This window comes from Mesoplodon densirostris, chromosome 18 (genome assembly GCF_025265405.1).
Source record: "Mesoplodon densirostris isolate mMesDen1 chromosome 18, mMesDen1 primary haplotype, whole genome shotgun sequence".
NCBI classification, from domain to species: domain Eukaryota; kingdom Metazoa; phylum Chordata; class Mammalia; order Artiodactyla; family Ziphiidae; genus Mesoplodon; species Mesoplodon densirostris.
The window spans coordinates 36,878,619-37,022,797 of NC_082678.1; the positions used below are offsets into that span (position 1 = coordinate 36,878,619).

The 144,179-nt window shown below is 43.8% G+C and overlaps 2 protein-coding genes across 7 annotated transcripts; one reads left to right on the plus strand and one right to left on the minus strand.

The window, feature by feature from the left end:
- The first annotated feature begins 781 nt into the window (after nt 1–781).
- Nucleotides 782–1,159, plus strand: LOC132479223 (heat shock factor-binding protein 1-like). Its single transcript, XM_060082785.1, has 2 exons — nt 782–813; nt 904–1,159. The coding sequence occupies exons 1-2, from the start codon at nt 782–784 to the stop codon at nt 1,157–1,159; spliced, it is 288 nt and encodes a 95-aa protein (XP_059938768.1).
- Nucleotides 1,160–11,881: 10,722 nt separating this feature from the next.
- Nucleotides 11,882–67,766, minus strand: AKAP10 (A-kinase anchoring protein 10). 6 transcript variants are annotated; one of them, XM_060081597.1, is made up of 15 exons: nt 67,696–67,766; nt 59,894–59,941; nt 54,647–54,766; nt 51,366–51,905; nt 42,489–42,587; nt 37,656–37,740; nt 36,725–36,848; nt 35,489–35,625; nt 33,104–33,248; nt 30,500–30,673; nt 25,050–25,159; nt 22,140–22,222; nt 17,392–17,444; nt 16,674–16,769; nt 11,882–13,519 (listed from the first exon to the last, which is right to left on the minus strand). In XM_060081597.1, exons 1-15 carry the CDS (start codon nt 67,715–67,717, stop codon nt 13,514–13,516), a joined length of 1,842 nt encoding a protein of 613 aa, XP_059937580.1. In that variant the 5' UTR covers nt 67,718–67,766; the 3' UTR covers nt 11,882–13,513. The 6 variants fall into 6 exon arrangements, with proteins under 6 accessions (XP_059937580.1, XP_059937578.1, XP_059937577.1 ...); XM_060081595.1 differs by having other exon boundaries at nt 54,647–54,829; XM_060081594.1 differs by lacking the exon at nt 67,696–67,766 and adding an exon at nt 67,046–67,282.
- Between the last annotated feature and the right edge of the window lie 76,413 nt (nt 67,767–144,179).

A 144,179-nucleotide genomic window follows, 5' to 3' on the forward strand; every position in this document is an offset into this window, starting at 1 on the left:
TAATCCTTTATGTATTGGTGCTTTTATTTCTTGGAATAGATTCCCAGGAGTGGGATTGCTTGGTCTAAGTATATGGATTTTTAAATGTGATGAATTTTTCCAGATTGCTTTCCTAAAGTGCTGCCACAGCTCCATTTCTACCTCTTTAATTTTCCCAGTCTGTGGGCAATAAAATGATGTTTTATTCTTCTTTAGTATGTTTTCCCCTGGAAACTAAGGAGTATGCACATTTTTTTCATATATCTGTAGGCCATTTGGATTTGCTCTTTTGTGATTTGTCTCTTTTAATGGAACGTATCAGAGTTCTTTATGGAATTATATAATACACACACTTTGGTCATTTGCCTTGAGACTAGTGTTTTTCCAAATCCATAATTTACCCTTTGCTTTTTTACAGTATCCCTCATTTCACGTTTTTAATTTGCAAACATGTATTTCTTCCCCCCCCGCCCCCATCTTCTGGGTTTCCTGTGCTAGTTGGGAAGTTCTTTTTTTTTTTTTTTTTTTTTGCATTTAATTTTTTAAATCCATCTGAAATTTAGCTTTTCCTAAGGTATAAAAATAAAACTCTACTTTTAAAAATTGCTCTTTCATTTTCCCAGGATAATGGATTAAGCGAAGCACCTCTGTTCTGCGATGTCTCTGGCATTCCTTTTATTCCCGTCTGCTGCGTTGGGCCCAGGGACTTCTGTGATGGAAGCAGGCGTAGTAGACGTTTTACTGGAGGACTGGCCCTGAGAGTTGGAGTTCAAAGTCAGCACAGTGGCTCACGGCAGAGATCATGCAAGATGTAGAGAAAAAATGTGACTCCAGGTCCGTGAGGCAGTAAAGTCGAGCATCTCTTAAGAAGGCCTGTGCCAGTCTGTGGGGACAAACGGAAGTGGAGGTGACGGTCTGAGACAGCACCACCAAGCCAGGAACCAGGGAGGTGGCCGAGACTGACCCCAGGACTGTGCAGGACCTCACCTCCGTGGTGCAGACACTCCTGCAACAGACGCAAGGTAGATGGCAGACCGCGTCCAACCAGACCATTGGAAGAATTGAGGACATGAGCAGTCACATGGATGACCCGGAGAAAAACATCGCAGACCTCATGGTAGAAGCTGGGGTGGAAGAGCTGGATGGTGAAGACAAGACCCCTGCCGCACAGAAGAGTTGAGTGTTGCTCATTTACACTGAAATCTGGAGCACCCTTTCTACAAGCCAAGAGAAGCCGGATGGCTTTTTGCAGCTAACTACTACGCGTGGACATGTTTTATATTCTAAAGTGTGCATTCTTCTTAGCACATGTTATATAGTTAGTTTATAGAGTGATTTCCCTCCCCTGCCCCCCCATGTTTCCTGAACACGGTAACTTCACATCTTGGACCTTGGTCAGATGTGCTGTTAAACACAAAAACTTTGGCAGTTCCTGAAAAAGAAAGAAAGAGAAAGAGAGAGAGAAGAAGGAAGGAAGGAAGGGAGGGAGGGAGGAAGGAAGGGAGAGAGAGAGAGAGAGGTGGGGGGAGAGAGAGAGAGAGAGGTGGGGGAGAGAGAGAGAAAGAAAGAAAGGAAGAAAGAAAGAAGGAAAGAAGGAAGGAAGGAAAGAAAGAGAAAGAAAGAAAGAAAGGAAGGAAGGAAGGAAGAAAGAAAGAAAGAGGGAAGGAAGGGAGGGAGGGAGGAAGGGAGAGAGAAAGAGAGAGAGGTGTGTGGGGGGAGAGAGAGAGGTGGGGGGAGAGAGAGAGAGAGAGAGAGAGAGAAAGAAGGAAAGAAGGAAAGAAAGAAAGAGAAGAAAAGCAAGGAAAGGAGGGAGGGAGGGAGGGATGGAAAGAGAGAGAGAAAGAAAGAAAGAAAGAGAAAGGAAGGAGGAAAGAAGGAAGGAAGGAAGGAAGAAAAGAAAGCCTATGCCAACCAAAGAGGGGCTTGGAACCTAAGAAGAGTAAAAAAGCGGAGTCAAGGAGACAGAGGGTTAGGATTTTCAGTTGCCTCGATGGGTGAGGGCCTCCAACGCTGTTACCCAAGGTCAGAGAGTAACCCTGGCTTTGGTCCAGCTCACTCAGTACCGCTGGGTCTTTGGCTCTCTGGTGGCTTTGCAGGATCTCCTGATACAAGCATTCTCATCCACTGTACACGTCACTTCTTCATTCACCCAACAAGTGTTTGTGAGAAGACGACATGGAAAAAGTGCCTACCCTTGAGGAGCTTATTCTCTAGTGGGGGAAATAGACCATAAACAGGATAAATAAAATAGCTAGGAGGTTAGCTAGTGACAGGGACCAAGGAGAGAACTAAATCTTGGAGGGAGGGAGGAAGTATGGGGGGAGGGGCCCAACTAAGAAAAGGTGACCCGGAATGACTTCACTGAGGTGACATTGGACCCAAGACCTGAAGGAAGTGAGGCTGTGATCCATGCAGAGTGGAGGAATTCCAGGTACAAAAGCCCTGAGGGAGGGGTGTGCCTGTTGCCCAGCATGGCTGTGGCTGAGTAGACCGGGGACAGTGATTGGAGATGATGTCACAGGGAAAACTGGCCAGAGGCTGTAGGGTCCCACAGGTCCCTGGGTCAGATGAGAAGCCTTTGTAAGGTTTTTAAGGAAAGAACAACATCATTGCAGCAAAACTGAGCAGAAAGTTGTTCCCACCCCTAGAAGAAACGATGATTGTATGATGCAACCGCGGTGTTAGCCAACTAGCCAACGCTACGGTGGCAATCATGCTGCAATATAAATGCATCAAATCACCGTGTCATGCCCCTTGAACTTACACAATGCTAAACATCAACTCTCAGTTAAAGAATTGGGCAGAAGGCAGAGATTCCCCACATACCCCTGCCCCTACACACGCACAGCTTCCCCTACCATCAACACCCCACCACAGGGTACATCTGTTACCACTGATGAAGCTGTGTGGACACGTCATCACCACCCAGAGCCCAGAGTTTACATGAGGCTCACCCCACCCCTGGTCTTGTATATTCTGTGGGGTTGGAAAAACATCAGAGTTGAGAAAAGTTTCCCTCTCTTCCTACTTTGCTGAGCGTTTTTTTTTTTTTAATTGAAGTCTAGTTGATGTACAATATTATATAAGTTACAGGTGCATGATATGGTGATTGACAATTTTTAAAGGTTATCCTCCATTTATAGTTATTATAAAATATTGGCTATATTCCGTGTGCTGTACGGTATGTCCTCGTAGCTTATTTTGCTGAGAGTTTTTATCGTGAAGGCATGTTGGATTGTGTCAAATGCTCTTTTTGGCTTACTTTTTAAAAAAATTAATTAATTAAATTTTGGCTGCATTGCGTCTTCGTTGCTGTGCGCGGTCTTTCTCTAGTTGCGGCGAGCAGGGGCTGTTCTTCATTGTGGTGCGCGGGCTTCTCATTGCAGTGGCCTCTCTTGCTGCGGAGCACAGGCTCTAGGCGTACGGGCTTCAGTAGTTGTGGCACGCGGGCTCAGGAGCTGTGGGACACTGGCTTAGTTGCTCCGCGGCATGTGGGATCTTCCCAGACCAGGGCTTGAACCCATGTCCCCTGCATTGGCAGGCGGATTCTTAACCACTGCGCCACCAGGGAAGTCCTTGGTTTACTTTTTGACAGTTGAACTTTTCCTCAGAAATCAGTAAGAGGGCTTCTGACCTGTATTTGTGTGTTACAGCCTGTGGGAGCTTGATTAACGTGAACTGTCCCTGAATCTGACACCCTGGCCCCCCAGGCTCATGAGATCAGGTGTGGTGAGTCCCCTGGGGGATGACAGCGGGCCGCTTGCTCCCCCACCCACTTCCTGCCGACACCCCCCATGCTGGGCTGACCTCGCCTGTGTCTCAGGCTTTCCATCTGGTTCCACTGACCACTGCTTTTCTGCTCCCAGACCCCGTGCACAGTCTTGGTCCTTGTTGCCTGTGGCTCTGCTTCTTGCTTCCTTTGAGGGAGGCCCCCAGCCTCCTCGAGCTTCCTTCCTGAGAGGCTGGCCCGCCAGCTGTGCCGCTGACCTCAGAGGGGGGCTCCCAGAGGCAGAGGAGGTGGCCTGGTGCCCTGCGCTCAGGACAGAACGCTCACTTCCTCCTGTGCTGGGCAAAGCCTCGGATCAGCAGTTCTCCCCACACCTGGTGATTGCTGCACGACTATAAACAAAGCCTCTCGCCTCTAAGGAGGAGCCCGCACACAAGCCCAGGGCCTGCACACAAAGCCGCTGATTTGCACCCTGAGGGCAGCCTTAGTTGGGAGATGATTAGGGCGGGTCTGTCTTTGTAATTAAACCAAAGAAAACTAGCTCTCCAGCCTCTTCATCGTACATCATCCAGACCTTCCGATTGCACTACCAAATATTTCCCGTGCCAGCGAACCCTCTCTGCCACCACCTGTTTCTGAAGAATCATTATCTCCGTTTCTACAGAAGGCACAGAGGCCCAGAGAGGTGAGGGAAAGGCCGAAGACCCCACAGCAAGGATAGAGCACCATGTGGAATCAAACCTACTTTCATGCAAACAAGTACAGTGCAAATAAGGTCTGGCCTCCTGGGTGTGGCTTCTTCCACCGGCCTGAGGTTGGACCAGCGGGGCAGTTCTCAAGTTTTCTCATCTCGGAACCCTTCATACCCTATGGGTGGGTCTCACACATTGAACCAATCTTTCACCTACTTGTTGTTTTGTGCATCATGCATCGGTCATTTGGAAAATATTGGTTCATTGGGTTACGCTGCTTTTCCAAATACGACACATTTCATCATACAATATTTTTAAAAACCACACGTATATTAGATCTCATCAGAAACATCTTTCAGGAAGGGAAGCTATCAAGGCCACCGTGGTGAATATCAGTTTTCCACAATTCTAGTTTTTGCTTGAAAACTCAAATTTCATCCCGGACAATAATATAATAAATACCGGCAGTGTTTTCTTCTCAAAGTGATAGGCTCGCTTCCTTCATTTTCACGAAAATGTCTTCGCAAAACCCAAGCCTGAATAACCAGCTTGTCGAGTGTGCCCTCATGAGGGTCCACGGCGGGTGGCCAGAGCTTCTCCGGGAGACAACCATCACCCCTTGCTGTGCAGAAGGGCTTCCTGTGTCCTTCCCATGTTGTCCCATGTAACATTAAAAACAGGCACTTGAGGGTCGAGAGTTAATAAAATTAATAACTGTTACTGCTTCATCAAGACACTCTTATGGGAAACTGGCTCTCTTTTTTTTAAATGGCAAGTGCCTGGTGGGGAAGAGTACAGTGACCACTGGCACAGTGGGTCCAGATTCCTGCTAAGGGGTCACCATCACTTTTGCATCATCAGTGCAAATATTCACATAGTGAAAAAGACAATTCACGTCTTAAGTGTTATCACGAAAATAGTTTTGACCTTGCAGACCTTCTGAAAGGGTCTCAGGACACTTGGGCAACCTGTGAGCTGCTGGACCTGGGTTGAGATATCTACCTCAACATCAGCCTCTTGCCGCCAGCAGGTAGGGACCTCTTCAGCCCCTAAGGCATGGGAGGCCTTGGTTGCGATTCTGGGCAGATGAGCCCAGGAAGACCATGAGCTGAGCCTGGCTCATTTAAAGCGAACTTTCTCTTTTCTTCCCCAGCATCTCCTGGGCCACGCTCCCTGGTTGGGACCCTTCCCTGGGAAAAGGTCGCACACATCGGGTGGGGCAGACAGGGCCAGGACTCAGCCACGATAAGGCCGAGTTGGATGCTGTGAGGATGTGCCTGGGGGACTCAGGGGGACCGGACATCAGGGAGGGTCTGGGAGGAGGGGGAGGAGTGAGTCTTCGAAGGGGAAGGGCTTCCTGAGGCAGAGTGTAGGGGAGAAGTCTGCAGAACCCCACGGGGGAAGAGTGTGGGGAGGCGGAGTTAAGGGTCTAGGGTTCCAAGGTCTTGGAGGCTGGGTCAGGCAGGGCGTTCAGTGCTAAATAAGGAATTTGGATTTTATTCAGCAGACCACAGGGAGGTAATGAATGATATGATTCTATATTTAAGGCAAGCCCCAATCTTCCTAAAGAAAAAATTGAAAAAAAAAAAAAAAGTAAGGTATCGGGCTTCCCTGGTGGTGCAGTGGTTGAGAGTCCGCCTGTCGATGCAGGGGACAAGGGTTCGTGCCCCGGCCCGTGAAGATCCCACATGCCGCGGAGCAGCTGGGCCCGTGAGCCATGGCCACTGGGCCTGCGCGTCCGGAGCCTGTGCTCCGCAACGGGAGAGGCCACAACAGTGAGAGGTCCGCAATACCGCAAAAAAAAAAAAAAAAAGTAAGGTATCAATCTGAATTTAAAGTTTTTGGAATGTTGACAAAATAGTCAGATGTCTAGTTATAATATCTAATTTATTTAGTTACACATGCATATTTAAAATAACATTATATACAAGAATACATCAGTACAAAATATTGCTTTTTTCCCCATCTCACATTTCAAGTAACAATGTTATTCACACTATATGTGCATCTGGGATACCAAAGTCTTCATCATGATAGAGCTACAGTTTCTCGAAGTGCTTCTCCTTGTGTCTGAGTTGTTTGCGATGCAGCATGAGACACGTGTCCCACACTGGTACTGGGAAGACCGACCCAAGTCCCACATCAGCACGGTCCTCCCCAGCCCCCGCCTGTCATCCTTATAACAAAACTACTCACTTATTGCTTTTGAACTTGCTCTTTGACGCTGGTTTACAAAGCCCAACTCTAGTAACAGTGAGGGGAAAACCCCTGGGATCACTACCAAGCTTCTTCTCACCCCTCTTTCAACCCATTCCAATAGGAGGCATCTGTAACCCTGCAAAGCTTGCATGGCTCGAGGTTGCTGGGGGCTGAAATGTGAGGGGAAACCAGAGGCAGAGCAGTTGCAGGAGATGACAGTCTGGCCATGGGTGTGACTGGAGAGCCCCAGGCGGGGTCGCCATCATGGACAGTGCAGTTTGCTGGGGCAGGAGTGAGAAAGGGATGCAAGCTCCGAAGAAAGAGCCAGAGTGGGCCGGGCAGGACCTCCCGGGGACAGACCCACCCCCGTGTCCCCCACCTCTTGTGTGATGAAAAGCTTTAGCCTCCTAGGGCTTCCCCGAGGTCCAAAGAGCAGATTTAATCAGAGAAGTGAGAAAATGCAAAAACAAAGGGAAACAGTCAAACAAAACAAAATAATAATAGCTTAGCCATAGAACAAAGCCAAAAGACCTTTAGTTCCTCAAGGGCTATAGATAACATCCTGAGCCATATCCTTGAGCTGTTTTGCAGATACTGAAACCCCTACCAGGTGGAAGAAGTTAACTGCATGCTGACCACCAGCACGTAGACCCCAGACAGGTTGGAACCAGAAGGCTGACGACTGAGATTCTTGAACCACCACACTGTTACCTCACCTCCAGCCAATCAGAGAATTGTGCACAAGCCTATCACACACCCCTTAACCCTTTCCCCCACCCTGTCTTTAAAACCCTTCCCTGAAAGCCCTGGGTCTTTAGAGCAAGAGCTGCCAGTTCTCCTTGCTTGGGGTTCTACAAGAAATGCTGCACTTTCCGTCATCCTGTGTCAGTGGCTTGACCATGCTGAGCGCGGGCGAGTGGACCCGATCTGGGTTAAGAAGAGGACAGCCTCCCCAGGCAGTAACGGAGGACGTGGAGTGAGGACATGGCAGGGCTGGTCCAGCAGTGGGCAGTTATGGGCGATGCTGATGTGGAGTCCTGGTCCATTTGGGGGAGGGGAGGGGAGGGCGCAGCCTGTGCGTGTTGGGACTGTGAAGAAATGGTACTTTGAGGGAACAGACAGTGGGCATGTTCTGGGGCAAGACTGCGATCAGGAGTCCATGAACCTCGGGTCCACCTAGGCTGCCCCCAGCAGGTCACTCACCCCAGCAATGCGTCAGGGTTTGTTTCCTAGGCAGCAAGGAGGGTGGGCAGTGTCTGCTCTGGGGACAGGCCCACAGCTGGCCCCCAGGGAGCGTGTGCTGAAGGGAGAAGACAGAGGAAGGGGAACAAGGCACCCGAGCCCTGCAGGAGGGACCTGAAAAGAGGCACCAAGGGAGAGGTGGCAGGAGAGGCCTGGTCAGGGCCTCGGGGGCAGGTGGCATCGAGGACCTGGGAGACAAGCTGGAAGGAAGTGGGCCAGGCAGGATTTGTGCAAAAGCTTCCACCGGGACTCCGGTGTGACCCACCAGCCCAGACTCAGCCCTGAAGGGATGACACGTGCACTGTCCCTAGCAAATGCACTGGGGGCCCGAGGCTGGTCTGGGCCTCTTCCAAGCCTCACCCCCAGGGGAGACACCTGCCTGGACGGCCTCAGACCTGCCCAGGCAGAGACAGCGGGTTGGCGTCTGGGTCCCCTCGGCTTTGACAAATATCTGAATATGGATAAAGGATTTATGTGCTTGAGTGAATGAGTAATAGGTCTCAAATTACACTTCTGTGTAATGTGGGCACGCCCAATAAAAGGGAATGAAAACATGCATTTCCCTATTTACAGGAAAGGTTGTAAGGCCGTGATTCTCAAAAGTGCGGTCTCATGAGCAGTAGCAGCTGGGAATTTGCTAAAATGCAAATTCTCAGGCTCCATCTCAGGCCTACCAACTCAGAAACTGTGGGCAGGGGGGAGGGGTGGAGGCCCAGCAATCCATTTTCACATGTTCTCCAGGGGATCCTGATGCACACGAAGTGTTTAGAACCACTGCTTTAAGCTAATGGAATGTTTTTAATGGCTGCCTGGACTTGATCCCCCTGGAGAATTCCTTTGCCTCCAGAGCCTCAGTCTCATTTACAACGAGGGAAAGTACACACTTACAAGATTATCACACGGGTTCCATGAGACGGTGCCCGGCACACGGCAAGTACCCAAGTGCTGGTTATTCTCGTTAAAGGAGAACTCGGAAGGGGCTGATCACCTCTTGGCATCAGCTCAGTAGTGAGCTGGGTTTTCCAAGCTTGGGGTTTTTATATCACCTGCGTGTCATAGCTCTACATTGGTCCCCTTGTTTCTAGCTTCTAAGGCTCCACGTTTCCCAGAGCTCTGCAGAGAGCCCCACGGGACTGTGGCTGCTCCTAGGCCCACCCGAATTAGAGAGCAGCCTGAAGGGCCCGGGGTCAAGGTGCCCACCCCTCGCTGTCAGCCAGGTGACAGCGAGGAAATGGAGCCTCACAGCCACCGGCCCTCTGGGGGCACGTGGAAGGGCGTGGACAAGAGGTCATGAAACCTGGTGACCTCTGCCAGGAAGGGCTTTGGAAGGGTGTTAAATCACTGGCTCAAAGGGCTGTCTTGAGTGAAAAATACCAGCACCCACTTCAGATGAACCTCCAACCTCTACCTCCTCGGTAGAATGGAAGCTCCAGGGGGCCCAGAGGTTTTTTTTTACCCCTTCTTGTGTCCTTGCACCATCAACACTTTGTAGGTGAACACCTGCTAACCCGGCAGCTCTCTCATTAGAAAGAACAAAGGGCCCTTTGCCAAGATGGGGAGCTCTGCTTGGTCTGGAGGCCCAGCTCGAGCCGTTCCATGAGGTGCCTGCGGGTGGGGTTCTTACCGGGATGGAGGTGGAGGCCGGCTTGGGATCATTTTGGGCTAAGCCTGGCGGCTATTCAATATCGGGGAGTCGGGCGTCCGAGGAAACGCCACCGTCACAACCCTCACTTGCTCCTTGGCAAATGCCTGGTGCCTTTGGCTGAATGCAAGCCACTCTTTTCGGGGACCTGCCCGCCCACTGCCGACAGGGTCCAGTCACCCCTGCCTGGGCTCACAAGTGCTCCCTCGGGGGGGGCTGAGGAGCAGCCTCGTGGGTGCCCCATCGTGCCCGGGCAGTGCGCCGGCCAGAGGAGGCAGCGTGGAGGGAGCAGACGGGCTTTCCTCTGTGGTCACGAACGCACTCCAGGCTTTTGCTGGCCCTTTCCACCCCCCTCCCCGAGTCCGCGCAGGACCCCACTTCCTACTCTTGAGCCCAAGCAGAGGCCTCCGCGGCGTCCCAGGGCTCATCTGCAGAGGGCCCCGCACAGCAGCTGTCCTGGTGGGTCTCTGAAGCTGTAACCTTGAACGTCCGGCTGGAACTTACTCCTGCTCCCGGCCCCAGCCAACGGCCAGACACCTTGCCTAGTACGTAGAAATGGTCAGCGCTTACAAAGTTTGTGATAATCATTGCCCTCCCTCATTTGAAGTTTTTATCACTCATTAACAGAAATGCCCTTCTATTTCTGGGTTTTATTGTAGGTGCTGAAAGGGGGAATGGTGTTTATCCTTCAGAAGGAAGTTGGGAAGCGTGCAAGGGCCCTGGTCCAGAAGGTGACCATCCGACAAAAGGCCAAAGACCTGCCCTTTTCCCAGGCCTGAGTAACTCCCCCCTGGAAAAATGAGGGAGTGTCTTTTTACTGAAGAAAAATTCTCCAGAATTCACCAGTATTTTGCAAACATGCTGAGCACATGTGATCATTAGTGATTACAGCAATCTGGTAGTATTGTAGTCAAAGTCCTTTTGGTTGTGCAAAGGAAAAACTCCCCTCAGACTGACTTTTAAAAAGCCAAAGTGCATCCTAAGGATACCCGAGGAATTGATGGAGTCCAGGACAAGGATGCAGGACTAGAGCCAGAAACCTTCACCACCTCCAGGCTACAACGCAGCTGCTCTCACCCACTTGCTCTCGTGTCTGTTATTTCTGCTTGTACAGATCTCTGCTCGTTCACGTGGCACCGGCTCAGGGGTCCTGACTTGCAAGTGCCCCATATGTGCTATCACCCCAGACAGGGACGGGGATGTCTCCTGCCCTTTGCAAAGTTCTTTGGATAAAGAATGTTCTTGGGCCTGTTTGGATCGGGAGAAGATCAACCCTGGTCCGATCAACTGGTGTGCAGGGGAGGGGAGGTCCGAGGTCCTTGTGTACAAACAGGCTCCACAGCACGGTAATGAGAGAGGCGCCCGCCGCTTCAGCAGTGCTTAGCTATCAGTACTTAAAACAACAAAGACGTCTGTACTTTTCTATTCAGAGCGACCTTCACCTCCAAATTCTTACTGAACTAGCCAAAGCTTCAGAAACGTAAATTACTTACATTTTACAAACGTCTACTGAATGCTGAAACCCAAGCAGAAAAGGTTACAAAAAGTTGCTCCCTGTTTTATTGCTCTTCACTGGGCTAGGCTGATACTTGTTTTTTTAAATTTTCATCACATCTTACATGAGTGATGAAGACACGCCCAGTTACAAAAGGTACCCCTTTTCACTATTTTTTTTTAACAATATGCATTGATGTCAACATCATGATAAAGCCGGATGTCCAGTTGATTCACTGAACCTATAAAAACCCTGCCAGGGAATCCTATTTTGTGGGCATGCCACACAGAGCCTGGCACTCGAGGTCAGATGATTCCAATCCTAATCTGAAAATAAGTGCAAGGAGCTCCGTGAGAACATATGTCTTGTCTGGCTACCAGTTTCAGGCCACACTTTGCTTCTGTGTCCTACAGTGGGCGGGGCAGAAAAAGTAACCCAGTCTCAAACTTGCTATTCTTTTCCTTTTAAGAACCTTAGAACTACCGACATCTCTAGCTCCAAAGCACACAATGCACACAAAGACATGACTGGACAGTATCTTAACTGAAAGCACTAGTTTAAATAGCCTAGAGTCTTATGGAAAATGTTATTCCAAACCATGCAGAGGCAGCAAGAGTCACCCAAAACCACAGTTTATTCTATGACCTTTATATTGCTTTTCTGTTATTTAAAGGTTGAAGCAAAGTGAAGTGGATGGAAATATTCTGTTAAAAGAACAAAGTGAGTCAATCACAGCATATGCATCTAATAACACCTCAGGTCTATGCCATATGCTCCAAACACAAGGCTGAGTCCAGGAGTGGCTCATGTTCTGGGTTCTTGTAAAGCAAATGGAAATATTGGGAAGAATCAACACATCTCAACAGAGGAGCCATAAATGCCCTGAAAGCAGAAAGTTGACACAATTTTAAATATAATTCATATATATATTTTAAAATCAAACACAATTAAATAGAATATGGTTTAAGTACATGAATACTTCACTTCAGAAGAATAACAGAGGTGGTACATAGTACCAAAAACTCATACACAGCCTTTCTGCTTCTTCTGTTGATGAAACAGTGCGTGTCTATACAACCAAATATTGCAGTGGAATAAATTCTCTGTTCATTCAAGACTTTCTCAAGGACAGAGGTGATAATTATATATTCATATGTGTATATGTGTATTTTTTGCCAAGTCTGAGCAAAAGCAGTAACACCTAAGAGAACGTTCTGTCCCTCCAACAGTCCGTGTGGTGAGGCGGCGCGGGCGCCGCCTGCATGGAGTGTGCTGGCCGACCAGGCGGCCCCGCCCATGGCAGCGAGGACCAGACCCTGAAGCTGACCAAGTGGAAGTGCAGGGAGGGGCCTCTCGTTACCCCACAGACAGAAGAAAAAGGCCACAACCTGCACACTTCCCAGCGCAGAGCAAAGAAGAGGAGAGAGTCAGAGCTGAGTGCCTCTCTGTCCCCACACCTGCCCGCCCGCCGCCTTTAAAAACTCTACAGTCTGGGAATAAACGTTTTGTTCAAGGAGCCACAGGGGAAAACTGGAGTGATGGCTGTTGCACATCCCTTTTCACAATTACTCTGAGGGGAGGTGACGTCACCGGAGCCCAGAATCTCGGAGGAGCAAGTCCTACCACTTGCAGCACAGAGGCTCGCCCTTCCGGCAGCGGGGGAGCTGGTTTTAAGAGTACTGCATCGGGCCTCCCTGGTGGCGCAGTGGTTGAGAGTCCGCCTGCCGATGCAGGGGACGCGGGTTCGTGCCCCGATCCCGGAGGATCCCACATGCCGCGGAGCGGCTGGGCCCGCGAGCCATGGCCGCGGAGCCTGTGTGTCCGGAGCCTGTGCTCCGCAACGGGAGAGGCCACAGCAGTGAGAGGCCCGCGTACAGCAAAAAAAAAAAAAAAAAAAAAAAAAAGAGTACTGCGTCTCAGGAGCAATTAAAACGTGAAAACCATACACTGTCACCAAAGGGGAGGACAATGTCACCAAGACTTGACCCACGGCCCGTTAGCTTCCTTCCAAATTAACGCCTCTGTGCAGACCCCGCTCCCCGCAAGAAAAGCCACCTGCTGGCACCACACCGCCTGGCTCCTGAGGGGCCGACTCCCCTGCCTGTTCAGGAGACCAAGCGAAGCCCGTCTGGTACCCGCTGTCTGATGCTGTTGGGGTGGGTCACCGCCAAGGGAGGTGCATCAAATACCGGCTCTACGCCTCTGTGTCTCCCATGGCGTGTGGCCCCTGCCTATCCCAGTGGACCAACACTCTTCCACACGTGGGTTATTGCCATTGGAAAACTAGTCACTCTCTAGTAATGTAAACAACACCACTCTGTCTCTACAACTTTCACTGTGTGATCATCACGTGCAGGTATGTCTACACGACACTCTGCCGACGGTGGAAGTCTAGGATTGTCTGCCAGTCTTTCTTGGGAACAACAGTGAGAAGAAATACAGTGCTCTGTTTTCACTGGCTGTGGGGAAGAATCCAACCAAAGGAAAAAAGTTCTCCTATTTTCCAAAAGCAGATTTCCTTTATCTCAGGTCTTGAGTCATAGCTGATGAAAGAAAGGAAAAGAAAAAGGTAAGGTACATTTCTACAACCAGTGACACATTACCATCGCAGATTAAGGAAGAAGGGCACCAACACTTACACTTAGTGAGCGTCTGCTACATACCAGCGCCCATGACAGCCAGGACCTGACTACAGTCACAGGAGGTAAAATGCCCTAATTGGCTTCATTTACAGCTGAGTGAATGGAAGCCTAAGGAGGCCAAGCAACCCACCTGAAGGTTATATAACGAGGACTGGCACCCAGACTTGCTTTTATCTTTCCGTTTTGGCAACAGATATTAGAACGAAATATCTACTTTTTGACACATAATTCTGCTTCTAGGAATTAACTCTAAAGCATACTCATAAGAGAGGGCAAAGACTTACATACAATTCATCAAAAGTATTGTTTGTAACAGGGAACGATCCCAAACGACCTAAGTGACCATCCACAGGGGATTCATTAGATGAAGACAGGACCATAATATGGAATGCACCAAAGCCTTTAGAAAGAAAACAGAGAGCTTTGATCTTCTGGCCTCCTAAGACCAAGCTTCTGAGGCTGAGTCCTCTTTTTCACTGCACTGGGGAGGAAACAAACATCACAGAAGCCATGGTCCCTGCTGTTTGTGTGATGGGACATAAACACATGAAACAATTCAGTAACGCTGTGAGGTCATTTACATTAAATGCCCAAGTGCTTTCTATAGACAAATGTAGAGTAGGTGATTCAAAGCAGAGAGGTATCCACAGGGGTTAAAGAGGGGTTGGGTACTCCTTTGTGGGTGCAGGACTTCTCACATTCACACATTCATGGAATGAGAATTACAGGGAATCTTATGAGATTTTCTTGTCCAACTTCTCTGATCTACTGATAAGGAAATGAAGGGACCGGAGAAAATTAACTTGCAAAAGGTCACACATACTAAAAATGGACTGAACAAGGTCTGCCGGCCTACTGCTTTTTCCATACCAATACACTGCTGATTCCTAAAGGACAGGCAGGACAATCATCTTGGCCAGCCAAAGAGAAGGTCTAGCAAGGTTAAAAGCAAAATATATCTGTGTATCTTAGAAATGAAAAGCATATGGTAATAAAATCTGAACACACAACTCCAAGGAAAAGCCTTAAGTTTGAACATCTGCTTTCCAAAATGGTTTCTAAAGAACATTTTCATATTGTCAAACATTTGATCATCAACATGACGATGGGGAATCACAAAAATAACTACCTTGCACTTCTTCATACACCTTTATCATGTTATTTGCTATTCTGGGTTTGACTGAGCCAGTGAATATAGGCAAAAATTATCACCCTTATATAGAAAAGAGGATGGAATCCACAAAAGTAAACAGAGCTTTGGTATGAATCAGCTCAGTGAAAAGTTCAAAATTAAACCAAGCTCTGGTAATAACAGAGTAAAAAGCTGGCTACAAAGTTAGCAAGGAAAGGTGATGCTGGACCCAAACCTAAGTTCACGCCTCCATCTGAATACAGGTGACTAACACAGGTAACTAACACAGTGTTGCTAACTCCTGATAAAGTAGACAACAGAAGAGTTCAACACCTTCACAAAGAGTCTGAGCAGAGGTTCTCCTGTCACATGAAGTCTTTGTGAGTCAACTCAAGTTACAGAAAGCAAAGCTGGTGGAGGAACTGGGAGTCTTTGCCTGAAGAGATAACTGGGGGTGCTAAGTGGCTGCCTCCAATCTGCTGGGTTATTTGTGTGGCTCTTGTGGGCACAGCTGGTGAAGCCATAGAAAGACAGAGGATTTGGTTGGGGGCAAGTCAGAATTTCCTAACGATCACTGTTGCTGACCTCCAGGTGAAGGTGGCAGATCGATCACAACCATTCAACTCACTCCTTCCTAAAGCAGTACGTAAAAAAATAACCCAAACAAAAACACCAAAGTCACATGAAAGGGAAAAGTGAGAGAAGAGGCAACAACAAAATGGAAGAGTGTAAATGACTTAGTAGATCCAAAAAAAAAAGTAATTGATATTCACCTTTATCTTTATTACTTCCTTCTTTCTGCTTTCTTTGGGTTTCATTTACTCATTTTCTAGTTTCTTAAGATAGAAGACTGTGACTTTTCCTCTTGTCTAATATAAATATTTAATGCTATAAATTTACCTATAAGAAATGATTTAGCAGTATCCCACAAATATAGTTGTCCCTTAGTAATGGTGGGGGATTGGTTCCAGGACCCCTGCAGATACCGAAATGCGAGAATGCTCAAGTGCCTTATATAAAATGGCACAGTATTTGCATATAACCTACACACCTCATCCTGTGTATCTGAAATCACCTCTAGCTTACTTATAATACCTAATTCAATGCAAATGCTATGTAAATAGTTGCCAGGCCACGGCAAATTCAAGTTCTGCTTTTTGGAACTTTATGGAAAAATTTTTTTTTTCTAATATATTTTTGATTCGTGGCTGGTTGAATCCATGGATGTGAAACCTTCAGATGTGGAGCCCACGAATAGGGAGGGCAGATTCTACTATGTTGTGTTTTCAGTCCAAAATATTTTCTAATATTCCTTTTGATTTCTTCTTTGACTAATGGGTTACTGAGAAGTATGTTGTTTAATTTCAAAATATTTGGGGATTTTCCACATATCTTTCTTTCTCTTTTATTTTTTTTTGGCTGTGCCACACAGCTTGTGAGATCCTAGCTCCCCAACCAGGGACTGAACCCAGGCCCTCAGCAGTGAGAGCCCAGAATCCTAAGCACAGGACACCAGGGAATTCCCTCCACATATCTTTCTGTTACTGATTTCTTGTTTAATTCCTTTATGGTCAGAGAAGAAACTGTATGCTTTCAATCCTTTAAAATTCATTGAAAGCTTACAGTTTGTCCTCCCTACACTTTGGAAACTGCTTCTGGGAAGTGAACTAGGGATCATCTCAATGTTACCTTCCTTTCAAGGATTAAAGTCCTCTACTGCCTGTTGTCTAATATCTGGAAAGAGCTGTTTCATTGAGTTTGTCAGTTTTCTAGTTGTTTATAATGAGAGGGCAATTCCTATAGCAGTTAACCCTTCAACGGCAGAAGCAGAAGCTCCCTTATGCCCTTTTAAATCTGTGTGTCTCTGGGATCTAGTTCTCTTCAGTTTTACACACGCTAGATCAGAACCCAAGTCATCCTTACCTTTGTGGACTTCTCTAGCGGCTGATCGCACTGTGCCTGCTGCATAACGTCACTGACTATCATTTTAGCGATCTTCCAAGCTAGCTCTTCCTGGGCCTATAAAAGTAATTAAACTGTTGATAATGGTTATTCACCAGAAGAATCAGCAAACATTATTAATGTCCTAAACACACCTGTATATGCATATCATTTCTAGGTATTTGGGAAGAAGCACATTCCCACGTATGAAAGGACCTGGGCCACCCTCTGGTTGTGATATATTAACATGCTCTTCACTGTCTATCTGACATCATGACTATTTTCATGTTACGCGGTCAGAACAAAACATCTTTCTTTTTCCACTCTCATCTTTCAATGTACTTAACTATTCAAAAAAGCAAGCCTCTACTTCTGAAAGTATAACTGACAGTGAGGAAGGAAACATTTGGGCTTTTGTTTCTATACTGATTACTGGTGCCTGCTGATTAATGGAAACTTAACTGCTTGGATATTTTTCACTGGCCAGAGTCTCTGGACTGAGGATACCTCCACTGCCTCTACCAGGCAACTGTGAGATGCTAGGAAGGGCCCACCCCTTCTTGTTACCTCCTAGATAAGGAAGCAGTGATGTACCATGCTGCTTAAGCAAGGGAACTAAGGAAAGAGAAAACTGGAAACCTTGCTGAGAGTAAGTGTCCCTTATAAACAGTAATCTGTTTACACTAAAAGCAGAATTTACCTCATCAGTATTTCCTTGCACCCATTTCTTCATAGCTTGAGAGAACATGGATCCTAGTAAACAAAGCCAAAGTTGAATGTAGACCTCATGCATAATTTTACATTAAAAAAGTGCTCTTGTTTAAACATCTATTCCCCAGCTTTTAAAAGATTCTTTTTTTAAAGATTTATCTTTTAAAAAAGATACTATTTTTGGGGTACAACCTCACCCCAAAATTAAGGAATATTACCATTAATAAAAACTGATTATATTGGCTCCTATCATAACAGAGTATTTAACTTGCAAATATTATGGTTTGAAAAACTTTGAAAAGCTGTTTTAGAGCTCTGGATTTTTCTTCTATTCTCCTCACTTGATGAAAGAAACTATCATCTAGTGTTAAATTTGCAGTAAACATTCAAAGATAAAATAAAACCATGACCAGGATCTGGTCTTGAGATAAGAATCTAGCAATACATCAGGAGATGTCATGTATATAAATCTTTCAGATCAGCTCCTATACAAAAGGGCTTCCAGTGCAGATTATGCTGCTACGTGCTGGATCTCTGGTCTGTGTAAATTTGCTGGGTAAGATCATAGTTTTAAACACCTATGCTCCGTCCAGGCCATAATACACCTCAACTTCCTAGGGGACACACAAGCCTATCTACACCTGTACTCTAGATGCTGAGGAGTCACCAAGGACGTAGGCTAGCCTCTATTTCCAGGTATAAAATACACAGCTTATCCTTTCATTAATACATATAGGCTCACATCCTAACTTTGCCTTAAACCAAGTGGTTGGTAGATTATTCCTTAGGCAAGATCCTGATTAGTTCAATGACTGGGATACGCTATAGTAAACTGTAGCATTCATGAAAAAAACAAAACCTGGATCCTTTCCCCTTAATATATTTTTATTTATTTATTTATTTATTTATTTATTTATTAAAACAATGGCTTTCTTTTTTAATTATTATTACAAATTTATTATTTATTTATCTATTTATTTTTGGCTGCGTTGGGTCTTGGTTGTTGTGCATGGGCTTTCTCTAGTTACATCGAGCTGGGGCTACTCTTAATTGCGGCGTGTGGGCTTCTAATTGCGGTGGCTTCTCTTGCTGCAGAGCATGGGCTGTAGGCGTGCGGGCTTCAGTAGCTGCAGCATATGGGCTCAGCAGCTGTAGCACACGGGCTCAAGTGCTCCGCGGCATGTGGGATCTTCCCGGACCAGGTCTCGAACCCGTGTCCCCTGCCTTGGCAGGCGGATTCTTAACCACTGCGCCACCAGGGAAGCCCAATATTTTGTATTATTAGCTAAAAGTCTGAACACTGATCTAGTTAAATTTTATAGCCAAGCAGAGCCAGCAGGGCCACAACATTACATGCTCTGCCTATAGTCTCACCCCTGCCGTAATGCTCTGTCCTCGGGCTCCCCTGCGGTCACCCTGTTGGCAGCCTACTTGTGAACACTCCCTCCTCCTCTTCTAATGCCCTGTCTTTGACTCCTGTGTATCCCTGCCCCCTTTAACAAGGAGCTTCATCAGGATTCCATTCCCTTCAGCACTTTCTCTCTGGGGCATCTCATCCCCTCCTGTGGCTTTAACTTCCTTCAAAATGCAAATAACTCAAAAACTTGTCATTGGGTGTCAAACCAATACTTACAAATTGTCCTAAGGCATCTCAAACATAACATGTTCCGAGTTGAGCTCTTCTATCTCCCATGTACTCTTTTTCTTGTAGCCTCTATCTCAGAAATTAATTTAATCCTCTATTAAAAATTAACATCATAATGCTTCATCTAGAGAACCGATATTAGAAAACTCATCTGCTTTCCTCATTTGCTCTCTGTATGAAATCTGTAACCAAATTCCACCTTGGATGTAGTCTCCTGAATTCCCCCTTGGAAGTCTTATAAATCTGACCTTCTAGTTCCTGCTACCACTACCTATCCTTGGATCCTCTTTTTCTTCTATCTACATTACTAGCAAATTATACTACCTGACTACTACCTGAATCTCTGATACCAGTCTCTCCCCAACTCCAATTCATTCGCAGACTACAGCCAGAAAAATGCATCTCACTGCACTCTGCTTAGAAATCGCTGGTGCTCAACAGACAGTACCGCAGGCTTCTTTGTATGACATGCGCGGGCTTTCACAGTGTACACGCCGCTCTATCTCCCGCCACTGCACCGGGGCACGAGGAGACTGCCACTGCAGGGACTACCTTCTCACAACATCCTCTACAATTCCTTCTTGTTACACTTTCTCCTAGATGATGTGAAGGTAACTTTAAAAATTACCTTGCTTGCCCTGGAAGCAAAGTTCTCATATTCTCAGGAGCTTCTGAGATACACCCGCCCCAAAACGTAGCCCTTTCTTCTGTGCTCTACTATCAGAGCTTTAAAATCCAAAATGAAACTACAGGTTGGTAAATGACTGACATTCTTTGCAGCTGCCCTCATCGAGAAAGGGGGAGGGAGCAGAGCTGAACTGTAAACAACCGCTGTCAACGTGGTATTCTGAACCAAAGCTCGAGGCTGCGCTCTATCTGCTCTGTGATCCCTAACGAGTTACAGTTTCCCTGATCCTCAACTTCTTCACCTGTAGAACAAGAAGGCGGTACCCACAGATGTATCATCTAAGATTCGAATGAGCCAGGGCTTGGTCCCCCATTCTGCTCAGGTGTCTACTCAAAATGCTACTTCCTCAGTGAGACCATTCCTGACAACCACTTCTAAGACAGCACTACCCACCACTCTTCCAGTCCCTCACTCTGCTTTTATGTCTGTGTATAAACACAGACAGACACACACACGCACACTGTACTTATCTGTTTACTGTCCCTCCACTATAATGTTAGTTCCATGAGGGCAGGAATCTTATTTTCTTCCCAGTATTTAGAGTGGTAGATGCATATAGTAGGCACTCAAATGTTAGAATGAATGAACAAATGAATAATATGAAGAGACTGAATGAATAGAATAAGCAGAGACAGTGATTTGGGGAAAAGTTTTTTGTACATCTTACCTTTATCTTTGCTCATATATCTTTAAGATATCTTAATTCATATAATACAAAAACAAACTGCAAACACCCAACACCTATTCTCTGGAGCAGCAGCACCTCATGAGCTGTCAATGGAATAAGACCAGCTTCAGAAAAAAAACCCCAAACAGCTCAGAGACTCTATTACTACTGGAGACCCCATTACCATCTCTGACAGAAGCTACCTGATGACAGTGGAGGCCTTCCTGACCGATACCTCCAGAGGCTGTCCAGCACTTTCTCTACACCTAGGCCACCACTGATCTCTTCCTAGTATTCATCTTCTACCCAATAAAAGACACTACTGGACTGTAAGTTTCTTAACAACAGGCTCTGTATCTTCTAACTGCCCCGTGAGTCTGAGTGCACGGAGGCACTCAATAATTATTTACAGAATGAGCTGTGCAGACTTCCTTCGGTCTTTACACTTGCCCAACTGTGTACCTCAGACTTCTCTGGCTAAATAGGAAATAAAATCAATTTTTTGGATAAACTTAAGTTAACAGGCCCTTTCCTGGTTTAAATTATTTCAACAATTGTTGCACTTTTTGCTTACTCTGTTAATTTATATCTGACCCCAAAGTAGATTATTCATCAACATAAAAGTGGTGCAGGGCTTCCCTGGTGGCGCAGTGGTTAAGAATCCGCCAATGTGGGAGACATGGGTTCGAGCCCTGATCCGGGAAGATCCCACATGCCACAGAGCAACTAAGCCTGTGAGCCACAACTACTGAGCCTGTGCTCTAGAGCCCGTGAGCCACAACTACTGAAGCCCACGTGCCACAACTACTGAAGCCTGCGCGCCTAGAGCCTGTGCTCTGCAACAAGAGAAGCCATCACAATGAGAAGTCCGTGCACCACAACGAAGAGTAGCCCCCACTACCTGCAACTAGAGAAAGCCCACGTGGCAACGAAGACCCAACACAGCCAAAAACAAACAAACAAACAAACAAAAATCTAAAGTTAGTAACTATTAAAAAAAATGTGGTGCAAATCATTACCTAAACAATTCGTGTATTAAAAAATAAGATAAACAGAATAGAAATGCAGTTCAATTCAATAGGAAGACTGCCAATAGCTCTTAATTTTAAACACACTTATCAAAAGGGAACATTTTCTTCTAACAAAAGTTAGTATCTTTTACTCAAGATAATACTGTCAATCCAATCACACTGAAAAATTTCTAGATATTATCTGAATGGACCCACAGTGGTTTCCTAAATCTTCCTGTGTAAACCAACTGTTTGGAAGCTGAGCTCAGTCACAAAGAGTATGTCTAACTCTTGGAATTAACCAAGCACTCTTTTGCTGATTAAACAAAGGATTTCAATTTCAACCTATTGATATTTTCCACATATATTTCATAATAACTTTCAGCAATTTAGAGGAAATTTAGTAAAATAAAGGGTATCAAGATAAGCCTCAAGTCCAACCTGGATTGGGTATTTTGCCTTTAAATCAAAAGGTGAAGAGTATCTTTTCATGTAGATGTGCCTTCTGTAATGGTAAAGCAAGTTCAGTAACTTCTGATTCAGAGAGAGACTGTACTGAGCCCTGATTACACGAAGCCCTTGCACTCGCTCGTGACTATAAACACAAGGTCAAAGAGATGGCAGTTATTTTGCAAAATAAACAGTTTAAATCTTCAATGATCCTTTACTTACAGTCAATGACTAATGTGAGTAAAGGCTTGATACAATGTATAAAAACACCACAAACCTTTCGATTTCTTTACATCAGGTTCAGGCTCAGATTCTCGGATGAACTGCCCCAAGTCACTAACTCTTCCAAATGTCATCTTCCTAAATAAGTATGAAAAGAACATACTTTCTAAAAATCAATTTAAAATTTAAAAAAATTAATTTTTAAGCATTTTTTCTAGATCTAGAAAGCTAGAAATACAATTTATATCTACCCCATGTTACTCAAAGTGGGGCTAATTTCAAAAAGAACTGTCCCCACAGAAAGCAATCTTTAATTCAATGCAATTCCATTCAAAATCCTCAAAAAGTTTATGAAACATGAGTTAACAGATAACTCACAGTTCTAAAATTCATACAGAAAAGGCACAAGCATAGCCAAGATAATTTTGTAAAAGAAACAAAAAGGTAAGACTTCCCCTAACAAGATAAAAATATAATTATATAATTATAAAGCTATAGTAATAGAAAGCAAAGTTAAAAGGCAAAGAACACAGTGAGAGGTCTTATTTTTAATAGATGCAGTAACTGATACTTAATAACCAGAAACATACAGAATTCCAACAAACCACTAAGAAATTACCCAACAAAAAAATGTGAAAAAGAGATGATAGTCAATTCACAGAAGAAAAACCTGAACAACCAACAAACAGGACAAAAGAAGCTGAATCTCATAAACAACAAACCCAGATTGGTAAAACATTTAAAGTCTGATATTATTTATTGTTGACAAGGATGTGGGGAAAATTAGTAACTTTATTAATGATTGGTAAGAACATAAAATGTACAGATCCGTGTAAAGGTAAACTGTAAATTGGTTAAGGGCTATGAAAATTTTAAATCTGCTTCTTGGTACAAGGAAATATAAAAGAAGTCTTTGTTATACTGTATATCACAGTAAAACTGCAAGCAATTTAAATAACCCATTAATACCAAAATAGCCAAATAGTAACATACCACATTATGGAAGATTTTGCCACAGTTATGAGCTATAATTAGTATTATTTATGGAATACTACAACATAGTTAAAAATGAGGTAAATATGTACAGACTAACATAGAAAAATCTCCAAACTCACTATGAGTGAAAGCACAAGATACAGCACAGAGTATAACATCAGTTACATAAAAATAAGCAAACAAAAATATACACCATAACATAACAGTGATTATCCTGAGAAGGAAGGGGGGAAAATAAGCATTGGTGTGTAATCAAAGGGCACATTAGCCTTATCTGTAAATTTAATTTTTATAAGAAGAGATTAATATATTTGTAATTAAAAGTTAAAAGAAGAAAAAAGAATCTTACGATGCCTATATATTATTTCATTTCTGGCAAAGTGAATCTTATTTTAGAGACAGCCTTCCTAATAAGTCATCAATGAATATATGGGTGCCAATACAACTGATACAAATTTGTTTGCCTTTAGAAAAACTTCAGGAAGATGCTAAAACCATAAAACTAAAACTAACACTGAAAACTATCTCTAAAGATGGAGAAAAATAATTATTTCTCTATTTATGACCCATTTTATAAATTAAAAAATATGTATTTACACACTATATATATATTTTACAAATTTAAATTTTATAAATTAAAATATATTTATTTTACACAAAAAAAAAACTATAGAAGTAAAACATCTTGCAATTGATAGACTTTCTTAAGTCAGGTTTAAAATAAATGAACCAAGCATTCCTTAAGAATAAATATCCTCTTTGGGAATTAACTCATTTAGGCTTACTGTCCACCATTTCCTAAAATAAGAAATAAAGATTACTACAACACTGATACAGCTGAAGACAATGTGGTCAAAATAACCTTCTATTTACTTTAAAGTATTTTCCAGACTTCTTAGTCTCCGAAATATCAATTTACTTTCTGGTAAAAGCAATTAAACATGTTGAAATCCCTTTTTTATGGTACTGCCAGGACTGGGGTGCGATAATCATGCCTTTACACAGGTTTCTGCGTTTTCAAGCCATCTTTAGGGAAGAGGAAGAGATTTTATGATTTGATCTGTGGTAAGGATCAAGAAGTGCTGTAACACAGGAATCACTGTCTTTCTGTTACAGGATAAAATAAACAACCAAGTTAATTCTTAAATACAAAGGAATCATTTTATTCCATTTTTCCAAGTATAGTTGGTTCTCCGTATCTGCAGGTTCCACATCCACAGACTCAACCAACTGCCGACTGAAAACTGTAGGGAAAAAAAAGCCAGAAAGTTCCAAAAAGCAAAACTTGAATTTGCTGTGCATTCCAACCATTTACATTGTATTTACAACTATCTACATAGCACTGACATTTTATTAGGTATTATAAGTAATCCAGAGATGATTTATACAGGTTTAAAATACTAGGCCACTTCCTATAAGGAACTTGAGTATCCTCAGATTTTGGTATCCAAGGGGGTCCTGGAATCAATCCCCTGCAGTTACTGAGGGATAACAGTAATAGTTATACAGTCCATGATAAATGATATTGGCATCCTTGTAGTTTAGTTTTGGTTTTAAGACAGAGACTTTGAAATAGTTAACTATGAAGCCAGTGAAATGTGGATGAGAGAGCCTAAAACACACTATGTAAACATGACACTCATCAGAGTCATATATGGTGGTAGAATAATGATGTCAATGATATTTACCGAGTGCTCACTGACATCCGGCAATGTTTTAAATGCTTTTCACATATTATCTCATTTAATCCCCTCACCAGCCCAAGGAAGCAGGAATATTATCCTCATTTTACACATGAAAAACCTGAGACACAAAGAGGTTAGGTAGCTTGCCATAAGCAGCTGAGCCAAGATTGAAACCCAGGAAGTCACTCCTGAGCCTTCATCCTTAACCATGCTCTACTGCACTGCAGGTATATTCAAGAGAGTAGAAAACAATTTTTAAATTAAAAAATAAAAAAGATGCTCACCCTGCATACGTCCGTTGATACAAAGATTCTGGATCCAGACTTGCAGCATCCACAATTATCGCTTCATCAAAATTTTTCAGAATTTTAACACTGGCTTTTTTCACACTAGACTACAACAGAGATTGTGAAGTTAGTAGTATGTTATCCAGGAGTCAAATAGTCCTGGGTTTGGAATGACAGATTCATACAAAATCTTCAGTGTTTGAAACACATGCACTTTTCACTCAACCCTGTCACTAATGAGATGTTTAACAGCAATGATTCTGAAATGTCATCTTGAACATAACTACAGGAGGGAGAAGCACAATACTAAAGCGTACGACAGCTGCATCTGTGTGGCAAATGTATTTTCCTTAATGACTGAAGTTCCAACAAACGTGCTTACGTTCCAAACGGGCAAAACTCCCATTCTTCCAGGCATATGTATCTTGCCTAATAAATGTAAAGCCCAACTTTTACAGGATAAACATGAATGCTTTTGATTCTCAGTGTGGCCATGTGACAAAAGAGAAGATAAAGGAAACTTTCTAAAATGACCAGCATTCTACCTCCTACTCCTCATGCCCACAAAAAAAAAAAAAAGCAAGTCAGAATTGGTACTTTTGTGAAATACGGAGGCATAGGTTGACCCAGAAATTCCACTTCTAATAATTCAATTATAGACAGACTCACACTTATGCAAAATGACTTATACACAGGAGTACTTATTGCAGCACTGTTTCAAGTAACAAAAGACAGGAATACATTTAACATCCATGATTAAAGCATAGGTTAAATTAAAAAAATAACTGAACAGGGCTTCCCTGGTGGCACAGTGGTTGAGAGTCCGCCTGCTGATGCAGGGGACACGGGTTCGTGCCCCGGTCCGGGAAGATCCCACATGCCGCGGAGCAGCTGGGCCTGTGAGCCATGGCCACTGAGCCCGTGCGTCCGGAGCCTGTGCTCCACAACGAGAGAGGCCACAACAGTGAGAGGCCCGCGTATCACAAAAAAAATAAAAAATAAAAATAACAACAAAAAAATAACTGAACAGACACTTATAGAACACTCTACAGTAGGGGTAAAAAGGGCTCTCTTTACATGCTGAGAAAGGCACATAATTAAAAAGAAAGAGGCACCAGAATAAAAGAACAGAGAAATACTTCCATGAGGCCACTGAGGTAAGATACCAAAATGAGATATCACTAGTAAAGAAAACTACAGACCACTATCTCTTAGGAGTATAGATGCAAAATCCTCAACAAAATACTAGCAACATATAAAGATAATTATATACCACAACTAAGTGGAATTTATCCCAAGAATACAAGGTTGGTTTAACATCTGATGATTCATTAATGTAATACACGGTAACAAGAGTAAATCCCCAAAACCCACATAATCCCCTCAACTGATACAGAAAGAGCATCTGACAAAATCCAACAGCCTTTCATGATAAAAAACATCCAACAGGGGCTTCTCTGGTGGCGCAGTGGTTGAGAGTCCGCCTGCCGATGCAGGGGACACGGGTTCGTGCCCCGGTGTGGGAAGATCCCACATGCCGCAGAGCGGCTGGGCCCGTGAGCCATGGCCGCTGAGCCTGCGCGTCCGGAGCCTGTGCTCCGCAACGGGAGAGGCCACAACAGTGAGAGGCCCGCGTACCGCAAAAAAAAACAAAAAAACAAAAACAAAAACATCCAACAAATTAGGAATAGTAGGGAACTTCCTCAACTTGATAAAGAGCATTCATGAAAATCCCACACATCACAATAAATGATGAAAAACTGAAAGCTTTCTCCGAGAAATCAGGAAAAAGACAAAGATGCTCACTTTTACCACTTCTATACTGCAAGTTCTAGCCAGAGCAGTTTAGCCAAGAAAAGGAAATAAAAGGCATCTAAAGTTGATGAGAAAGAAAACTATTACTATTCGCAGATGACAAGATCTTACATATAGAAAATCCTAAAGAATCCACAAGAAAACTATTAGAGCTAACAAATGAATTTAGTAAAGCTGAAGGTACAAGATAAACACACGAAAAGCAGTTACATGTCTATACACTTAGTGAACAATCAGAAAATGAAATTAAGAAAACAATTTCTATTTATAATAGCATTGAAAATAATAAAATACTCAGGGATAAACTGACTCCAGGAGGTGTAAGAATTGTACACTTCAAACTACAAAACACTACTGAAAGAAATTAAAGATGGCCTAAATAAATGGAATGACATTCCATGTTCATGGACTGTAAGACTTAATACTGTTAAGATGGCAATACTCCCTAAAGGAATCTACAGATTCAGTGTAATCCTGACCAAACTGTTAAAGCTGATCCTAAAATTCACACGGAACTACAAGGGACCCAAATAGCCAAAACAATCTTGCAAATGAAAAAAAAAAACAAAGTCAGAGGACACACAGCTCCCGATTTCAAAACAGAGCCTGCAAACCACAGTAATCAAAACAATGTAGTACTGGTCTAAGTACAGACACAGAGATGATGGAGTAGAGCTGAGAGTCCACAAGTAAACCCATCTATCTAAGGTCAAATGATTTTCAACAAGGGTGCCAAGATCAGTCAACGGTGAAAGAGTAGTTTCTTCAAAAAATAGTGCTGAGACAACCAGATATCCACATGCAAAAGAATAAAGTTGAATCCCACTTCACATAATATATAAAACTAACTCAAAATGGATCAAAGGCCCAAAACTCTTAGAAGAAAACAGGTGGGGGGCTTCCCTGGTGGCGCAGTGGTTGAGAGTCCGCCTGCCGATGCAGGGGACACGGGTTCGTGCCCCAGTCCGGGAGGATCCCACACGCCGCGGAGCGGCTGGGCCCGTGAGCCGTGGCCGCTGAGCCTGCGCGTCCGGAGCCTGTGCTCCGCAACAGGAGAGGCCACAACAGTGAGAGGCCTGCACACCGCAAAAACAACAACAACAACAAAAAACCAGGTGGGTATGGGGAGTAACTACTTAATGGACACGAGGCTTCCATTTGGGATGATGAAACACTGTGGTGATGACTACACAATACTGTGAATATACTAGTGTCACAGAATTGTGTACTTTATAATGCTTAAATTTATGTTAAGTGAATTTTACCTCAATTAAACAAAACTATTTCTAAACACGATGAACAAGTTGAATGTGAGATTGGGAAAACAATTACATTTATAATAGCATCAAAAAGAATAAAACATTTAGAAATAAATTTAAGAAAAGAAATACAGAATTATACTTGAAAACTACAAAATATTGTTAAGATGGCAATCCTCACCAAATTGATCTATGGAGTCAAAGTACTCCCTCCCTATCAGAATCCTGACTAGCTTTGTCCTAGAAATTGACAAGCTGATCCTAAAATTCACATGGAATTGCAAGGGACCTCAAACAGTCAAAACAATCTTGAAAAAGAACTAAGTTGGAGGACTCTCACTTCCTGATTTCAAAACTTATTACAAAGCAACAGTTACCAAGACTGAGTAACAGATATCATTCGACCCAGCAATCCTACTCCTAGGTATATACCCAAGAGGAATGAAAACCCATATCCACACAAAAATTGTACAGTAGCATTGTTCATAACAGCCAAAAGGTGGAAACAACCCAAATGTCGATGAGCTGATGGATGAACAAAGTGTGGTGTGTCTATACGGTGGAATATCATTTGGCCATAAGAATGAACAAAATTCTAATACATGCTAAAAACATAAATGAACCTTGAAAACATGCTAAGTGAAAGAAGCTAGTCATAAAGATCACATATCATATGGTTCCACTTATATGAAATGTCTGGAATAGGCAAATCTATAGAGACATAAAGTTAAAGTAGATTAGCAGTAGCCTAGGGCTGGAGGACAGAGGATTAGGAGGGTGATAGTTAAAGGATACAAGGTTTCTTTCTTGGGTGAAAAAATGTTCTAAAATTAATTGTGGTGAGAGTTTAGCAACTCTATAAACATACTAAAAAACCACTGAATTATACAGTGTAAATGGATAAATTGTATGGTATGTGAATTATATCTCAATAAGGCTCTACAAAAAAAAAAAGAAAGAGAAAAAAAAGAAAAGAGGAGGATAGTGACTGGAAGGGGGGACGAGAGTTTCTGACATACTGGTAACGCGTCCTGTTTCTTGATCTGGATGCTGGTTACATGGGTTAGGTCTGCTTATCAAAATTGTTGAGCTGTATGTAGTTATGAAATGTAGAGTTTTCTGTATATGTTATTATACTTCAACCAAAAATGTAAAAATACATTTTATGGTTAGCACCTAGACCTTTTAAGTACCTAAATAAAAACAAAGCATTCCAGCTTATATCAAAAAACGAAATGGCAACCACACTCAGCAGGTCACCTCCTATGCAACCTCAAAAAGAGGAAAAGGTACTGAGGACAGACAGCCTTGTTGATGGCAATAAAACTGTACTGTCTTAAAAATTAAGAAAATTTATCCAAGGCCCAGGGTCAAAAATTATTTGCCAATAGTGATGAGAAAATAATTATGCTATATTATTAAACTTATGGTGGAAAAAACTAGACAGAGAATATATTCATGGCTCTGCCACTTACTGTGTGACTTCAATAAAATCAATTAACTTTTTACTACCTCCTTACTCTGTTCTTGGGCATAACCCACTTAGTGTGATTTTGCAGACAGTCAGAGAAGGCCTGATATATGAAAGCACTCCAAAAAAACAAAAAAGGCTAAGGAAATGTACAATGGCATTATAGTTCAAAATGAAACCAAAAGCCCTTCAGTGAAGTATTAATAAATCTAGGAGTTCACTCAATTATTCTCTAAAAAAGCATTCCAAATTTAGTTACTAAAATTTCCCAAATAATTATACAAACAACTTTTCGGAGGCTATAAATATGTCATGTGATTTGATTATTTAAAGCAAGAGTTGGGCTTCCCTTGTGGAGCAGTGGTTAAGAATCTGCCTGCCAATGCAGGGGACACGGGTTCAAGCCCCGATCTGGGAAGATCCCACATGCCACAGAGCAACTAGGTCCGTGCGCCACAGCTACTGAGCCTGCGCTCTAGAGCCCAAGAGCCACAACTACTGAAGCCCGGGCGCCTAGAGCCCCTGCTCTGCAACAAGAGAAGCCACCACAATGAGAAGCCCGCGCACTGCAACGAACAGTAGCCCCCGCTCACTGCAACTAGAGAAAGCCCGCGCACAGCAACAAAGACCCAACACGGCCATACATACATACATACATACATAAGTAAATAAGTAAGTGTTTAAAAAAATAAAGCAAGAGCTGCAGTGTCAAGTAGAATAATGGTCTGACATCTTACAATATGACACACTGTTAATCATCACAAAGACTTTGGTTAGCATATATAGTAAGTAGGCTAATTTTATCTCTCCTTTGTTTCTTCTACCACCTAAAAGCTACAAACGGGATCTGATGCTAAGATCTGAGCGAAACAATCCTGGTGCAGAGGCACAGGGGTCACTACCTGCATGGCAGAGCTGTCGGCCGCCCCGGGGTGGGAGTCCTCAGTGGGGCCAGCAGAGCCCAGAGCCGTCAGCAAGACACTTCCTCCCAGGAACTCGTCTCCACGAACCGAATGGATGAGATCATTCAAATATTTATAATAAAGGTTGCTGGACAAAAAGCCAGGCAAAAATACCTGAAGAGAGGATACAATTTATTTTAAAGTTGAAATCAAATACACTAAAACTTTATTTTACAATAAAATTTTACCTTCAATGCTACCAGTTAGCACACATGATTTTACTTCTCCTCTTACACTGCAAGTATTATCCCTCTGTACACAGCTCACATTGTAACTAAAACTACAATGTGTACAATTTATAGATTTTTTCCCCCAGAAAACTTGCCATGAAACTACTGAATGGACTTGATTATCTAAACTTCTTAGATACCAGGGAGGGATCTAATTTGAAACTAGATTTTTCTTGTTTGTTATAAATATTGAAGTCTTTGTGTATATACTGATTTTCACTTTCAGTCGGATTTCCTTAAGATAAATTACCAGGAGTGTGATTCCTAAGTTAAATGATATGAACATTTTAGCTTTGATAAATGTGGAGGATGCATCACTAGCGTTATCAAGGCATCTGTTTTGACATGGGCTTCCCAACACTGGGTTCTGTCTTTTCAAATAGTTGTTAAATAAATGTCTAATGGTACATGGATGCTTTTATTTCCATTTAAAAATTATTAATGATGTTAAGTTCCCATCTTTATTATAGGCATTTCCTATTACCAACTTTTCCTTCACAGCATTTAGCACAACTGTAAATATTTACATCTGTGTTTAATATGTGCTCTCCTTATAGACAGAGCTCCAGGAGGATAGAAGCTATGTTTCTTTTTTTGTTTACCCCATAACAACAATACCTAGCAGAGAAATACTCAAAGTATTAGGGAACGAAGCATACATATCTTTTTCCCATTTACTTACTTGATAGTACTCTTAAAAATTAAAATTAGTATAAGTTCCCTAGATACACAGTAAGAAATATTTTTACATTTTGTTTTTCTCTGTATTTTAACTTTATTACCCAGAAAGTTTACATGCTTTATATGATACATATCTTGAACTTTTCCTTTAAGATCAGAAAATTTTAATTTTTTTTTTTTTTTTTTTTTTTTTTTGCGGTACGCGGGCCTCTCCCTGCTGCGGCCTCTCCCGTTGCGGAGCACAGGCTCCAGACGCGCAGGCCCAGCAGCCATGGCTCACGGGCCCAGCCGCTCCGCAGCACGCGGGATCCTCCCAGACCAGGGCACGAACCCGCGTCCCCTGCATCGGCAGGCGGACTCCCAACCACTGCACCACCAGGGAAGCCCAGAAAATTTTAATTTTAATCATGAAAAAATTATCGACCCTGGACAATAGCCGATAGTCTATCCAGTTTACCACCAGCCTGTCAACAATTTGATTTTTTTTTTTTTTTTTTTTTTTGCAGTACACGGGCCTCTCACTGTTGTGGCCTCTCCTGTTGCAGAGCACAGGCTCCGGACGCGCAGGCTCAGCGGCCATGGCTCACGGGTCCAGCCGCTCCACGGCATGTGGGATCCTCCCGGACCGGGGCACGAACCTGTGTCCCCTGCATCGGCAGGCGGACTCTTAACCACTGCGCCAACAGGGAAGCCCAACGATTTGATTTTTTTTTTTTTTTTTTTTTTCTTTTTGCGGTATGCGGGCCTCTCACTGTTGTGGCCTCTCCCGTTGCGGAGCAGAGGCTCCGGACGCGCAGGCCCAGCGGCCATGGCTCACGGGCCCAGCCACTCTGCAGCATGTGGGATCTTCCTGGACCGGGGCACGAATCCGTGTCCCCTGCATTGGCAGGTGGACTCTCAACCATTGTGTCACCAGGGAAGCCCAGATTTGATTTTTATATGTAACTCCTCCACATTCCCGAAATTCAGTTTTTATGTGTGGTATCATGTGGCAGTGCTTACTTAATCCCTTTCCACCTAGATGCACATAACACATATGAGCAAAATAACCTCATGGGCTTATCCTGGGCTCTTGCAATTCCTAGTAAAATCTGCTTTAGTTCATCAGAAGAACAACTGATTCACAAATTCTAACACTTTATTAAGCAGCTATTAGTGATATCCTGTAAGTGATCACGATACAGAAAACTAGTGCTCCAACCCTGTTGGAGAGTTTTGGTGAAATATTTGGATCATCCCTAAGCTAACTTTGCTCAATACTAATTATCTAAAAGATGTTATAATAGCAGTAATAATAGCAGTTAACATTTTTTAATGCTTACGTTACTAATAAGCACTCTCCACATCGTACCTCATTTTTATCCTCAAAATAACTCCTAAGTATCTATATTAGCCCCATTTCACAGAGGAGGAAGAGGGCATTAAAAGACTTCAGTAGCTGTCTGAAGTCACTCAGCCTATGAAGGTTAAGATTAATACACATCAAGTCAGACTCAAAGCCCCCACCCTCATCACTGCTGCACTGCTTCAACTTTCCACTGTTCTGTTCTGTTTGCTTTTTCCCATGTTCTATTTTCTGAGTTCCACCAGTTAAAAACTTCTTGTAGTTTAACGCTTTTCAAGTTTTGGTTACCTTCTCCATGGTTGTCCAGGCCTGACGTAATGGAGTGGTGAAACAGTTAGGGAGTGGTCCACCTTCCCTGCAGATGTTGGATTCAATTTCCAGTCGTACAACATCATCGAATCCAAGAGGATGTGTGGCCTGGAGGGAGAAGTACCTATGGCAGAAAGACAGCCAAAGTAAACCCCGACTTCACAGCAATCATAAGCAATTTCTGGCACCTACACCAGAGGACCTTCTATGAGGCTCCTGCAGACCTAGGACTATAGAGCTGGGTTGATGACAGCCCTGCTGCAACCTGTATTCCCACCGCCGAAGAGATACCTGAGCCAACGTGCCCCTCCCTATCTGCCTGCCACCATCTTTGGTTCTTGTTTAAGATTTTCCAGGTCAGGTTACAAATGAGGCAAAGAAACCAATCGCACACATTTAATGGGCACCTAGTCTCTGTTCAGCACTTGGGAGAAACAAATTTAAAACAGGGTAAGACATGGACATGTCCCCTGGAAAGAGAACAGAAAAGATCCCTGCACAGGGTACAAAGGAGAACATACCAGCATAACTATGTGGCATATACATAATATACATGTAGGAATTTAAAACAAAATAGCATTGAGGGTGAAGTGGATGAATTTGATGTATTTAGGTAGAATAACAGGATTTGCTAATGATTTGGTGTAGAAAGGAAAAGGAGTAATCAATGATAACTCAAAGATTTCTAACTTCATAGGATATAATGCAACTGGTGTTTTGGTAAACTGGTTATAAACTGAATACAAAAAAGCATTAAAAGCAGAAAAACATATATGTTGTCTTTTGAGCATTCTGTGGCTTCTAACTCCTGTGCATGATACAAATACGACAGGCTGACGAGGCATGATATTAAAAAGTAAAGATAGAAAAACAAATAAGCAGGAGCTAGTAAACTGACAGTGCCGGGAGGATGTCACACAGTCATCTTCATTTACAAATGGCTCCCAATTTGAAGATGGGATCCACTGGGAACGCAGGGTCTCTGCTCTGCACGGCACTGAGCTCCAGCCAGGACCGCACTACTGCCACTCTTCTATTCCGGCAGGAAAAAACTCTTCCTTTTTCTTGTTATCAGAATTTTCTTAACAAAAAGTGAGTCTCCCATCTTGCAACAACTAAGGTGGCAAATATTCCTCCACGATTTGAATTTTGGGGCAGCCCAGACCTTTTTTGGGGGGCTGTGTTGCGCAGCTTGTGGGATCTTAGTACCCCAACCAGGGACTGAACCCAGGCCCCGGCAGTGAAAGCATGCAGTCCTAACCACTGGACCACCAGGGAATTCCCTCAAATTTCTAAATGTAAATGCTTGCTACATTAACATCCATATAACAATGTTTCTTATTAATATTTTCCCACAAATATACTGCACAAAAATAAACACTGGACAAACATTAGAACTGCATCCAAGTTCTGCCACTTATTTGCCCTGTGACTTGGAGAAAGTCACTACCCCTGCGGGCCTTAGTTTTCTCATCTGCAAAATGGGAAAATCAAACCAGCCCCCTAATCTGGCTATTCATCAGAATCAGATTCCTGGGTCACACCTCAAACCTGCTGAATCAGAATCTCTTAGAGAAGAGGACTGGAAACCTATTTTTGACAAGCTCCCAGGTGACTCTCATGCTGACAGGAGCACGGACCTGCCTGGCGATGTTCGGGAACCACTGACCTAGATGCTCTCAGCTCTCTTCCAACCCTAATATCCCATGGATTTTTCTCTGCCTTTCAAGTTATCTTCTTAGCAAGTGCTCACAGATACAAATAACACATTACTTTTCTTTACAGAACAAGAAAAGTTAGACGAAAGGGGGGACAGACACAGTTTTCAATTCTGTTCACTAAGATTGTGCTGCCCTCTCATTTTCAGTGAAAACTAATGAATAACTACTCTTCACCAAGTAGTTAATCTGGCTGAGCAGACTTGCACCAGAAAACATGGTATACCCCACACAGACATTTAAGACCCTTTGCAATAGATTCCAGCTAGTTTCATCTTCTCCTGTTCCCTTGACCAAGTGTCAATTACGCAAAGTTTCTATGGCGCTGCTCGTACCGGTGACTCTGCCAAGAGTGTCCTTCCCTGCTAGCAGAATTCAATCCATTCTTCAGTCGCCAATCAAATCTCCCTTCTGTGAAACCCTCAGTGACCTCCACCAACATCATCCTGCTTGCCACACACAAGCCTCCCCCTGCCCCGCCGGCAACTTATTCTAAGAACCCCCTACTCTGAACACACCAATGAAAAGCAGCTCTTATGCGGCTCCCTGTGAGCTCCCTGGCGGTAGAGACCAAGGTGACTTCTGAAATACGCTTCAAGTATTCAATATTCGTGGAAAGCTGGGTGTGTCTATCGCTAAGACTCACTTGTCATATAAAATCATGGCGTCGTTCTGTGCCTCCTGTCCATCATACTGGCCCTTTTTGGCAGCAAGCTGCGACTGGAAGTTGTCTGCTGCCAACCAGAACTGTAGGATATTCACTGCGTCCTCTTTCTCCATGTACTGGGAAGGAAAAACACAAAAGAGGAAAATCAGGCTATCCACAGATTTCTCTCACTATCTCTCGTCTATATCTAAGTCCCAACTATTAAAATACAGGACATAAAGAAAAAAAAAAAACCCACAAAAGAAACCCCCCCACCCCAAAACAGATCCACTTGTTCAGTTAATGCCAGTCTGCAACTTAACAGTCATTTGAGGTTGAATAATTTTTAAACATTCTTTTAGGGGGAGAAAAACAAAAAAAAACCCTAACAACAACAACAAAAAGCAACCACTACACAGCTGAATGCAAACTTTAGTGAACTGGAGTAAAAATTAAAGATGGATTAGTGGTTCCTCGCTGGCAAACATACAAAAGGTAAACCAACCAGACCAAATCTTTTATACCTGATCATTTCCACCACTCCACGCGGCCATACTAACCTGAGCAAATGCTGACTTAAACTTAAGGCAAAGAGAGGGAGTGAAAACACAAATCAGCTGAATAACTGTATCCTTGTCAAGAGGCAGGATGCAAGTGTGAGTCTAAGTTACTGCTTGTGAGACTGGGAACCCTCTTATCTCTGCTTAATAGTCATTTGCTGAAGCCTAACAAATCCCATCACTCGACACCGTATGCCTCAAAGAGATGAATATACTCATTGCTCGTTGCAAATGCTTCAGTCCCATCAAGGGCAATCCTATCAAGTGGCTAAAGTAAAATGAAGACAGTAGGAAAAAATTTACTACTTTTCCTTCTCTCTTCTGAAGTCTGCTCTGCAAACACTTATACACTGGAATCAAGTATCAAATTTCGTGGTTTTAAAACAGCTCTAAATAACTAAAAATCTGCATTCTCTTATAAGCAGTTTAATTAGGTTTTTCAAAATTAAGAGTTACTTTACTTTGAATTTTCATGTTCTCTTTAATCTGACTAATGCCATTCAAGTACTCTTGCCATTAGATACAACTTAAAACAGTAATCACAGTACTTAAATCCACCTGATCAGTTTGGAAATGATTTGTCTCTTCTATGTTATTTTCTATAGACAGGGCCCAGCATGTACAGCTCAGAGGCTGGAATGCTCTAACAGAGTGTGAAAGGAAATGCAGACTTTACCTCAGAGAAATAAAAGAGGGCTGACTCACAGAAGAGAATGTCAGCCAGGTAAACAGTTCCACTGGTCAGCACTTCAATCTGGTATTTACAGAAATGGTGACTTCGTAGAAACTCACTAAAGTGCCTGCACATGGACAAAAAGGTAAAGTTTGAGGGACCGACCAAGGAAAGAGCTCAGCTGGGAAGAACACACTCTTTCCCCACTGTGCCTACTGCATCTTAACGGCCTAGGTCAACGTGACCTCCCTTCCCGTGGCGCCTTCCTGATTCCTCTCCCTGTAAGTAATCTCTCCCACCTCTTAATGACCTGCAGCTCTCCTCTGATAGCTAACTCACGCTACCTCCTATTACAGTAAGCAAAGAACATGCCCTATTTCTCTTATTAGGCTGTAATTTCCTTCAAAGCAGGCACTACATCCAAACTGTGTGCATTGCACCCTTTTCATAAATGTTAAATGAAAGAATGAATATGGAGATTTTTTTTGAGGGCATGCAGCAATAATTAATCTAAGAAAACTTTGGAGGCAGTTTCAACAAATCTATGTGGATTTAGTAATATGGCATCCATTAAGCTTAAAGCATGCACTAACAAATCAGCATATCCACCTAAAGACATGCATTGTTTAAATAGATAAACCAGTTACTATATCACACTACAGTCACAATCACCCCTAACGACTTTGGAATTAAAAATAAATTCTTTTAACTTAGGAAATACATTAAAAATAAAAATCTTGTTTTATTTTTAATAGAACTCACATAATTTATACTTAAAAGAAACCATTACCCAAGATAGTCTTAGGAAATGTCTATAAGATCCTGTAAACATTCAAAGTATTTAAATCCTCAAAGATAGTTTGGTTTTAGCTATTCCTGAGGCTGAACCCGAACTCCCCAGAATGCACAACGTGGAAATATGAAATCGACGTACTCGTGCTCCATTGCACTGAAGACTATGGACTGTGCTGAGACAAAACAGTTGGGATCCACCTGCCCATCTTCTCCACAAATCTTTGCTGTAAAAGAAATGGTAAATAATTTTTCTCTAAATCCAAACTATACACATTTGTAAATCAAGGTAGGAAGTACCTGTAAAGGCATAAAGGTGAGCAGGTTTTAAATGGAATTCAGAGAAAAGACAGGTGAACAGCTGATTGAGGCAGGGAAGGTCTTTCTAAGCATAAATGCAAAAGCACAAATCAAGAGTCAACAATATAAAATTAATTTCTATACCTTAAAACACCTCCAAAACAAAATAAAAGGGTAACTGGGGGAAAAAATTTGCAGCATATATGACAGTTTAGGAATGACAGATTATCTTCATTCATGTATCAAGAACTCTTACAAACTAACAAGAAAGTCTTGAAAGAAAAATGAACAATGGACACGAAAAAAAATTCACTAAAGAACAAATATAAAATGGCCAATATAAAAAGATATGCGTGCTCACTAGTAACCAAGTAAATATAATTTATATTAGAAGGAGGAGGCACACCACCTTCTGTCTAGTAGCTTGGCACAAAATTGTTTTAACAACCCATAAGCTTAATTGTTTAATGATACATATGCCTGGGCAAGGGCATGGGAAAACTGACACTTGTGTTAGTGGGCATAGAAATGGGTATATCTTTTTATGGAGGGCAATCTGGCAGTTTCTAGCATAAGCTTTAAAAATGAACATACCCTTGCAATCAGCAATTCTATCTCTAGGGTTGTAACCTAAGGAACTACGGATTTGTGAAAGAATTATCTGTTTATCAAAATGTTACTTGGTAGAAATTTTAAAACATAAAATGGGCTAAAATTAGGAACTGCCTAAATAAACTGCAACAAATCAATAAGCTGTTTACTAGCTAGCTCTTAAACATGGCTGGAAAAACCCCACCATGATGGCTGGTTTCACTTCAAGTTCAGGACCTTAGTGGGACCTTCATGAAACCCAAGGATCGTGCTACAGTTACCTGGTCCATTACAGCACACCTCCTCTCTCTGCAGACGTCTTAGCGCCTCTTGCTCTACCCTCTTTGCTGATGACTTGGAAAACAAGCTATCAGAAAACAAATTCCATCCGCTCCCACCACCTCTACCAACTTGCCCGCATCACTGCCTCTGCAATCTCTCCTGCTACTGCAGGTGAACTGTCCTCGCTCCTATCTGGAAAACTCTAGGAGCACCGGGTCCCATCCTCTCTTACCTTCTCAAGGCACCTCTTCTACAGCAACTGCCCCGTCTCCCCACTGTATCAATGTCCCCCTACTGCCTCATTCTCACCAGCTATGAACTGTTTGTATGTGATACATATATACGTGTTTGTATGCTGTCATACACCTTCCATGCTGTGACACGTCACCTTAAAAACAAAACCCCAAACCACTGTCCCTTGTCTAACACCCCCTGCCAGCTCACCTTTGAGTAAAACGCCTCTAACAGTTGCCATACTTGCTGTCTCCGCTCCTCCTATTTGCTTTTACGACGCCTCTAGTTAAGTTTTGTCCCTAATGGTCCACTGTAATTAAGATGCCCACCACTGCCAAGTCCATCCCATTCCTGGTATTCACCTTACCTAACCTATCAGCACGACTTGCCAGCTTTGATCACTCCCTTCCTCCCAGAATGAGCTTTTCACTTGGCTTCCAGAAAAAACTGCTCTCTTGATACACAGCTGATGCAGGAAGGCCTCCACTACTGGCTGTTTCTTCCAGATGTTAGACCTGCCACAGCACCCAGTCCTCAGACCTCGCGTCCTCACTCACCACACTCCTCCCAGGGATGTTACTCAGTTTCACAGCTCTAAACCCAACCACAGGCTCATCACTTCCAAACACACCTCTCCAACCCAGACCTCTCTCACGAGCTCCTAACATTAACATCCAACTGCCTACTTGGTGCTCAGCATTTGGATGTCTGAAACCCAAACTCCCGATGTTCCCCGCCAGCCATTACTCCTGCATCTTCTTTACCTTACAAATACTCCCCAAGGTATGCAGGTTTTAAAAAAATGAAGTCGGGGCTTCCCTGGTGGCACAGTGGTTGAGAATCCGCCTGCCAATGCAGGGGACACGGGTTAGAGCCCTCGTCTGGGAAGATCCCAAATGCCGTGGAGCAACCAAGTCCATGTGCCACAACTACTGAGCCTGCGCTCTAGAGCCTGAGAGCCACAACTACTGAGCCTGTGTGCCACAACTACTGAAATCTGCACGCCTAGAGCCCATGCTCTGCAACAAGAGAAGCCACCACAATGAGAAACCCACTCACCACAACCAAGAGTAGCCCCTGCTAGACGCAACTAGAGAGCTGGCACGCAGCAACGAAGACCCAATGCAGCAATCAACCAATCAATCAGTAAAAATAAAACTATAAAACTTCTAAAAAATATATTGTTAAAAAAAAATGAAGTCATGCTTGATTCCTTTTTTTTTTTTTTTTTTTTTTGGCGGTATGCGGGCCTCTCACTGTTGTGGCCTCCTCCGTTGCGGAGCACAGGCTCCGGACGCGCAGGCTCAGCAGCCATGGCTCACGGGCCTAAACGCTCCGCGGCATGTGGGATCTTCCCGGACCAGGGCACGAACCCGTGTCCCCTGCATTGGCAGGTGGACGCTCAACCACTGCGCCACCAGGGAAGCCCTTGATTCCTTTTTTCCTCTCACACCACTCACTTCCAAACCATCAGCACATTCTGTCAACTGTACCTCCACAATATTTTAAAAATTCCACCACTTCAAGGATTTGTGGAAGATGGAACAAGCAGTGGAAGCACAGTTTCGAGGTCAATCTAATTAATTCCCCACATAAAGACAAAGAAATTAAACAGCAACACTAAAACCCCAGAGATAACATCTACAACAAAACCAGGCAGGCAGGATACACAATAAAAGCTTAAGGGGAGGCTTCTTCAAACCATAACTTAACTTGAAGTACAGCTATATTAAAATATTCCAGCTTGAAGAGGAGATAAATAATTAGGGCAGGATTCAAAAGAATGAGGCCCAAAGAGGAAAAGTGAGTGGTCTAAAGACATAGAGGGGGTCTTCCCTGGTGGCGCAGTGGTTGAGAGTCCGCCTGCCGATGCAGGGGACACGGGTTCGTGCCCCGATCCCGGAAGATCCCACATGCCGCGGAGCGGCTGGGCCCGCGAGCCATGGCCACGGAGCCTGTGTGTCCGGAGCCTGTGCTCCGCAACGGGAGAGGCCACAGCAGTGAGAGGCCCGCGTACAGCAAAATAAATAAATAAATAAATAAATAAAGACATAGAGGTAATTAACATTTTAAAACGCATAGTAATACACACTGGAATGGAAACTTCTTGATCACTAAATGTTATCAACTTGATCCTTCAGATTTTTCCCCTCATGGGATTACATCGTTAATTTGATAAAGTTTAAGGAAAGGAAAATTAGAACTGCAGTGACACTTCATTTTAAAATGTTTGACTCAAAACTCTCTCCTTTTCTCACCTACCCCAGACAGTTTAGTTATCAATTGGTACAAACACCCAGTGGAATTACTAGCCAACCAATTCCTGAAATAGCCAAATGCTAATTTGTTTGGACACCTAACAGTTATTATCAGGCACAGTTGGTCTAGGAAAGTCTAAAAATATTAGCAACAAATATTAGCAACAAATATTCAGATAGAAACAGAGGAACTACATAGAAAAACCAAAATCCCATGACAACATCTGCAACAAAACTGGGTGAAAACTCCAAAATACAAGCAGACGGGGACAGCCACCAACAGCCACAAGACCCGTGTGTCACAGGCGTCTGCGAGGGAGAAGAAAAGAGAAACAATGGGGGCAGCACCGGGCAGCCTGCGGCAGACAGCAGGTGTGCCCTGGAAGTACGCGGCCAGTTCAAGAGGCTCAGCTGAGACCGGGAGGGGCTCTGCTGTCCCCAGTGACGAGAAAAGACCGAAAGAGCCCCACGCTGGGACGACTCTGCTAGGAGCAGAATAACAGGCTTTCGTTCAGAAATCAAAAACACTTAATTTTTGTATTAAAAACTCAAAACTTAGTGCTAGGACTTGATGGGAGCATAATAAATCTGTTCAATGAAAAAATCAACCCTTGTATCTGTGATTACAGGTGTACCTGAAGTCTTTCTGATACAACATAGTCAAAGCTTTCAAACATTTTTATTATGACCTACAGAAAAATGTATTTATGTGACTCAGTATATATATGTACATATGATGGAAACAATGTTCTGAAGTGGTGTGTATTTGCCCTTACTACTGTGAAGCACTTTGATTTTTCCAGTCTGGTCTTTTTTGGCAGGGGGGTGAGGACCTATGAGGAGACTGGTCCCAATCCAGAGTTTGAAAAACACTGCCGAATAGCACACTAGTTACCATGTAGGGGTCTGGTTTCAAGTCCTAACTGCCGTGTCTGAGTTGTCACCTCGGGCAAATTACTTACCTTCTCTGTGCTTCCTCACTTATAAAATAATAACTGTATTTATGCTGCAAAGTTCTTTAGAAGATTGAATGAGTTTGTCAATGGGAAATGCTTAGAATATTGTCTGGGACACAGTAAGTACTCAGTAAACATGTGCTACTATTATTCAAGTAAAAAATCTCATTATTTGGGTCCAACAAGTAAGAGGGAAACTTTTGAAGTGAGCTACAATCAGATATAATAAAGTACCCTGAAAACAGACAAGGAAGGTATGTGTTGAATTACATGTTCATGAAAAATTCTCTTAATAATAACCAAAAATAGGCTTTTTTTTTTTTTTTTGGTGCCACAGCTTCAAGCACTGCTTACCTACGATGTCATTTCTCATGGCTTCTGTAATTGGTATTGGTTTAGCAGCATCTGGAGATATATATTTGGTAAAAGTATTTACTGCATCTTGTTCTATACCTGCAAGGGAAGAAGAGGACAACTTCAAAAATCAAAAAGCAACTTGGACCAGTAACGGACCATATTCATGAATAGCAGGGTTTGTTTGCTGTGCGCCCAGGCACACACACACAAACACTTCTTTTATTACAAATAAGTATCTTTGTAAATATACGTAGGACAAAACCGCCTCCACAGTTAACGTTGCTTCCGCACCGCTTGGTTCTTGGAGCAGAGGAGTTACACGTGACCCCGTGGCCCTCCTCCCCTCAGCTGACAAGCTGGTGAGTAACAGCCATCGCTCTACACATCCTCGTTCCATCTCTACTTTCCAAAGTCCTAACCTGAAGGACTTACAGAGCGAGAGCTCAAAAATCATTTTTAAGTCTACATTTTACATATTCTACCAAATTTCATATTCATGAATACATTCATTTGACCTTCAACAACCCTGGAACGTTAAAACAGTGAATCTCAAACTTCCTAGTCTTGGGACTTTGAAATCTTAAAAATTACTGAGGACCCTAAAGAGCTTTTGTTTATGTGAGTTTTATCTATAGATAGTAAGGTATTAAAAATTAAAATGAGAAAAAATTATTCAGTTTAAATTAACAATATTAAATCTGTTAAAATTTAACATAAATACCATTTTTTACAGAAAATAACTGTTTCCCAAACTGAAAAAAATTAATAAGAAGAGGGCATCATTTTACATTTTTGCATCTCTATTTGTCTTGATAACAAACTGTTAGATTCTCAAATCTGCTTTGGCATTCAATCTGTTGCGCTTTTTTGTTTTGGTTGAAATATATTGTGCTCTCATGATATGAGAAGAAATGTGTGTGTGTGTGTGTGTGTGTGTGTGTGTGTGTGTATATACACACACACAGTATGTATATGTGTGTGTGTGTATATGTATGTATAGTCTTTGTCCTGGTTCCTGGCACAGAGCTCCTAAAACCCTTGCAATTTCCTGAGTGGCAGGGGCCAGAGGAGCATCTTTTGTTATTTATAATAAGCCTCTGATTTCAACCAGGGGAAAAGTTTATGGTAATGAGGTGACTCTTGCAGAGTGGGGGCTGGTTGCCAAAGAAGCAACCACGGAACTTCAGCCCCACTCCCCAACCTCTGGGGAGGGTGGAGGGGTTGGGGACCATCAAGCTAATCACCAATGGCCTATGATTTACTCAACTGGGCCCATGTGATAGAACCGTAAAACCCCTAAATGAAGTGGTTCAGAGAGCTTCTGGGTTGGCGAAATGTATCCATGTCCCGGAAGGGTGATGCACCCCAACCCCACAGAGACAGAAGCTCCTGCACTTGGGACCCTTCTGGACTTTGCCTTATGTACCCTTTCACGTGGCGGTTCATTTCTATCCTTTACAATATCCTTTATAATAGACTAATAAACATAAATAAAGTGTTTCCCTGAGTTCTCTGAGCTGTTGTAGCAAATTATTGAAAGAGGAAGGGGTAGTGGGAACCCCTGATTTATAGCTGGTTGGCCGGAAGTACAGGTGACAACTTGGGACCTGTGACTGGCATCTGAAGTGGAGGGACAGTCTTCTGGACTGAGCCCTTAACCTGGGGGGGGGGGTCTGCAATAACTCCGGGTAGTGCCAGAATAAATTAAACTATAGGGTACCCAGTTACTGTCCACAGAGAATTAGAGAATTGCTTAGTGTGGGAAACCCACATATTTGGTGTCAGAAGTGTTATGAATAGAGAAATGGTTTTCTTTTATTTATATCAAGAATAGCTGGCCTCAGAGATGTGTAATTGGGAAAAGGAGTATTTTAATAGCTTTCTGAGATAACTGTGGATATATTCTTCTTTGATACTATACTAAAACTTGAAAAGTGGTAGTTCCTTAAAGGTTAATTAGAAGGTAGAACCTGAAACCATATAATGAACTTGTTGTATTCTGTTACATTAATATCTATTGGTCTATCTCCCATGTTTAAAGAGTCTTTTACTCATGATTGATTTTATAACATCATATATTTTCAAATATTGTAGAAAATATTGGTTTGCTGACTTATGAAGATCTTACAAATGTTGATGCATTGCATCATATGGTATAAAAAAAGAAATCACATCATTAATATCACAGTGATCTTATCAGAACACTCTATAAAGCTGTTAGAGCACACGGTGGTGAATAGAAGTTTTCCAAATTCTAAGTTTCACTTGAAAACTTAAATTTTACCACTGGGCAATAAATACTGTCAGCTGTTTTCCACGAAATGACACTGCATTTTATGGGGCCAGAATTACACTGATGCCAAAACTAGACAAAAGCAGTATAAGAAGACTACAGACCAATATCCATCTAAACAGATGCAAAAATGTTCAACAAAATGTTAGAAAATCAAGTCCAGTAACATATAAAAAGACTAATACACCACAACCAAATGAGGCTTACCCTGGGAATGCAAGCTTATTCAATATTAAAAAAAAAAAATCAACGTAATCCATCATATTAACAGACCAAAGAAGGAAAACCGCATGGTCATATCAAATGACGCAGAAAAAACATTTGACAAAATTCAACACCATTCATGATTCAAACAGCAACAACTCTCAGTAAACTATTAAGAGAAGGGAACTTCATCAACCTGATAAAGGGTATTTACAAAAACCCACAGCTAACCTCACACTTTATGGTGAAAGACTGAATACTTTCTAAGATCAGGAACAAGACAAGAAACTCAAGCAATCTACACAAAAGCTCTTAGAAATAACAACTGAGTAATAAGGCCACAGAATAGAAGGTCAACATATAAAAGTCAACCATATTGATATTTCTATGTAGTAGCAATGAAAAAAACTAGAAACAAAAAATTTTTAAACATACTATTCACAATAGCACCAAATAACAAAACACATTAAGGATCTGTATGCTGAAAACTATTCAATGTGGAGGAAAGAAATCAAAGACCCAAGTAAATGAAGACACACATCATATCTGTGGATTTTAAGGCTCAATACAGTTAAGACGTAAATTCTCCCCAAACTGACCTATAGGCTGAACGCAATTCCAATAAAAATCCCAGCACGGTTTCTTGTAGATACTGGCAAGATTATTCTAAAATTTGTATCGGGGGTAGGAGGGGTACTTAGAATAGAAAAAACAATTTTGAAAAAGAACAAACTTGGAGGACTCAAACTATCCAATCTTAAGACTCACTACAAAGCTATAGTAATCAAGACAGTGTGGTACAGGTAAAGGAACAGACATATACACCAATGGAACAGAACAGAGAGTCCAGAAATAGACCTACACAAATATGGCCATGGTACAAAGGCAATTCAATGGCATAAGGGTAGTCTTTAACTAATAATGTATGGAATGATCCATACGTGAAAAGAAAAAAAGAAAAAAACTTGACCTAAGGGCTTCCCTGGTGGCGCAGTGGTTGAGAGTCGCCTGCCGATGCAGGGGACACAGGTTCGTGCCCCGGTCCCAGAGGATCCCACATGCCGCGGAGCGGCTGGGCCCGTGCGCCATGGCCGCTGAGCCTGCGCTCCGCAATGGGAGAGGCCACAACAGTGAGAGGCCCGCGTACCGCAAAAAAAAAAACGAAACAAAAACTTGACCTAACCACCACAGCTTATACAATATTAACTGAAAATAGATCATATATCTAAATGTTAAGTAAAAAATCATATTACTTTTAGAAGAAAACACAGGAGAAAATCTTCATGACCTTTGATTAGGCAAAGAGCTCTTATGCATGACTCCAAAAGCACAATCCATAAAGGAAAAAAGTTGATAAATTGGACTTAATCAAAAAAGTCCTTTTGGGCTTCCCTGGTGGCGCAGTGGTTGAGAGTCTGCCTGCCGATGCAGGGGACACGGGTTCGTGCCCCAGTCCGGGAGGACCCCACATGCCGCGGAGCGGCTGGGCCCGTGGGCCATGGCCGCTGAGCCTGCGCGTCCGGAGCCTGTACTCTGCAATGGGAGAGGCCACAACAGTGAGAGGCCCGCATACCGAAAAAAAAAAAAAAAAAAAAAGTCCTTTTGGTCTCTGAAAGATACTGTTGAGAGAATGAAAAGTCAAACTATAAACTGGGAGAAAACATTTGCAAGTCACATAGCCAATAAAGGTCTTATATCCAGAACATATAAAGAACCTCAAAATTCAACAATAAAATATTGGGAAAGACTGGAACAATTTACCGAAGATACAGATGGCAAATATGCACATGAAAAAACATTCAACATCCTCAGACATTAGGGAAATGCACAGTAAAACCACAATGAGATACCACCACAGATCTATTAGAATGGCTAAAAAAAAACCCAAATAAACAAAAAGCTGATTACACCAAGTGCTGGCAAGGAAATAAAGCAACTAGAACTCTCATATATTGCTGCTGGGAATGCAAAATGGTGCAGCCACTCTACAAAACAGTCTGGCAGTTTCTTATATAATTAGACACACATTTAACACATAAATCCACTACTAGGTATTTCTCCAGAGAAATAAAAACTTTTGTCCACACAAAAACCTGTACACAAATGTTTATAGCAGCTTTCTTCATAGTCAAAAGCTGGAAACAATCCAAACGTGGTTCAACAGGTGGATGGACAGAACATCCATACAGCGGAACTTGGCTATAGAAAGCAATGACAGAAACAACCTGGGTAAACTTCAAAGCCATTATGCTAAGTGAAAGAAGCCAGTCTCAAAGGCTACATACTATATAAATTCACTTATATGGCACTCCAGAAAAGGCAAAAAAAAAAGAAAAAGAGACAAATAGATCAGTGGTTGTCAAGTGCTGGGATACAGGGTTTAACTACAAAGGTGACAGAACTGTTCTTCATCTTTTTTTTTTTTTTTTTTGCAGTACACGGACCTCTCACTGCTGTGGCCTCTCCCGTTGCGGAGCACATGCTCTGGACGCACAGGCTCAGCGGCCATGGCTCACGGGCCCAGCCGCTCCGTGGCATGTGGGATCTTTCCGGACCGGGGCACGAACCCATGTCCCCTGCATCGGCAGGCAGACTCCCAACCACTGCACCACCAGGGAAGCCCTGTTCTTCATCTTGATTGTGATGTGTGGAATTAAAGAAACCTCAGCTAAAGTTGGAGTGGGGACAGGCCTATAGGGTGAGCTCTCACGCCCCGCGAGGCATCCTCATTACCCCAAACAGGAAGAGATCAGCACCTGCGTCTCAATAGGAAGATGTTGTCTATTCTATCATCCAGCAGGAAGAAGAAAACTTTTCTCTGCCCCAGGGCAGCCTAGCCAATCAGACACCGTAGCAGCCCAACCAATGAGAAGGCTCCACACTTTGGACCCCCAGCTTCCTCTGATGGTCTCCGGTTATTACCGGCGCCCCAGCTTTTCCATATAAAAAAAGCAAGCTCCCCTTCTCTGGATTTGCCTATAGTCCACCACAATTCGCCTATCTCAAACTGCAATTCCTCTGGCTATTTCCAAGTAAACTTGCTTCTGCTGGTAAAATGACTGGCTATTATATTATTAAAGTTAACAGATGATAGTTACAGGAATCTATGCATGTGTTAAAACTCAAGTACACATCAAAAGGTGTCAAATTCACTGCATGCAAAATTTTTAAATAACAAAAAATGAAAAACTAGTACTCTTTTAATTACTCCACTGCTGTTGAAATAAATTAACACCAAAACAAAGACAGTTTCCCAAAACAATAAAGTTTATTACAATCAAAGAAACAGACTTTGGACTTTCATTTCCAGAAACAGGCCTCACTAGATGTTCAAAGAAACACTTCGTAATACTGAATTCTCCCCAAATGCTTCTGAAAACTACATCAGAGACTGTGGGAAATAGTGAGAAACAGAAACAAGTACAAGCAGTCTCCTTATCTGAAAGCTTTGGGACCACTAATATTTTAGAATTCGGAATTTGAGGTTTTTACAGAGGTAACGCACTGTGTTTATGTATACCATTTAAAAAAAATTTTAAGTCTTTATTGAATTTGTTACAATACTGTTTCCGAAGCTGTAACCACTGGACTCCCAGGGAAGTCCCTATATATACCATTTTAATACCCCAGCAGCATGTGAGACGATCACATTCATGACTCTGCAATAAGCTCACATCCCTTCAGGTCAAGTTTTGTTCATTGAAAAAATAACTTGTGATAGGCAAAGCTTTCTGGATTTCTGGACTGCAGACAAGGAATTGTGGACCTGTAGGAGTCAGTACAAATCAAGATGGGCAAAAGTACCAGAGAGAGGGCATTCACCTGAGAAAATCCACCAACTCCAAGAGACGTGAGGCTTGCACTTTCAAGGGCAGCTGCCCAGGGCCCAAACAGAGTAGATTAGACCAAAACCAGGCAGAAGGCCTTAAGAGTTTAGGGCCTGAAAAACCCAAGACAAAAATTCAGTTTTAAGTGATAATGGGATAGTAATGAAGTTGGCCCCAGAAGCATGGCAAAAGCAAATGCAGGGGCTTCCCTGGTGGTGCAGTGGTTAAGAATCCACCTGCCAGTGCAGGGACACAGGTTCGAGCCCTGGTCCAGGAAGATCCCACATGCCGCGGACCAACTAAGACCGCATGCCACAACTACTGAGCCTGTGTTCTACAGCCTGCGAGCCACAACTACTGAACCCACGTGCCACAACTACTGACGCCCGCGCGCCTATAGCCCGTGCTCCGCAACAAGAGAAGCCACCGCAAATGAGAAGCCCATGCACCTCAAGGAAGAGGAGCCCCCACTTGCCGCAACTAGAGAAAGCCCGTGCGCAGCAACGAAGACCCAATGCAGCCAAAAATAAATGAATTAAATAAATAAATTTGGGCTTCCCTGGTGGCGCAGTGGTTGAGAATCTGCCTGCTAATGCAGGGGACACGGGTTCGAGCCCTGGTCTGGGAAGATCCCACATGCTGCGGGGCAACTAGGCCCGTGAGCCACAACTACTGAGCCTGCGCGTCTGGAGCCTGTGCTCTGCAACAAGAGAGGCCGCGATAGTGAGAGGCCCGCGCACCGCGATGAAGAGTAGCCCCCGCTTGCCACAGCTAGAGAAAGCCCTCACACAGAAATTAAGACCCAACACAGACATAAATAAATAAATAAATAAATAAAAAAGCCAAGCATTTGTAGCCCTTTAAAAAAATAATAATAAAAATAAGTAAATAAATAAATAAAATTTAAAAAAAGCAAATGTAAATACACTCTGCAAAAACGCAATTTAATCAGAGTCCTCAAAGAATTACCAAAGATAAAAATCCAAAGACATATATTCACAGCCAAAACCCGTTAAAATCACAGGCTACCAAGAGTGTGAATCTGAAGAAACAAATAAATGCTGATTCAAATACACAAAAACTGGGATATTGGGCTTCTCAGATAATGAATATATGTTTAATAAATTTAAATAAATAAAAAATAGGCTCAAAAGTGGGATGGAGGACTAAAGGACTAAGAAACTAAAAAATGACCAGACAAATCTGAAGAAACAAAATTTCTATAAATGAAAAATTCACTAACTTTTAGATTAAAATAACATGTTAAAGATTGACTCAATAGCAGATTAGACCCATTTTAAGAGAGAATCAATGAACTAAAAGATCTGAAGAAGTCACCACCAATCTGAAAAGGCCACTATTTATGATTCTAACTACATGACATTCTGGAAAACGCAAAACTGTGGAGACAGGAAAAAGATCAGTGGTTGCCAGGGTCAAATTAGCAGGTAAACAGAGATGAACAGGTAGAGCACAGAGGATTTTTAGGGCAGTGAAAATGTTCTGTATGGCACCATAACGACAGTTACATGTCGTTATACATTTGCCCCAACCCAGAGAACATACAATACCAGAAGTGAACCCTAAAGTAAACTATGGACTTTGGGTAATTACGATGTGCCCAGGCAGGTTCACTGATGCCAACACGTGCTCCACTCTGGTGGGGGATATTCACAGTGGGGGAGGCGACGCCAAGTGCGGGGGCAGAAGGGCATACAGGAAATTTCTGTACCTTCCCCTCAATTACGCTGTGGACCTTAAAACTGCCCTCATAAAGTCTTCGTAGTAAAGAGAAAAGAAAAAAACACACAAGGAAAATCCAGAAAAGAAATCATCTAGACCTCTGAGAAAAGAAACGATAAAAGAGAAGCGGACAAGCATGGATTGGAAGCTGTCTGATCAGAATTCCAGGAGGTGATCATTGAAAAGTGAACAAACTAATAGAAAAGAGAAAGAGGTGCTGGTGTTGAGATGCCAGGGCTTTAATCCCAGCTCCCACCTGCTGTGTAACGCTGGAAGGCTCCTCCACCTTCCTAAACGGTGGCTTTCTCACATGTAAAATGGGGTAACTGCCTACCTCACAGAGATGCTGTGATTATTCCATGAAATCCAAGTACACCTCTAGCACAGAACTCAATTAATGTCACCTGCTGGCAATTAAAAAATAATTTTATCTGCAAACTACAGTAAAATAGTAATAAAACTAAGACTGAGACAGGGCTGAAATCAGCCTATCTGGGTAAGGATCTGATTTCAAAATCTGTGGAAGGGAAAAAGCAGCATGACCCCTGACCCTTCTTCATTTGTTAATTCTGCCAACGTCTTTCTTAGAGGATCCAATCACTGTAGACAGACCTTCTGCCTTTTTCATACACGGACCCTACTCCAGGGCACTACCCAAATACTCCCAAATCTGCAAGTGGGCGTGGGAGAAAACTATTCCAACCCTTTTATTCCCCATCTCAAGTTTCACTTTGTAAACAGATTCAAAAAAATTTTTTTAAATACACAACAAAACAGGATAAAGAGAGACAAAAATCACACACTTACTTTTCATTAATTTTCCTGATAATTCCTTTAGTGGAGAAGAGGGACTATTTCTACTGGCTATTATAAGTCTGGAGGATTCCTGGGTTTCCACGGAACCTCGATGAGCTCCAGTTCTGGCCGTTTCCAGGCGGAGAGAATGGGCACTGTCACATTCCTGGGAAAGCAGCAAGTGATTCTGAGCGTTGCTAGTTCTATCATTCAGGTCAATTCCTTCCAACTGGGCTGAGCTAGTATCCTCCAATCTCTTGTCAAGAGAGTCGGTTACAAAAGCTGCTGTAGTTTCGTGCTTTTTAGAAGGAGAGACAGGTTCAGCCAGTGAGCTCTGCTTCACCGTGTTCAGACTGTGTGCTCTTATTCGGGACCAAGTTGTAGAGTGAAAACTTTCAGCCTCTAACCAAAACTTAACCAAATGCTCCATTCTCCGAAGTTCCATGAATTGAATGAAATAAGGGAGGACAACAGCGTCATGCAAGACTTGTTCAAGGGTCTTTGAAAGACTTGATTTGGTCTCTTGAGTCTGGTAGTCCAGACAAGATCTGCCTAAAAGAAGCAAAAGAGTTAGCAGTTCAGTAACAGACAACAACCGCCAAAACTTACAATAAAAATATTTAAACAACCCAACCTCATTAAAAATCTCAGAAAAGCAAATTAATAGAAGATAACATTTTTGCCTGTCAAACTGAAAGATGTTTTTTTAAAAAAATAACAAGCACTAACCAGGGCATAGCAAAACGGATGATGAGAATGTAAAATGGCAAGACCTCTTTGGATTTCAATCCAGTAACTCCATTTCTAGGAACTTATCCTGAGGAAAAATTGTGGATGTATGGATATAGCTAGAAAGATGTTATGAACTCTTAGCATTATTTATAACAAAATAAAGAGCTAGCTCTGCGATTTTATCTTGAAAAATAAAACCAAACTTAATAAAACTTAATAGAAGTTTATTTTATAGTTAACTAAATTTAGGTTATGATTATAACCACAAGCTAATTATCAGAATAAAGAAAAAAATAAAAATTTTAACTTTCACAGCATGACGTAAAGAGGCTCATTTTCATAAAATTTACTGAGGGCTTCATCAGTTTTTCAAAAGGGCTTTTCTTAATCCTTTGATGTTTCTTCTGAAGCAGTTCGTGTATCATCATCCTTGCTAACTATCCTACTGTCAATGTTAACTAGTTCATCTCTGCCAACATCTCTTTTCATGAACTGCAGGGAAATCTCAATCCATTGTAAGACTTTAAGCACTTTTTAAAATCAAACTTCTAATTTTGAGATACTGGCAGATTCAGGCGCACGTAGAAGAAGTAACACAGAGAGAACCTGTGCACCCTCTACCCAGTTTCCCCTATGGTAGCACCTTTTAAACTGCAGTTCAATATCACACCAAGATACTGACGCTGACACAATCCACCAACTGTATTCAGATTTCCCCCGTTTTACCAGCACTCACTTGTGTATTTAGTCCTATGCAATTCTGTCCCATGTGTAGATACGTGTAAACACCACCAAGACACGGAACAGCCCTGTGACACAAAGGTGCCTCATGCGGCCTCTCACAGCTGCCTCCTCCACCCCAGGCAACGGCAAGCACTCTTCTGTCTCCCATTCTACCTCTCTGCCATCCCCAGAATGTAGTAACATTTCTCTCTCAGCATAATCCCCTTGAGATTCGCCCAAGCTGTTATGTGTATCAACAGCTTATTCTTTTTTTTTTACTGCTGAGTAGTGTTCTGTGGTATGAATGTACCGGTTTGTTTACCATTCACCTGTTGAAGGACATCCAGTTTTTGGCTTTTAAGCTGCTATGAACACTGGTGCACAGATTTTTTGTGGACATAAGTTTCCATTTCTCTGGGATAAATGCCTAAAACTGCAATGGCTGGGTCATATGGTAACTGCATGATTAGCTTTATAAGAAACTGCCAAACTGTTTTCCAGAGTGGCTCTACCATTTTACATTCCCACCAGACACAGGAGTAATCCAGTGAAACTTACAATTTTACTTTGTGACCAACACAAATGTCATTTGCAGTGCACTGCTGAGGGTGACCCACAAAGACTCTGACACCTCAGCTCTGAATACACACAAATGTTAAGCAGAGAGAGATATCAAAAGAGGGACTAATTTTAGTAAAGTCAATCCATTCACAGATTTTTTTCAATTTATGATAAACTGACATACAATTTTTTATTTTATTTTTTTATTTATTTATTTTTTTTTTGCCGTACGCGGGCCTCTCACTGTTGTGGCCCCTCCCGTTGCGGAGCACAGGCTCCGGATGCGCAGGCTCCGGATGCGCAGGCTCAGCGGCCACGGCTCACGGGCCCAGCCGCTCCGCGGCATATGGGATCCTCCCAGACCGGGGCACGAACCCGTATCCCCTGCATCGGCAGGCGGACTCCCAACCACTGCGCCACCAGGGAGGCCCCTGACATACAATTTTTATAAGTACAGAAATTTGGGCAACAAATATTCAGAAAACAAGGATCTCCTGCACGTCTTTTCTTTTTTTGTGGGGAGAGGGAGGAATTATTTTAACATAAAAGAGATCCTACTATAAATACCACTATGTGACCACCTTTTTTCACTTTAACATATCTTAGACATTTCTCAATGTCTTATGAAGGCTTTCATATAGCTACATAGTATTCCAGAGAATGGGTATATCATAATTGGATTACTTCTCTATTAATGGATATTTGTATGTTGTTCCTAATTTTTTGCTATCATAAACATTACTGCAATGAATAGCCTCATACATACTTGTACATACATTTTTGTGCACATATGGGAGCATATCTGAGGGCTACATCTTATACTTTATCTTTTGATAAATACTTGCAAACTGCCTTCCAAAAAATCTATACCAATTTATACTTCTGCTATACAGGAGTGGCTATTTCTCTGCATCTACATTAACATCCCAATTATCAAACTTTAAATATTTGCCAGTGTGTTAGGGGGAACATTAACCCATTATTTTAATTTGCGTTTCACTAGTATTACTGCAGTGAGACATCCTTTTCATATATTTAGTGGCCAAATGTATTTCTTCTTCTGGAAATGGCCCATTTTTCTACTGGGCATGCTTTTTATATTTATAGAAACACAACATGGAGTCATCCATTAATTACACTTATAGCTGTTATTTCAGTTAAAACATTTTTTTCAAAGTCCCATCCAATTACACAGTTCGGTATCCTTTGGCAGGAATTCCACATATTATACTCATTCCCTCCTCCTAGGAAGTTAACAAAAACTCAGAGTCACTTACCCAGGTCACCAAAATGAGCGGCCTCCATGTGGCTGGGCTGCTTCTTAAGTGTTGCCGTCCTACTACTCGAAAAGGAGTCCATGTTGGCAGAAATGGCATTGATTGCAACGTGACTTGGTCCTGCAGCCTCCAGCAAGGCATGATTTTTAGTGCTTTTTTGTGGGGAATGTACGGATATTGAAGCTATAATTTTTCAAAAAATTGTAAAAAATTAAACACAATTTGATAGTCTAAAACTGTCTCCTAAGAGGGCTTTAAGGGAACTTGAAAAATTAGATTTTGTAACACCCCTCTTAAGTACATACACTCAACAAAAATACTTGGGGAAACGGTAAATTAACCAAGCAGCAGAAAATTGGAAAGAAATGTCCTAGTATTATTTGTAATTCTCAAAATACTGTGCCAAAAATGTAACTTAAAAGAGAGATCGGGCTTCCCTGGTGGCACAGTGGTTGAGAGTCCGCCTGCCGATGCAGGGGACACGGGTTCATGCCTGGTCTGGGAAGATCCCACATGCCGCAGAGCGGCTGGGCCCGTGAGCCATGGCCACTGAGCCTGTGCGTCCGGAGCCTGTGCTCCGCAACGGGAGAGGCCACAACAGTGAGAGGCCCACGTACCGCAAAATAAAAAAAAAAAAAAGAGAGAGAGATCTTTCTTTGAGTTCTCTTTGAGAACTCTACTGAAGACAGAAAGTACCAAAGGCAGCAAACATTCTGAAACATGGACCCTTTTCAATTCCTTAATGCTTGCTGAAGGAACAAAATTAAAATTCCAAAATAAAAGCTTACGGGAAAAAAATTAGAAAAATACCCCTCCGGATACTTATTTTACTTTTTAATTGAGTAACAAAATTCCACCATCTAATAAAAACTGATCAAAGTTCAAGCTGCCTAAAGATGAAGCATACTTAAAAATTCACGTATTTTCTTTAGTAGTCTGAAGAAATATTAATATCATCCTTTTGACTTCAGAATAAAGAGGTTAGTCACCAATGTGTTAGCAGGAAATCATCAACTTCATATTATAATATGGTCAAAGTAACCCTATGAACTTGTTGCTACAGCTGAATTAACATTCCACCTATCCCATTTATTCTAGACAAATATCAAAGACTCTCATGAAAGGTTTTTAAGAAGTTTTGGTTTTGTGCATTGCTATAGCAAGAAGGCTAGAAACATACAGGTCACTGAGCATTCCACACCCTCAATATAAGTACTCTCAGATGACTAAACTTCTGCCTACTAGCACCACTTATTTTATTGAGCAGTCAATTTATGATAAATTGGTCAACAGATAAGTGCTCTCCATCTTAGCAAACGGTTCCCGGACACAGAATCTGAGTGACACCACATAATACCTTCTATGAAGAATACATAGTACTGTAATTCAATCTATTACTGTGAGATGTGTTTACAGGATAAAGCAGATGAGAATGTTTATCTTAGGCATATGTATTTATCACTCAATAAGAGTTGGGAGAATTATGCAATGGAGTTGTCTTCAAATGATTTTTTCAGTTTTAGAAGGAAGTTGTTTTTTGTTATTTTTATGATAAATTGAAGGGAGCAGAACCATTTTGGTAGGTTTATAAACAATAACATCTAGGTTTTTGTACAGACAAGATACAAATACCCTGCATCAAGAACAGTGAGACTTTCTGATTGTTTCCTAATTAGACGTGTATGATGATGTGAAATAATACTAACTCATCTGTGCAAGCCTTCTTCTCTCTTTAACTTCTCTGTTAGAGCCACCTCTCTCACACTCGCCCTCCTAGCATCCCAGCCCCAAGGCCTCGTGGTCCCGCACTCTTCCCCCTTCTCCTCTCCCAAGAGCTCCTCCCTCTCCTCTTTAATGCACATATCAGCGCCCATGGGGCCAGACATGGCATCCACCACTCCTCCGCTTCCCAAGGTTCTCTGTTCTTTTACTGCTTCTGCTAGAAGGCACATTTATTCTCAAACCTTCAGTTATTACTAGAGCAATATTTTCCAAGACTTTTTTTTAGCTGTAAGCTCCCCCCACCCAAATAAACTTAAGTGGGACCTTGATATGTCTGTAAAATAGATAAAACTTTAGCTAAAACAGATATCTAAAATCTAAATTATCTAAAATAGACAAAACAGAATTAACTGTAACTCTGGCTGATTCAAGGGGAAAGTCTCACACATGCGCTTGATTCGGGCCCTCCCGGTGCCAGCTCCAAGGGCTCACCCCTGCAGAGCTGGAGGCAGAGGGGACCCTGACCTGATCTCAGGCTGACCTCTGGGCTCGACTTCCAGCCTGTGGCTCTAATTATTTGCTACTAACCAACCTCTCATTTGTCATCTTTACCATCTCAAGGCCAATTTTTCCAAACGTCAAACTTAAAACATTTTCTTCCAGACTAATTCTCCTCTAATTTCCCTATCTCTGTCAATCCACCAGTCCCTAAAGCTCAAGAGCTTGGACCCACTCTTCCTCACTGTACCTGTTTACTTGGCAAGATCTGTTGACTTTTCCTTCAAGATACTGACCTGTTTATTTTCAACACAACACCCTTAGTACAGGTCTTCTTGTATCACAGCAAAGCACTTCTAGGGTCTTCATCCTACATGATTCTTCCAGACTAACCTCTATAAATGCCATATGTAAAGCATCAACATCCTGCTCAAAAGCCCATAGTGGTTCCCTGTTTTCTCTGTCTCAACTCTTTTCTGGTCTTTAAGACCCTCTACAATGTGACCTCAATCTATCTTAAAAATTTCCTTTTAGTAGTCTGAAGGTCCTTCTGCCCAGTATATACTCAAAGAAATAAGCTGGGCTGGTAGGGGAAAGAGGAAGAATTCTCTTTCACTCAAATCCTTCTTATCATTCAAATTTCATACACATTAAGTCTCATTTCTATAAAGGCTTCCCTATGCTCCAGAAACCGTCTGCTGATCTCAAATTCCTCTGAACTCCCTGTAATACTAATAACTAACAACTAATCCAACATATCAAGGGCCTACTCTGTTAAAACTAGATGGTAATAGCTACCAATATAAAACCTACTATGTACAAGGCACTGTACTGGTTTCTTTTCTTTCTTTTTTTTTAAGTAAATTTATTTATTTTTGGCTGAGTTGGGTCTTCGTTGTTGCATGTGGGCTTCCTCTAGTTGCGGAGAGAGGGGGCTACTCTTGTTGCAGTAGGCAGGCTTCTCATTGCGGTGGCTTCTCTTGTTGCGGAGCATGGGCTCTAGGCGTGCGGGCTTCAGTAATTGCAGCACATGGGCTCGGCAGTTGTGGCTCGTGGGCTCTAGAGTGCAGGCTCGGTAGTTGTGGCGCACGGGCTTAGTTGCTCCGCAGCACGTGGGATCTTCCCGGACCAGGGTTCAAACCCGTGTCCTCTGCATTGGCAGGTGGGTTCTTAACCACTGCGCCACCAGGGAAGCCCTGTACTGGTTTCTCGATGTACTTTTTTGGGGGTACATTATTTCATTTATCTCTCACAACAATGCTGCAAGGCCAGTATTTTCCTCATTTTGGAGATGAATACACAAACAGAACAAAGTTAAGTGCTTTGCCCTAAGTCAACAATGAGGTAGTAAAGAGGCATTTCAGCAGGCAGGATTTCAACCCTGGTCTGCTAGACTATAGAAAAGCACTCTTTTATCTGGTTACTCGGACTGCAGAATTATTGTGTGGTTAAGATAACATGTGTAAATGGACGTCTCAAGAGCACCTCCCAGCCACCATAGCAAAAAGGAACAGGTACTGGCCCAGTGTGGTTCTCCACCAGCCACAGTGTTAGGCCTGACAGAAAGCTGGGTGCCAGCCTTAGCTTCCTCGCCCTCATACCTAATCGAGAACAAAGCTCTATCTATTCCACCTCCCACACGGCTCTGTCCAGATCTCTTTATCTCCATTACTGCTGATCTAGCCCAAGCCATCTGTGCATCATCTGATTCATGCTCCTCTTCCTACCACCAATTTGTAAGTTCAACAAGGGCAGGATCTAGATCCAAGTCTTTTTTGTTCACTGTTACAGCCACTATTTTTGTCTAACACCTAGAACAGAACAGGTGCTCAATAAACCATAGTTATTATGATTTTGGTTTATTTGCTACTGTTCTGGGTCTGAGTATGTCCTTCTAATCAGACTGCAAACTTCTTGAGGGCCTGTTTCCCTGCTGCGTCTGTGTTATTCTGAAGTTAAGGCAGTGAACGTGAGCACAGACTATGTACTGTCATAAATAGAGTACAAGCATGGAGTGTTTTAGCCTGGGACAGACTGAGGAGTTAGGTAGGCCAATCCTCTCATTGTACAAATGAGGAAAGTTCCCCCAGGTCACAGTGTCGGAGGCTGGTGTGCCTCGGACATCAAAGTCCCCCTGCTACTGCAATCAAGGCTAGTCTTCACAAGCCTCTGCTTGCTGAGGGCTTGAAGTCTTTACCAATATCAATCAAATTCTCCTTAAAAAAGGCAATATGAACCAACTGGCTTTAAATTATCAGAAATAAGCAGAAAATAAGGCTGTAAGCTACCCTACTTCTTCCCTAATCTTACAAACCTCTAGGTTATAATTAGTGTCCCTCTGGCAATTTGAGCATATGGAGTTACTACTCAATGCTAGCCACACAACATACAAACATTTAAAAGAAAAATCTAAATAAGTGGCAATCTTTAGAATTCACGTAAATAAATTACATCTATGAAATCTGTACGTAATGGTCATGAAAGTAATTTTCACTATAATTTTCCCTTTTCAATTTTTGTACATTGACATAATGAAATCAGTCAAAACTACAGAGATTACAATCTAAAAAAAACATGCTCTTGCCTATAAATAAGGACAATATATTGATTTCAATAAAGGACTCCAAATAAATTTTAGGTTAAGGCCATTCATCCAAAGTAATAAGGAAGTGAAAACTGTAAGCATCCATACTTCCAGATAAACCACAGAAAACCAGGCTTCATAAGCCAGTTGTCAGACTACTCAGTAGAGTATTTTTTGCTTTTTTTTTTTTTTAAATACAGTCAACTAATTGCTTTTGGGGAACAATCAAATGTGTGATTAGTAAGGATGACACTGGTTCACTGAAATCACTAGGACAACCAATAAATGCTTAGTAAAAGTCTATTATATGGTGGGTGCTGAAGAGTGTATAAGTTAACAGGGAAATATGTCACAGTCATAAAAGAAGGCAGAGACGGTTAATGGGAAAAGAAGGGAGAACGTAACCGGATGAAAGAGTTCATCACTGCAACCTGCTGACTCACCTTTAACTGACTTGACATCTGAGGTCTTCTCCTGCTCTTTGCCTTTCACTGGAAGAGAAGAGAGCACCATGACCAACTTCTACAGCCAGAAACCCCCTTCCAGACCTTGTAAAAATCACACCAGCTCTATTCTGACAGGTGAGTGTGTTCAAAGTTCCGCAACATCGGGTGAGCTGCCCTGGAGTGGGGCAGGGCAGCTGTCAGGGGAAGTTTCTCTCAGGAAGTGATCTTTGAACAGCATTTGGTCAAGCACGCTCAGAGCTTAAGGAGAGACAAGGTCAGAACACCTGGGTTCAAATCTGGGCTCTGCCATTCAACAGCCATGTGATGCTGGACAAGTTACTTTAATTCTCTGGGTCTCAACTTCCTTCATTTACAAAACTAGGTCACTGTTATGAGCTAGTAAAGAGTCATTTCAACAGGCAGGATTTCAACCCTGGTCTGCTAGACCCTAAAAAAATCACTCTTTTACCTCTGGTGAAAAACTCAGACTGTAGAATTACTGTGGTTAAGATAACGTGTGTAAATGGACATCTCAAGAGCACCTCCCAGCCAGCATACCAAAACCGAACATGTACTTGCCCAGTGTGGTTCTCCATCAGCCACGGTGGAGACTACCTGAGAGGGTTGTGGATGAAAACATAAGTACTTGTAAAGGGCTTACAAGACGAGCTAAGACACAGTAAACTTAAGACGCTAGTTAACATTACTACCATGTGCCACTCACTACTAGATGCAACCGGAAGAAAAAGACAGAGTTCTCTGGTTGTGTAACATCTCTGACTTCCTGTGTATCCCTGCCACAGCATCAAATACAAATATTCTAAACTTACAAACATTCTAAAACTTCTACTACTCAAGCTTTAACAACTGTCTCTTAAAAAATTATACCATTTCGGGCCTCCCTGGTGCCGTAGTGGTTAAGAATCTGCCTGTCAATGCAGGGGACAAGGGTTCAAGCCCTGGTTCAGGAAGTTCCCACATGCCATGGAGCAACGAAGCCCACGCATCACAACTACTGAGCCTGCGCTCTAGAGCCCGCTAGCCACAACTACGGACGCCCGCGTGCCTAGAGCCTGTGCTCCGCAACAAGAAAAGCCAACGCAATGAGAAGCCCACGCACCACAACGAAGAGTAGCCCCCACTCTCCGCAACTAGAGAAAGCACACACGCAGCAAGGAAGACCCAACGCAGCCAAAATAAAATAAATTAATTAATTTTAAAAAAATTATACCATTTCTCCTCTATTACACAAAACACTGGAAATTCCAATGCAGACACACTAGCAAGATCACATGCAGGAAGGAAGGAGCATGGTAGCTCAAGCCAAGTGAGAAACTTACGGGATCTGACACAGCCCACTTTAGTTTTCTTATGTTTTTTCTTTTTCTTAAACAAATTAATTAATTAATTAATTTTTGGGGCTGCATTGGGTCTTTGTTGCTGCGCGCGGGCTTCCTCTAGTTGCAGCAAGTGGGGGCTACTCTTCGTTGTGGTACCTGGGCTTCTCATTGCGGCGGCTTCTCTTGTTGCAGAGCACGGGCTCTAGGAGCACAGGCTTCTGCAGTTGTGGCATGTGGGCTCAGTAGTTGTGGCTCACGGGCTCTAGAGCGCAGGCTCAGTAGTTGTGGCACATGGGCTTAGTTGCTCCGCAGCATATGGGATCTTCCTGGACCGGGGCTCGAACCCGTGTCCCCTACACTGGCAGGCGGGTTCATAACCACTGTGCCACCAAGGAAGCCTAGATTTTCTTGAATATTCTATGTATGCAATCATATTATCTGTGAATAATGACTCTTGTTCCCTTTCCCTCACAAACTTAACTTTTCCATCTTTTTTTCATGTGTGTGCTATTGTGAAGACTATGCTAGCTTTCCTTCTGTTTATATATCCCTGATATGTGTCTTCATCCTTTTACTTTTAACTTTCCCATGACCTTTTTAACATTTAAACAGTACAGGAAACCAATCTGAAGATCACCATCTTTTTATTATCTGGGTTAGCCCATTTCTTTTTATTGTGATTACTGCTCTTAATTTCTAAAAAAGAACATTCTTAAAACTCTAACTATGACGACGAATTTGTTGACTTCTCCTGGTAATTCTGTACATTCTGTTTTATACCTTTTGAAACTGATTTAGGTACAAACAAGTTCAAAAGTTTATCTTCCTAGTACCCTTTTCGTTTTATCATAATCTACAGGCCTTCTTAGCCCTAATGGTATTTTATGCTTTAAAGTATTTCATCTACCACACAAACTTTCTTCTAGTTAACATTTGCCTGATATATCTTTGCATCCATTTATTTTCAATTTCTCTACGTCCTTATGTTTTGGTTGTGTCTCTGGTAGATAGGTGCATTTTGGCTTATTACCCAACTTGAGTCTTTATCTTTTAGTCCACCTTTATACGGACTTTTGTTAGATTTCTTAGCCATAGAGATTTTATTCTATTTACATTTAACGTGGTTTATTTCTGTCATCTTATTTTGCACTACTATTTCTTCTATAAGAAATAATAATTTATTATTATGAAACATTTAAAACAAAGGCAAGACTAGACCTTAATATGAGGAACACTCAGGTTTAGCAAATCTTAACATTATGCCATATTTGCTTCAGAAGAATTTTTAAAAGAAATAAAACACTGCAGTTACAACTAAAGTCCCTCCCTCAACTCATTCCCCCTCTTCCTAGAGAAAAAAATTTCAGAAGTTGAATGTTTATGGTTTCCATCATTTTTACTCTTTAATATATTTATGTATTCATAAACAAACTATAGCATTGTTTGAAGGTTTTTAAACTTTTAAACAAGTGGTTGTATCAATTGCCATTTCCAGCTTCAGTGTATCCTAATCAAATCTTGATACAGCCAGGCTTTAATCCCAACTCCTAAGGTCTTTTCAAGAACTTCACCCTTGCAAGTAACCTCTCTTCGGTATCATTTTCTCCCTCTCTACTGGATCCTTCCTAGAACAAACGTGCTTAGCATCTTTTATCTTAAAAACAACAACCCCCCCACCCTTAGCCCAATGGCCCCTTCCAGCCCCTTCCCCATTTACCCCTCCTTTTTGAAATATTACCCTCTCTTAGCTTCCATGATATTGTGCTCCTATGTCACTGGCGTTTTCTTGTCGATTCTCCTTTGCCAATGACTCATGTTCCTCAACTTCTAAAAGCTGGATTAACCCCGGAACTCTCTCCTTGTCTACAGCATGGCAGGAGATTCTACCTGGCCAGTGTAGAGGGTTGTAGAGGGTTCTACCTGGCCTTCCTAGTAAGAGTGATGTATCCTGGCACACAACTGGCTAGCTTCTCTCCATTTCCCAGAAGCCCCTGAGTTAATTAACTGTGACTATATGACTCGGTCCTCAGCAATGAAATGTGAACAGAAGAGGTATGTGCCATTTCTGGCCAAAGCTTCTCTTTCCCCTTAACAGGAGTCAGAAAGCTGACAGAAGGGACTATGATCTGGCTTTGATAACACAGACTATACCCTAAGAGAAAGAGGAATAACACAATGGGAGGAAAATGATTCCTGAATGATCGTGAAGCAAAGCCACCTGATGACCAGGGACTTGGACGGTTACACAAGACAGAAATAAAGGTCTACCTTGTTTGAGCCATTGTACTTAGTGTCTTTCTGTTACGGCAACTTAGCCTTTCAACACAACTAATTCATATCCCATATGTACTCCACAGATAAGCTCATTTACGCCTGTGTCTTTAACCATCATTTATGCAAAATACTTCTAAGTCCAGATTCAGAACTCAAATTCTGATCCCCTCCCAGAACTACAGACCTGTACATCCAACTGCTTCCTTGACATATCCACGCGGACGTCCAAGAGTTTCTGCAAACTCACAACTGCCGGAAGAGAGCTCTGGACTCCTCCTACCTCAAGCTCTAAGCTTTCCAAAGCTTTCCCAGTTTTCCTTCACTCCAACCATTACTCAAGTCATGCTATCTCTACCTCTAAAACATGCCCCATTGCCCTCCACTCCCAGCACATTTCAGCCTTCTTTCTGTCCTTGAACAAACCCTGCTCTTTCCTGCCTCAGGATGTTTGTATTACCAGTTCTTTCCAGCCAGAATGCAGTTCCTTTTACCTTTGCAAGGCTGGCTCTCCTTCCTCATTGAGACCTCAATTTAAATACCATCTGCTCAGACAAGCCTTCCCTCACTATCCAAACACAAATTGTCATCTGGTGATCTGCTCCCACATCACTGTTTATATTCCCTGCACAGCACTTATCACTTCCTAATATTTTTCTTACTTTAATTATTCAACAAATATTTACTAATATCGTAACTATATCCCAGGCACTAATCTCGACATGGGGATACAGCCATGAACAGAAATCATCTTCCATCCTAATAAAACACATAGTACAGCAGATGGTGACAAATGCTATAGAAAAAATAAAGTAGGGTGACGGGATGGGAGTGCAGGGCCTGGGGACTACAATCTTAAGCAAGCTGGTCAGAGAAAGCTTCACTAAGATGTCAATTAATCAAAAACCTGAAGAAGATGGGGGACAAAACAGGCACATATCCGTGGGAAGAGGTTTCCAGGCAGAGAGAATAAGTGCAAAGGCCCTGAGGTGGGAATGTACTTAACAACAAGGAGGCCAATATAAATGGAAGAATGATGGAGAAAGAAAGCAGGAGGTGAACACAGAGAAGAAATGGGACCTAGATTATGGAGGCCACGTACAGAAAGCCACTGAGGGAATCTGAACACAGGTGTGGCAGAATGCATTTCGAAAATACACCAGAGGCGTTGAGAATGGAAGAAGGGAAACCAAATTGAAGCCTATAGCAAAATAATGCTGCTTCCTTGATCTTCATAAAACTGGCTTCCTCTTGACGTTTAAGCTGAGATCTGAATGACAACCCTCAGAGGACTTCCTTAACCACCCAACCTAAATAGAGATGACTCCCTAGACCAGGGTGTTAATGGTCAGGGATGGTGAGAAATGGTTGGATTTGGGTATATTCTGGGGTAGACCTAACAGATCAGATATACAGTAGGAGAGAAAGAGGTTTAAGAAGGTATTAAAGTTTTAGCCTGAGCAATTAAAAGGCCAGAAATGTAATTTGTTAAGATGAGAAAAAGTGATGTACAGGTTTAGGAGGACTAAATCTAAGGGGAAATTTTACATACAGTAAGCTAAAGATTTATCTATTAGACATCTATTAGGTAGAGGTATAAAGTGGACCAACGGCTGGATACACAATCTGGATTCAGGGCAGAGAATCCAAGCTGGAGGTGTAAATTTGGGAGTCATCAGCAGATAGGTGGTATTTAAAAATGGTATTCAGAGACTGGATGGGATCCCTAAATAAGACCATCTCCAGTTTCTATTCTTGCCACATCCAGTTTCCAAAAAGCATCTAGAATGATCTTTTTAAAACATAAAAAGAGATCAAATCACCCCTCTTTAAAATTTTAAAAGTAATATTGTTTCTGCACTTGGAATAACACCTAACCGTGACCTACAAAGCTCTGAATCATCTGATCCTTGTCTACCTCTCTAAGCCCGAGTCACAGTGGGCTTCTTTTCTTTCTTGAAGGGCACCAAACTCTTGCCTCCCAGCCTCTGAACACATTACTCCCTGTGCCTAGAATGCTCTTCCCTGGCCTCTATGTTACCTCCTGCTGTTCCTTCAGCTCTAAGTTTCAAGGTCACCTGCTGAGGCCTTTGACTAACATCAAACCGAAATATGTTTCTTCTCTCAAGATCTTTCATAACACTGTATTCAATTTGTAAACAGAGAGAGGGAGACAGAGAGAGACAGAGAGAGGGAGACAGAGAGAGACAGAGACAGAGCGAGACAGAGAGAGAGATTTATTGTCCATCAACCCCAGCAGACAACAAGCTCCATGGATATAAAGGTTTTGTCTTGTTCAGTGCTTAATACTGAGGGCCTAGCACAGTGCCTGGCAAACAGTGGACGTTCAAAAGTATTTGTTGAATAGAGACAACAGTCTATTGTGCAACATGCAATTTGCCTCATTATACACAGAATGCTCCCCCCTCCCCGAAAAAAACACTACAACTAACCATTCCAACACTCAAACAAATTAGAGAGCTATTACCTATACCAAGGTACCTTACCGATAAACCTTCCTTGTACCATTTTACCGCTTTCATTCATTCAGAGTGGTTTTCATTCACTCATCATGGTTTCATTCACTCATCACATGGCATCAGTTATTAAAACTCTGTGCGTACTTATAAGGAAATCTTTAATTTATAGAGTTGAATGGGGCCTTTAGGAATCATTGAATTTTCAGGTGAGAAAGGAAAGAGGGTTAACATTTTTCTGTCCCAGGTGACGGAGTTAGTAGCAGAGCTGTCACGTGAACCCAAGTCCCTGATTTAGTTTAGTGCTTTCCCAAAAACCCGTTTTTGTCTGGTAAATTTTCCCGGAAGCAACGAGAATCGATACAAGAACCACTAATCAACCCAGAAGGCCCACACTTGTCCACTCTGGATACGTACAGGTAACGAAACGCCAACAACCTTACCCAGGCTCAAAATCAAGCTGCCTCTACTCAAAAATTGGGCAGCTACTACTGAAAATCAGAAATATAAGCAGTTTGTTTCTGAAGTTTGGGTTCCAGTACTTCGTAAACTTGCTAATTCATCAAAAGAAGGAGTCGTTTTCGTTAGGGGACTTTTAGCCATAAGTTAAGCACTGTCACTTTAGGGACAGCAGAATCCCGCTCCCCCACCCCACCCTCCGAAAAAAGGGGAAACTGGAAAAGAGCACTAGTTGAAGAAAACAATTTTTTCACGTGTTGCTTTTAGACATAAACCCCTCAATATTCTGACAAGTCCGAGACTTCCGTAAAGAAAGTACGGAAGGAATTCCCTTCTTCTGGTACGAACGCACAGACACGCACCACCCCGCCCCCGAAAAGCTGGGTGTCCGCAAAAGGTACCACCCCGCGCGGGTCCCGGCACACACTTCGGAACCGGCTGGTCGCCCGCGCGCCCGCCCGCCCGCGCGGAGGCCCCGCTCCCTCTCGCAAGACCGCGGGCCCGGCGCACAGAGCGTCCTTCCGCGCAGAGGCCTCGGCCTCGGCCTCGCCACCACCCGCCGCCCCAGGCCCGGCCCCGCGCCCGTCCGCGCCCCTCGTTACCTTTCCGCCGGAAGAAGGACATGGCGGGGCCCGGGTCGGGGCGGAGGGCGCGGGGGGACTGGCGCGGAGAGGGCCCGGCTCCCCTCATTCAGCAACCGGCCCGGACTTCCGGGTCCGCAGCGGCCGCCGCGCTAGGCCGAAAATAGACCCGTCTTCCGGGTGTGGGCCCCGCCGCCTCCTGGAGACGTGCCGGTAGCTCCCGCCGCCATGTTAACAACAAGCCGCCCGCCCGGAGTTCCGGTCCTTCCCCGCGCGGGGCTTCACGGGAGGCCGCGCGCCGACCCCGCCCCCTCCCGCGGCGGGGCGCGCCCGCGCCGCCCACGTGACGCGCGCGCGCGGCCTGCGCTCGGCCCGGGAACCCGCTGCTCTCGCGAGCTCGGACTGCGCGGGCGCTGCCCGAGCCGAGCCAACCCAACCCTCCCGGAAGCGGGGCCCCTGCCACGGCCAAGTGTGGCCAGGGCACTGGCGGCTAGAGCGGCCGCACCCCCGTGCTCCCAGCGAGCGGACCCCGGGCACCACCTGCTCTGTGCGGCTCCGCGGTCCCCGCGACCTCAGCCGTGGAGGATGAGCGTGGGCCTACTACAGGACGCGATCCCTGCGAACGCTCAGCTCTGAAAGGGCAGCGACATAAAAGCCTCGCCATTATTTACCGGGCGGACTCCAGTGGGTCATCCTTCCAGCCTCGTTCAAATGCCATTTTCCTATTAACCTCTGACCTCCCTCACCCCTAAAGCAGAGTGACCAGCCTCCCACCCGTGGGGCCCCTCCCACAGGACTGCGTAATCCCTGTAGCTGGGCGCTCCTGCCGGGGAGGAGCCTGTAAGATCAATAAATGGGTTTTTCAAATCTGACGTCCATCAGGTGACGGACGGAGCAGCAGAGGTCCAGAGAGAAGGGGCAACTGGTCCCAGATTATTCAGCGTGTCTGTGTTGAGACTACAGTTGAGACTGTAACCAGAACCCGGGGTCTTTTCACCATACAATCAGAGCAGGTTGATAGATTTGTCTGGGTTCGGGGCATGTAAGGTAATCAGAGCTGATGAGTATTGCAAGTTCTCTGAGCGCAGGTGCCAAACCCTCCAGATTGATGATGGTCCTTGGGGGTGATCTCGGTATGGGGGAAACCGGACACACAGACATAACCTGCCCAAGGTCACGTCCTAACTGGAGGAGAAGCCTGGACCTCAGAGTCGGCTCCAGAGCCAAGATCAAGCCTCTCCCTGGGTGGGGAGAGTGGCCGGGCGGGAACAGGAGACTGGCCGCGGCTCTGGATGCCCGAGTGTGTCCCCGACCTGAGCAGGTGCTGGGAATGGACCCCTGTCTGACGGTGGAGGCTGCAACGGGTCCGAGCGGGTCAGCAGTGCGCTGACACCAGCCTGGCTCAGGGGGACCACTCTATGCGGTCTGTGGCCGGTGAAACCCCGGATGCTGCCCCTGCTCCTTGGAAAGGGAGATGGGGCTGACGTCCAGGACGAGCGGGGCTGGGGTGGGTCTCGGTGGGTTCCCATTGGGTCGGTGTAAGGGGTAAGGGGCATCTCGCGGGGACCTGAGCGCAGGGCGGCCACCCTCCAAGCTAGAAGTGCGGCGCCCTCTCTCCAGAGTCCACAACCCCTTGGCAGGGCTGTTTCGTGTTTGTTGACTGGTTGATTGGTTGGAACGAATGGGACGGGACGGAGGAGGGCAAGACAAGCCCCGAACATCTCCGGGACGGGAGCAGCGCACAAGGGGTGCGGGGGCGGGGTGGGGGGAAGCGCTCCAGTCCCTCTAAATCTCCTTCCTCTTTTCTTCAACTACGCAAAGAATCAACTTAAAAGCAGGGTCCTATCGCGCCTTCCAGTGTGACCTCTGTTCCGGAGCCCCTCCTAGCAGAAATTCTGCAGCTGCCTTTATTCCCGAGACAGCGAAATGCATACCAGTCAGCTAATAATAGCCGTCATTATTTATACAGTACTTATCACATGCTCTCAAGGGACTGAGTGATTTATAACCACAATCTTAGGTAATCCTTCACCTTCTCCCCCACAAAAGCCCTTGTGAGGTGGCTACCATCATTACCCCCAATTTACAGTTGATGACTCCGAGGCTCAAGTTAACTTACCCAGGATCACAAAGCTTAGTAAGGGGTAGGGACAGGATTTCAATCACCATCAGTCTGACTTCAAGGCCATTTGCTTGTACCACTTCCTCCTGTCTTTCCCTCCACCTGCTGCTAATTCCCATTTACCCCATGTTCCAGCATGAGATGTCTATTTATTGGGCAAGAATGAGGGGATGAGAGATATTTAGCAGTGCAGACGCCTTCTGAATCACCACCTGTTAAAGTGTTTATATGCTTAGGGAAGCTTTAAGAGAATTATCATTTAATCTTTTGGAATGTGATGATCTACATATGAATAGAGGTAAAATAAAACAACAATATCAAAATAAGCAAGAAGATTCCATTAGCCTGAATACCCAGTTGTGACAAATTGACACTTTGCATTGCATTTCTAAGTTAATTTGTTAGAGGCACTTTAATTTACACGTAAAACAAATTTAATTTTTGTGAAACAAAATTAGTTTTTACCAGAAGGAATTTCTTTCATTATGTTCCTAATTTTAAGATAATCCTCACAGGCTTTTTCTACCAGTTGTATTAATTACAACAAATCAGTGAGGTAAAATCAGCAAGTTAATTATCACAAAGCCAGTGAATAAAATTAATCTCCTACGACAAATACGATTTACAAATCAAATGAATGGTGTTCTACAACAAATATTCGAACACATTTTAGTTTTCTATATCAAACATTCATAACATCAAGGAAACTATTCAAACAAATTGTTTGATATTATAGGAAAAGAAAGGTCCTTGTACTTTTTTTAAAAATTATTTATTTGTTTTTATTTTTGTGTGTGTTGGGTCTTTGTTGCTCTGCGTGGGCTTTCTCTAGTTGCACTGAGCAGGGGCTACTCTTCGTCGTGGTGCACGGGCTTCTCATTGTTGTGGCTTCTTTTGTTGCAGAGCACAGGCTCTAGGTGCCCCGGCTTTAGTAGTTGTGGTGCATGGACTTAGTTGCTCCGCAGCCTATGGGATCTTCCTGGGCCAGGGCTCGAACCCATGCCCCGTGCATTGGCAGGTGGTTTCTTAACCACTGTGCCACCAGGGAAGCCCTCCTTGTACCTTTTTAATAAGCAGATAAAAACTAAGGTTTTTAACAAAATTCAGAATATATATTCATATAACAAAATTCTCCTCAACTGTCTAACAAAGGCTAATTCATAACCCAGTGTTTTACATTATCAAAAGCATTTGTATCAATAGCTCTGTAAAATTTATCTCTAAAAAAAATTGTGGCCTCTGATTTTAGTTTTAATCAAAGGTGAATCAAAGCAATTTGGGCTTAACAAAATTTATTTCTTCTGTAATCTCTATATCATGCCAAGTAAATGGGAGTTTAGCGCACATTTTTCCCATCAAAGGAACCCAAAACAAGTAGTCAGGAAATTATAACAATAATAATCTCTTACATTTGCATAACAGAGACTTTCACTTCTAATAACAGTGGAACAGGTAATTGGGACCAGCCACCCACCTGATGAGGAAAGCTGAAAAGGGTGAACAAAATATTAAAAGACATTGAAGAAATAAGAAGGTAATAAAGAATTACCAGGTGAAGATAGAGAAGAAAAACAAAATCCAGTGAATCATGTCCTGCGTTTGGGGCCTCCTGTTCTGGGAGCATCCACTGTTCATGGAAAAGAGACTGAGAAGCTGAGTGATGCTTTTGACAGCAACACAGACTAAAAAGACATAAGTTGGAGCCCAGGGCCTGCTTTGAGTTGGGATTCTGAAAAATCTACACCAGCCCTTGCCAGGATGCAACCCAGCTTCAAGTCATCTGTGTGACGCAGGAAACCTTAATCCCTAACAGTAAATTAAGAAAATCCTGACTGCTAGTGCTCCAGGTGCCTGATAGAAGCAAATGCAAATCCTCTTGGAATAAGATACTAACATTCAAATTCTCAAATTATTTCCACAAACAATTTTTCAAAAATAATGCCTAACACACAATCACAGATATCAGACACATGAAGAGATAATATGTCAGGAATAAGAGCCAAGAGAAGTGGCAGGTAATAGAATAGTCACACCAGAGCGCCAGGTAGTGGAATTATTGGACATAGATTTTAACATAATGCTGCTTACTATAGTCAAGGATATAAAAAACAACTGGAAATTTGGGCAGAGAACTGGAAATTTGGGTAGAGAACTGGAAACTATAAGAACTGACAGAGTATATATGAAAAGGAAGCAACTAGAAATTCTAGAACTGAAACACAAAATAACTAGATAGATCTGTAAACTGAGTTACAGCTAAAGAGAGAATTTGTGAAAAGATGAGTCAGAAGAAAATATCCAGAATGAAGCATGTAGTGAAGTTTAGAGAAGTAGAGAATACAGTGAGAAAGTTTACCATATGTTTGATCAAAGTCCCAGAAGAGGAGAAGAGAGAGAATGTAGCAGAGGAAATATTTGAAAAATTAATGGCTGATAATTGTCCTGAAGTGATGACAAAAACCAACCTACCAGTTCAGGAAGGACTATGAACTCCACACAAAAATAAAGAAAAAGAAATACACACCTAGATTATTAATAATGAAACTTGAGGAAACAAAGAAAAATTATCAAACATTGCTGAGGTGGGGGAAATAGATTACCTTCAAAGGAATGACACTTTGGCTGCTGATTTTTTTCAACAGCTACAATGGAAGCCAGAAGACTGTGGAATTAAATCTACTGGAAAAAGTAACTACAAGCCTCATCCAAAATATATTTCAAAGATGACACAAAATAAGACATTTTCAGACACAAAAAGGAAAAAAATTGTCACCAGCAGAACTTACTAAACGATACGCTAAAGAATTTGCTACAGGCCAAAGGAAAGTGATATCAGATGGAAAGTCTGATATGCAAGACATTATAAAGAGCAAAGAAAGTATTAAATATATAGACAGTTGTAAATAAACATTTAATAACATTGTGAAAGTAACCAACTGTGAAGTGAGGGGGCACAGTCCACATAAGATCACCCTAATTTATGACACCAAATACAAGTTTGGGGGGCCCCAAGACCGCCCTTAGGTTTGATAATTTGCCAGAAGGACTTGCAAAACTCACCGAGAGCTGTTATATACTCACAGTTATAGCTTGTTACCACTAAAGGATACAGGTTAGAATCAGCCAAGGGAAGAAATACCAAGGGCAGAATCCAGGGAGGTACCAAACACAGAGCTCCCAGTTGTCCTCTCCCCATGGAGTCTGGACAGCATTTCTTCCAGGCATTGACTTGTAACGGTATTCATGGAGGATTGCCAACCAGGGGAGCTTACCCAAGCCTCGGTGTGTAAAGATTTTTTGGGGCGGGGCAGGGCGCCATCAAATAAGCGTGGTTAACTGCCCTTGTGGCTGATCTCAGTCACCTGGCCCTCAAGAGGTCACGCCCGATATCGCATGACCCAAAGGCCCCATCCCAAATCACATTGTTATTAGATGGTTGGCCCAAGGCCAAATAAAACAAAACACTCCTATCAGACATGACATTCCAAGGGCAAAGAGATAACTTCCCTGCAGCCCAGGACTAAGGCCAGACTCCCCTTTGGGCAAGTTAAATTGTTTTCTACACAAACATCTAACAGGTTTAAAATTTTCACCAATGTGGCAGGCCCCTGAATCTTTGTAGGGCTTATATCCCACCTCCTGGCATGTATGTGTCTTACCAGGGCATCTAGAATACCTGCTGCTTTTTGCTCGCTGGGTCTAGGTAGCATGATGTCATCAATATAGTGCCCCAGTGTCATGTTCTGCAGAACGTCCAGATGATGAAGGATTCCTCAGACCTGCACTGTCCAACATGGTAGCCACTAGATACATGTAGCTATTCAGCACTTGAAATGTGGGTAATTGAATTAAGATGTGCTGTATGTGTAAAATATACACCAGATGCCAGATAAGACTTGGTATGAAAAAATAATTTAACACAGCTCACTAATATTTTATTGATTCCATGTTGAAAAGATAATATTTTAGATATGTTGGGCTAAGTAAATACGGGTATTATTAATTTCACTTGTTGCTTTTTGAACTTTTTTTAATGTGGTTACTGTGAAAATTAATAATTAATAAAAGGAAACCTCAACTAAAATTGGCGTTGAGAAGCCTTTTAGAGGGAGGTCTCTCACCCTAACCCTCACCATTAATTACCCCAACAGGAAGACATCAGTTACTGATGGGGAGATGGAGAGAGGTACCTTACACCCCCGAACAGGAAGTGCCGCTGCTCTACTACCACAGAGGGTGGAAGGAAGGCTTTCTTCTCACCCAGCAACAAGCCCAGCCAATGGAAAACACCACAGCTCAGCCAATGAGAAGCTGTCATCATTGGGACTTGTAGTTTCCTCCAGTGAACTTTCATTCTTTCCTTGCAGATTTGGTGTCTTGTGAGAGTCCGATTCCTGATTCATAAATGGCTGTCTTCTCTCTGTGTCCTCACAAGGCAGATGGCACAAGAGATCTCTCTGGGGTCTTCTTTACAGAGGCACTGATCCCAGTCACGGGTGCTCTCGGATGACCTAATCACCCCCAAAGTCCCTATCCTGATAGCATCACACGGGGGGTTAGGATTTCAACATGTGAACTTGGGTGGACACAAACATTCAGTCCATGACACTGCCCATCAATCTCCCTCTAGGGACATAATCATCATTAGATCAGCCATTCCACATATCCTGAGGGTCAAGTCACCCTCGGCACCTTTCCCACCTTGGGTGTGGCAATTATATTCACCATGTTTCTGACAGTTTAGGGCTGTCACATGGGCTCTGCTATTCTGGAGTCCCATTATGACCCTTGACAGTAGGCAGCACAGTTCCATAGCAGCATCTCCTCCCCTAAGTCCTGGGCCACCATTCAGGTTCTCATGACCCAGTGGCCTTCTCACTAATTCATTCCTTCTTGTTTCAGAGAAGGGAGTGACCTCTGGGACTTCCCAGGAAACGCAGTCAGCTGATGGAGCCTCTGGCAGGACACAGGACATTCTGACTCCCCACCTCTCTCACCTAGGATTGTCAGCCCTCTGGCATGTCCAACCTGCTCCAGACACAGCCCAGCTGCTAAAGGAAGACCACACACAAAGAGTCACAGGTGTTTGCAGTAAAGCTGTCAGGTTTCAGTGCCCAGGGGGTGTGGGCCAGGGACAGAGAGTGTCTGCTGTGTTACTCTAGTTCCCACTTGGGGGCTGAGGAAATAACCACAGGGTGGGTCTGAAGACTCCCTAGGCCCACTGTCAGCTAAACTGGAGCTAGGACTAGTTATCATCTGACCTCCATAGGCCTTCGTTCTAAGCACAGGAGCATGTGATGTTTTGAGTTTTCGGGTTTCAGTCAGTCTTATCACAGATCCCATATCACAAAGTCCTTGGAAATTCTGGTGTTCTCCCTTCCCTGGTGCATAGATACCCTGGAAGATCACCTCAAGTCTCTCTGGGGGGATGATTGGGGAAATATTTGCTATATATAGGTATGGTGGTATTGCAAGTTCCTTCCTTAAGGAGAGCTGACTTCCCTATCAAACAATGAGTGCTGGGCCTGTGAACTGACTTATACTTGGAAACTTGGGAGGGAATGTGATTTTCCATTAGGACAGCTGACATCAGCCTTCTGCTCATGAGCTCTTGATTTTTTTTTTAATTATATAAGTCAGCGTGTCCTAGTCGGTTGTCCATCTTTCTTCCCACTAGGAACACAGTGACCCACTAGTGACCCAATAACCACTGCCCCAGATCCCTGTGGGTTAAGGAGCCCTGAGAGCTGGTCCAGCCTAGTTTTCTGGCACAATAATTACACTCGCCTTCCTTTGATATTTCAGTGCAGTCACCTGGCCTCCTCTTCCCGTTTATGGCCACCTCTCACTGGCCACACTAGCCGACAGAGCACTGCCACCGTTAAGCACCTCAGGCCAGTGGCCTTAATAGAGGCTGTGTCCTTCTTACACAGTAAATCAATTCCAACATTTCCACCTCCTTAGCCCTTCTCACCTTTCCTCAAGACTATGTCAGTCCCCATTTCTCTAGGCCAAGTTCCATCCCAACAGTCTATTTGGAACAGCCCTGGGTGTTCTTGCTGTACCACTGGATCTTGACTTTCAGACAAAGGCCCCCAAGTGGGAAAACACTCCCCTTACCCAGGCTTATATTCCACCTGGTCCCCAGTCCGACAGCTTCAAAACCCTCCCATGTAACCCCGGTCTCTGCCCAGGTTCAGTGCCCCCCACGAGTCCTTTGGCACGTGTGCTGTTTCCTCTCATCAGAGCAGGGATGGCTGTGTGGAGACCTGGCCTTGGCTGTTTGCTTTGAGGCCATCAGGAGTGGAGGGCAGATCTCCAGCAGAACCGGAGGCACCTTGCAGGGTACCTGCCTCCCCTGAGGTTGTGGTCCCACATCCTCTGAGAGGAGACGGGGCTCGAGGAGTCTGCAGGTTCAGCTGCTCAGGGGTATCCTCTCAAATGCCCCCACTTCACAGGTTGGATTCCACGCCTGCCCATCAGGTGGGGTCCCACTGGGACCACGCACTCTTTTTCAGCTCTGCCACTCCTGCAGTTAGACTGTGGGCCTGCTCTGCAGCAGAGTCCATCCTGCAATTGCTCCTTACAAGGGGTCGGTGGCTTTCATGGGGTGACCCCAGTTGGTAATTAGCCACCCTGAGCCCCCCACCCCTTCCATTTTTCAACTGGCAGCCAGGCCACCGCATGGTCACTACAGGTATTGCTACCCCGGGACACTAAGTGCCTCAGCTACACCTATGGCCACAGGTGAGAGCCTGAGTAATCTTGCTGCATGGGGCTCCCTGCTCGCTGGCGGGGACTGGCACCTCCACTCCCCACCAGCAACAGTGCCTTTTAAAAAATTTTCATTGAAGTCTAGTTGATTTACAATGTTGTGTTAATTTCTGCTGTACAGCAAAGTGATTCAGTTGTACATATATATACATTTTAAAAATATTCTTTTCCATGATGGTTTATCTCAGGATATTGAATATAGTTCCCTGTGCTATTCAGTAGGACCTTGTTGTGTATAACAGTGCTTTTATTGCTGTTATACTGGTGAATATCCTAACTCCCAAATTTCAACCATAGAAAGCAAAGCCTGCAGCAGAGGGCTCCCAGCAGGGCTGCATTAAGGGTGCCTTCACGGGGGGAGGGAAGCGGGGAAGGGGGCGGAGCCAGTGGGAGCCGGTGTTACCGAGAGGGTTGCCCGTGAATGGGAAGGACCGCCGGGTCCGCGGAACTGCGTCCGGGGAAGTGTACAAACTGCGCCCACCGGCTCCCAGCCCGCACTGCTCGGGGATTCACCCCACAGGGCGTCGAGTCTCCTGCGCTTCAGCGCTGGGGTACAGACCTCAGGGCGCGGTCAGTATGGGAGCCCCGGAGCCGGAGCCGGGGAGGGAGGCACAGCGTGAGGCGGGAGGTGAGGTGCTGTCCCGTTACCGCTGCGCGAAGCCGTCCGGAGATGGTGCAGAGCTGGCAGTAGAGCCAGCTGAGACCGAGAAGGTCCGGAATGGCCCAAGTCAGGGATCAGAAGAAGCAGTGGGCAAACACCACGCGCTTCACACCCCCGCCCACCACCCTACCCCAGACCGGCAAGTTCAGAGCGGCCAGGAGTGCAGCCGAGGGAATGGGTTTGTAGGCTCGCAAAGGTGCACGGATTCCAGGGCATCTGTGGAGCCTGGAGGTTTGACTGCCCATTTCTTTAACGTGCTAATTTAAGGTGAGAATTTCAGCTATCATTTTTTAATTGCAGTATAGTTAATTGGCAATGTTGTGTTGGTGTCAAACATACAGCAAAGTGATTCAGTTATATATATTCTTTCTCAGGTTCTTTTCCCTTATAGGTTATTACAAGATATTGAGTATAGTTCCCTGTGCTACACAGTAGGTCCTTGTTGTTTACCTACTTTATATATAGTAGTGTGTATATATTAATTCCAAATTCCTAATTGATCTCCCCCCCTCCCCTGCTATCACGTTTGGTAACCATAAATTTGTTTTCTTTGTCTGTGAGTCTATTTCTGTTTTGTAAATAAGTTCATTTGTATCATTTTCTTTAGATTCCACATATAAGTGATATCATATGATATTTGTCTTTCTCTGACATACTTTGCTTAATATGATAATGTCTAGGTCTATCCATCTTTCAGCTATCATTTTTGAGCACTTACCAGACATACTTTTGGAAAACTTAATTCCCATAAGAGGTCTAATTTTGCAGATGAAAAAGAGTCTCAGGTGGGCTCTGATTTAACCAGCCTGCCTGATTCTAGTGACTAGGGTGTAGGCTGGACATTTAACCGCAAATTGTTTTGTCTCCCTTCCCCCAAAAGGGGACTAGCGAGCTCGAACCTTTATCGTCAGTCCTCTTGTCCCTTCCTTTAATTGCCTGTGTATAATACCATCAAACTCATTCATTTAAAATGAATTTGGGGGCTTCCCTGGTGGCGCAGTGGTTGAGAGTCCGCCTGCCGATGCAGGGGACGCGGGTTCGTGCCCGGGTCCGGGAAGATCCCACATGCCGCGGAGCGCCTGGGCCCGTGAGCCATGGCCACTGAGCCTGCGCGTCTGGAGCCTGTACTCCCCAACGGGAGAGGCCACAACAATGAGAGGCCCGCGTACCGCAAAAAAAAAAAAAAAAAAAAAAAAAAAAAAAAAAAAGAATTTGGGTGGCATCTCTCCCATATTCTGTTACTATAGGGATCCGTCCTGAGATGCTCAGTAACTAGACGAAAAGCTAGAGATGAGAGTCTAACATTTGCTGAGTGCGTACTGAATGCCAGATATCGTCCAAGGGACTTTTTATTCTATTAAAGTAATGCTACATTTAATTCTCACAGCAGCTTGAGATCTTAGGTGTTATTATTTGCCTCATTTTGCAAATGAGCGAATGAGTCTTCAGAGAGGGCAAATGAATTGCCTAAAACGTTTCAGCTAAAACGGCAGAGCCAAGGATTGGAACACGGTTTCCTCTGCCTCTAAAGCCCTCTTTCTTTGTGCCATGCTGCGTAAAGGGTTGGTTTGTCAAACCTGATGACTCATTTCATTTGAAAATAATAACCAGGTTTTGCACAGGTGTCTTTTTGAGAATGTGAAGTGGCTGAATGATTTTCAGTTCCTGATTCTCTTTGCCCTGACTTAGGGGACTCAGAAAGCAAGTGTGATATCCGGGTCTGCAGCAGAAACGCAGACGCCCCCAGACAGCTTTTGTTTGTAAGCTGAGCAGAGCCACAAGCAGAGGCCAGAACCTGCCTGAACTGGGATTCCTCAGACCGAGGTGCTGAAGGATGAACTTTCCATCCGAAGACCACTCAAGCCTGCACGGTGCTTTTGAGCACAGATGTTTTAAAGAATTTTTTATAACAGATGAATGTGTAGAGAAACTGAGCCTTGCCCTCAGTGTTGTCAGACAAGTCGACCCTGTAGCCAAGCGGAGAAAACTGCTAGCTAATTGTGCCACGAGGGAGCTGGCAAGACCAGAGTTGTCCCCCTCGCAATGTGAGAGAAGAAGAGGGATGGTGAGGCCATATCCCAGAAAGAGGGAGGCCCTGTTCTGGGGATGGTCTGTGTGTACGGGGCCAACGGGGATTTCCTGTCTGGTGTTTCCTCACGGCAGCTGCAGGACTAGGTGAGTCCATCTCTTAACCGTTGTCTCCACCAGGTTATCCAGGAAGACTGACGCCACTGGCTCCTAAATGTTCCGTTCCTGAGTGTTATATCTTACCGGAAAGAATGTAGGTCTGGGAACAGTGATTCGGATATCTACCCCAACCCAATATTTGTTCTTGTGTAAAGTACTTACCGTTGATGAGTGGCATCTGTAAAATGGAAATATCACCTACCTCTTGGGGGTGGTTGTGCATTTAAGGATAATATCTGTGGAATAGATAACTAATGAGAACCTACTGTATAGCTCAGGGAACTCAATGCTCTGTGGTGACTTAAATGGGAAAATCAAAAAAGAGGGGCTATATGTATCTGTATAGCTGATTCACTTTGCTGTACAGTAGAAACTAACAAAACATTGTAAAGTAACCATACTCCAATAAAAATTAATTAAAAAAATAAAGATAATGTATTGGAAGTGCCTAGAACAGAGTTGAGCCTAAAGAAGTCACTCAACAGGTAGTAGCTGCTACAGCTGTTACTGTTGCAATGGTTCTATTGCTTTCGTTATTTATTTATTTTTATAAATCTATTTTATTTATTCTTGGCTGGGTTGGGTCTTCATTGCTGCATGTGGGCTTTCTCTAGTTGCGGCGAGCGGGGCTACTCTTCGTTGTGGTGCGTGGGCTTCTCATTGCAGTGGCTTGTCTTGCTTTGGAGCATGGGCTCTAGGCGCATGGGCTTCAGTAGTTGTGGCTCGCGGGCTCAGTAGTTGTGGCTCGTGGGCTCGGTAGTTGTGGCGCACGGGCTTTGTTGCTCTGCAGCATGTGGGATCTTCCCAGGCCAGGGCTCAAACCCGTGTCCCCTGCATTGGCAGGCGGATTCTCAACCACTGTGCCACCAGGGAAGCCAGCTTTCGTTATTTATTTGTGTTGAAGGTCTAGGCCCTGTTCTAGGCCCTGGGGTATGAAAAGGACCTCACCAGGACACTCACAGGAATTCAGGACAACTTGGGGCAGAGACTGTGGCCCCCAGGAAGGGACCATCAATACAGGTGCCCTGTTTTGGAGGAAGGTCAGGAAGGTCTGGTGGCTTCACTCTACCAACCTTTGGCTGCCTGCTTGATCACCATCCCCGTCCCCCTGAGATTCGTGCTCTGGCTCCTGGAATGTCACCCGTCCTGTGCAGGTGCCAGCAGTGCTGCCATGGCACAGCTCCAGAGGGAGGAGTCTACCTGCTCCAGTGGCTCATTTACATAGGCTGCCAGGTGCTATGATCACCCAGTCTGGAGGGGGTGGGAGAGAAAGATATGGCTGCTCTTGGGGTTGCAGAGGGAGTCTCTGTTCTAAGTGTTCTGAGAGTGGACCCTGTGGCTGAGGGGTGTGAGGGGAGAAACACCTGCAGAGCAGCGGGACTTGAGGAAACCGAGGAGGAAACCCCTGGGCAGGTTTCAGAAGACGGTCGTGAGAAGGCAGCACAAACCCACATGCTCCCAGCATCACACAATATAAATATTGCAGAGTCTACTGGGGACAAAGCCCAGAAGCAGAGATGTGTCAGGCACACGGTCATGGCCCAGGCAGCCCAAGCCCCCAGGGACGAACATGCCATCCGACAAAATCAGGCCATTACCTCCTGCAAGGAGGGACTGCACACTTGAGTACCCACAGGGAGGACTCAGCAAACAAGGGACAGCATAGTTATTCTGGGATTTGCGGGAAGGGTGGCATGTTGGCGACATCTAGACAGAGCCGTGTTTTGATTGGCTCAGAACAAAGCAGGGTCAACATCCTGTTGTGTTGAGGGTCAACACTGGGTCTGGACCTAGAGCCTTGTTTCTTCTGAAGCAACACGTTTCATATAGTTGGGGGTTCTTGTTCCATATCAGAGGGTAAGGATGGGTATTAGGGGCAACTAACAGATTCTGCCTCAGTGGCAGAGCCCAGATTCAGAATGCAGCTGTCTGACCCCAAAACCAGTGCTCTCAGCCTTGGCCATTCATTTAATCCCATCTATAGACCCAGAAATGTCTTCATTCCTGCAATGGCTCCCTGTGTATATGCAGCTAATGTCACATGCAGGAATGTGCCTCCATATGAAAAAAGTGTATTTATATTTGAAATTGAATTGAATTTGAATTCTGAAGTTGTAGTTAATTCCCATGTAACAGAGAGGTTCTTAACTGGAGACTGAACCTGGCTATGGTCTTGGAGGGGGTCCCAGGATCCCTGGAAATGTGTGGGATTGGTTTGTGCATTTATCTGGAGTGTTCATTGTTTCATCACATCTTAACATGAGCCCATGATCCAACGTGTTATGAATCCCTGCATAAAACATCTAAAAGTTCTTATTCAAAACTCCAAATAATTCTGCTGTATTCTGTTAAAAGCAGCCTACTCTTTGGGACTCTGCATTTCAGGGTGCCTAGTTCAGTACTACATCAGTCCTCTAGGTGGCAGCAAAACCCTCAAATGTACTTCTGGTTTCTGAATTTTCTTATCACATTTTTTTTTTTTAATGCCAAGGATGGAACCCAAACCTGGAGCTTCTTTCAGTGGTTCATCTCACCATGAGCTAAATATATTGAAGTGCCCTGTGACCACCTGGTGAGAGGGGAAGGTGGCTTGGACCAGGTGGTCACAGGGCAGATGATGAGAATTCATTGATTTAGGAATAGATTTAAAAATTGGACCAACCGGATTTACAGAAAGATTGGATATGGTGTGTAAGAGAGAAGAGTAAGAATGACTTCAACATTTTTCATCTGAAGGCTAGATTTGACATTAACTAAGATATGAAAGGCTTCAGGAAAAGCAAGTTTGAGGAGAAAAGTAGGTGTTAACTTTTGAGCAAATTGCATTTGATATGCTGAGGATTGCAGTTGGATATATGAGGATGGAGCTCAGAGGAGAACTCCCAGCAGGAGATAAAAATGTGGGAGTCCCTGGTATATAGATGGCATTTAAAGCCCTGAGACAGGGTGAGCTCACCAAGGGAGTGAGTGTAGTGGTGGTCTAAGGACTGCATTCAGGGGCACTCCAAGGTCAAGAGAGTGGGAAGATGAGGACGAACCAGCAAAGGAGACTGAGAAGATCCATCCAGAAGGAGCAGGACAAACCGAAGAGTGTGGCTGAGAAAAGTATTACTAAGAGGAGGAAGGGATGGGCTGGGTCAGATGCTGCTGAAAGGTCAGGTAGAATTAAGAACTGAAAACTGGACAACGAAAAACCAAACAACCCAACTGGAAAATGGTCAGAAGACCTAAATAGACATTTCTCCAAAGCAGACATAACAACAGATGGCCAAGAGGCACACGGAAAGATGCTCAGTATCACGAATTATTAGGGAAATGAAAATCAAAAGTACAGTGACGTACCATCTCACACTGGTCAGAATGTCCACCATTAAAAAGTCTACAAATAACGAGTGCTGGAGAGGGTGTGGAGAAAAGGGAAGCCTCCCACACTGTTGGTGGGAATGTAAATTGCTGCAGCCACTATGGAAAACAGTATGGAGGTTTCTCCAAGAACTAAAAATAGAGATGCCATATGATCCAGCAATTCCACTCCTGGGGATATATCTGGAGAAAACTCTAATTCAGAAAGATACATGCACCCGTATGTTCATAGCAGCACTATTCACAACAGCCAAGACATGGAAACAATCTAAATGTCCATCAACAGATGAATGGATAAAGAAGATGTGGTACATATATACAATGGTATACTACTCAGCCATAAAAAAGAATGAAATAATGCCATTTGGAGCAACACAGATGCAACTAGAGATTATCACACTAAGTGAAGTAAGTCAGGAGGAGAAAGACAAATACCATACGATATCACTTATATGTGGAATCTAAAATATGACACAATGAAGTTATCTGCAAAACAGAAACAGACTCACAGACATAGAGAACAGACTTGTGGTTGCCAAGGGGAAGGGGAGTGGAGGAGGGAAGGAGTGGGAGTTCGGGATAAGCAGAGGCAAACTGTTATATACAGGATGGATAAACAACAAGGTCCTACTGTAGAGCACAGGGAACTATATTCAATATCCTGTGATAAACCATAATGGAAAAGAATATGAAAAATAATGCATATATATGTGTATAACTGAATCACTTTACTGTACAGCAGAAATTAACACAACATTGTAAATCAACTGTACTTCAATAAAATTTTTTTTAATGACTAGGACCTAAAAAAAAAAAAAAGAACTGAAAATTGGGCATTGGGTGTAGGAGTGTAGAGGTCTTTGATGACCTCCACCAGAGTATTTCTTGGAGGGCCTGGGACAAAAGTCTGGTGGGAGGGGGCTCGCAGGAGAAGGGGAAGAGAGACACAGCACATCAGACAGATCATTGGAGGAAGTTTTCTGGGAATGGAAAGAAACTTGTGGGATAGTAGATGGAGGGAGGGGTGAGGTTAAAAGAATATTTAACCAAAAAAAAAAAGAAAAAAAAAGAAATAAAAGAATATTTATCAGATGGGAGAAAGATCGCGAAGTTTATGTGCTGTTGGGAGAGGAGGGAGCTGATGAAGCAGCAGAGTGAGGAGGAAGTGCCGGGTGGGAGGTGCGCCGGAGCGGGGATTGGGGAGGGGGAGGACCGAGGTGGGACCCCAGGACTGTTCATCCATCCTGACCGACCGGTGGGGAGGCCTGTCTGGACGCAGGTGTACAGAGATGTGCGGGACGTGGAAGTTCCCCTTTGGATGCATTCGGTTCTCAGCAAGGTCAGCAGCTGAGGCTGAGGAAGGGGAAGGAAGTGCTGGAGGTCTGAGGACAGAGAAGGAAGGAAATAACTTTCTGGGAGAGGAAGAGGGAGAGAAACACAGTTGGGTTTCTGGGGAATGCCGAGGGCCAAGGGACCTTGCATTTTGAAGCAAAACCGGTCAGCAGGGCTGGACGTCTTTCTCTGCACTCGGCTGAATGGGTGTAAATTTGAGCTTGCCAATGTTTGCTGTTTTTATGGAAAAAAAATATGAAAAAGAATATATATATGTATAACAATCACTTTGTTGTACAGCGGAAATTAACACAACATTGTAAATCAACTGTACTTCAATAAAATTTTTTTCAAATGACTAGGACCTAAAAAAATAAAAGGAAAGAACTGAAAATTGGGCATTGGGTGTAAGAGTGTAGAGGTACAGGACCAGTATTTTGTTTTATTACCAGGTCACACATTTTCTGCCTTTACTCTTATTAATCCTTTCCTTCCACTTACAGTCTTCTAGCTTCTAGAGTTGAAAACTTGATTCCTTTATTTTTAGGGCTTGTTTTTCTTGTTTTCAAATAAATTCACATACGGTGATCAATTTTCCTGAGTCCTCCTTTGTCAACCTCCCCCAGGCTTTGACAGATAACTCTCATGTTGCCGGTTATTTCTGTAGACAGTGGATAATTTTAATGTTCATTTATTTTTTCCTCCCTGACCTGAATCATTTTTGTAACATCATGTTGTGGTTAATTTCTAATTTTATTGCATTAGGGTCAGTGTGATTGTTGATATTGGAACTTTTTGAGATTTTTTTCTTTGTGGCTTAATATTTATGAATGGAATATTTCCCAAAGTAGAAATCACACAGATATTTCTATTTAATATAGCACTGTAAACTCATCCCTCAAATATAGCAAAGAAATATAAAAATAACAAAATTTAAGTATGTATCCAGGCTCAAAGACATTGGCGCATCTCCATGGACTAGAGGGGGGCAGAGATGCAAAGTGGGCTGCGGGCTTGAAGCCGCTGGACTGCTGGGCCCCTGTCTGAAATCAGGCAGTGGAGGCTGGGGGCTCGACTTGTGGGCAATAAAAACTGAAACGGCCTCATGAGAGATGGGGCTGTAGGGCCTGAGGGGGGAGTCCTGGCTCCTGAAATGGTGCTAAGAAAAGCTGCAGCCAATACCTGTCCCGGGTTACAGTTTGTGAAGCAGCCATTCGGGGACTGGGGAGGACAGGGGACTGAGCTAAGCCAGCCTCTGGTTTGGTGACGGGATCTGCAGTACCTTTAATATCCCAGCTAACACCTGGACTGGGGGTCTGGACTGCGGGTCCCACAGGGCCAGTGCCGGGACCTGTAACTGTGCCAGGCAGGGTGGGAGCAAGGCTGTTCAGCTGAAATAGGTCTGCACATGGAAACTCCAAACTCGACAATCCAAAGACAAGCACCCCATAGGAAGCGTGGCCACACCTCTCGCTTCCCCAGAGATAATCCCAGGTTACAGCATCACGTTAATATCACCCACTTTCACGCTCATAGTATCCAGGTTTGGACAGTCAACGATATGGTCCCCTGACACAGGTGAAATTAAAATAATAGAAGGGGCTGAGAAAGGGTCGAAACTGGATCTGGCTTAGACATGGTGAAATGAAGTTGGTATTTCCCAGTCCTCTTTCAGAAATTACACAAGAGTAAGGAGCAATATGAGACAGAAGCAGAAACACCATTTTTAATAAAGCTAGGAGACAGGTGTTAATTCCAAAACAGGTGAGGGCTGACAGAAGTCAAACAGGAGGAACCTGGATCTCTTGGGAAGAGCCAGCCAAGTTTACTACCAAGGTGAGGGCAGACCTTGGCACTTTCCAGGAACAACGGGAAAAGGGTGCTTGTGCACCCAAGAATTAGACTGAAATAAAGTATTAAAACAAATATTTAAAGATATAAGAAAAATGATCAGATAAAAAGAAGAGCTGAATCCATAGAGTCAATCCACTCTGTCCCAGGAAACACAAGCACAGAAGGATAACTCCAAAATGTACATCAATGAGGTTTATGGATTTCATAGGGGCAGTAAGGCAATTAAATCACATATAAGGAAAAAGAAGTCAGGCTGGTTTCAGACTTCATTATGGCAAGATTCAGTGCTAGCAGATAAGGAAGCAATACCTACATCCTCAAGAAAAAAAATGTCACCCAAGAATTTTATAGTCTGTCAAACCTTTTCAGGATAAAGGCAACAAACATTTTTGAACATGAAAAGCTCATCAGAGACTATCATTTCCATAAATTCTTCTTGAAGAAACTACTGAAGCAGGATCTTCACAAGATGAGATCACAAGGTGAAATCTAAAACGAAATGATACAGGGGAAACGCTTTGGTGAAAGGGATTCTGAACCTGTTTAACCATAGGACTGGGACGAAAACAAATGTGGGGATTATGGTCACAGCAGAACGGATGATTTTACAAACCCAGTAATGTGGGAATGGTAGAATTAACAAAAATAGGGATGTAAAGGGAAAGAAAAGAGGGGGCATTTAAACTCACTGGCTTCCTCATCTGTTATACACAGGGATTGAAATATCTCATTTAAAACTGATTAAAAAATCAAGTAACAGAGGTATGTATAAACATATTTAATGAAAAAAAAACAAACACTAAAGAAAGATGAAATCATTTGACATTGAGTGCAGAGAAGGAGAAGGGGTAAAGAAAAAAGAGGAAAAGTTTTGTGTTTCATTGTTCAGAATGGCGTCAACGGAAACAGTCTGGAGAAATAGAGTATCCTGTCAAGTTATCGTTGTAAAGGCAGCTGCTTGAATAAACATGCAAACCTTCCAAATGATCAGGAGAAACACACCTAGAACAAAGGCAAAGCAAACACAAAGCACGCAATATAAGAATAAAGAAGGACTAAAAAGGCTGAAAACGTGGCATAAAATAACTCACATTCATGTTAGGGCTAAACTCATCTATTCCAAGAAAAGAGACTTCCAGATTGAATCACAAAGCAAAACTTGGTGCCCTATTCAAGGGATTTACTTAAGACAAAGGCTTCAGAAAAGATGAAAATAAAAGGGCCAAGGGATATTGGGCTAAAGTAAGCAAAATTCATCAGGCTTGTCATCATAGCAGACAAGGTTAAATTCAGAGGAAAGGTCAAAAGGTTAAATGAGACAAGGAAGGTCACTTTATAATGAAAAGGGGAATGTATAAGAGGGCTATTTGTGCAGAAATACCATAGCATCGTCATTTATAAAGTAGGACTCCAGAGAAATAAGAAACACAGTAGTAGTAAAAGAGTTTAATTTACTTCTCTCAGATTACATCGGGTCAAAATACATCTAAGGATATGGAAGACCTACATAATATAGTTAATAAGTTATATCTCATTGATACATATCAAAATCCTTAGGCCAAAAACAGAGACTATGCATTTTCCTTGAGTGCCCTTAAAACATTCACAAAAATTGACCCTATTTAGGCTGCAAATGAAAACTCAAATATTAAAAAAATATAAAGTAGTACAGGCAACATTGATTTCTGATCTCTGATCATAATGAAATAAAACTAAACATTAATAACAAAATCAGAAACAAAAGACCCTAATGCCTGGAATTTTAAAAACTCTCATACTCTTGCTTCAGATTAAAAAACTCGACATCGGTGGTGGTCATTTTGTAATATATAAAAATACTGAATCACTATGTTTTACACATGAAACTAATATAATATTGTAGGTCAGCTTTACTTCAATTAAAAAAACATTCTACATCAAAAATAAGTCAAAACCAAAATTTAAAAATATTTACAAAATAGCGATCATGGAGATACATCAGAAACTATGGGCTATATCTAAGATAGTACATATCTGTATCTAAAGGCTGGGTCTTAACCTTAAACACTTACATTTACAAAAAGAATTGAAAAATTAAGCAGACAATTCAAGAGGTTAGAAAAAGAGCAACAAAAATACCCCTGAAGAAATTAAAAAAAAAAAAACTAGTAAAGATAAAAGCAGAAATTAATGAATTAGGAAACAATAGTAACAAAAAATGATAGAACTAAAAAATAAATCTAAGAGCTGATTCTTTGAAAAGAAAAATACAATTTTAAACTGTAACATAAGAAAGCGAAAATATACAAAAGAAATTAGGGGGAAGTTAAAAAGTTCCCAAGAGAGGGACTTCCCTGGTGGCACAATGGTTAAGAATCTGCCTGCCAGTGCAGGGGACACAGGTTCGAGCCGTAGTCTGGGATACAACTACCGAGCTTGCACTCTAGAGCCTGCGAGCCACAAGTACTGAGCCTGTGTGTAACAACTGCTGAAGCCCCCGTGCCCTAGAGCCCGTGCTCCGCAACAAGAGAAGCCACCGCAATGAGAAGCCCATGCACCGCGACGAACAGTAGCCCCCGTGCACCGCAACTAGAGAAAGCCTGCGCACAGCAACAGAGACACAATGCAGCCAAACAATAAATAAATAAATAAATTTATTTTTTAAAAAAACGTTCCCAAGAGAATGCTTTGCTCCGCTTTATGGAAATACACTTGGAAATCTGGATGAACTGGACAATTTGTTTTGAGGAAACTATAATTTATCAAAACTAACTCTATAAGAGTTTTAAAAATCTAAATTGTGAAATTACCACAGAAGAAATAAAGAAGCTTGTTAAAGAGTTATTCATCCCGAGGAAAGAATCAGGCCCACACAGTTTCACCTGGACTGTGATCAGACTGCAGAGAACAGAAAAATTTCATGCTACTTCAATTGTTCCAGAGTAAAAGCAAAGAACAAAAGCTTCCAAATGTTGATCATAAACTTGATTCTGAAAACCAAACAGTATTAGACATTCAAAAAGAAAATTATAGCCCACTCTCACTTTTAAATATCAGTGTAAAAATCCTAAAGCATTAGCAAACCGAATCAAGCCCCAATTAAAAAAATGTATGATAGTAAGATTATTACAGGAATGAAATAGGTTTTCTATTAGGAATTTATTGTAACTAAGACTCACCATTTCAGGGTGAGGAACTCTGCTGTCACAGGACTTGCTGAGATTACAGACACTGCCAGGATGAATGTCTCCTCCTCCCCCCTCCCCCCTGCAAATTCTCTGGTTTTAAGGCTCAATCAACTTCCAAGATATAAGACATGACCCCACCCCTACGTCCCCCCATGCTCTGTATTTCTTGCTCCTGATCTAGCTCTCCCCTGCTCCCCTCTCCTCCCTCACGCCTCTGCAAACCCACCTCCCAAACCCTTCCCATCCCAACCCAGAATCCCCTGGAATATCTGCAAATCCCTCTTTATCCTCAAGCACTCCGGGGGGCTCCACTTTTCCACCTCTGCCTTGATGGAAACACTGACCGTCCTGAGAACTCCTAAGGACACCTGAGCCTGCTCTTCTCTACAGGGCCAGCCCACAACTCCCCCGGCACTCTTGTCCAAGCCTTCAACCGTTTGCCTTTACCACCCTCTCCCCTCCCCTTCCTGGTATCTCTCTACTTTCTTGCCGTGTGTGTCAGTGGTTTCCGCATCCACGTACGTGGCCTTGGTCTCTCATTTACTCCACTCCTCCGCCCTAACCCTAGGCTGTGCAATTGACATAATGGTACTCAGGGACCCTGCCTCTCCCCCACCTTAGACATCCATCCTCACATCCTGACCTGGGCCTCCGTGACCATCCTATTCCCTTACCAGAAGCTCCTCTCTACCTTGGTTTTTCAATGACTCCAGGAAGATAAATAAATCACTGACCTCCATCAGAACTTCCAGTTTGCCTGACCCACTACTTCCTTCAGCCATTCAGCTTTCTCCCTCTTCTTTTCTTGCTCAGTTTAGATTCAGCATCACACACACACACACACACACACACACACACGCACACCTGTCTGTCCTCACAGACAACTTCCTCTCTTCTTTTCTCAGGGCTTCTCAGCTTCAGCACTTTTGGCATATGGGCCAGATCTTTCTTTGCTGCGGGGCCGTCCTGTGCCAATATTATATGCTGCAGCGTCCCTGGCCTCTACCCACTAGATGGCGGTGGCATCCCCAGTGTGACAACCACAGCGTATCCAGACGCAGCAAGTTCTCCTGCGTGCGAGTGGGGGGAAGGTGTGGGGACACATGGCCCCTGAGAACCTCTAGCCCTGGCTCATCCCTCTACTTGCCCTCAGACTCTGCCTGCCCGCTCACATATGTACAACTTCTTAGGAATCATACAGTGTGAGCTACCTTGTTCTTTCCTGTGTAGCCCACAGCCCCTCTTAACTGAATTCTTGTCATAAATACTTCAACATCTTTAAACAACCCTCCCTCAGTAACACTTCCAGGGAACTCTTACACCTTACACTGGCACCTGTCCTTCCCCTCCCCCCACGTCTTGACGGGTTGGTTTTTTCCTCGCTCCCTTCCTTTCTCCTCTTCCGATCCTCTCTCAAGTATGACTAAGTGTCCTGCCATTCGGCCCCTTCGGCTTCCGCTAAGGTCTTAGGTGACTTCCGCGTCGATGAATGCAGTGGACACGAGGCGCACTGGAGCAGAACCAGAAGGGGGTAGTGGGGATCCCGAGTCTGGTGTTGACCCTGATGAGTCTGAGTGTCTCAGAGGCATCCTCGAGGAGATGTTGGGTGGACACTGAGACTTGCCGGCGGGAGGGAGAGGGGCGGTCTGGGCCGGCAGTGCACCTGGGGACGTATGGGTGTGTGTGTGCTATGTGTGTAACTGATGCCATAGGTGAGATGAGGTCCCTTGGCGGGGGTGGGGGTGGGGGGGTCGGGGGAATGTAGAGCAGTTCTCAAACCTGAGGAAACTTCAGAGTCACTTGAAGGGCTTGCAAAAGGCAGATTGCTGGCACCCCCACCCCACCCCTAGAGTTTTCAATGCAGCAAACCCTGCGTAGCCTCAGGGGGAGGGAGAGTTTGCCTTTCCACCAGGTCCCCAGGCGATGCTGAAGCTGCTGGTCGGGTACCACGCTTGGCGGTCGGGGCACCGAGCTGGGCGGTCCGGGTACCGAGCTGGGCGGTCCAAGTACCGCGCTGGGCGGCCCGGGCACAGAGCTTGGGGGTCCAGGTACCACGCTGGGCGGCCCCGGCACTGCGCGGGCGGGAGACGGCGCAGGGCCGCGGGACCACATCTCCCAGGCTGCCCCGCGCTGCTCGCTCGCGCCCCCTGTCGGCGCCTCCGGGGCGCCGCTTGGTGGCGGGGGCCCCCTCGGGGAGTAAGGGAGCGAACGCGCGAGCCGCGGCGGCTGCGGGCTGCAGAGCTGAGCTGGCTGGTGAGTAGGGTCCACTCCGACCGCCCATTCCTCACGGCTGAGCGGCGTCGTTTACGCGGGCTGCGTGTCCGGATCCGGCGTGCGGGGTCCGGGATGCGGGGTCCGGCGCGGGGCGCGGGGCTGCCCGTCACTGAGGCGGCGTCCTGCCCGCCCAGTCGGGTGCCAGGACCCGTGTCGCGGGTGGCGCGGCAGGTGGCCGGCCTCCCATCCGGGCCGGGGGTGTCCAGGAGCTCAGGACGGAGGCCGGTGCCGCGGACACTGGGCCACAGAGGCGCCCGCGGCCCGGCGCGCGGCGGCCCCGCGGGAGCTGTCCTGAGTGCTGCGTGGTGGGGGCCGACCGGCCCGTGGAATCCCGGCTCCGCGGAGCCGTGGGCACCGTTGCGCTGGCGGGGCCCGCGCGGCGCACCTGGAGCCCCGGCGCCGTTTGGATGCCCGGTGGCCCGGGATGCGCGCAGCCTGTCAGGAGCGCAGCGGGGACGCCTCCTCCCTGCGCATCCTGGAAGCACAGTTAGTTTTAGATGCTTTCTTTCTTTTCTTTTCTTTTTTTTCTTTTTTTAAAGGAAGTGGGACCCTGAATACCTCATTTTTTTTTGTGGGCGTGCATTTGCCATCAGGTAAGTTTATATAATAAGCGGTGTACGGTTAGAAATAACGCGTTCCGGGGAAGCTGCTCTCCCTTGCCCTCTATCGGGGGAATTTCGCGGACTGGTCGACACGCTTATCCATTAGCAGCTGCGGGCGCTGCAGGCAGCAGATAAAGTCCCATGGAGTCGGCACAAGTCAACCCTTCCGAGCAAATTTTGGTTTCAGAAGATTTTTGTCGTCTAGTTTCAAACAAGATGTTGTTTCATTTAAGACGGGGTGAGGGGAGCAAAACCTGTCAACCCTGATGCCTTAACTCTACAGCAAATGGCTTTGTACGATGAACTCGCAAAGCAAGCGAGTTTAATTTGGTGCCCCAAACTAGATCTGAAGCCTCCACGTTGAACTCTGTTTTAATAGTTTTTCAAGTTGATGTGTCTGCCTGTGGTGCGTAATCTTTTCTTCTGTTAAGAAGCAACAGATGTCTCTTTCTAACGTTTGTGCTCATTCCTTGTTTTCTATGGACCACCTTCTCCACAGTGTGGACTGTTAAGGGTAAAACAGGACATTTTTGTCTTGGGCTTGGTTTTCGGGGAATGTTCCCAGTGTATCTTCACTAAGTATCTTCTTTATCAGATTAAGTTTCTGTTTTGTTGATTTTTTTCCCCCAAATGCTTTTGTATAGCATGTATTGAGACGACCATGTAGTTTTCTTCTTAACATTATTAAACATAGGTGATTATTCTGCTAGCTTTTCTGTCTCTAAAATCCTGGGATAATTTAAAATACACGTCTGGGTTGTTTGATAGATTCACTTAGCTAACATTTTATTTAGGGTTCTGGTATCTATATTTGTAAGAGATTGGTATATATTTTTTCACCGCCCTCCCATTTTTGTCTGAGTTCATAATCAAGGTTATGCTGTCCTCACTGATTAAGTGGGGAAAGTTTCCATTATTTTCTATGCTTTGAAGCAGAAGAACGATCTGCACCTTGAAGTGTGGCACAATCTGACTGCAGACCGCCTGGGCTGCTGGTGTTTTTTTTGTTTTTGTTTTTAAGGAAGTTGGTATCAGTATTTAACTACCTCTTCATTTTTCCATTATCATTGACTTTTCTCAGGTTTTCTATCTCCAAAGTCAACCTAATACTTTATATCTTCCTGGAAAATCATTAACATGGTTGATATTTAATATATGTTAGCATAATGTGTATAGTAGTCTGTTGCAAGCAAAAAAGTCTTTCATATCTGTGGCGCACTCTTTTTCTTGTTCATACGTGTGTGTGTTTGTGCGCGTGCGTGTGTGTGTGCATGTCTGCCTTTTCTCTTTTTTAATTGGTCAGACTTGCTTAATGCTTGCTTACTTTATTAGTCTTTCCAAAGAACCAGATTTTGGATTTATTGACTAATCCTATTCATTTTTCTTTTTCTATGTCATTAATTTCTGTTCTTTTTCTTTCTACTCAATTTGAGTTTATTTACTCAAATTCTAGCCTTTGAATCGAAAGATTAGATCATTTATGTAATCAATCTCCTTCTGATGGAGGCAAGGGCCTCTAATTCCTGTGGCCTCCCATATGGCCTTTGCTCTATTTTTAATTTAACCCTTCAAATCAGACATTATTGCTGTTATTATTATTATTATTTTCTAGGTTAATATTAAACTTATCTACCTGTTTACCATTGTCTTCACTCTTCATTCCTTCTTGATCACAGATACTCTTCTTTGGATCACTTTCCTTCTCCCTGAAGTACATTCTTTAGAAGTTCCATCAGTGATAACATATTTTTCTGTTTTTATTAATACCTGAAAATTCCTTTAATTTTGTCCACATTTTTATATTTTGACTTCACCAGGTTTCTCTAACCTACTGATTCCAAAGTTTTATATATATATATATATATATATATTTATTTATTTCTAGTATTTTTATTTTTTTTTATTTATTTATTTATTTATTTTGCGATATGTGGGCCTCTCATTGTTGTGGTCTCTCCCGTTGCGAAGCACAGGCTCCGGATGCGCAGGCTCAGCAGCCATGGCTCACGGGCCCAGCCGCTCCGCGGCATGTGGGATCTTCCCGGACTGGGGCACGAACCCGTGTCCCCTGCATCGGCAGGCGGACTCTCAACCACTGCGCCACCAGGGAAGCCCTCTAGTATTTTTAAAAGATACTTTGTACCTGGAAGGTCTGGGGACTTCAATTCTGCTATATTGCTGAAAGATAAAAAACAAATTAATTTGTAGTCTAACAAACTGTCGGTTTTAGTGACTTTTCCCTATACAAAGTTATATGTTCATCTCAAATTTATTAATTATAACTTATATTGTATAACATATTGTCTGTACACTTATTTTTTTTGTTTGACCTATTGATTCCGAGAGTTGTGTTAAAGACTTCCACTATGATTCCTAGTTCTATTGGTATTTGCAATATTATATACATTTACAGGCCAGCCCTAAGCAAACAGGCTATGTGCACTTCTGTTGAGTATATGTCTAGAAGTGGAATTGCTTGGTCATAGGGTATGCATAGGCTCAGTTTTTGTAGATACTACCAAACAGTTTGCAACAGTGGTTGCATCAACTTATGTACCCAAGAAGCATACGTGGTCGCCACACATCCTTGCCAACTCCTGGTAATTTCTTTTTTATTTTAGTCATTCTGGTGGGTATCACATTGTGGTTTTAACTTGGATTTCCCTGATGACAGATGAAATTGAGCTCTTTTGGTATCCTTAAGTTTTCACACATATCTAAACATTTTTTTCCCTTGATGTTTAAAGATAATCTGCATATATGAGATTTTGGGGTTGTGTACTTTATGCATCAACAGTCATAAGTTTTACTGATTATTTGCTCATCATTGATTGTTTTATCTCTTGTTTTCCTCCTTTTTGGATTCACTATTTGTTTCGATTGAATGAGTCCTTAAGTAAATTTTTTTCCCCAGAGATTCTGTGGGTGGTAAACTTTCTGAGCCTTCACATGTTTAAAAAATATTTTTAAATTTTGCTGTTCCACATGAATACTCTTGACTAGGTATAGGATTCTAGGTTAAAAAATTAATGAATTTTGAAGATAATTCTCCATTACCTGTTGGCATGGCATCTAATGTGGTTGATAAGTCTATGCTGCCTGATTCCTATTTCTTTGTAGTTAAACTGTGTATTTCTCTGAAGCTCTACAATTTTTTCTTTTTCTCTAGTGTTCTAAAATTTCAGCACTGTTTGTCTAGGGGTGGATTTCTTTTGTTCTTCCTGCTTGGTTCTCTGTGGTCCCTTTCATTCTATAGATTAGTACATTTATTTGGACATGGGGAAGTTTGAGGATTTCCTCATCTCCTCCATTCTCTTTATTTTCTGCTTCTGGAATTACTGTTAAATGGGGTATTAAAATATCTTAATTTATCTTTCAAGTTTCTTGACTTTTCTCTCAAATGTTCTGTCTCTTTATCTCTGTGGACGGTATTCTGGGAGATTTCCCTAATCTAGTGTTTAGATTTGTCCAGTCAACTCTTTAGCTGATCTGTTGAGTGTTTTAAGTATTGTTTATCATATATTTAATTTTCAAGGTTTCTACTTTTTTAAATTTAATTTTTGGAATAGATAAGATATTCAGTGTTCAAAAATTATACTGTATTAAAAGATCTCCCCACCACCCTATCCCCCCCTACCCAGTTCTCCCTCACCCCACAAGTGGGTAACCATTGTTATTAGTTTCTTACGTATCCCTCCAGAGTCTCTTCATGTAAATATAAACAAATATGAATTAGATTCTTGATTCCTCCTTTTTCTTTTGCACAAATAGTACTACGCTTGAACCTGCTTTTTTGTTTTTTGGCCGCACCCCATGGCTTGCGGGATCTTAGTTCCCCGACCAGGTATCAAACCTGGGCCCCAGCAGTGAAAGCAGCGAGCCCTAACCACTGGACCGCCAGGGGATTCTCTTGACCCTGCTTTTTAATCTCACAATGTGCAGTAGAGATCTTCACCCATCAGCTGGCTCTTGCTTTTGCAGATAGAGTCTCCCCTCAGTCTTTCCAAGGACATTTAATAATTTCTTCTATGTGCTTTATTAACTCCTTCTTCTGGTATATGTACTCCTGTTGGCTTGGTGTCCCCATTTTCATGACGCTGAGTAAAATCTGGGGTGCCTTTCTTTGTGTGCTCATCTTTAATTAATTAATTAATTACTTTTTGGCTGTGTTGGGTCTTCGTTTCTGTGCGAGGGCTTCCCCTAGTTGTGGCAAGCGGGGACCACTCTTCATCGCGGTGCGCGGGCCTCTCACTATCGCGGCCTCTCTTGTTGCGGAGCACAAGCTCCAGATGCACAGGCTCAGTAGTTGTGGCTCACGGGCCTAGTTGCTCCGCGGCATGTGGGATCCTCCCAGACCAGGGCTCGAACCCGTGTCCCCTGCATTGGCAGGCAGATTCTCAACCACTGCGCCACCAGGGAAGCCCATGTGTGTGCTCATCTTTGAGGGTGACGATTCCTGTTTCCCTGCCTATCTCTTTGCTGCCTCTCGTGATTGCTGGCGAGCTGTGACGTGCTGCCGGGCGGAGTGGGTAGCCCAGGGGAAGGGCTCATGTTGTGGCCGATCAGTGTGTGTGGGGAAGCATCCCAGGGCCCTGGCCATCCCAGCCGCTGCGCCCCAGTTCATCTCCTTGTCAGATCCCATCCCTGCCCCTCTTTCTGTCTGCTGATTTGGAGCCTGAAACCCGTTACCATTCGCCCCTGCATGACGGCCTCCTCCCAAGCTTGTACTGGGCTGGGGTTCACTTATGCAGTCTGATCCTGAGAACTCTCTACCTTTCAAAAGTGTCTTAGATGCTTTAGTTGGCCAGTGGCCCTGTTTCTTGTTTCCCAGGTCTCTTATTGATTTAGTGGTTTAAAAATATTTCTGTCATTCCAAAGAATTTTAGGGTACGTGGAAGGCAGAAGCATGTGTTTAGTTCATTTTCTTGGTCCGATCTCCAATATTTCTTTTATTTTGAATTTATTTCTGTGTCAGGGGTCCACTAGACCACCCCCAGATTTAGTGATTCCCTGGGAGGTCTCATGGGACTCAACACATTGTCATCTTCATGGCTGCGATTTATCACAGTGAAAGAATACAAAGCAAGATCAGCAAAGGGAAAAGCCCCATGGGGTCAAGTCCAGGGGACCAGGCACAGGCTTCCTTTCCAAAAGTCCTCTCCTGGCTGAGTCACACGGTGACGAGTTGTGAGAACACAGGTGAAGCGCCGTCCACCAGGAAGCTCTCTGGAGACTCGGCACCAGGGTTTTTTTCTGGGGGCTAGTCACACGGGCGTCCTCTGCCTGGCACCTATCCAAACTCTAGACTCCTGGAAGGAAAGCAGGTGTTCAGCATAAACCACCGTGTTTGCACAAACAATTTAGGAGCAATAAGAGCCTCTCTTAACCGTCCTACAAATGTCAGGAAGTAAAATCCAGTTCCCAGATGCCAGCCAAGGGCCAACCTGGCAAGCAGGCCTTTTTTCAGAAGAGCCATCTCAGGCCTGCTCTGTTAACCCTTTTTTTGTAAAGTGTGCCTCCTGTTTTCCACAGAAAAAGATGGATACCATACCTGGAACTGACTTCTCCCATCCAGCTTACCAAGGGCTTTTTGCCCTCTCTCTGGAGAGAGCAGCACTTTTTTTTTTTTTTTTTTTTTTGCGTTACGCGGGCCTCTCACTACTGTGGCCTCTCCCGTTGCAGAGCACAGGCTCCGGACGCGCAGTCTCAGCGGCCATGGCTCACGGGCCCAGCTGCTCCGCGGCATGTGGGATCTTCCTGGACCAGGGCACGAACCCGTGTCCCCTGCATCGGCAGGCGGACTCTCAGCCACAGCGCCACCAGGGAAGCCCGAGAGCAGCATGTTTTGAGTATTAAGATGCAGTGATGGGTAAAGAACTGTTTCCTGACTTTGGAAGAAGCCAAAGTAGGGCATGTGCCAAGCAGCCCTGAGGGGCAGAACATGGGGTGACTGTTAAATTACTGGTTTTCTTGTTGGTCTTTGGTCACTGCAGGGCAACTGGTGGCTCATCTTGAACATGGCAGTCCCCAGTGTCATGCATACCTTTTCCATGGTCCATTCTGGTCACCCCGTCCATGGCAGGCTCTGCTGCCCAAACTCTGGCCCTGGCTCTGCTCATGGGGCATTTCATCTCTTACTTCTTTTCCATGGCTGTGTTCAGTGGCTTTTGTTGCTTCACTTTGTGTCTAAATTTAATCTCCCACAAGATTGAGGATTCCCTGAGGATCAAACAGCAAATCACATGTAGCTATGGACCCAGAGCCTCCCTGCCAGGGTGACTGCTTACACTGGTCCCTGTTAGCGCTGCTTGAAGGAACAGCTGTGTTGCCGGCCAGGGTTCTTGGCCTCCTTAATTAATAGAAATTGACCAGAGGCCAGACAGGAAATTCAGGCAAGGCTTTATTGGGGCCCCTGCTGCAGCTGGGGGAAGCAAGAACAAACAGGTTCTCTTGCTTGCTTGCTTGCTCCCTGAGGCGGGGTGAGCTTGTTCCTTATATGGGGTGAGGGTAGGGGTGTGTCCAGGTGAAGGGCCAGAGGGGTGACTTAGCTGTTTTGCCCACCCCGTAGGTGGTGTTGTGTGCAGGGGGCATGTGCAGTACCCTGCTTTTGCTCCTGGCACCCTGTTTTTGCTCCAGGCTCTTCCGAAGTGGCAGTTGGGTTTTTTGGTCTCTTTGTATCTTTGGGGTCCAGAATTTGCCCCAACTGAGCATTTGTGCAGTTATTTTTAGTTCCATACAGTTTCTTTGTATTTTGTTGCTCCAGAAGAGGTGTGTCCAGGGGCAAGCATTGCAGCACTGCAGCAAAGAGCCCCAGGTCCCAGCCTGTCTCAGGTACAAGGACACAGGAAGCTGTCTCTTCTTCATCCTATTCCCTGTTCACCACGTTGCTGACTTGTTCTGTGCTGAGGATGGTGATGGGAAGCTCCAAGCTGACATTAACAGCCTGTGTTGTCTGAGTTCTGTCTTCCCAAGCAGCAGATGGTGTAATGAAACGTCTCCGTTGGAAAGGCTTTTTGAGGTCATTGAACCTGCGTGTGGAATTAGATTGTCAAATCTTTTCTGACTCCACGGGCTGTGTCCAGTTGTAGACCTCATTCCTCCCTCTCCCCGTGGTTTTAGACCTCAGGTGTGGGGAATTGAATTAATCACATGCTCATTCTTAGCACTTTATCATCGTTGGTCTGTCCAAGCCTCTCTCTTGTTTTGTGTGCTTGTTCATGCTTTTGTTGGTTCATTTATAATTCATTCCTTCTTCTTCTGTGTACCCCACTCTCTCATTCTCTTCCCCCCACAGCCGACTATTCTAATGTGTTTAATACATGTGTATGTATTCTTTTTTTTTTTAGCATCAATTGTGGTTTTATTTGTAGTTGTATGGCCCAAATATAACTGTCAATTTATTCACTATCTTGACTTCATTAGATAATGTGCTTACATCTTCCCAAAATATTTGCATTTGAATGAAAGTCTCTTCCCTACCAAATATTTCCATGTCTTGTATGTATTTCTAAGAATGTGTACTATTTTGTGTGCATGTTTTTTCATATTTTTTTAAATTTCTGTGCATGTATTTTTTCTTTTTTTCTTTTTAACTTTTTATTTTATATTGGAGTGTCATCGATTAACGACGTTGTGATAGTTCCAGGTGCACAGCAAAGGGACTCAGCCATACATGTACATGTATCCATTCTCCCCCAAACTCCCCTCCCATCCAGGCTATGTGCGCAAGTTTTTATTTTTATTATTATTATTTTTTGTGGTACGCGGGCCTCTCACTGCTGTGGCCTCTCCCGTTGCGGAGCACAGTCTCCGGACGCGCAGGCCCAGCGGCCATGGCTCACGGGCCCAGCCGCTCCGCGGCATGTGGGATCTTCCCAGACCGGGGCACGAACCCGTGTCCCCTGCATTGGCAGGCGGACTCTCAACCGCTGCACCACCAGGGAAGCCCTTGTGTGCAAGTATCTTTAATTTACATAAATGGTGTCACATTATAGCTCTTCCTAGTGTCCTCACTCACCGCCATGTTTCTTTGACTCATCCCTGTTGCTATGGTGACTGTCTGGTTTGTGTATCCACCACATCCTGCCTATCTCTCTCCTGGTGATGGACGCCCACATTGATTCCTACGCCCAGACACTACAAACAATGCTGAATGAACCTCTTGTACTTGTCCCATATGGACTTCTGGGAGCATCTCTCTGGGATTCAGGCCAGGAGAGGACTGCCTGTTCATAGTGTGTGCCTATACTTAATAGAACCGAGCACCACCGATTGCTCTTGAAAGAGGCTGCACCGTCCTACATTCCCCCCCTCCCCCAAGCAGTGCACAAGATTCCAAAGATCTTTATCTCTGCAAACACTTGGCATTGTCCAGCTTTCTAATTTTTAGCAGTCTTACTCTTTTTATTTACATTTCGCTGGTTACTACCAAGTTTGAGAATATCTTTATATATGCTTGCTGCCTTGTTGCATTTCCTGTAACATAAATTGCCTGTTCCCGCTCTTTCCCCATTTTTCTTTCATTGTTTTTTTTTTTTTGGGCTGCGCCACTCGGCTTGTGGGACCTTAGTTCCCCGACCAGGGATCAATCCTGTGCCCACAGCAGTGAAAGTCCAAGTCTGAACCACTGGATCGCCAGGGAATTCCCTCCGGCCCCCCATTTTTCTTTTTTTTATTTTAAATTTATTAATTTATTTTGGCTGCGTTGGGTCTTCGTTGCTGTGTGTGGGCTTTCTCTAGTTGCGGCGAGCGGGGGCTACTCTTCGTTGCGGTGCGCGGGCTTCTCATTGTGGTGGCTTCTTCTTGTTGTGGAGCATGGGCTCTAGGCACCCGGGCTTCAGTAGTTGTGGTGCGTGGGCTCAATAGTTGTGGCTTGCGGGCTCTAGAGCGCTGGCTCAGTAGTTGTGGTGCACGGGCTTAGTTGCTCCGAGGCATGTGGGATCTTCCCCGACCAGGGCTCAAACCCACGTCCCCTGCATTGGCAGGCGGACTCTCAACCACTGCGCCACCAGGGAAGTCCCACGCCCCCAGTTTTCAACTGGAATTTCTGACTAGAATATTTTAGACATTAGCCACTTGTTGATTTTTAGATGATGCAAATGGTTTCTCCTGATATGTAATGTGTCCATTCACTTTGTTATTGGTATCTTTGTTGAGTAGAAGTCCTTAACTCTGTAATCAAAGTAACCAGTTTGGGGAGTAGAGGAGGGAAGGATGGGGAGTTTGGGACTAGCAGAGGCAAACTGTTATATACAGGATGGATAAACAACAAGGTCCTACTGTGGAGCACAGGGAACTATATTCAATATCCTGGGATAAACCATAATGGAAAGGAATATGAAAAATAATGCATATATATGTATAACTGAGTCACTTTGCTGTACAGAATTAACACAACATTCAACTGTACTTCAAAAGAAAAAATGTGCCCCCAGATCCCAAGATAAATGCCTATGTTTGTTGATTGACAACATTTTAATAATCAAGACATTCCAGTAAAAATCCAGATTTCTAGCCTCTGTTGAATCAGTCGTGCTTCGATGTTGGCTAGGGTCACCGAGTGGTGGGCTGTCCCTCACCTGGCTCGCCTCACTCGTTCTTGTGACCTCTTGGTCGTGTGGTCTTTTGAGCTTATGACCAGCCCCTGCTGTGTGTGGAGCAACACCTTGAAATAAACAAGCGTGGTGGTAGTAAGTGTGCACGAGGGTGTTAAGTGAACTTGATTATGGGGTGAAGTGGGCGTGGAGCTGGGAGCATGGTGTGGTTGCCGTTCTCACGACGTCCAACGAGTGTCAATGTAGAAACAGAAAACCTATTGCATTGCCCACCATCTTTCAGCAGTAGTAACTCATTCTTTTCAACCTTTCCTGGGTTGTTTCTTGTTCTGATGCATAAAAAAAAAAAGGCCATGGCTTAGTGGAGTCCGCATATGAGTGGAGGCTCCAAACCAGGGGTCTAAAACCTTGTTCTGTAGAGAGCCAGATAGAAAATATTTTAGGCTTTTCGGGGTCATACACGCTCTCACAACCACTCTGCTCCTGCCCTGATAGCTCAGACGCAGCTGTAGACAGTATGTGAATAAATGTGGTCCATTCATTTGGTCCAGACTTGACCCACAGACTATCGTTTGCTCACTTAATGTTTTCTTCCTTCTGTTGTTTCTGAGGTGCACGGTTATAACATTTACCTAATCACTACGTAGCAGGTACCTACTATGTGGCAGTGCTGAGATTATAGTGATGGGTGAGACACAAGTTCAGTTTCTAGGCTCGAGGTCTGGGTGGGGAGACAGACAAGGGAGGATAACGGGCCAGGACTGGGTGAGCCCAGATCGGGCATCGGGGTTTAGGGTAGGGCGTTTCAGGGAAGACTTCCTGTAAGAAGGAGGCATCAGAAATGAGCGGGGAGAGGAATTAGGCAAGACAGGGGCAGGGCCTTTTTGTACTTCATCTACAAATCCAAGAGGCGAGAGTTTTGCTCAATATAGCTGGAAAGCATAGATCTGGGTTTTGTGGTGGCAAGGAATGGGGCTCAGGGTAGATGTAGTAGGGGTGGTAACCAGCCAAAAAGTGGCAAGCAGGAATGACAAGACAGAGACTGGGTAAAAATTCCACACACACAGTTACGTGTGCTTGAATTATCAAAGGTTGATGGTGTGTCAGAAAATAAGAAAACACAGAACGTTAATTTCACAAAGTTAAAATAACCCTGATGGAGTACAGTGCAAGCCCTCAAAAGTAAAGTGTAGACCAAGCTTACATATGGATGTATGCAAATATCCCAAATAAAATAGCAAAATGAATTCAGCAGAATTTAAAGAGGAATACATTTTTCCAAGTAAGTTTTATTCTGGGAATTGAAGAATGCTTTGATATTAGGACATAAGTTAGTTCAATTTATTGTGTAAGTAATAAAAGGAGAAAGCTATGTAATCACCTTGAGAGAAACTGAAAAGGCACTTCATGGAATTTGATGCTGAACAATGTGCTTTCCTGAAAAGCTTTCACTGCCCTGCCTTCAGCTGTGCAGTCTCCCTGCCTAACTTCCTCATCTTTTTGTTTCTCTGGCACACCTCTGCTCTTTATTTATTTACATCTTCCTTCTTCATGTCCTTTGTGACCCTTTCCTGTGTCCTCGGTGTGGAATAAGTTATTCTCTTCTCCCTGGTCCAGGGAACACTTCAGACCTCTCATTGTGCATTTCAGTTGTAATTCTTAGCCTCTCTCAATACTTAGTTGATTTCCTTCTGTTGGAGCCTGGTCCTATGGTGGGCACTGCAGATACAGAGCTAAGTTAGATGATGCTGGTCACTTGCCTTTTCGCCCTCAGGCTGGTTCCCGGTGCTCCCCTGGCCTCTGCCGCCGGCTAAGGGCGTGAGTAGGAGGCGGGGAGTTGAGAGGAGGGTGGAAGCCAGGGGATTTCTCCGCCCGTTGGCTGCTTTGGACCGTGTCTCAGGGGTGGTTCCAGCTCCAGCTGAGTGACAGTGGCCTCTGGCCTTTGTCCCACCTCCTTCCCTTGTCCCTCCAGCCTTATTAAACATGTTGGAGGGGTCCCGCTGTTGGGAATCTCTGGGTCGGCTCGCCCCCCGACTTGGCGTTTTAGCCCTTCCCAGACCTTGTGGCCAGTTCCCATATTAGGTTCCCTCTACTGAGCTACCACTCTTGAATTCTGTTTTCCTGATTGGACCCTGCCCAGTGTAGACAAGAGCCCTGCTTCTGGGTGCCCACAATCTTATAGGACAAACAGACATTAAAATCACTCTGATTTTTGTCTGGCCAATGCTCCTTCCTGCCTTCTTCCCGGAAGTAGACCTCACCTCAGGCACAAGCATTGGCCGTGACCCAGACTGAGACCATTGTAGGACTTCACACTCCTTGTTCACAGAGACTTTTCCAAGGATAGTCATGTCTCCAGACCAGGTTAATCCCTTTCTTTTGAGTTGCTGGAGATGATGGAGCTGGTGGGGCCAGAGCCCCCTTCGCTCTCGGGGGTCATAGGATGCGTGAGCTCTGCGGGAGGTTGGTCTTTGGGGGTTTTTTGATTTTTGCTTTTTAAGTTTATGAACTTGGTCTTTGTTTGGTTCAGTGTTTGTCTCCAGTGCATAGTGAGTGCCCAGTCAACATCATTTCATAAAATCTAAGATGCCATCCATTTTCAAACAGTTATTTTGTGTTCCACTAAAAAAGAAAAAAAAAATACTGTCAATTAAACTGTAATGTAATGTTTTTTATTATGTGCACTTTTTATTTTAGGCTTATTAAAAGGTCGTTTACACGTATTTAAGATATCAATTCATGTCATACAGCGTTTTTGTTCGTATACAGAAAGGAAAGTGTAAATGAAGCCAACTGCTTAGGGCATTTCTAAAACCTCCTCTTCTGAGTCACTTTGACTCCAGGTCATTTGTCTGTGACTTTTTGCAGATGATGTCCCCTCTGCCATCAGGAACCCGGGTAACGTGTGGTTTAACACTGTTCCTCACTTGTCTCCAGGATTTTCTTTTGAGCTTGTGACACCCATTCTTCAAATTGGATGCTGGCCCTTCCTTGTCTCACCGAAGGTAACAGCAGAAGGTGTTGCTAAAGCAGCCAGGACTCACCCCGCTCCTTCGATGGCCCGACTCGGTGTGTAGGCTGAAATATTGTAGGATTGCGGTCATCTGTGAGGCCACCTGGAACAGAAGCCGAGTCACTGCGCTTTTTCAGGGAGCTTATCTTGTAACTGGCCGAGCAGCACGACCGGCCAATGGCTACCATAGGCGGCCTGCTGACTTCAGGGATGTTAAAATGTGTGTCTTAGAATTGACAGGGCCTCCCTGGTGGCGCAAGTGGTTGAGAGTCCGCCTGCCGATGCAGGGGATACGGGTTCGTGCCCCGGTCTGGGAGGATCCCATATGCCGCGGAGCGGCTGGGCCCGTGAGCCATGGCCGCTGAGCCTGCGCGTCCGGAGCCTGCGCGTCCGGAGCCTGTGCTCCGCAACGGGGGAGGCCACAACAGTGAGAGGCCCGCATACCGCAAAAAAAAAAAAAAAAAAAAAAAAAGAATTGACAGACTGTGGTATTTGCACAGTTAGTTAAGCGAACGAACCTGGTGCTGCCTGAACACATCCCCCACTGAGAGGGAAGACAACTCGCGGAAAGACGTGGGGAGTGGGTGTCCCCGGATCCAGTTGTTCCTTGGGCCGCATCCACCCCTGCGCTTTCCACAGTTTATGTACAGAAGCAGGTCATCCCTCCCTCCTTCTTTGTGAAGCTAGTTCAGATTAGTTTCATGTCACTTGCAACCTAGAGAATCATGACTAATCCAGAAGCTTATAAAATGAGTATAAAGAATGTGGCGTGTGCAGGAATTAAAAGAATATCAAGGCTCAGAAGCAGCATCAAGAAGAGAGAGACTCGCTGTGTCTGAGGGTCCCCTAAGGAGGAGGTGGTCAAGCTTTGACTCTTGAGTTTCCCAGGTGAGGCCAGACCCTCCTCTGGGGTGCTTCCCAAGGACCCCGTGTACACTCATGCTTCAAACTACTGGCCCCCACTGTCTTTCTCACCGCTGTCTGTTTCCTAAGTCAGGAATCAAGGACCCAGCAGATAATTGTTGAACAAATGAATGAATGCGTTTTGAGGAAGGAAGAGAAATTGCTTGTAGACAGGGGTGGGAAAGGCGCTCCAGGAAGAGAAACGAAAAAGTGCAAAGGCAAACGGGCCTGCAGGAGCAAGACGTGCTCTGGAAACTGCATGTAGTGAAGCTCTGGGAGGGGAGGCTCAGAGCTGAGATGGTTGGAGGTAAGGCTGGGGGATGGGCAAGGGCTGGGGGATGGGGCTGATGTGTAAAGTAAGATGCTTGGACCTTATTCCTTAGGCAGTGGGAACCATTGAAGCATTAAAAATTTTTACTGTGGTAACATATACATGACATAAAATTTATCTTCTTAACCATTTTCAGCATACAGCTCTGCGGCGTGAAGTACATGCACATTGTGCAACCGTCACCACCCTCCATCTCCAAACTTTTTCATCTTCCTAAACTAAAATTCTGTCCCCATGAAACATCAACTCTTCATTTTCCTTTCCTCAGCCCCTGGTAACCACTCTTCTCCTTTCTGTCCCTGTGAATTTGACTACTCTAGGTACCTTATAAGAACCACTGAAGTTTGGTGGTAACACGGTGGGTAAATAGATGTGCATTTTAGAACATTCACACGGGCCACTTTTTAGAGGATTGTCAAGAAGAGAAAGAGGCTGCTGAGTGTAGGGGAGCCAGTTGGGAGCCTCGATGGTGTGTGAGCCAAGACTTTCGCAGTGGGGATGATGAGAGGGCCTGGAACCCTTAGGGTCCTGGGTGTGGGGGTGGAAGAGCTCGTTTTGACACCTTTTTTTTGGCTTGGATACCAGCCATGATGGGGAATCCAAGAGGAACTTGGATGCCCAGGTTAGGATGGGTAGCAGAAGCATAGGTACCCTGTCCGTATCCCCTTCTCTTCACTGCTTCGGTGAACGTTGGCCCGACTCCCAGTGATTAGCACTTGCATGTCTTTGCCCTGGGCTTTCTGGTGCCTACAGGTGCCCACTTTGCTGCCCAGAACAGTAGAGTGGAAGTGCCAGGGAAGTAACACCCTCCCAACTCCCCAGAAACCCTCAGCCAAAGGTGATGGAGTTGGTGTATAACCACCCCAGCTCCCTGCACCTCCCCCTACCATGGGACAACACCAAGGAGCGTATTGTATATGCTGGCACCCAGAGTTCCCCTGTGGGATTAAGCTTCAGGTACTCACAGTGGTAATTTGCTTGATGAAGCACACTTTGTTGACTGCCTATTCTTTTTCTTGTCTAATTGCCCTGACCAGAAGCTCCAGTACAATTTCACTAGAAGTGTCAGAGAAGACATCCTTGTATTCCTGATCTTAGGGGGAAAGCATCCAGTGTTTCACTGTTAAGAATGATGTTGCCTGTGGATTTTTAGTAGACGCCTTTCTTCAGGTTGAGGAAGTTCCCTTCTATTCCTAACTTGTTGAGTGTTTTTTATCCAGAAAGGGTCTTGGATTTTGTCACATGCTTTTTCTATGTCTATTGAGATGATTGTGTGATTTTTATTTGTTCTATTAATTGATTTTTGGATGTTAAACCAACCTTGCATTCCTCAGATAAATTCCGTTTGGTCATGGTATGCAATTTTTTTAATATGTTGCCGGATTTGGTTTACTAGTATTTTGTTGAGGATTTTTATATCCATATTCAGAGGAGATACTGGTCTGTAGTTTTCCTGTGATGTCTTTATCTGGTTTTGGTATCAGGAAAATATTGTTGTCATGCAATGAGTTGGAAAGTGTTCCTCCCTCTCTGTTTTTGGAACAGTTTGTGAAGAATTGATGTTAATTATTATTTAAATGTTTAGTAGTGTTCACCATTGAAGTCTTTTGGGCCTGGGCTTTTCTTTGTGGGTAGTTTTTTTTTTTTTTAGTAGATCTTTATTGATAATTGCTTCACAATACTGTGTTAGTTTCTGTTGCACAACAAAGCAAATCAGCCATATGCATATACATGTCCCCATATCCCCTCCCTCTTGAGCCTCCCTCCCACCCTCCCTATCCCACCCCTCTAGGTCATCACAAAGCACGGAGCTGAGAGGGTAGTTTTTTAAATTACTAATTCAGCCTCTTCACTATCCCCAGTATAGTTGTTTCTGTTATCCCTTCGTTGCTTTCTTTTGCATTGAGTGCTCTCTAATATAACATTTCAGTGGGCTGAATAGTCTCCCCCCGACTTCACGTTCACTTAGAACCTCAGAATATGACCTTATTTGGAAATAGGGTCTTTGTAGATGTAACTAGTTGGGGATCCTGAGATGATATCATCCTGTATTGAGGGTGGGCCCTAAATCCAATGACTGGTGTCCTTATGAGAAGAGAAGAGGATACACAGAGGCACACAAAAAGCAGTTCACCCAAAGTCAGCAGAGATGCAGCTACAAGCCGAGGAACACCTAGGATCGCTTTGACCCACCAACACCTGGAAGAGACAAGGAAAGGTTCTTTCCTAGAGTCTTCAGAGGGAGGAGACACCCTGATTTCAGACTTCTAGACTCCAGAACTGAGAGAGAAGACATTTCTGTTGTTTTAAGCCACTAAATTTGTGGTAATTCATTCCTGGAGACCTAGGAAACGAATACAAACCTTTTATTTTCTTTAGTGATTTTTTTTGCCCCCACCATATCTGAGTTATGTTCTTTGTTGTTGCTGTAGGGCATACCACGTATATCTTACCAGAATCTACTACAGATTTATATTAATTTAGTTCCAATGAGTTATAGCAATGTTATTGCTGTATGGCTCTATTCCCTTTGCTCCCCTTTTGTGGTATTTCATATTATATCTATTAATATTGCAAACCTGACCGTACGTTGTTATAACTATCATCTTAACCATCTACAGTGATTTCTTAGCCCAATATAGATTTGTTCCAACCCATCTCCTTTGTGTAGCTGTTGGCAAATATATTACACATATATTTCTTTCTTTCTTTTTTTTTTTTTGCAGTACACGGGCCTGTCACTGTTGTGGCCTCTCCCGTTGCGGAGCACAGGCTCTGGACACGCAGGCTCAGCACCCATGGCTCACGGGCCCAGCCGCTCCGCGGCATGTGGGATCTTCCTGGACCGGGGCACAAACCCGTGTCCCCTGCATCGGCAGGTGGACTTTCAACCACTGCGCCACCAGGGAAGCCCTACACATATATTTCTATATGTTACAGGTCCAACGATACATTATATGCATAATATTTTACATAATTTAAAAAATCAATTCAGAGGAGAATAAAACCTGTGTTTTTACTGTCATAATTACATAATTACCTTCACTGGTGCTCTTTGATTTTTTTGCGTGTTAATTTGAATTTCCTTCTGGGGCCACTTGCTTTTACCTTGAAGAACTTCCTCTAGTATTTCTTCTAAAGCAGGCAACAAGTTCTCTGCAGGATGGCAGACACTTTATTGGCTTCCGCATGCTACAGTGGCTATAATAAGATCTGAGGCTGGTCTTACAGGTAAGGCAGTGGGACATGACTCACTTGGAATGAATCATTCATTGCTGAAGGTGACTTTCAGAGCTTCATAGCTCACCCTACAGGTAACAGTGCACCACTGGTGTCCAGCCTCTGGGTAAGTGAACTAGGGTTTTTCTTCTGCTGCCAGGTGCTCCTTCTGTATTGCTTTGTGACTTTTAAGTCAGTTGCTCAATTTCCTTTTTTTTTCTTTTAACTTTTATTGTAGAAAATTTCAAACATTCACAAAAATATACAGCCTCATATGATAAATATCCATGTACCCATGACCTGGCTTCAACAATGATTAAATCGTGACCAAACTTGTTTTATCTATACTTCCACCTAATCTCCCTCAATATTATTTTGTAAGTTGCTCCGTTTCTTTTCCTCATTTTCATCTGGAAAAGAGTGTGACGGGTATCCTAAACAAATTTAATTAAGGTGTAATGAGAAAAACCTATAAAACCCTTTGATGTGTAGTAATTAAATGAAAGCCGTATTAAAAGTGCAGGACTTAGTCATTATAAGTAGCAACAAAGGATGCCTAACACCATATGCTAGGATTTGTTTTTTTCTTTAAAGGAGCTGTAGTGTGGCATTTTAAAAAGTGTTCCAAATGACAGGGTGGTTGCAGATCGAGTCTAGCGTTGAGGTTGTAATGATAAGGGACTGCAAGCTTATAGTTTTTTTGGTGGACTTTAAGTGGGTTTTGGCAGAAGGCACATGTAAAGTGACGTTATTTATAACCTGCATGTTGACTGAAGGGACAGAACCTAAAAGGAAAGACTAAAATATTAAACACAGTATTTATCAAGCAAAGGGGGTGTGTGTTATTTTTTTATGATCAGGAAGAATACTTTTATTGCATCATCACTGACAGAGTTAGTGGCATTCCACGTGTGTCTCTGTGTGTCTTAGATATCAAAATACGAGAAAAGTTGGCGATGCTTAAGACCAATAGGTTTAGAGAAATGTTTTGTTTCCTGAATTTAATCTCTTTTTTTTCAAAAAGTAATTCTTGCTTGGTGTAAAAATTGCAAACAACACAGATATACGACTTAGTGAAAATACCTAATGTTCCCCCAGCTGTTTTGTTTCTACTCTTCCAGACATTTCCTGTGCGTGCACTGGAACACATAATCTATATTTGTTTTCAGGAATCTCTCATACTAACATAATCACACTGTACTGCTCGTTGGTTTTGTTTTCACATAATACACATCTTCGTATGTCAATATGTGGACATCTCTATGCTTCTTTTTTTTTTTTTTGCGGTACGCGGGCCTCTCACTGCTGTGGCCTCTCCCGTTGCGGAGCACAGGCTCTGGAAACACAGGCTCAGCGGCCATGGCTCACGGGCCCAGCCGCTCCGCGGCATGTGGGATCTTCCTGGACCAGGGCACAAACCCGTGTCCCCTGCATCGCCAGGCGTACTCTCAATCACTGCACCACCAGGGAAGCCCTATGCTTCTTTTTGATGATTGAATTCTGTGTATGTACTCTTGTATAGGCAATATCCTGATGATGCACATTTGGATTATTTCTCATCTTTTTCCTCTTATAAACAATACTTCAGTAACATTATTGTGTGTGTATCTTTGCCCAGTTATGTATTTTGGTAGAAATGATATCTAGGAGTAGAGATGATTATACTAAGTGAAGTAAATCAGAAAGAGAAAGACAAATATCATATGATATCACTCATGTGGAATCTAGAAAAATGATACAGATGAACTTACTTACAAAACAGAAATAGACTCACAGACATAGAAAATAAACTTACGGTTACCAAAGGTGGAGGTGGGAGGGATAAATTAGGAGGCTGGGATTAACAGATACACACTACTATATATAAAATAGATAAACAACAAGGTCCTATTGTAGACCACAAGGAACTATATTCAGTATCCTGGGATAAACCATAATGGAAAAGAATATAAAAAAGAATGTATATATGTGTATAACTGAGTCATTTTGCTGTACAGCAGAAATTAACACAATATTGTAAATCAACTAGACTTAAAAAAAAAAAGTTGTGGCTATTTAAGATTTTGCCAATTGTTCTCCTAAAGAGCTGATCAATTTACAGTGGCGAAGAAGGCACCCCCCTCCAAACTAAAGCAGATCTTCCCTTACCTACACTCTCAAAGCACCCTTTATTTCTCTTCTGTACCACATGTCAGAGCTGCATTTAAATAATTATGTAAATTCCCCCTCCCCTATTTACCTCCTAAAAATATAAGTTCAGTGTGGACAGGAACATTGTTTCTATTTTATTCATATTTGTATCTCCAGCACCCAGAATAATTCCTTACATATAATGTGTCCTCAGCAAATAATAAATATTCCCCCACCCTCTCGCCTTGGTATTGTCAATGTTTGCCAGTCTAGCAAATATCACAGATCATTGTTTTACTGTGTATTTTAAAATTATTAATCAGTGTGAGTAAACTTTCACATATATTTTTAAGCCATTTATATTTCATCTGTGTTTTTTTCTCTTTTTTTCAACTGGACTGTTTACCTTATAATTGATTCAAAGAGCTCTTTCTATTTTTATGTGATATTAGCAGTGTTGCACATATTTTTAATCTGGTTTGTTTTTCGTCTTTTGATTTTGTTTATGGGGTTTGGCGCCCTATAAAAGTTTTGGATTTTTACATAGTAACATTATAAATCTCTTTTTATTGCCTCTGGACTTCACGCCAGAGGCATTAAATTTCCGTCAACGAGCACATTATTTACATCTAACTTATAACTGGCTGCATTATGACTACATTTTTCTAAAAGTTTCTTTTTTTTTAAAATTGAAGTGTAGTTAATTTAAAATGTTGTGTTACTTTCAAGTGCACAGCAAAGTGATTCAGTTATACATATATATATATTATATTCTTTTTCGTATTCCTTTCCATTATAGGTTATTACAAGATATTGAATATAGTTCCCTGTGCTATACAGTTGGTCCTTGTTGTTTATCTATTTTATATATAGTAATGTGCCTATGTTAACCGCAAACTCCTAATTTATCTCTCCCTCTAAAAGATTCTTGAGTTCTTCCATATCTTAAATTGCCTTTTTTCCCTTTCAATATGAGTGACATTCTAACTTGGTGAAGGATTCCTGGGTCCCTTCTCCTCCTCAACACTCCACAGACATGGCTCTTTCATCTCTGACTTCTGATGTCATGGACATGGCTGGAGAAGATTGTTTCCCTGTTATAGGTGATCTGATGCTTCTGCTTTGTTTTCTTAGGTTATCTCTGTGTCCTTGAGCACCAGTCTACTTTGCCAGGATAGAGCCTGTCTTGATTGCCATCTCCCGATTTCCTTGATATATGGTGAACTTTTTCAATTTCAGGAGAGTTTTCTTCTAGTACCTCTTTCGTTCCCTTTCCTGTCCCATTGCTCTCTTCTTCAATATAGCAATTACGTGTGCATCACATTTTTATCTTCCACAACAGACATCTTTCTAGTCACTTTCACCCCTGTTTTCCTCTGTTTCATCTTCTCAAATGAATCTTCTATTTCCCTGACTTTTTCAGCATTTCAGTTTCACTTCTTGCTCTTCCTTGTGTAATGTTTACCATGGGATGGTGCTGCCTTTTTCTTCCATTTGTGTTGTTTTCATCTCCTACTGTCGTCTTATTAGCTCTTCTATGATGACCTGTTTCTCCTGTTTCTTCCTTCAGTGGGGACCAGAGCCCTCGGTGGGATGTTCCTTGCTTCTACCTCTTAATATAGAGAAATCTGTTACTTGCCAAATTTCCCTCTCTATTTTGACTTTAACTGAAGGGAAGAGTAAATAAATATGTCTTCTTTTATAAGAGTTCACAGACATATAGCTTAAAAATTGTGTTTTGTGAGAAAGTAACAAATGACAGTATACAAAATTCACCATGTTCAAAAGGAGATATGGGGAAAAAGAAGTTCCTCTTTCACCACTGTTCCCTAGTCCCCAGTTCCCGAGCCTGGAAAGAATAAATCTATAGAATACATTCCTAGAGTGAAATTGCTTTTGTCAAAGAAGATATGCATTTATAAATTTAATAGATGTTCCAAATTGCCCTCCATAGAAGATATCAATATGTATCCTTCTAGCAAAAAATAAGAGTGCTGATTTCCTCACACTCTTACCAACATTGTGATGTACCAGAGTTTTCAAATTTTTGCCATGCTGATAGGTAGAATAGATTTATAGTTTTAATTAACATTTCCTTTTTTAAAACTGAGGTTGAGCATCTTATATGTTGAAGAGCCATTTGTATTTTCTGTGAACAATTACATTTGCACATTTTTATTTTGGATTAATGGTGGTTTTTCCTTGGGTTTGTAGGCACCTTTCATGTATAGAAAATTAACTCTTTGCCTGGATATGAGTAAATAGTGTTTTTTCTCAGTTCATTCAGTGATGTTTATTTAACTGTGTTTGTGCTGTGTTCAATTAAATATACAGAAAGATTTGGTTTGTATGTAGTTGATCTTTTTCTTTCATAGGTTCTGAGTTTTCATATTATAAATAGAAAGACCTTCCCCATTCTGACTGTAAATATTCTTCTGCTACTTATTTTAGTTTTATTTTTCTTTGAAATATTTGGTATTGCTGGAGTCATTTTGGGGTAAGGAGAAAGTAGGGTGTCTAACTGCACTTTTCCCCTCCAGTGCCTGTCCAGCTGACCATTTATTGAACCCATCCATCTTTTCCTTTGAAATACCAGTTTTATCATGTATTAAATTTCTATGTATGTTTGGACCTAATTCTTTTTTTAAAAATTAATTAATTAATTTTTATTGAGTTATAGTTGATGTACAATGTTGTGTTAGTTTCAGGTGTACAGCAAAGTGATTCAGTTATACATATATTCAGTTATACATATATACATGTATTTATATATATATGTACATATATATATATATATATTTTTTTTAGATTCTTTTCCCTTATAGGTTATTACAAAATATTGAGTATATTTCCATGTGCTGTGCAGTATGGACCGAATTCTCAATTTATCGATCCTGTTGCTCTGTTTATTTATTGATGTATACCAGTGTCAAACATTAAAAAATTTAGTCTTATAATATTTTTTTAAAAATACTAATTCTGGGCTTCCCTGGTGATGCAGTGGTTGAGAGTCCGCCTGCTGATGCAGGGGACACGGGTTCGTGCCCTGGTCCGGGAAGATCCCACATGCCACGGAGCAGCTGGGCCCGTGAGCCATGGCCGCTGAGCCTGCGCGTTCGGGGCCTGTGCTCCGCGACGGGAGAGGCCACAACAGTGAGAGGCCTGCGTACCACAAAAAAAAAAAAAAAACAAAAAAAAAAACTAATTCAATAATATTATTTCGGAGAGAGATCACGTTGAAAGATTTTAGTATCATCCTCACAGTAAGATATTTTAGATGGTTCTTCTGGACATAACCCACTCTTCATTGTTAGGACATCCGTTTACTTACTTGCTTTGAATTGATTTTGCTGATAGAAATCAGGACTTTTCTACGTTCTCTTACCCTGGCTCCCCAGTGATATAGGAAATGCATTTTCAGGATTGGTAGAGGAAATGAGGATTTTCTGTTGTTGTTCTGGAATATATCGACACTAACTTAGGCTCATAATTGATAGCTTCACCTCAGTAAGCATCCTCCTTTGATTGAACTGGCCATGGATATTCTCCAGGAAAAAAAAAAAAAACTACAATTTTTTTGGGCAAATGTGTGCATGAGCTGGTGAAGAACTTCCTTTAAGCACAATTTCAGAGTTATAGAAGCACATCTTTGTTATCATGATCTTGCAAGTTTGCTAAATGCTTTACTGAAAATAGTACATGGAAAAATACAGCACAGTATGTCCCAAATAAGCACTTGGGTATTTCTTTCTAAAATTTATAATTTAAATTCTGTCTTGGACTTGTCAAATGCTTTCTTTTAAAAATGCATATTTATATAAGCATTTGTTTTAGTGCTTTTGTTACCAAACCAAACTTGGGCCCACTCTCACCAAGCCAATCTACTGACTTCAGGTTGTGGTGAAGGAAAGTACAGCGTTTATTGCAGGGCCAAGCAAGGAGAACTGACAGCTCATGCTCAAAAGACCCGAACTCCTCAAGGGCTCTCAGGGAAGGGTTTTTAAAGACACTGTTAGGGATGAGGGCTGTAGGGTGTGTGATCAGCTTGTGCACAATTCTCTGATTGGTTGGTGGTGAGGTAATCAGGAGTCAACATCATCGACCTTCTGGTTCCAGTGGGTCTGGGGTCTGCGTGCTGGTGGTCAGCATGCAGCTAACTTCTTACACCTGGTGAGGGTTTCAGTATCTGCAAAACAGCTCAAGGATACGGCTCAGAATGTTATCTATAGCCCTTGAGGAGGAACTAAAGGTCCTTGACTTGTCTTATGGCTAAACTATTATTATTTCGTCTTGCTTGACTTTTTTTCCTTTGTTTCTGCATTTTCTCACTTTTCTGATGAACTTTGCTCTTTGGAACTTGAGGAAGGCCTAGGAGGCCAAAGCTGTTCTACAAACAACAGGGAGGGGACATGGAAGGTGGCAAGTTGTCTGTCCCCAGGAAGGCCCTGCAGGGTCCTGCTTGATTTCAGTTTCCTTTGGAATTTTTTCATTCATTTATTAATTCAACAAATACTTCTTGATCCCCTGCTCCATGCTAGATGATGTTCTAGGTACTGAGGTTGGGTGGGGAGTGAAGCAGACAAGGACCCTGCTCTCGTTGAGTTTATCATCTCAGTGGGAAGATAGGCTAGCAATAAGGAAACTTCAGGTCATGATCAGTTCTACGGAGAAAGTTAATCAGGGTGGTGTGAGAGTGACTATCTCGTAGAAGGTCACTATAGTCATACTTTAAGTTAGTTACCGTTCATTAGAGAGACAATGTGGGAAAATGGAAAAAGCATGGGCTTTTTCTGTGCAAATCTCAGGTTTTTTTAACACATGTTGTGTGAACTTCAGCAAATTACATAACGTCTCTGATCCCCCATTTCCTCAACTGCGCTGAGGGTAAAAAATAATACGTAGCTCATAGGGGCTTTTTAAGGATTCAGTGTGTCAATTTAAGCAAAAAACCCTAGGAAAGTGTTGGATATGTAATAGTTGCTTTATAAATAGTAGCTAAAATATTTCTAGCTTAATTGCCTTCTTCATTAAAATTAAAAAAATAAGAAGCTTCCCCATGATTTCATTAGGTTTACTATCTTGTGCCTAATGAGATATTTCAAAGAAAGCACCTTTAAATAGCCATTTATGCCCATGGTCACCATGGTAACTGCTAACATGGGGACTTGCTAGTATTGGCTTATTCATTTCCATGAATCATCATAGTTTAATGTTCATCTACTCTTGGTCAGATTTTGCTGAGGTCAAAAATAACAGAAAGGGAAATTGACTTGAGTGTGCAAAATTTTAGTGGAACTGAAAGGTAATAAATCTAGACACCAAAACAGGGTTCTAGTGCAGAAACATCAGCACCACCAGTTTCTTCTGTTCCGCCCCGAGCAATCCGACATACTGCGTTTCAGAGGAATATTACTACCTCATCCTTACAACTAGGGGTCCAGGCTGGGATCCTATTAGGCTACAGACTGGGAGCAGGCAGAGCCCCCAAGATACCAAGTCTGTCAGGGCTGCTGATGGGAACTATCCATAGAGGAGATTTCGAGGCCAAGCTGGTCATCTTCTTAGATAGGCAGCCAATCAAAGGCCTTATAAGAGCTTAGGGAACAGGAAAGCAGGTTAGTCAGAACAGTGAAACCTTCAGCAGGCCAGGGGCTTGTTGCAAGGGTCTGCATACAGCAACAAGAGAAGGTAGGAAGGCTCAGGGAACAGCTGAACTGACTTGAGTGTGTTTCCCAGCATGGGACTGCATCCACATTCCGAATGACACACTTTGTCGTGTACCTACTTGTCCTGGAGACAGGACCACCCTAAATAGCACCATTTCTTTCTTCTTTTCCTTCTCTCTCAAGTAAAGCGGTCTCTCCTCTGTGCTGAGTCAATGGGACCTTTGTCAACTACCCTCTACTCATTTGTACTCTGACTTCTCCCTCTCCACTGATTTCTTCTCCCTCTACCTATAAACATGCTCAAAGATTTCCTGTCTTAAAAAAAAAGTCCTGGGGCTTCCCTGGTGGCACAGTGGTTGAGAGTCTGCCTGCCCATGCAGGGGAAATGGGTTCGTGCCCCGGCTGGGAAGATCATGCCGTGGAGCGGCTGGGCCCATGAGCCATGGCTGCTGAGCCTGCGCGTCCGGAGCCTGTGCTCCGCGATGGGAGAGGCCACAACAGTGAGAGGCCCGCGTACCGCAAAAAAAAAAAAAAAAAAAAGTCCTGGACTTCCCTGGTGGCGCAGTGGTTAAGAATCTGCCTGCCAATGCAGGGGACACGGGTTTGAGCCCTGGCCCGGGAAGATCCCACATGCCTTGGAGCAACTAAGCCCGTGCACCACAACTACTGATCCAGTGCTCTAGAGCCTGCGAGCCACAACTACTGAGCCCACCTGCCACAACTACTGAAACCCGCGCGCCTAGAGCCTGTGCTCCGCAACAAGAGAAGCCACCGCAATGAGAAGCCTGCGCACCTCAACAAAGAGTAGCCCCCGCTCGCAGCAACTAGAGAAAGCCTGCGCGCAGCAACAAAGACCCAACGCAGACAAAAATAAAAAAATTAATAATAAAAAAATTAATTAAAAAAAAAACTATTAAAAAGAAGTCCACCCAAATCCCCTCCTCTGACCTCTAACTGTTGACTTCCTTTTATGCCTAAGTTTTCAGGAATAGCCTGACTTCCCTTGTCTCTCATTTCCTCCTTAACTCTGTAACCTTGCTTCTAACTCTGTCTTCTGTAGACTTTGTCCTCGCTAGGTTCAGCAGTGACCACCTAGGGGTATGTCCATCTGCCCTCTGGACTCTTCCAGCTGAACGTCTCCAGCATTTCAAATTCAGCATGAACTGAACTCATCATCTGCTTCAGTGGTGTGATGATTTGAAAACATATGCACAAATTCTTTGATACTTTTCCTTTCAAGAGGTGGAGTTAATTCCCTGTTCTTTTTTTTTTTTTTTTTTTTTTTTGTAGTACACGGGCCTCTCACTGTTGTGGCCTCTCCCGTTGCGGAGCACAGGCTCCGGACGCGCAGGCTCAGTGGCCGTGGCTCACGGGCCCAGATGCTCCGCGGCATGTGGGATCTTCACGGACCCGGGCACGAACCCATGTCCCCTGCCTCGGCAGGCGGACTCTCAAGCACTGTGCCACCGGAGAAGCCCAACCCTAATTCCCTGTTCTTGAATGTGGGCTGGACTTAATGACTCCCTCCTAATTAATGGAATAAGGCAGAAAGGATGTGTGAGACTTGAGGGCCATTAAAAACATTGTGGCCTCCTCCTTGCTCTTTCTTGGGTCACCTGGTCTGGGGGAAGCCATGTGCCATAATTGAAGGATATTCAAGCAACCCTGTAGAGAGAAGTTCACTTAGCAAGAAACTGAGGTCTGCTAACACCCAGTGCTTTGTTGCCAGGCATGTGTGCGAACCCCTTGGAACTCCAGCTGTGGTCAAGCCTTTGGATGATGCAGCCCCAGCTCAGGGACAATCCAGCAAAGCCTCTCCTAGATTCCTGACCCACAGAAACTGTGAGATGATAAATGCTGGTTGTTTCAAGCTGGGAAATTTTGTGGCTAATTTGTTAACACAGCAGTAGATAATGAATATGCATGGCAGACCTTCTCTTCTGTCCATCTCAGCAAAATGTTTCCAAACCAGAAACACCTCCTTCCTCCCCCAAATCTGACTGGTGATCAAGTCCTGTTATTTCCACTTTGGTATCTGTAGGTTCAGCCTCTTGTGAATTTCTCCGTCACTCTCTTAGTATATTATATCTCATCTAGACTGTTTAAATTGCCTCGCAACTGGTTTCTTGCTTCCAGCTTTACTCCCTTATAATCTATCCTCCATGCCGCCATCAGAGCAGTTGTCCTAAAATGTGAATTTGATCGCCTTGCTGCTTCTTTGCTTAAATCATCCTCACTGACTAGGGCTTTTCAAGTCCAAACACCTTAGCAACACAGGTAAAGACATTTGAGGTTTGAGCCCTTCTTGCTTTGCAGCTTCATCTCCTGAATCTCATGCAGGAGAGAGTTCAGCCATCACAAGAATACTTGTTTATATTGCTTTGCAGCATTTCAGTATAGTTTTTAAATATGCCAATAATATGTGAAAAATGTATTTAATTTGTAAAGAAAACTGTCAACTACTGGGGAAGTCAGGCTCATGGAGACTTAGTTGCCCATTGTAGTTTGGTCACATCAAGGTATCCTAACATCTCCTAAAGAAGATGTGGTACATATATACAATGGAACATTAGCCACAAAAAAGAATGAAATAATGCCATTTGCAGCAACATGGATGGACCTAGAGATTATCATACTAAGTGAAGTAAGTCAGACAAAGACAAATATGTGATATCACTTATATGTGGAATCTAAAATATGACAAATGAACTTATCTATAAAACAAAACAAAACAAAAAACAAAAAAATAAACAGACTCATAGACATAGAGAACAGACTTGTGGTTGCCAAGTGGGGGTGGGGAGGGATGGACTGGGAGTTTGGGATAAGCAGATGCAAACTATTATATATAGGATGGATAAACAACAAGATCCTACTGTGTAGCACAGGGAACTATATTCAATATCTTGTATAAACCATAATGGAAAAGAATATGAAAAAGAACATATACATGTATAACTGAGTCACTTGCTGTACAGCAGAAATTAACACAACATTGTAAATCAACTGTATTTCAATAAAATTTTTTAAAAAGGTATCCTAACATCTTAGCATTAAAAGTCTTGATGTTTTGGTTAAGATTCAGGCTGCTCCAAATATTGATTACTGAGATATACCGTGTCAGTGAGTCACCTGAGATCATAGAAACGGTCTTAATCGACATCATCAATGTCTTGAAGAAATAGTTTTCTGTGATTCCTCATTTTAAGTACCCGTGTGAGTGCCTGTGCGGTGTGAAAAGCAAACCCTGGTATCACATTCCGTACTGCACACTGAAGAGAGAGATCATCCATGACTGTAGTTTGAGTCCAAGCGTTTATCCCTTTCTCAGCCCTGAGTGGAAATCAGATGGTTTATTCAGATCATCTGCTCTTGTCCGAGAAAAACAGCAGTGGTTTGGATGGGCCTTGAGTGCCATGTCTTTGAGTCTACTTTGCGGCTCCTTTTCTCCCTGGCTGCACCAGTGACAGGCCCTCCACCTGTCTAGCTCCCTGAGGTTTTGCTCAACGGTAGGTTGAAGTTATCTGCAATTCCTCTTCCACGTGGCATGCCATAGGTATTCCTTGACATTCAGAACACTATTTGATAGCAGAATTTTGCTAACATCTTGTTCTGTTTTGTCTCTGACCAAAACATGTATCATTAACTTTGGGGCAGTTCTAAAAAACGTTCCATTAGTGTGTGTTCTGTACCAGTTTTACCTCTGAGGGATACAACATTAAATGAGGCTTCTGTAGTTTTCCTTTGAAATGCATCGGTTTTGCCCTGAGAAACATTATTCTGCCCTTGAGGAAGAACTTGGTTGGTTTACCAAAGAGGCCACGTTGCTTTGTTTGGAAGTCACGTGCAGGGCATGCGTGGTTTTCTGCTACTATTTCAGAAGCTTCATAAAATCAGTAAAGTGCTCTAGCCCATAGGAACAAACGCATCAATGGGCCAATAAATTCCAGTTCTTCAATGTTCGCTGCTGTGCTTTCTGCCTGAACATCCCTATTTTAACTGGCTGGGTGGCACATCACAATGTATGGGACATGCATCTCTCCAGCTTACATTTTAGTCCTGTTCAATGGTGACCCTTCCAAACAACTGTACTTCAATTAAAAAACGTTGATTAAAAATAGAAAAAAAAAAGTGACCCGTCTAATTGCTGAGTCATATTTATACTCTCAACCTGACCTTTATATTTCCTTGAACCTCTCTGCTATATCAATTTTTCTGAACTGATACAATGCTACAAAATATAAAAAGATAAAAACGGAGTTTTAACAAATGTGAACACTAGTGCACCAATATTTTGAAAATATACAGTGAAAATAGAGTAACAGACCAACCAAGATGAACCACATCCTTTTAAGTAAAGGTTAGATGCAGAAAAATGACAAGTGCAAGTATAAATTTCAAACTTAACGGTTATGTGAAGAGTGTAACAGCATTTCAGTGAAAAGAATAATCTTAACATTTCAAGTTTGTAAAATACACGTGAGCAAAATTGTTGCATTTGTTTCTTTTGAAATTGAAATTCCCAGAGTACCTTTTGATGTGTTCCTCCAGTTTTTCTTTCACTATTCAGCAAACATTTACTAAGTGCCCTGTGTTCCACACTCGGCAGGGGACAGGGAGAATAAGACAGAGTTTCTGCCCTCAGGGAGCTAATGGCTTTTGCATGTGCCATTTTCTTCTGTATCATATCCAGTCTGTACTTTGCTGCTTATTTTTCTGTTTCTCCTTTTTCTTACCTATTATGTTTCAGATCCATAAACTATTTTAAGTTTGTGTCCTCATTTCAGGTTACTTTTTTCTCCAATCTAAACATATGATAACAATTGTGGCATTAATCCTTGTGTATACAAGCTTAGAAATTCCATTTTTAAAATTCCAGGTGTAATACATAAAACACATTCTTGTAAAATTCAAATATAGCAGTACAGAGAGTAAAATATGAAAAGTCCCCTTTTACAATCTCCAGTCCAGCTGCTTCCCAAGAGCCATACATACAAGTGTGTGAAATTGCCTGTTTCCTACATTTTTGCTAACATTGTTATCCCTTTTAAAAAATATTAGTCCATATGATGGGTTTAAAAGTATCTCATTGCTTTAGTTCATGTCTGTTGGATACTGGGTAGATTAAGCATCTTTTCATATGTTTATTAGTCTTTAGTATTTTTGTGAATTGCCTTTTCCTACCTTTACCTTCTTTTCCCTCTGGGACTGTTTGTTTCTCCTTGACTTAATTTTGGTAATCTATGTTTTCCCAGAAAATTATCCATTTTGCCTAGTTTACAAATCCATATATATAATTGTGTCCTCTTTCTTGTTTCTAATTTGGATGCCTTTTTTTCTTCCTTGATTAAATTTGCCAGAGGTTTTTTTTATCTTGTTAGTCCTTTTACAACACCAGCTTTTAATTTGATTAATCTCTGGACCATTAAAAAATGTTTTCTGTTTCATTAATTGCTGCTTTTTCTTTATTCAGTACTTCCTTCTATCTTTGGTGGATGTACTACTTTCATTTCTTCCTTCTGCTTTCTGTGCACACATAGGAAGGTGGGAGCAAAGTTTCAATGGTTGTTGGGGGTTGGGAGAGTAACTGTTGCTGTCATCCCCGCCCCGCGTGCCCCACCTTCCCCCCATCACCAATACAGAGGGTTCAGAATCAGGAAGAAACAAGTCAGGCATTGGATGGAGATCGTGTCAGCTTTGTTAATAATAAGGCTGGCTTGAAGAATAATGCTTGACCTGCGATTAGTCAGGCTAACGACCCTTTCCCTCTGGGTTAACTTAACCAAGACATTCTTAGAGCAAATGCTTTTTGGAAGGTTCAACATGAAGCCAGTTAGAGCTGAACAAATCAACTGCTCAGGGGCTATGAGAGCTACATGCCCTCAGGGGAGTTCAGTCTGCATAGTTCCATCCGGAGACCCAGATTGGAAACAAAGAAAAATGGGTGATTTGGTGGATCCCCAGTTGGTGGCTGACTGAGCTGGGCCAGAGTAAGGGCATCCAGGGAGCTGGTGGGGAGCCTGGTGGAAGCAGGTGGTCTTGGGGTTCAGACTGGGCGGGGAGGCCTGTGGGACCCGCAGGGGAGGGAAGGAGCACGAGTCTGGGAAGGGTGCAGGGGCAAACCAGGCTGGGAGGGAGGAGGTGGTGGGATAGCCGGAAGGGGGGCCGCTGGATGTCAGAGACAGGATGGCAGGAGAGTCGGGTAGACGGGCACATCTCCAGGGATGATGGGACTTGTGGGGGACCAAGGCTGAGTCATTCTTCAGACGCTCTGGGGCTCTTGTTCTTTCCCAAATTTAGCTTTACATCTGCTCTGAAGCCAAAAGAGTCACTGCTTTCCTATTCCTGGCTAATTAAACAAATTCAAACATACGCATTGCCTCACTCAGCACCGTCACACGGCTAGGAGGGGAGCGCAGTGTGGGTGGCAGGTGTAGGGCACCAGCCGCCGAGTGGGAAGTCAGCAGAGGGGGTCCAGCCCTGGAGCCACATATGCCTCATGGCGACATGACCTGTCCAGGCTCCTTTGGGCATATGAATTCATCTGGCCCTCCAGGAGTGCTTTTTATGACAATATATCAAGGCATTGTAACTCATAAGCTGACAGAACTCTTGTTCGTAGCGACGCATTTACAGAAGGAGCCTGGCTTTTGTGTTTTCTTAGGGAGGGTGCAGTGACCCCTGCCCAGAGCTCTTATGAAGGCCAACTTCACTAACCACCCCTTTCCTGGTGTGGTGTGTCTCCCTCTGTAATTACTTCTCTCTATGTAATTTCCTACAGTGAAATTCTATGCTTTAGAACTAAATTAAAAAGTCGTCTAAAGAGACGGTTGGGCTAACATAAAAGTCAAGTTCCTCTTGGGAGGAATGAGTGTTTACAGTCAGGCCTTATAGGTATTTACAAGGAAGAGCAATGTATATCCTACATGCTGACGTCAGGTTGCAGAGTTTCTATAGTAGATCAGCCATATTCATTATGACCTGCTAACCCATCAGGTAAACAATTTTTCTTTCTTTCTTTCTTTTTTTGTTTTTAATTTTTGGCTGCGTTGGGTCTTCGTTGCCGTGCGTGGGCTTTCTCTAGTTGCGGCACGTAGGGGCTACTCTTCGTTGCGGTGTGTGGGCTTCTCATTGCGGTGGCTTCTCGTTGCGGAGCACAGGCTCTAAGCATGTGGGCTTCAGCAGTTGCAGCACTCGGGCTCAGTAGTTGTGGCACACAGGCTCCAGAGCAGGTGGGCTTCAGTAGTTGTGGCGCCTGGGCTCCGTAGCTGTGGCTTGCGGGCTTTAGAGCACAGGCTCAGTCGTTGTGGTGCATGGGCTTAGTTGCTCTGCGGCATGTGGGATCTTCCTGGACCAGGGCTTGAACCTGTGTCCCCTGCATTGGCAGGTGGATTCTTAACCACTGCGCCACCAGGGAAGTGTCAGCAATTTCTATTTATACTCATTTTCCAGTAAGAAACGCTGGATCTGTTGCTGGCAGGTGAAATGTAGAAACCCGTGAAGATTTTCCAGCTATTTTTGCCCCTGGGAGGGTGCCCTTTCAAGGTGCATCATCACAGATGCTCGTGGGCACCTCTCTGCTAGAATGCAGGGGTCCTGGGGACTCTCACAGTCTTTGCAAAAATTCATCAAACATCTGTTTGAAACCCATTCAGAGCCGCTTTCATCTTTTGGCTTTGTCCTAGTTATTTTTAGGGTTGATACATTTATTTTTCCAAGAGCAAAACAGAACATTTTAAGGCTTTGATTTTTGGCTAAGGTTTAGTAAATTCTGTTCCATGGAGAGCTGGCAGGTTTCCCATTGAGGCGCTTATGAACTTGGCTGGCACAGAGGTTTCCTTTAGCACTGGTCTGGAGTCATGGACCCAGCCCAGGAGCTGGTCCACCCCTGTACTGTGCAGCCTCCGTGCCAGTGGACACCTGGACATGCCATTGCGGTCCGTCACCTCCCTCTGTTCTGATATTCTCAGTCCCTGCAGAGGGAGTCTTGTCCAGGGTTTACTTATTTCTACAATTAAGAAAACCTTCCTTGGGTCACACTGAACTTACTCTCTGCAGTATAAGCTATCAAGTCACAAATAGAGTCTGATGCTCTCAGATGCATAATTGTTAAGCTTAAATACTATTATTAAAATTGTACAACGTTACACGTTCATCGTAATGAGTGTAGAAAAATCTTAAAAACGTAAAGAAAATTAGAACCTCCCAATTGTCCCAGCACCCAGAAATAACATCCTATTTTTTGTAATTTATTTTTGAAATTTTTGTTTTAACATGGTAAGAACACTAGACACGAGATCTACTCTCTTGAATGTTTACGTGTACAATACCTGATGGGTGATTGTAGGTACAACATTATACAGCAGGTCTCTGGAGCTTTTGCTCATCTTGCTTGACGGAGACTTTATGCCCGTCAATTAAATAATTAAACCTTATTACCCATTCCCCTCCCCCAGCCCCTGGCAACCACCATTCTACTCTGTGATTCTGTGAATTTGACTCTTTTAGATTCCTCACATAAGTGGAGTCATGCGGTATTTGTTCTTTTGTGACTGGTTTGTTTCACTTAGCATAATGTCCTCAGGTTCATCCATGTTGTCACATGTTGCAGAATTTCCTTCTTTTTTGAGGCCGAATCATATTCCATTGTATGTATACACCACATCTTCTTTATCCCTTCATCTGTCAATGTACACTTAGGTTGATTCCACATCTTGGATATTGTGAATAACGCTGCCATGAACACAGGAGTGTTAATATCTCTTAGAGATCCTGATTTCAGTTCTTTTAGGTGAATACCCAGAAGTGTGATGACCTGATCATATGATAGTTCTACAGTTAACCCTTGAACAACATGGGTTTGAACTGCATGGGTCCACTTACACACAGATTGTAAAAAATAAATATATAGTTGGCCCTCTGTAGCCACAGGTTCTGCATCTTCAATTCAGTGCTGATGCAAACTTAATACACGATCCATGGGTGGTTGACTCTGTGGATGTGGTACCCATGGATACAGAGGGTTGGACTGCAGGACTTGAGCATCTGTTGATTTCGGTGTCCGTGGCGGGCCCTGGAACCAACCCACTGAAAACGCGGAGGGACAACTGTGTTTTTAATTTTTTGAGGAACCACCATACTGTTTTCCATAGCGGCTGCACTGTTGTGCGTGCTCACCAGCAATGTCCAGTATCTCCACATCCTCACTAACACTTGTCTTCTTCTTTTTTTTTTTTTTTTTAATAATAGCCATCCTGACTGGTGTGAGATGATATCTCATTGTGGTTTTTATTTGCATTTCCCTGATGATTACTGATGTTAACCATTTTTCATATACCTGTAGGCCATTTGTATGTCTTCTTCGGAGAAACATCTATTTAAGTCATTGGCCTATCTTTTAACTGGATATTAGGTTTTATACTATTGAGTTGTAGGAGTTCCTTATATATTTTGGAGATTAACCCCTTATCAGATATATAGTTTGCAAATATTTACTCCCATTCTGTATGTTGCCTTTCCACTTTGTTGGTTGTTTCCTTTGCTGTGCAGAAGCTTTTGGGGTTTGATGTAGTCCTGATTGTTTATTTTTGTTTTTGCTGCTTGTGCTTTTGGTGTCATATCCAATGATATCATTACCAAGGCCAATGTCATGAAGTTTTTCACCTTTTTTTTTTTTCTAAGAGTCTTATGGTTTCAGATCTTATGTTTAAGTCTTTAGTCAATTTTGAGTTGGTTTTGTGTATGGTATAAGGGTACAATTTCATTCTTTTGCATGTGGATATCTAATTTCCCCTGCACCATTTGTTGAAGAAACTATCTTTTCCCCATTAGAGATTCAGTGCAATCCCTATCAGAAGCCCAATGGCATTTTTAAACAGAAATACAAAAAACAATTCTAAAATTCATATGGAACTGCAAAAAACCACAAATCATTTTGAGAAAGAGGAACAAAGCTGGAGGCATCACACTTTCTTATTAAAAATACACTACAAAGCTATAGTAATCAAAACAGTATGGCATAAAAAAACACACATATAGACCAATGGAACAGAGTAAAGATTCTAGAAATAAATCTACACCTATATGGTCAACTCATTCTTCAACAAGGGGGTCAAGAATAACATTTTTAATATATAGACTTCCCTCTAAGTCTTTTCTCTGTGCCTATTGTAAATATGGTTTCGTACTGTATACACCTTTTACAATCATATTTTCCACTAATTTATTGTCACCATTGTTCTACATGATCAAATATGTACAAGTTTGTGTGAAGTTGCTATAAATCATATACCATAAATTCACAATTTTAAAGTGTACAGTACAGTAATTTTTCTTGTGTATTGACAAAGTTGTGCAACACTCACCTCTATCAAATTCCAGAATATTTACATCACCCCAAAAAGGAATCCTGGAGCCATTAGCAGTCACTCCCCATTCTAACCTATCCCTTCATCCCAGGGCAACCACTAATCTACTTTCTGTATTTATGGACTTGCCTATTCTGGAAATTGCATATGAATGTAATCATACAATATGTGGCCTTTTTGACGTGCTTCTTTCACTCAGCGTAATGTTTTCAAGGTTCATCTATGTTGTAGCATGTGCCACTACTTCACTCTTTTTTTTTCTTTTTTTTTTTTTTTTACTTCATTCCTTTTTGCTGATGAATGATATTCCATCATATGGACCTACACATTACGTTTATCCATTCATCACTTAATGAACATTTTTTTTCTACTTTTTGGCTATTGTGAATAGTGTGGTTATGAACATTTGTGTAAAAATTTTTGTTTGAACTCCTGTTTTTGGTTCTTTGGAGTATATACCAAGGAGTGGAATTACTGGGTCACACAATGTATGAAGGTTCAATTTCTTCATATCCTTGCCAACACTTATTACTGTCTGTCTTTTTGCCTATAGTCATCCTAGTAGATGTGAGGTGGTATCTAATTGTAGCTTTGATTTGCATACCACTAATGCCTAATGATGGTGAATATCTTTTCATGTGCTTTTTGGCCATTTGTATCTTTTATATTCTCCTTGGAGAAATGTGTGTTTGGCTCCTTTGCCCATTTTTTGGTTGGATTACTTGTCCTTTATACTCTGGATAATAGACCCTTATCAGATATATGATTTGCAAATATTTTCTCACATTATGTGGGCTATCTTTTTACTTTCTTGATAGTGTCCTTTGAAGCACAAAAGTTTTAAATTTTTATGAAGTCCAGCTTATCTAGTGTTTCTTTGGTTGCTTGTGTCTTGGGTGTAATATCTAAGAAAACATTGCCTAATCCAAGGTCATGAAGTTTTTTTTTTTTTTTTTCTTTTTGCGGTATGCGGGCCTCTCACTGTTGTGGCCTCTCCCGTTGCGGAGCACAGGCTCCGGATGCGCAGGCCCAGCGGCCATGGCTTACGGGCCCAGCCGCTCCGCGGCATATGGGATCCTCCCAGACCGGGGCACGAACCCGTGTCCCCTGCATCGGCAGGCGGACTCTCAACCACTGCGCCACCAGGGAGGCCCGGTCATGAAGTTTTATACTTATATTTTCTTCTAAGAGTTTTCTGTTTTTAGCTCTTACATTTTGAGGTAATTCTTGCACGTGGTGTGTGGTAGGAGTCTAACTTCATTCTTTTGCATGTGGATGTCCAGTTGTCCCAACACCACTTGTTGAAAAGAATATTCTTTCCCCATTGAATTGTTCTGGCACCCTTGTCCAAAATCAACTGCCCATAAATGTATGGGCTCATTTTTGGACTCTGAGTTCTATTCTATTTATCTACATATGTCTATCCTTATGCTAGTACCACATGGTCTAGACTGCTGTAGCTTTGTAGTAAGTTTTGAAATTGGGAAGTGTGAGTCCTGCTTTGTTCCTCTTTTTCAAAATTGTTTTGACGATTCTAGGTCCCTTGCATTTCCATATGAGTTGTAGAATTAACTTGTCAACTTCTGTGAAAAGAGCAGCTAGAATTTTGATATGGGTTGTGTTGATTCTGTAGATCAATTTGAGGAGCATTGCTGTCTCAAGTTTTTCAGTACTTGAACCTGGGATGTCTGTCCATTTATTTAAGACTTCTTCAATTTTTTAAATGTTTTATAGTTTTTAGTGTACTGCAAGTCTTGTATGTATTTTGTTAAATATATTTCTAAATATTTTATTCTTTTTGAGGCTGTTGTAAATGGAATTTAAAAAAATATATTTGAGTTGTTTATTACAAGTGTATAAAAATAAAATTGATTTTTGTATATTGATCTTGTAGCCTACAACCTTGCTGAACAAGTTTATTAGCCCTGTGTTGTTGTTGTAGATTCCTTAGGATTTTCTACATACGAGATCATGTCATCTGCGAATAAATATAGCTTTACTTTCTTACCAGTCTGGATACCTTGTCTTTCTTCCTCCCTCCCTCCCTCCCTCCCGCCCTTCCTTCCTTCCTTCCTCCTAATTTCCCTGGCTAAAGACTCCTTTATATTGTTGACTAGAAGCGGTGAGAGCAGACATCCTTACCTTGTTACTGCTCTTACAGGAAAAGTTTCAGATTTTCACCATTAAGTACGATGTTAGTTGTTGGATGTTTTGTAGTTGCTCTTTATCAGGCTGAGGAATTTCTCTTTTATTCCTAGCCTGTTGAGTGTTTTTTTTTGTTTGTTTGTTTTAATCATGAACGTGCATTGGATTTTGTCAAATGCTTTTCTGCATCTATTGAGATGATTATGTGGTTGTGTCCTTTATTCTGTTAATATGGTGTATTACTTTGATTGATTGTCATATGTTGGAAAACCTTGAATTCCTGGGTAAATCCCACTTGGTCATGGTGTATAATCCTTTATATATGTTGTTAAATTTGGTTTGCTAGTATTTTGTTGAGGATTTTTGCATCAGTATCATAGGGAATATTGGTTGATATATGTCACTTTTAACAACTGCATAATGTTTAATCATGTGAATATACCATTATCTAACCAATTAGATTTTAATTATTTCCTTTGTTGTTATCGTTGTTATAATCAAGGATAAGCTTATAACTCTTGCACACAGCTGTAAATTCCTTCATAATTATTTTCATAGGATTCATTTCTACAAATGGAATAACTGAACCAAAGGTTATGCATAGATGCTCAGCTCATCTTGTCATTGGCATTTACATTTTGTTTATAGTTTTTGTTTTTGTTTTGCAGAGTTTTTTTTTTAAGTAGTCAAATCTGTTTTTCTTTATATATTCTGCTTTTGCAGGTGGGCTCAGAGAGGCCTTTTTCATCTTGTTTAGATATAGAATCTCCTCTATTTTCTTCTAGTTCTTGTAATGCTTCTTTTTTTACCCACTTAAATCTTTATTCCTTCAAAATTCATTTGGTGTGAGATAGGAATCTCTTTCCTTCTTTCTCTGTCACTCTCTTTTTCTGCATATGATCAGCCAGTTTTCCCAATGCCGTTTTAAAAAACAATCCATTCCTTGTCCTCAGAGTAGTGACGCCATCTTTATTGTAATCCAAATTCTTATGCTTGGGCTTTGTTATGATTCACTGATGATCTTTCTATTCCTGAGCCATCCTATTATAATTATTTTACTTTTCTGGTCTGCTTTAATATCTGGGAGTATAAATACACTTTCTTTTTTTTTTAGAATTTTCTTTTATAGAGAAGAATGAATTATTTTACCAGATGAATTTTAGGATAACATTATAAAGAATTTTCTTGGGCCTCCCTGGTGGCGCAAGTGGTTGAGAGTCCGCCTGCCGATGCAGGGGATACGGGTTCGTGCCCCGGTCTGGGAGGATCCCATGTGCCGCGGAGCGGCTGGGCCCGTGAGCCATGGCCGCTGAGCCTGCGCGTCCGGAGCCTGCGCGTCCGGAGCCTGTGCTCCGCGACGGGGGAGGCCACAACAGTGAGAGGCCCGCATACCGCAAAAAGGAAAAAAAAAAAAAAAAAAAAAAAAAAAAAAGAATTTTCTTCACACTTCTAATCCTATTAGAATTTTTATTGGAATTACAATACATTTATAAAATTATTTTGTGAATGATGAATATCTAATTGGAAAATCATGGTATATTTTTCCATCCAGTCGTCTTTTTGTCATTCTGTAAAATATTGTAGATTTTGGGGGGCAACAGCAATTTTCTTACCAGGTTTATTCATAGATATTTTATATATATATTTTTTACTTTGTAAGTAGGATTTGTTTAGCACGCAATAACTTATTTAATTAATTATTTTATTACACAATTTAATACCTACTTGTTTTAGAAAATTTAGAAGATACAATGTGAATTAAAAAAATAAATGCCCTTCAATTCCAGAGATAACCACAGTTAACATTTTGTGTATATCTTTTGTGTATATCTTTCTATTAATAGATTTACAGTCTGATTGGGGAAGTAAGACATGATCACGTGAAAGGCTTAAATCCAAGGCGCTAGTGGGTGACTTAGCTTGTACTTTTTTGTCTGTCCAGCTTTTTTTTTTGCTTTTGGGAACTGCTCTTACAACTAGTGGGGTCACCAATCACCCAGGTCCCTCTCGCCTCCACTGGGTTAGACAGTGTATCACTCTGAGGTTCTTTTCTAAGGTCTCTTCTTCTGAGATCTTGAATGCTTAAAGCCCCCTAGTCCTGGAATGCTGCTGGGAAAGGCTTTCCCATCCCAAGTGCATGTGTGTTGGAATGACGCGAACTCAGGGAAGCAGAGCTGAGAGGTGATGAGAAACAGCTTCCCAATGGCATTTGAACCTCCAGGTATAACTGGTTTAAAGCCAGCTTGAAGTCATCCCCAGACAAGCCAGTTAGCCAGTAAGTTTGCTATTTTGCTTAAGCGGAGTTCTGTCACTTGCAGAGTCCCGACCATGGCCACCTCCTGTGACTGTGCCAGGGGGCCATGCGCTGGAGGAACCCCCGGGGTGAGTTAGGTCCCGGTGCATCCCCGGCACCCTGGAGGATGAATCCTCCTCCGCAAGGGCGTGTCCCATGCATTGTGCGTCTCGCTTTTTTTAAGGCAAAGAGGGGGGACCACCAGAGGCGTCAGCGTTTGCCAGGGGGGCATGGGGCCACAGTTATAGCAACACCCCTGGCGGTGGAGGTAGTGGGGAGCGGTTCTAAGCTGCGTGATCAGAGCTCCTTTCTGTGGTCTGGGATGGGGATGGAACCGCAGTGAACACAGGGGACTCACACCGTCATGTAAGAGCTACTCGGCTGTTTTCACACCTATTTTACAGTAAAGTAGCAATTAAAATCCAGTTTATGGCCGTGACTAAGCTCTGCCTGGCCCTGATCCTTTCAGTTCTTGGTGAGTGTGGATACAACACAGTAGCTTGTTTACCTTCACACAATTTCTTCCATGTGTATTTTCCATGCAGCGTGTTCGCCCCCTGTAACAGGAGATCTTACCGTCATGGGGCTTGTAGGCCACCTGTCGTGAGAGTGCTCTTACGATTTTGGAGCTCTCTGAGTTCAAAATTAAGTATGAAAGTATTTATCTTGAGTGAAAGATGAAATCTCAACAGATCACGGAGCCTTGGAGATCCAGACGCCTTACCTCCGAGGTCCCTAGAGTCCGCTGATCAGAACCACCTGCTTTGAAGTGTTCCTGGCTGTAATCTGCATTTCCCATCCCACCTAGAACATTCTACGAGTCACAGGCTCGAAAGGAAGGGACCCTGAGGCTTCAGGGCAGACTCACCTCTGAAGAGCAGACTGGCTTTTTTTTTCTGTTTGATATCTCAGGGAGCAATCAGCGAGAAACTAGTCAGCCTACATCTTTAAATCCTTATGCTCCAGAGAGGTTCAAAGGAAGTATTCAGGAGCCAGTAGGATAGAAGTGATTTTGCAGGTTTTTTTGGGGGGTGGGTGGGGGGTGTAGGGGAGGGAGAGGCAGAGGGAGAGGCCATCGGAAGCCCTGGAGAGCAGAGCCTGTCTGTTTCCTGAGCGAAGCGTCGTTCCAGTGCTCAGTGCCTGGCCCCTCGAGTGTGGTTTTCCTCCCCGCCGGCACCAAACCCCAAAATAGTGCGGCTGGCTTGCTGATTGAGGCCAGCCGCTCCGAGAAGCAGGAGAAGCCAAAGGTTTTGCAGTAAGTACCCAGTTGGTTATTCTTTAAGATGGAGGTGGAAACTCTTAGAACAGCTGTATCTGGGGGAAGAGGTTCTTCTTTTGTGGCTGTAACGTCTCAAGTCCCGGTGACTCCTGCTGTGACTACAGCGTTATTAATATATCCTCCTGTGGTTTGTGGACTGGGCAAGTTCATGCTACGTGCATGTTTGGGGGCCTAAAAATGGATTTCAGACATCTTCTTTTTTTTTTTTTCTTTTTGCGGTATGTGGGCCTCTCACTGTTGTGGCCCCTCCCGTTGCGGAGCACAGGCTCCGGATGCGCAGGCCCAGCGGCCATGGCTCACGGGCCCAGCCGCTCCACGGCACATGGGATCCTCCCAGACCGGGGCACGAACCCGTATCCCCTGCATCGGCAGGCGGACTCCCAACCACTGCGCCACCAGGGAGGCCCTTCAGACATCTTCTGACAGCTTGAAAACACTGTCTTTTCTCACTGCCTGTCACTTTTCTCGTCTTGCCAAGTAAGGATAATTAATGCTAACTTTAGGTTAAACGTCTAAAGGTCTTTGGAAGAGAAATCCTCCCGGTGGGTACTAATTCCTAGCAGCGTGGAGATCTGTGTTTCACAACTGCGGTGAAGAGGGCTGCTTCTGTGCGTTCTTCTCGCCAAGGGTGGGAAGTCTGAAATCCCATGGGGGGAGCCGTCCACTTGCCTGGTTCTTCACCCCCAGGAGGTTCTAGGGCCTTCTCCCCTGGAAGACCAGCTCTCGGGAGCACGCCCACCCCTGCTTGCAGAGGGCCCGATAACGTGCCCGTGCTCAGTATCTGGGCCAAACATTGTGCTTGCAAGGCCTGGATGGCAGAGTTTCAAAGATATGACAAAGATAGAGGCTTTTCTAGGAAGTTACTCGTTATATGGTTTCTGTTTAGACAGTCTTTTGCCCCACCCGCCCTGGCAAAGGGCTCCAGCTACTTTGAAAGGTCTCCACCACTCCATTTGCTGGAAATTAAGTTTGGGGTTTATTTTTTCCCTTTTTTTCCATTGAGTCTAATCTCTTGTTAGAATCAAACCTTTAGCTCAGTTATGTAGAAAGTCCATTTTTCAAGTTGACTCGAGAAATGCGCTTTGCCCCCTCCCATTAGGATGCAAAGGTGGAGACATACATGCGCTCCTTTGACCTTGGGTCCGTTCTCCGCAGCTGCGCCCCACAGACTATACATTTTTACGTGGCTCTGGTTAGAGTTTCACTTCCCTTCATCTCTCCTTTGCCCAGTGAGTTTACATGGAAGTCGCAGTGTCGTCTCAGCAGAAGAAACCCACGAAAGTCGAGGGAGTGCAAAACAAACAAGACCACACCTCCATTTGGGAAAAGCCACCGCATGGGAAGCATCTTTTTCCCCTCGCTTCAATTTTATTTTTCAAACATGTTAATATTTTTTAAAATGATAAACATAACACTTTTGTCTGTTTACTGCGTGGCAGACACAGCAGTTGAGCTCTCCCCGAGGATCATCTTCTCTGAGTCTCACTGTCGTCCCATGAGGCGCCCACATGTGCAGTCTTCACTTTCGAGGTGGGGAAACTGAGGCACAGAAAGGTCTTGTAACTTGGCCCAGGGCAGACTGACTGGTGGGTGGGGGTGGTCTGGGACTGGAACGCAGGTCTTTCGAAACCCGGAGTAAGTTTAGAAATCAGAGGGGGCTACTCTTCGCTGTGGTGCGCAGGCTTCTCATTGCGGTGGCTTCTCTGGTTGTGGAGCACGGGCTCTAGGCGCCTGGGCTTCAGTAGTTGTAGCGTGTGGGCTCAGTAGTTGTGTCTCGTGGGCTCTAGAGCACAGGCTCAGTAGTTGTGGCCCACGGGCTTAGTTGCTCTGCAGCATGTGGGATCTTCCCAGACCAGGGATTGAACCCGTGTCCCCTGCATTGGCAGGCGGATTCTTAACCACTGTGCCACCAGGGAAGCCCAAAGCGCATGAATTTTTAACAGTGCTTTTATATGTTGCTAGATTGCTTTTCTACCAACACTGTGTGTGAGTTGTCAGTTTAATTTTATCCATTCCAGTGACAGCACCATGAAAGAAAAAAAAAGAACAGGCAAAACAGAAGCACTTGTTGGTAATTTTGCATCTTTTTTTTTTTTTCGGTACACAGGCCTCTCACTGCTGTGGCCTCTCCCGTTGCAGAGCACAGGCTCCAGACGCGCAGGCCCAGCGGCCACGGCTCATGGGCCCAGCCGCTCGGCGGCATGTGGGATCCTCCTGGACCGGGGCACGAACCCGTGTGCCCTGCATCGGCAAGCGGACTCCCAACCACTGCGCCACCAGGGAAGCCCTGCTTTTTTAATATAGTTACGATGAACTTTTTTTTCACATGTTTGTTTACAAATTGTACCTTCTCTTTGCTCATTTATCTGTTAGGATCTTAATGCGTTTTTTGTGGGGGTGGCTAAATCATAAAGTTTTTTTTTTAAGATTTATTTATTATTTAGTTTTGGCTGCGTTGGGTCTTAGTTGCAGCACGTGGGCTCTTCGTCGCAGTGCACGGGCTTCTCTTTAGTTGCGGTGTGCGGTTTTTCTCTTCTCCAGTTGAGGTGTGTGAGCTCAGTAGTTGTGTCACATGGGATTAGTTGCCCCGCGGCACGTGGGATCTTAGTTCCCTGACCGGGTATCAAACCCGCGTCCCCTGCATTGTAAGGCGGATTCTTTACCACTGGACCACCAGGGAAGTCCCCATAAAGGTTTTTAAAAGATTTACTCACAAAGTTTCATCAGTTATTTTCCCCAGACTATGTTTTACCTTTTTAAAATGAGTTTTTTAAAGCCATACAGCCATTTAACATTTTTGCATAGTCACATCTGTCCATTTTTAACTATTTCTTCTTACTTTAGAAATCTATCTTTTTTTAAGGGATTTATTTCCTTCTAGTTTTTTTTTTTTTTTTTTTTTTTTGTGGTACGCGGGCCTCTCACTGTTGTGGCCTCTCCCATTGCGGAGCACAGGCTCCGGACACACAGGCTCAGCGGCCATGGCTCACGGGCCCAGCCGCTCCGTGGCATGTGGGATCTTCCCGGACCGGGGCACGAACCCGTGTCCCCTGCATCGGCAGGTGGACTCTCAACCACTGCGCCACCAGGGAAGCCCCCTTTAACGAGTTTTAACATATGTTTTAGGAAAAGCAAGGACTTGTTGAGAAAACTCAACCAGAGGGGCCTAGAGGGAAATTCCCCTCCTTGGTGAGCGCTGACCTCTTCCCAGCCCTGCCCCTGCCTATGCTTCCACGCTGGACGCGGGCGTCCCCACGTGCCTGGCTGGCAGACCCTATCCCGGCCTCACTGTGCTCCTCACCTTCCCTCCAGCTGGGCTCCTTGTCTTGTCTTAAAAATCCGTCCTGCAGTGTCATTCACCTAGTCACCGGCCCAGCAGACACCTAGCGCCTGGTCCCATCCAGCCTCTCGGGGGCAGCAAACTCTCTGATGAATTACTACTCATCACGATGCCGAGCAGGGCTGCCGAACAGGGAGCCACGATGCAGAACGATAGGATGGGCGGGAGCCCCGCTTAGAGCGGTGCTCAGGACCGGCCGCCAAACGGCTGCGCTAAGAAGAGCATCCTACCTTTGGCCACGGCCGTCCGTCCAGTTATTTGGAAACTCTAGCCGATTACAACACTCCAGTCTCTCCCATTCCGTCCCCTTCTCTCTACCCTTACTGCCATTTCTCCCTTCCTTTCCCTGGGACCACTGTGTTCCCGATTTTAATTCCTCTTTTCACAGCTTTGACCCTAGCCAGCTACCGTCACCTACTCATGACACGTCCTCAAACGGACTTACATCGTTCACCTATTTTAAAAGGCAACTTTGTGACTTACTGTCAATGAGAAACGATGAAAATGGAATAATGCTAAATTTAAAAATTACAATAAAGTGTTCCCGGTAGTGAAGGCAGAGCTCTTTACCATGGTCTGTAAGGCCTGCAGGGTTGCTTTGACCACAAAGGGATGCTACTGATGAAAGGAAACGTATTAAGGTTAGATATTCAGCCAGGAGAAATGAGTCTGCTGTCGGTGAATTCCGGGAGGGTGAGAGAAAGGAGGGGAGATTGGAGGGCTTTTATTTATTTTGTTCAGTCGCCAGAGGGAGGTAAGTGGGAACACGGGACAACCACGGAGACAGAGGGGGCCCCCCGAGACAGCCCTGGAGCCACACCTGGGGCTGCAGTAAAGGCCCCTTCGTCACGAGGAGAGCCAGGAGCGGCCTGGCTAGCGGCCGTGGGGAGAGTCAGCAGAATATTTAGTGGGGGGAGAATTTATGAGTAGATAAAGGGGGATGGTCTGGGCTGTGAATGAAAGTCTTTCCTCAGTCTGGGGCTTGAGACCGCTCTGGTACCCGCTGCCTCTGGGACCTGTCTCGGTCTCACCGATGAGGTCTGAGCATAAGGGTTTCCGGGGTCGTGGCCTCACCTGCAAATTGCTTTGGGCTGCTGAGCACTGGGCATCTCCTGGCCATCACCAAGGAGGGCTGGGCCGCCCCGGGGGCTCCGGGCAGTGAGGGCAGTGGGTGAGGGCCCTGCTCTGCAGCCTGGGGTCATGGGACCCTGTCACCCTCAGCCCGGCCTCCACCTCCCTCCTGAGCGCCTCTTTCCTGCCCCCGATCCCGCTGCCCACCCACATTCTGCCCCTTCTCACTTGTCATCCAGGCTGTCCTCCCTGACTTGGGGCCCGGGTGCACCACCCCTGGATGAGCTCTGACAGCACAGTCTGCCTTTCCTTGTAGTTTTTCCGGAACTGTCTGACAGCGCCCTGCTCGAGGCCAGGAGCCGGGGTGAGCAGGGCCGTGTCTCTTTGGTCATCCTTGTGCACAGTGCTGCGGGGACAGGGGGCAGGAGGCTGCGGTGGGGGACCTGCAGGGCGTGTGTGGAACCGCGGTGGGGCTTGGATTTTATCCCGAGGGATGCGGAGGCCACTGGAGGACTTGGAGCCAAGGGCTGACACGGTCTGATGGGTATTTTAAAAGGACCGCCGTGGGTGCTGCCAGCCGACGGTAGCAAGCCCCGGGCCCAGTGGGGTGTGTCCTGAAGGCAGAGCCACGGCTTCGGGCCCTGCTGGTCGGCAGGATCCCCTTAGGTGTTGCCCTGATCAACGCTCTGGTCCTGAGTTGCTCACATTAAAATACGTGTAGAACTTTTAAATGAACAAACGTTTGTTGTTGTATCCCTCGGTGGCTCGTGTGTGCCGGTTTGGGGCGTCCGGTGGCCCCGGCGGCAGGTGGCCGCTTCCAGCCCTGCCCGAGGGACGCCTGGTCCTGCCACCTGCCGTGTCCTTCAGGCACAGACGGTACTGAGTTGCCACTGGTCACACAGGGAAGAGGCACTCGGACCTGCAGAGTAAAGCCTCAACTCCTTAGCCTGGCTTTCAGGAAACCCCACAGTCTGCTGTTTCCTGCTGCTCCCCACCAGTGCGTCCACGGCTGCCGAGCAGGCTGCTCCAGCGCCCACGCCTTCCCGCCTAAAGTGCCCTTTCTTTCAGTTTCCACGAATCCACGGCCCTCATTCTCTGAGCTGCGCAAGTCTGCGGGGCCTCCCTAGCAAAGTACCCGGACTGGGGGGCTTAAACACAGATGTTTATTTTCTCAAGTTCTGGAGGCCGGAAGTCCAAGATCAAGGTGTGGGCAGGGTTGGTTTCTCCGGAGGCTTCTCTCCTTGGTGTGCCAACGGCCGTCTTCTGCCTGTGTCTTCACAAGGTCGTCTCTCCATGAGTGTGTGTGTCCTCCTCTCTTCCCGTGAGGACTCCAGTCATATAGGATTAGGACCCACCCCAATGGCCTCATTTTACCTTAATTGCCTCTTTAAGGTTCTGTGTCCAAATATAGTCACATTCTGAGGTGCTGGCAGTTAGGAATTCAATATAGGGATCTGTGGGGACACAGTTTAGTCCGTAACAAGTCTAGTTCAAATACCACTTCGTCCTCAGGCCTCTCCCTGTTTTCCTGCATCATGGCCCTTTAGCAGACTTCTTTCTAAAACTCTGTTCTTTAGTATCTCTCCCTCCCTCCCTCCCTCCCTCCCTTCCTTCCTTTCTTCCTTCATCTGAAATGCCAAGGAACATTTATGGAGCACCTTCGGTGTGTCAGGGACCCACTTGATGCTGTGCATCCAGAGGTGAAAAATATGGTGCCTTCCTGGATGTTTAGGTGAGAGACAGACAAACAGGCACAGCAGCTGCGGTGCAGGGAGGGAGGTGCTGACATTCAGCACTGGACCGGAGGAAGCAGAAGGCTTCCTGGGGCCCGGAATGCTTCAGCTCAGCCTTGAAAGGTGAGGGGTGTTGCTGGCGGGGGCGGGGGGAGAACGCTGCAACCAGAGGGGCGGCGTGCAGGCCCAGAGCTGTGAGGGTTGCGATGCTTTCGGGGAGCTGCAGACGGTCCAGCCCGGAGCGGGGCTGAGCAGTGGGTGAGAGAGAATGGCAAGAGGCACGTGGAACTTTGTCTTCACCCTGGTGGGCGGGGGAGCAGGTCTGTAAGCAGTGGGGTCAGGGTGCGGGCACAAGTGGGTCTGTGTTTGGAAGGCCTGCTGGCAGCACGGTGGCAGACGGTGGCCATGGCCCTGACTCTGGGCGCGGAAACCAGTGGTCCTTCTGACCCCAGTGACGCTTCGAGGCTCTGGGAATAAAGAGCAGAAGGAAGATCCAGGAGAGATTTCGGAATCAGAGGACAGGACCTGGTGACTGGCTGGATACGTGGTGGGGAAGGACAGCGACGGGATTCCCATTAGGGCCCTAGGTTCCGAGTCTCAGCAAATGCCCCCACTTTGAATGCGCTTGATTCAGTGACTTTTGATAAATGTACACACCCACAGAACTGCCACTGCAGTCGAGATATGAAACATCTCCTTCACCCCAAACGTTTCCTCTGTGTCCCCTTACAGAAAGGCCCATTCCCAGCCCACCACCTGCAACTCCACTGCCGTCCCCAGGCAAACACTGATCAGCTTCCTGTCACTCTATTTTGCCTCTTCTAGAATTTCATATCAAAGGAACCGTACACTGCATAGTGTTTTGTATCTGGTTTCTTTTCAGATTCATCCATGCTGTTCTATGTATCAGTAGTTTATTTCTTTTTATTGCCAGGTATGGATGTATTACAATTTGATGATCCATGTGTGTGTGTGTGTGTGTGTGTGTGTGTGTGTGTGTGTGTGTGTGTGTTGCTTCTATACAGATTCTCAGAGCTGCCTTTTTTATCAGCACCTGTGGATGAGTCTTCAGCCTTCTGGCCGTTTAGGAAGCTAAGTCCCATGCTTGGCTGTTCAGAGTCACCCTGGGAGTTTATTAAAAAATTGGAAGCAGGACTCACCTTTGATGGACCGAATCAGGGTCCCGGCGAGTGAACCCCCGGCATGCATGTTTTTAATCAGTCTTGCAGGTGATTTTAATCAGCTGGGTTGGGGAACTGCTGCTTCACGTGACTACTAGGGGAACAGTAGATGTGGAGTTAAAACCTCCACAGTCCTGTTTGCTTATCACTAAGAGACCATCTCATCTGAACTCCTGGGCGATGTTATTCTTTCTGAGTTCCGACCACACCAACTTTACCTGCCATGGGTCACCCTGGCCACTTATTTTTTCATTAGTTCATCAAACAATATTTCTGAGCTCTTACCACATGCAAGGCATCATCTACATGCTGTGTCTCTATGCAAAAGTGAATCAGACTTGGTGCTTACAACCCCTTGGAGAGATGTTGACATACACAGTCATACAAGAGAAGGCAGTACGTGTAAAAGCACATAGACAAAATGCTTGGTATTCAGAGGCACATCCAATAATTTTCAGCTTTTTGTGGGTGTGGGAAGGTGGCAGTCAGATGAGGTTACAGGGAAGAAGTCACATTTGATCTGGGGCTTGAAGGATGGGTGAGATTTGTGTAAAGGGCAGTGAGGGTGAGAAAGGCAGCTCAGGCCGGGGAACAAGAAAAAAAGCAAGGATGTGGGCATCCCAGGCTGCTGGGGGCTAGGGAAGCCCAGGCTGGAGGGAGCAGAAGTGAGTTTGGGAAGGTGGGCTTGGGCCAGAGCAAGGAGAGATGGCATTCATTCAGCCCACGTGAGCTTGACCAATGCATGCAGAGTGTGACCTCCGCCACAGTCGCCCCCAGGTCTCCTGGCTCTTCTTTATAGTCATCCCCTCTGAGGTGTTTTCCAGCCACCAAGCAGTTAACTCAGTTCTGGCGCTGTCCACCTGGACAGAGTGTAAAGGCTTAGTACCACAAGACTGTCCCCCCTTCACACGCTGATCGCAGGTCCGGGCTGACCCCTGTGCTTCGGACCCACCGGCTACAGATCAGAGGTTGCCAGGACCCCCTCCTCGGATTTGACTGATTTGCTACTCAGAGAAACATTTCCTTACATTTGCCAGTTCATTATCAAGGGTATTATAAAGGTTACAGATGAACAGCCGGATGAAGGGGTACAGAGAGGGCGGTCCAGAAGGGTCCCGAGTACTTTCTTAGGAGCTCCTGTCCCTGTGGACCTGGTGTGTGTCACCCTCCTGGATGTGTACGTGTCCACCAAGAGATTATGGAGCTTAATCTGCAAGCCCCTCCCCCTTCCCAGAGGCTGGGGGAAGGGGCTGAGATCCCAACCCTCTAATCACTTGGTCTTCCTGGTGACCAGCCCCATACCAGGAACCACAGGCAAAGGCCAGATATATTTCATATACACAACCCCTCCTTCTACTCCCAGGGCCTGGTAACTGCTGGTCCGTGCTCTGTCCCCAGGGTGTTGCCTTTTCCAGAGCATCATGTGAATAGAGTCCCACAGCAGGAAGCCTTTTGAGGCTGACCTCTTTCCCTAAGCATAATGCTTTTAAAATTCATCCACCTTTTTGCATGTACCACTAGCTCCTTCTTTTTCACTGATGAGGAGTGTTTCACTGCGTGGACACTCCAGTCTGTCTATCCACCCACCATGGAGACAGGTTGTTTCCAGTTTTTGCTGTTATGAACTGTCGATGCAAAAATTAATTGATAGTCAATCTAAGAAAGAAATGGACATTTTATTCGAGCCAACCCAGGGATTATAACCCGGGAGATGGCCTGTCAGGTAACTCTGAGAACTGTTCCCAAGAGGTAAGGCAGGGAGGCTGTGATTTTGGCAAAGGGGGTACATACAATGAAGCACTCATCTCAGTAGAAGGTTGCTGCTGGTCACAAGGAACAGACACGTTAATTAATGTTTTTTTTTTAATTGCTTTTCTAAGTATGGGAAGATGCAAGAATCCAGGTTCATAAAAAATTTCCCCTGAAAATGCCTAACTGTCTGAGGGCTGGTTCTGCCAGTTTTCCCAGAACACAAAGTGCCTCATCCTGGTCTTTGCTCAGAATGCCTTTCAAGGTGTCCTGTGGGTCACTGACTGCAGTGGCTGATGACTTGGTTCTTGTGGAACTGGATGGTGGGCTACATTCTTTATGTTACAGGCCCCTCCCTTTTGGTCTTAATTTTGACAAAGGTTTGGGAGGCATTTAGTGACCAATTTGTCCCATGGTCCTAGGAGTGCTCATTCCCAGGTCAGGTGAGGATTTTGTTGATGTGCCACTTGATGTGCTGATACTGGTCTAGGCCCTGTTAATAGTTGCCCAAAACCTCTGGACATCCTGTCCTACCGTCTGTTATGGTCCAGGAAACGGTTCCCTCTGTGGCTTCCTCCCAATTCTAGAGTTACACTGTTACAGTCACTGATCTTATAGAACTATGTATTTGGTCAGTCGTTTCAAGTCACCTAATCATCATTAATTTTATCTGAGGCTCAGTCACACATTTGGTGATGTAAGAAACAATCCTTTTGTAAAATAGGCAGAATACACGTAACATAGCTAGTAAAGCTAATGTAAGATCATAAGTAAGTATTTAAGCTAAGAACTTCCTTTAGGTATGGCCCAGTATCTCTCTAGGTCTTCTGACCAGTCTCTTCTGCGCCAATCACTGTCTTTAAGGGAAATGATGTATTGGCTTCATATATAAAGTCCACCAAAGATGTCTGCATGCACAAGGCCAGTGGTGGTCATCGTGGCCCCTTACAGGATTGAGAAAGGAATATTGTCTTCTAATGAGTTACATGGCTGGTACCAGAGGGAGAAAATTTTTGTTTTTTGTTTTTTAATTTTATTTTTTTACTGAAGTGTAGTTGATTTACAATGTTGTGTTAGTTTCAGGTGTATAGCAAAGTGATTCAGTTATATATATACATGTATATATATTCTTTTTCAGATTCTTTTCCCTTATAGGTTATTACAGAATATTGAGTATAGTTCCCCGTGCTATACAGTAGGTCCTTGTTGCAGAAGGAGAAAAATTGATCTTTATGGTTGAGCAGTTATCTCTGCCATTGGGGAAGTCTGGTTAATGCAGATGCACAGTGTACACTGGAGGCAGGGGAGGAGACCAAAAGCAGAGAAAAAAGTTTCTGTTTAAATTTTTCTTGTCTTGCCTTAAAATATGCATTTTATTGCATCAGAACCCAAGCCTGTGAATCAAGCTTCCCACTCAGACACAGTTTTCATTTCTCTTGGATAACTGCTGAGGAGTGGGGTTACTAGATGGTATGATAAGTGCATGTTAAATTTTGTAACGTTAAAAACAAGAGGCCCCAAATGGAGTCGCTGATGCTGAGCCCCACGTCACCAAACTTCGCTTAATTACAGTTTCAGCCTCTCCCAGAAATGGAATCTTAAACCAGGGAATCAGGAATCCCCTGATCAGCACCAGTGAGGTCATCTGCCTGGTGGATCCCTGCATCCCCTAAAGGGAAGTGACCTTGCAGTAACCAGCCCACTTTTTTTGCCGAGTACAACTTCCTGTTCCTGCTCCTTCTGCCTGTAAAAGTCTCGCTTTGTACAGTTCCTCGGAGTTCCTTTTTATGTGCTAGATTGGATGCCGCTCTATTTATGAATCATTGAGTAAAGCCAATAAGATCTTTAAAATTTACTTAGTTAAATTTTGGGTTTTTTTAACAATAAGAAATGGCTATACTGATTTGCAAAGCAGCTGCACCAGTTTGCATTTCCATCAACAACAAATGGGAGTTCCAGTTGCTCCATATCCTTGCCTGCACTTGTTTTTATTTTTTTAAACTTCAAGCCATTCTAATTAGACGTGTAGTAATATCCCCCTGTGGCTTCAATTTGCATTTACTTAATGACTCATGACATTGAGCATCTTCTCATGTGTTTATTTGCCATCCAGTTATCTTCTTTGGTGAAGTGTTTAAATCTTTGACCATTTTTTATTGAGTTGTGTGTTTTGTCATTGTTGAGTTTTGTGAGTTTTGCTGAGCTTCCTCATAAATTCAGGAATCAGGTCCTTTATCAGTTTTGCGTTTTGTGGATGCTTCCCTTCCAGCTGGCTTTTCATTTTCTTGACAATGTCTTCTGAAGAGCAGAAGTTTTAAATTTTGATGAAGTCCAATTTATCAGTTTTTAAAAAAAATTTATTTATGGATCATGCTTTTGGTGTTGATTCTAAGAAATCGTTGCCTGACTTAAGGTCACAAAGATTTTCTCCTGTCTTCTTCTATCAGCTTTCTAGTTTTATTGAGGTTTTCAGCCTATCTATACACAACGTTGATTACGGCCCAGACAGTGGGCGGAGAGCTGTGGAACCACAGAGGAATAAGATGGTCCTTTGCTCCAGGATCCTCTGGGCCGAGAAGCCGGGGTGGGAGATGAGTCAGCAGGGTGTCAGTCTGGTTGGGGTGCTGTGGACACTTCTTGTGGTGGGGAAGCAGGACAGGACAGTAGGGGTTAGGTTGAAAGTAGGAATGGGGGTGGGGAGCCATTGTCCTGGGTGCGGAGTGGCCGTGGGGTGGCCTGGAGGCAAGTGACAGAATAGCTGCCCATCCTTTGTGGCGCTGGGATCTGAGTGCAGGGCGCCTGGCAGGCGTGGGCAGAGTGCGTGGTGGGCCTCATCCCAGAACAA

Excerpts from the sequence above, each read along its gene's own strand:
- LOC132479223 (XM_060082785.1), top strand. The coding sequence starts at position 782 with ATGCAAGATGTAGAGAAAAAATGTGACTCCAG. Across the intron at positions 814-903 it reads GAGAAAAAATGTGACTCCAG|CACCACCAAGCCAGGAACCA; the intron begins GTCCGTGAGGCA and ends GGTCTGAGACAG.
- AKAP10 (XM_060081592.1), bottom strand. The coding sequence starts at position 67,133 with ATGAGGGGAGCCGGGCCCTCTCCGCGCCAGTCCCCCCGCGCCCTCCGC. Across the intron at positions 30,674-33,103 it reads CCTGGACAACCATGGAGAAG|GTATTTTTGCCTGGCTTTTT; the intron begins GTAACCAAAACT and ends TCCTCTCTTCAG. Across the intron at positions 17,445-22,139 it reads TGATGTAAAGAAATCGAAAG|GATCCATGTTCTCTCAAGCT; the intron begins GTTTGTGGTGTT and ends TTTGTTTACTAG.